This window comes from Temnothorax nylanderi, unplaced genomic scaffold (genome assembly GCF_030848795.1).
Source record: "Temnothorax nylanderi isolate EJ_2023f unplaced genomic scaffold, tnyl_v1.0 TNYL_tig0355_pilon, whole genome shotgun sequence".
Taxonomy (NCBI): Eukaryota; Metazoa; Arthropoda; class Insecta; order Hymenoptera; family Formicidae; genus Temnothorax; species Temnothorax nylanderi.
Genome location: NW_027249417.1, coordinates 5,872 through 149,730, shown reverse-complemented (window position 1 = coordinate 149,730; position 143,859 = coordinate 5,872). Strand labels below are relative to the sequence as shown.

General features: G+C 34.6%; 14 protein-coding genes and 3 long non-coding RNA genes across 43 annotated transcripts in view; 8 read left to right on the top strand and 9 right to left on the bottom strand.

Annotated features, from left to right (window-relative positions):
• Positions 1–7,216, bottom strand: part of LOC139781698 (uncharacterized) — an 11,726-nt gene extending 4,510 nt beyond the window's left edge. Inside the window, exons 1-2 of the mRNA XM_071720579.1 lie at positions 3,058–7,216; positions 1–2,952 (exon numbers count right to left, since the gene is read on the bottom strand). The exon at positions 1–2,952 is cut by the window's left edge and continues 4,510 nt beyond it. Coding sequence (XP_071576680.1) covers positions 4,682–6,982 — 2,301 coding nt within the window. The 5' untranslated portion in view covers positions 6,983–7,216 and the 3' untranslated portion in view covers positions 1–2,952; positions 3,058–4,681. The remainder of the gene's footprint in view (positions 2,953–3,057) is intronic.
• Positions 1–19,823, bottom strand: part of LOC139781699 (uncharacterized) — a 36,682-nt gene extending 16,859 nt beyond the window's left edge. Inside the window, exons 1-2 of the mRNA XM_071720580.1 lie at positions 19,649–19,823; positions 19,433–19,530 (exon numbers count right to left, since the gene is read on the bottom strand). Of these exons, the coding sequence (XP_071576681.1) occupies positions 19,433–19,530; positions 19,649–19,658 (108 nt within the window). The 5' untranslated portion in view covers positions 19,659–19,823. The remainder of the gene's footprint in view (positions 1–19,432; positions 19,531–19,648) is intronic.
• An 876-nt stretch (positions 19,824–20,699) lies between these two features.
• Positions 20,700–22,551, bottom strand: LOC139781700 (probable ATP-dependent RNA helicase DHX37). 4 transcript variants are annotated; one of them, XM_071720581.1, is made up of 5 exons: positions 22,328–22,551; positions 22,050–22,251; positions 21,775–21,986; positions 21,598–21,695; positions 20,700–20,941 (listed from the first exon to the last, which is right to left on the bottom strand). In XM_071720581.1, the coding sequence occupies exons 3-5, from the start codon at positions 21,975–21,977 to the stop codon at positions 20,862–20,864; spliced, it is 381 nt and encodes a 126-aa protein (XP_071576682.1). In that variant the 5' UTR covers positions 21,978–21,986; positions 22,050–22,251; positions 22,328–22,551; the 3' UTR covers positions 20,700–20,861. The 4 variants fall into 4 exon arrangements, 3 of the variants coding, with proteins under 3 accessions (XP_071576682.1, XP_071576683.1, XP_071576684.1); XM_071720582.1 differs by having other exon boundaries at positions 20,700–20,926; XM_071720583.1 differs by lacking the exon at positions 20,700–20,941 and adding an exon at positions 21,215–21,536 and having other exon boundaries at positions 22,328–22,550.
• A 1,377-nt stretch (positions 22,552–23,928) lies between these two features.
• Positions 23,929–30,173, top strand: Atpsynbeta (ATP synthase, beta subunit). Its single transcript, XM_071720585.1, has 7 exons — positions 23,929–24,089; positions 26,212–26,424; positions 26,597–26,860; positions 27,000–27,343; positions 28,641–28,866; positions 28,948–29,177; positions 29,510–30,173. The coding sequence occupies exons 1-7, from the start codon at positions 23,981–23,983 to the stop codon at positions 29,681–29,683; spliced, it is 1,560 nt and encodes a 519-aa protein (XP_071576686.1). The 5' UTR covers positions 23,929–23,980; the 3' UTR covers positions 29,684–30,173.
• A 2-nt stretch (positions 30,174–30,175) lies between these two features.
• Nse4 (Non-SMC element 4) lies at positions 30,176–34,396 on the bottom strand. 2 transcript variants are annotated; one of them, XM_071720586.1, is made up of 8 exons: positions 34,289–34,396; positions 32,984–33,145; positions 32,818–32,910; positions 32,202–32,332; positions 31,442–31,553; positions 30,832–31,134; positions 30,632–30,747; positions 30,176–30,401 (listed from the first exon to the last, which is right to left on the bottom strand). In XM_071720586.1, the coding sequence occupies exons 2-8, from the start codon at positions 33,090–33,092 to the stop codon at positions 30,342–30,344; spliced, it is 924 nt and encodes a 307-aa protein (XP_071576687.1). In that variant the 5' UTR covers positions 33,093–33,145; positions 34,289–34,396; the 3' UTR covers positions 30,176–30,341. The 2 variants fall into 2 exon arrangements, with proteins under 2 accessions (XP_071576687.1, XP_071576688.1); XM_071720587.1 differs by having other exon boundaries at positions 34,270–34,331.
• Positions 34,397–34,830: 434 nt separating this feature from the next.
• On the top strand, positions 34,831–36,747 carry LOC139781693 (probable ATP-dependent RNA helicase DHX37). Of its 6 annotated transcripts, none has more exons than XM_071720574.1 (5): positions 34,831–35,210; positions 35,287–35,488; positions 35,552–35,763; positions 35,843–35,925; positions 36,002–36,674. In XM_071720574.1, exons 3-4 carry the CDS (start codon positions 35,561–35,563, stop codon positions 35,922–35,924), a joined length of 285 nt encoding a protein of 94 aa, XP_071576675.1. In that variant the 5' UTR covers positions 34,831–35,210; positions 35,287–35,488; positions 35,552–35,560; the 3' UTR covers position 35,925; positions 36,002–36,674. The 6 variants fall into 6 exon arrangements, 1 of the variants encoding a protein (XP_071576675.1); XR_011720635.1 differs by having other exon boundaries at positions 34,839–35,205; positions 35,843–35,940; positions 36,595–36,747; XR_011720634.1 differs by having other exon boundaries at positions 34,839–35,215; positions 35,843–35,940; positions 36,595–36,747.
• A 4,394-nt stretch (positions 36,748–41,141) lies between these two features.
• Lt (vacuolar protein sorting-associated protein light) lies at positions 41,142–47,288 on the top strand. 6 transcript variants are annotated; one of them, XM_071720557.1, is made up of 14 exons: positions 41,144–41,489; positions 41,689–41,737; positions 41,802–41,942; positions 42,063–42,342; positions 42,482–42,680; positions 42,917–43,071; positions 43,574–43,814; positions 44,435–44,699; positions 44,832–45,323; positions 45,518–45,854; positions 45,963–46,199; positions 46,449–46,493; positions 46,579–46,652; positions 46,731–47,288. In XM_071720557.1, exons 3-14 carry the CDS (start codon positions 41,841–41,843, stop codon positions 46,782–46,784), a joined length of 2,481 nt encoding a protein of 826 aa, XP_071576658.1. In that variant the 5' UTR covers positions 41,144–41,489; positions 41,689–41,737; positions 41,802–41,840; the 3' UTR covers positions 46,785–47,288. The 6 variants fall into 6 exon arrangements, with proteins under 6 accessions (XP_071576663.1, XP_071576658.1, XP_071576659.1 ...); XM_071720556.1 differs by lacking the exon at positions 41,689–41,737 and having other exon boundaries at positions 41,158–41,265; positions 41,455–41,489; XM_071720558.1 differs by lacking the exon at positions 41,689–41,737 and having other exon boundaries at positions 41,787–41,942.
• A 123-nt stretch (positions 47,289–47,411) lies between these two features.
• LOC139781707 (ciliogenesis-associated TTC17-interacting protein) lies at positions 47,412–51,407 on the bottom strand. Its single transcript, XM_071720590.1, is given in 3 exon segments — positions 47,412–47,572; positions 47,660–47,750; positions 51,306–51,407. Coding segments are annotated over 3 exon segments (294 nt in total). The 3' UTR covers positions 47,412–47,471.
• A 10,395-nt stretch (positions 51,408–61,802) lies between these two features.
• LOC139781696 (potassium/sodium hyperpolarization-activated cyclic nucleotide-gated channel 3-like) lies at positions 61,803–62,384 on the top strand. The gene is made up of 2 exons (XM_071720578.1): positions 61,803–62,080; positions 62,156–62,384. The coding sequence occupies exons 1-2, from the start codon at positions 61,803–61,805 to the stop codon at positions 62,382–62,384; spliced, it is 507 nt and encodes a 168-aa protein (XP_071576679.1).
• Positions 62,002–62,951, bottom strand: LOC139781697 (uncharacterized). Its single transcript, XR_011720639.1, has 3 exons — positions 62,481–62,951; positions 62,286–62,389; positions 62,002–62,123 (listed from the first exon to the last, which is right to left on the bottom strand). It is a non-coding gene; the product is annotated as an uncharacterized lncRNA (long non-coding RNA).
• Positions 62,952–63,510: 559 nt separating this feature from the next.
• On the top strand, positions 63,511–74,919 carry LOC139781705 (potassium/sodium hyperpolarization-activated cyclic nucleotide-gated channel 2-like). Its single transcript, XM_071720589.1, has 4 exons — positions 63,511–63,616; positions 64,789–64,980; positions 74,315–74,439; positions 74,525–74,919. The coding sequence occupies exons 1-4, from the start codon at positions 63,511–63,513 to the stop codon at positions 74,741–74,743; spliced, it is 642 nt and encodes a 213-aa protein (XP_071576690.1). The 3' UTR covers positions 74,744–74,919.
• Positions 74,920–78,393: 3,474 nt separating this feature from the next.
• Mocs2b (Molybdenum cofactor synthesis 2B) lies at positions 78,394–135,647 on the bottom strand. 10 transcript variants are annotated; one of them, XM_071720570.1, is made up of 9 exons: positions 135,507–135,647; positions 135,130–135,279; positions 133,795–134,098; positions 131,807–131,996; positions 131,560–131,645; positions 130,616–130,863; positions 129,821–129,874; positions 103,173–103,259; positions 78,394–83,242 (listed from the first exon to the last, which is right to left on the bottom strand). In XM_071720570.1, exons 2-8 carry the CDS (start codon positions 135,271–135,273, stop codon positions 103,215–103,217), a joined length of 1,071 nt encoding a protein of 356 aa, XP_071576671.1. In that variant the 5' UTR covers positions 135,274–135,279; positions 135,507–135,647; the 3' UTR covers positions 78,394–83,242; positions 103,173–103,214. The 10 variants fall into 10 exon arrangements, 7 of the variants coding, with proteins under 7 accessions (XP_071576671.1, XP_071576667.1, XP_071576668.1 ...); XM_071720566.1 differs by lacking the exon at positions 78,394–83,242 and adding an exon at positions 87,423–93,067; XM_071720567.1 differs by lacking the exon at positions 78,394–83,242 and adding an exon at positions 87,423–92,440.
• Positions 84,791–85,341, top strand: LOC139781704 (uncharacterized). The gene is made up of 3 exons (XM_071720588.1): positions 84,791–85,044; positions 85,124–85,218; positions 85,297–85,341. The coding sequence occupies exons 1-3, from the start codon at positions 84,804–84,806 to the stop codon at positions 85,339–85,341; spliced, it is 381 nt and encodes a 126-aa protein (XP_071576689.1). The 5' UTR covers positions 84,791–84,803.
• LOC139781691 (uncharacterized) lies at positions 93,237–94,536 on the top strand. 2 transcript variants are annotated; one of them, XR_011720631.1, is made up of 4 exons: positions 93,237–93,494; positions 93,566–93,748; positions 93,850–93,959; positions 94,485–94,536. It is a non-coding gene; the product is annotated as an uncharacterized lncRNA (long non-coding RNA). The 2 variants fall into 2 exon arrangements; XR_011720630.1 differs by having other exon boundaries at positions 93,240–93,494; positions 93,850–94,536.
• On the top strand, positions 108,519–112,231 carry LOC139781687 (dopaminechrome tautomerase). The gene is made up of 3 exons (XM_071720563.1): positions 108,519–108,665; positions 109,464–110,349; positions 111,617–112,231. The coding sequence occupies exons 2-3, from the start codon at positions 109,580–109,582 to the stop codon at positions 112,137–112,139; spliced, it is 1,293 nt and encodes a 430-aa protein (XP_071576664.1). The 5' UTR covers positions 108,519–108,665; positions 109,464–109,579; the 3' UTR covers positions 112,140–112,231.
• A 799-nt stretch (positions 135,648–136,446) lies between the features above and the next one.
• On the bottom strand, positions 136,447–138,078 carry LOC139781690 (uncharacterized). Its single transcript, XR_011720629.1, has 3 exons — positions 137,899–138,078; positions 137,668–137,817; positions 136,447–136,502 (listed from the first exon to the last, which is right to left on the bottom strand). It is a non-coding gene; the product is annotated as an uncharacterized lncRNA (long non-coding RNA).
• Positions 138,079–140,298: 2,220 nt separating this feature from the next.
• Positions 140,299–142,062, bottom strand: LOC139781695 (probable ATP-dependent RNA helicase DHX37). 3 transcript variants are annotated; one of them, XM_071720575.1, is made up of 5 exons: positions 141,833–142,062; positions 141,555–141,756; positions 141,280–141,491; positions 141,103–141,200; positions 140,299–140,451 (listed from the first exon to the last, which is right to left on the bottom strand). In XM_071720575.1, the coding sequence occupies exons 3-5, from the start codon at positions 141,480–141,482 to the stop codon at positions 140,372–140,374; spliced, it is 381 nt and encodes a 126-aa protein (XP_071576676.1). In that variant the 5' UTR covers positions 141,483–141,491; positions 141,555–141,756; positions 141,833–142,062; the 3' UTR covers positions 140,299–140,371. The 3 variants fall into 3 exon arrangements, 2 of the variants coding, with proteins under 2 accessions (XP_071576676.1, XP_071576677.1); XM_071720576.1 differs by having other exon boundaries at positions 140,299–140,436; XR_011720637.1 differs by lacking the exon at positions 141,103–141,200 and having other exon boundaries at positions 141,833–142,048.
• Positions 142,063–143,859: the final 1,797 nt, after the last annotated feature.

Sequence of the window (143,859 nt, the reverse complement as noted above, 5' to 3'; positions counted from 1 at the left end):
ATTATTAAACAAGAAGTTAAATTAAGCAATTTAATTAAATTATTAATATTAAATATTAATAAGATATTTGTATTTACATTTATCAAAATAAAAAATAAGTTTAATTATAAAATAAATATTAATAATTGGACTTATTAAAAATTAAATAATTAAATTAAATAAAAAAATTAAATAATTAAAAATAAATATTAAAGACAGAAAGTAAAAAAGTTTTTATATATAGGCACCTACAGGCATTATACTAATTATAATTGTGTTCAGCACAGAAAGCTGCTTTGCAACTGCAGTTGTAAAATTCGTAAATTTGATTGGTGTATTACTCTTAGTTTCGGCCAAAATTAAAAGCATAGGGGAGACCGGGGCCTAACCGTCGCCGGGGTTGAACCGTCAAATCAAATATCTCGGAACCTGTATATTGTGCGAACTCGCTATTAACATTGTAAACGCTGCTTATGGTACCCATGTGACCAACGGAGTTTCGGCAGGTTACCTGCCGTGTTATGATTTTTACGAGGGCAAACGTGTTTTCGGAAGGTAAAAGTTACATTTTCTGCGCGTGGAAATTTTTTAATATCTGCAATAATATTTGCTCTCCAAATCTCGAGGTACGTGATTATAAAGAGTAATGCATGCTGAACACGAATCCAGTGTAGTTTTTTCATTATCGTTGATGTCTAATATTTCGTGGGCGATCAAACCTGAAACTTGTGTTTGGGGTTAATCCGTCAGTGAGCAGTCCGGGTGCATTTTCAAGGCATTCTCGGGCATTTCCAGGCTCACTGCATATGGAATATGGATGAGACGGGAATTACAACCGTTCAGACACCGAATAGAGTCATCGGACGTCGAGGAGTGAAACAAGTCGGGCGAGTGGCTTCTGCGGAAAGAGGAACCCTCGTAACTATTTTTTAATAATGTTTCGCATAAAAATTTTGAATAAATTTTTATATTTTTCTCTTAAAAAACAATTATTAAGATGTATCCTATCATTTTTCAGGATTAGATGTACGTATATGTATTGAAAATGCAGTGTGACGGTTAAACCCCGGCATTTTTGAGATTTCAATTTTTCCACCGTTGTCGTTTTTGCTCTATACCCGTTAAACAAAGCGACGTAGATAAAAATTTCCCATATAAATTTTGTAGCTAAAGGTTCACTCTTTACAGTGGTATACCACATTTAACTAAAATTATTTATTTTCTTATTAAAAATCGGCACCGAAAAAAAACTGACGGTTAGGCCCCGGTCTCCCCTACACCAATCACATTCACAAATTTTACAACAATTGCAAAGTAGTTTTCTTTGCTGAACACAGCTTTTTATTACTTGCGTTATATGTATGAGCCGCCATTTGCTGCGCGTGCGCAAACAATCCAGCAACCGAGCAACGACTTGAATATTTCGTTGAGCGCCGACGCGACGGCGCCAAACAGCAGTGCTGCAGTTGGATATAAGTCCGTGATCGGAACTTCGAAAGGCTGTTAATAGGCTAAAATAAGGTAGAGAAAAACGTAAGTCGCGAAAGGCTATATATTGTATAGTCTTTTACGTCTTACGTTTTTCTATGTATGCTTTACTTTATGTCCACGCTACGACAGACGTCTCGTTCTTTGTCATCAGCCAAACGCTGCCCTTGCGGCAACCCAATGCAAAATATTAACCATGTAATATTTAATTGCGGATTATACTCTAGTAAAGCCTCTTATTTAGTCAAATACATTGAGGAAACCTTTCCTCAATCTCCAAGAGATATTCTCCCATTTTTAAATTACCAATATAATCATCAACCAATATAACCATTTTTAAATAACCAAAATAATCATCAATTCATCCGTCTTCTCCTCGCAACTTGCAAGTCTATGGATCTCCCCTCCTTAGAAAGAGCCGAAGAGTTTAATCGGAGGATTATGTTAATCGGAGACGGTGAATCAGCCCATATCTGCAGTGAGGAAATAATAATCAATATTGAGTCGAAATCGATTTATTCTGAGTCGAAAAGTCATCGAAAGTTGTGCCATAAATCAATCGAAATCGATGAATATTTCAATTACTTTTCGATATACGTTTTCGACGTCAATTAGACGTCGATTCGATGGGTCATTTCTCGCTGGGTAACGACGCATAACGAGTTACAGAATCGCACAACAGATCCATATGCAAAAAATGATTTACAGCACAAAAAAATATCTAATATTACTTATAGTTTTCTGTTTAAAAAATCCAAAAAATCATTTTTCGCCCGGTTACACTAGAATCCCCTCTTAAGTTTTTCTATGTTCTCGGGACTTAGAAAAAAACATGGCTTAATTTTAGTATATTGCCCAAGTCCAATTTTGATAAAATACAAATACAGATATGTACAGTTGGCGTCAATAATGCCCTCCACCTGAAGTTAGCTGAGTTCTGGGATTTCTATGGGTCCGTTTCGAGTTACGCATGAAGCGCGTAGACAACATAAAAAGTCGTTCCGATTTAATCAATGACCTAGTTTACATCAATCACTTGATACGCGTATTAAATAGTAAATAACTAATAAATTAGTTTAATTATTGGCTGACCAGCTCAAATATACTATTCGATACGCGTATCAAAAGATCGATGTAAATTAGGCCAATGCGCTCATTGAAAGCGCTTTGGTAGCGCAGAGAATTCCCTAGATTGTACTAACCGTAGGGGAGACCGGGGCTAAACCGCCAGTTTTTTTTCGGTGCCGATTTTTAACAAGAAAATAAATAATTTTAGTTAAATGTGGTATACCACTGTAAAGAGTGAACCTTTAGCTACAAAATTTATATAGGAAATTTTTATCTATGTTGCTTTGTTTAACCGGTATAGAGCAAAAACGACAACGGTGGAAAAATTGAAATCTCAAAAATGCCGGGGTTGAACCTCCACCCCCCCGGGGCTAATCCGCCACACTGCATTTTCAATACATATACGTACATCTAATCCTGAAAAATAATAGGATACATTTTAATAATTGTTTTTTAAGAGAAAAATATAAAAATTTATTTAAAATTTTTATGCAAAACATTATTAAAAAATAATTGTTTTACCTATTCCATAAAACAATTTAGGCACGTGAATACAGAGGTTAACCAAATCGTAAACTCCCCAACGGCACGTCACATTGTCAACGCGGGCAACCACGGGGAATACGCGTGACGGCGTTCCGGTGCCATAGGATCAGCGCGGACCCTCGAGCAACCTAACCAAGCCGCGTTTCTCGCGGGGAGCGATAAATAGCGACAGGGGGGTTAGAAAAGCTCGCGGTGGAGCGCGACCATTTTACCGACTCGACGGCGTCCTCGCGCCGATTCCTCGACGCGCCGACGACGACGACGACGACGGCCATGACCACCACGACGACAACGGCCACGACCACCACGACGACGACGGCCACGACCACCACGACGACGACAACGACGACGACGACGACGATGACCACCACGACGACGACGACACCGACGACGACGATGACCACCACCGACACCACCACCACTACAACGGCGGCGACAATGACGCCGAGACGATGCGGCGAACGCTGGACGATGCGGTTGCACGCGCGACTGTCACTGACACAACGACCAACAACGACGATTTACCGCGGCCGGGAGTCGGGACGATCTACCGCGCGCGCGGCATGTCAACTCTCGCGCGAAAATCGCGGGATCTCAGAGCCGTGCCGTGCCTCGCCGTACCTCGCCGACGTGCCGTGAGCGTGAGCGATCTCGAAAACAACGGTCCGCCATCTTTTCGGTCGGCCAAAACACCCGTTTTGCGACGATACGTGCGTACCATTTCCCTCCTACACAAACTGACGCACGTGCAAGGGAAGACAGAATCACGCTCGAGGGAAACCTAACCTGAAATCGCCGTGAGCTGAAGTCGTGCGCCCGGTGCGCCACAGTGACGAGACTGGCGGACCAGCCCCGGGTGCTTACTGGCGGATAAGCCCCAAACATAAGTTTCAGGTTTGATCGCCCACGAAATATTAGACATCAACGATAATGAAAAAACTACACTGGATTCGTGTTCAGCATGCATTACTCTTTATAATCACGTACCTCGAGATTTAGAAAGCAAATATTATTGCAGATATTAAAAAATTTCCACGCGCAGAAAATGTAACTTTCACCTTCCGAAAACACGTTTGCCCTCGTAAAAATCATAACACGGCAGGTAACCTGCCGAAACTCCGTTGGTCACATGGGTACCATAAGCAGCGTTTACAATGTTAATAGCGAGTTCGCACAATATACAGGTTCCGAGATATTTGATTTGGCGGTTCAACCCCGTTGGCGGTTTAGCCCCGGTCTCCCCTACTGAATTCTTACATCCACATTTACGAAAATTTTTGCCGAAATATAAAATTAATCGCTGGAAAACCAATAGTCAGTGTGAAATATAAAAGTATGTAAATTACAGAAAAGAAAAAAGGCAGAAATATTTTACATGTATGCGTCGGTGAAACCAAAGACCGTGTTTTATAAGAAGAGTGCGACCGCAGTGGTGAAATGCTGTCTTTAGTGCCCACAGTAGAATATCGGAGCAAGACATCGTGGAGCGACAATCGACGCGTGTTCACATGTCGGAATTGAAAGGCGTACTAATTGTTTTTCTCACCTAGCAATGTACGTTAGAGGTTGTTGATAAAAACATGTGATATTCACGTGATATTTACAGCGATGAGATTACTTTGTCGTATATAGGATTTAAGTTTTCCGTGTCCTTTTTTAAATTAATCGTGTTAGAATGTTTTTTAATCAAAAACATTTTGTCAGCAATCTCTCTCTTTTTAGTGTTTTTCTCTTTATGGATGATGTCGGTTTCTGCCCATTTAAAATTGTGACCACACGACACACGGTGCTTACTCACAACCGAGTGATTGCTGTCATGCTTTTTGATATCTTTTTGATGCTCCTTTACGCGTGTTATTAGATGCCGTTTTGTCTGCCCTATATATATTGCATCACAATCACTACAATCCATCTTATAAACAAGTTCGGTCTCATTATCCTTGTCTAGTTTATCCTTTCCACTTTTTATGATACCCTCGAGTTTTTTCGGGATGGTATAAATAGTATCGAGGTGGACTGTATCAAAAATGCGTCGGATATCCTCGCTTACACCCTTCACATATGGTACTGTAATGCAATGTCGCGCATCAAACTCGTTCCGCGTTGCGTCTACTCTCTCAACCGTATTCTTGAGTGTTTTGAGCCTAGCATTAATTCTTTTGTCGATAATTTCTATGGGAAAAGAGTTGTTTAATAGAATTTCTTTAACTATATTGATATTGGCTGCATGGAAACGATTGTCCGACAATAAAATCGCTCGGTCTATTAGGCTGGTTATTGTATTAATTTTGTACTGTATTGGATGATTAGAGAAGAAATTAATATAACGGCTCGAAAACGTAGGCTTCCTGTACCAATCTGTGAAAAGGTGACATCCCTCCCTAATGACGACTGTGTCGAGAAACGGGATCGAATTATTTATTTCCGTTTCGTGTGTGAATTTTAATCGTGGATGGTAATTATTAAACGCGCGTAGTACGTCATTAAGTTTTGCTCTAGGTATTATGGCGAAGATATCGTCAACATATCGACAAAAAATAGAGATCACAAAATCAAACGAGCTCAAGCAGTGAGTCTCCAAGTCGTCCATCACCAGATCTGCGATAATCGGTGACAGAGGAGAACCCATCGGGCTACCAAAGGGTTGTTCGTAAAAATTACCATTGAAACAAAAGCTAGTGGAACCAAGCACGAGATTAATGGCATGAAGGAACTGGGGTAAAGTGAACTTTGTATTCGGTGAGATTTCATGCCATCTCTTTTCAATAGCTTCAAGGACTAGCTCTTTTGGGATGTTTGTAAAAAGTGACGCTACGTCCAGTGAGATCATAATTTGATCGTTGCTGATGCTTGACTCCTTAATCATCTTAACGAATGTCCAACTGTCCTTTATGTAAGACTTAGATCTGTGTGTGTATTTGTGTAAAATAGAATTTAGAAAACTGGCTATGTTATACATTGGGTTGCCGACCGCGGAGACAATAACTCTGAGAGGAAACCCGGCTTTGTGAACCTTTGGTAACCCGTAACACCTTGGGAGGTTGCCATTCGTGCATTTCAAACGATAGTATGTCGGTTTATCAATGATATCGTTGTCAAGCCACGATTTTACCAATTGATTAAGTTTATGTGTCAATTGTTTTATAGGATCTTTTATTAATTTTTTGTAGGTAGATTCATCATTGAGTACATCAGACATTCGACCGATATACTCAATTTTGTCCATAACTACTGTAATCTGGCCTTTGTCCGCTCTCGTGACAAAAATATCATCGTTATTCTTAAGAAATGCTTTACAGTTTTTGAACTCATTTAAAATGTGACGATCGATATAGTCCAAGTGTCTAGATTTGCTAAGGAAAACCTTCAACGATTCCGCGACTGAGTTCCGCACACCACTCACCATGTTTTCCGGCAATTTATAACAATTGGTTTCAAAGTTCTTTACAATATCTAGCGTGGTACGTAGTCGATCCTTCGCATCACTATTGTTGATGGGTAAGCCGAACCTATCGCCAAGACTCAAAAACCTCGAAACATTGGCCGGAATTGACTTCTTACTAATGTTAACCAGCCACTTTGTTCTGTCGTTGTTGAAAAACGAACTGCATGTATTATATCTCGTGAACGTTCTGTTGAATTTGTTAATCGACAAGTTTTTTTGTTTAAGATTAAAATTCGTTAGTTTGTGCTCATTGACATCAAAAAAGTCTGTTAACGTTTTTTCTGGTAAGTGGGAGCGTAACCGATCACTAATATACGCAATTTCTGATTTTAAATACGATAGGTGATAATTAATGTCTTTAATTTCAAGATTTAAAATTGATTTTTTATACCGCTGACTGAAACTATTGAATTTATGTTTTACGCTGTTACTTCTAAAGGTGATGTTGGAACGCATGTGTATGATGTGTGGTGGTAAAACGTCATGTCGTCTGCAACGAAGTAGTAGGATTAGCTGTTGTCTTGCTTTGCAGATCTTCTTATTGTAATTATTTATTATTTATAATTATTTATAATTATCTTTTCCAATCGTTTAAAAATTATTTGAAGAAATTTGGAAAGAGCTTTTTGGAAAACCATACAATAATTGAAAATTAATTAAAATCAATTAAACGTATAGTTGGCAGACATATATTGTCTAAAATTTTTTTCCTATCCAATCACTCCTGAATTATTTGGATAAAGTGTCGAAATATATTTTATTATTTGAAAAACTACTCTATTGTAATAAAAATTAATTAACAAGTAAACGATACCAAAAATAAGTTGGCGCTGGAAGTTCATATTTTTTTAATAATCAATAGCTTAAACGGTTGCGCTTTAATTGCTCCTTCGGAATCAAGAATTGCTCCCCTTTTAAAATTAATATTTTTTAAAATATTTACAAAAAACATAATTATTACTCAAAAATATATTTCTAATAACTTTGTGCAACTAAATCCAGCATAAAATGATTGTTCCTTGATTGCTCCTTATTGCTCCATTATTACTTCAATAATTTATTGCATATTGAAAAATTAACAAATTAATTATTTTAAGTGACGACGCAGCCACCTATTAATGGCTGCCTATTGTAACTACCTATATATGGCTCAACAGCCAACGGCGGAAATATTTAAATGTAATATAACAACTCTATTGTTTATAACTACATATCTCGGAGTTTAACCGTTTAACCAATATTGATTTTTGGTAGAATAATTGTTCCTCACTTGCTCTATTGGGATATTCAATCGCTCTCCATTCCTATAATTAATTTTGTATGATACTTTAGCGTTTTTATTGAAAAATTAACAAATTAAAGGCCGGATGCATTATGTGTTACGCAAAAGTTTGTGCTCCGATCTTTAATTTGTTAATTTTTCGAGCAAGCGAGGAACAATCCCATACAGCACAAAATGTTTTCAAAAAATATTTCTATAAAAATATTGCAAGATATATTTTAAAATGGTTTTAGGAATATTTTAAAATAGTTACAAAATCGTTTGTGGTAACATTTTTAAGAATATTTTAAGAATCTTTTAAAAATATTTATAAAAATGTTCTTCTTTATCACCCAGACAATATTTTCTTAAATATTTAAAATATATTTTTGAAATATTAATTTAATTCTACATATTTTTAATGTTTTATAATCTTGTTCCAAAATATTTAAAAATATTTTAAATTTATTATTGGTTCTATAATCTTTTTTCAAATATTTTGGAAATATTATGAAATATTCTTAATTAAAAAAGATGCATGGTAGCGCATTTTTCCGTGCCAGTTCGCAACGACGCCGCTAGGCGGCGCATAATGGTAAGACTAACTCGCAAGTAAATTTCAGTTGGGATCTAATATAAGCAGGCCTCCGGCGAAGCAAAATCAAGTCAAACTCCCCGCCTGGCAGTGTCCTCGAATCGGATCACGCGGGAGTATTAACGGCGATCGGCCGCGAGGCCTCACGCCACTCTGACACGCTTGGCTCTAGAACACCGTGACCACCGGGGCACGAAGCCCTCGGGGCACGCGCTCCGCCTAACCGAGTAAGTAAGGAAACAATGAAAGTAGTGGTATTTCACCGGCGATGTTGCCATCTCCCACTTATGCTACACCTCTCATGTCTCCTTACAGTGCCAGACTAGAGGCAAAATCATGACATTCGCGACACATATCTTCGCCAGCAATACGACGCAAGACTTACCCAACACACACCACGATACTATAAATATACAAAATATTTTCCAAAGTAAGATGTAAAGATGTATATTTTTCAAATATTAAAAAAATCTTTTAAACGTGAAACAATTATTGCTGATTGGGTCTAACATATTTTATTTTTCAAAGCAATATTTCTAAAAGATTTTACAAATATTATTAAATATATTTATTTGCAATCTTTTAAAAATATTTTTGAAAATATTTTTCTGACATGATCTGGCGGACATAGAAACATTCTAAAAATATTTTTGGTAATTATGCATATTAAGACTCCACCTGCCAATGACCTTGACCTTGACATATGTTGTCAAGGTTACCCTCCTGAGTGACCTTCAGAAGTTTTTAGCCAGCGGTCGTTATTCGTTAAAAAGTTATTAACAAAAAAAGTTTCGAAAATATAGCAGCTATTTTGAGTATTGAGAGGCATAAACGACCAATATTACGTCTTTTTTTTTTAAGTAGAGAATATCTCGTTTCACGTGAAAGTTCTCCAAGAACAGTTGTGTTTATCTGCACACAGTGTCGTTGATTGGACCAATTTCTGTCGGGAGGTAAGTAACATAGAAAGTTATTATACTTTAAAGCGCTGAAAATATTCTTAGGGAAAATCGTAAAGTTGCTGCTTTATAATTGTATAATTGCTATCTATAATTGTTCTACATAAGTTTATAACTTTTTAATCTAATATATTTTTCCAATTTTTTTGTTAATTTTTTAATTATAACTACTAGTCCAATGAAAATGTCCTATTACAGTTACTTCAACAGTAGATTATAACTGACGAAGAATTACTTGGTGGATCAGGCGTTATCGTCGAGATTGACGAGGTAAAAGTGGGAAAGCGCAAATATAATAAGGGACGAATCATCAAAGGTCAGTGGGTATTCGGTGCCATTGAACGAGTCAGTGGCAAAATGTTTATCGTGCCCGTCAAGGATCGCACTAGTATCACTCTCGTCGACATCATTAAGCGTCGAATTGCTCCTGGCTCAATAATTTATTCTGATTGCTGGCGTGCATACGACACTCTGAGTAATTATGATTACACCCATTACGTGGTTAATCATACCGAAAATTTTGTGGACCCGCAAACTGGTGTCCACACTCAAAATATAGAACGATTATGGAGGGATATGCGAAAAGCAATACCTCGATTTGGCATTGTGGAAACACATTATATTCACTACTTGGCAGAATTTGTTTTAAAAAAAAAAATACACTTTTAACGAAAGAATTGATGCTTTCTTTCGTATTATGCGTAGAATGTATCCGCTGTAAAATTAATACACATAATAAACACTAATTAATTACGAGCACTGTCTAATTCATTATGTATATATATAAACAAGCTTGTGTAAAGCGCGCCACGAATCCATGTGACAACTCGTCTCGCGTGGAAAGTATATGCGTGAACTATTTCGACATATATATTAGTCATTTATGCCTTCCAATACTCACATATATTTAATACACAATTTATCAACAATTTACTGCTTTAAATGTTGTGTTTTGGTAAAGCAGCGACTTTCTCGCGAAATAAAGTATTCTCTGCTTTAACAAAAAGACTTCAATTTATCAACAATTTACTGCTTTAAATGTTGTGTTTTGGTAAAGCAGCGACTTTCTCGCGAAATAAAATATTCTCTGCTTTAACAAAAAGACTTCAATTTATCAACAATTTACTGCTTTAAATGGTGTGTTTTGGTAAAGCAGCGACTTTTTCGCGAAATAAAGTATTCTCTGCTTTAACAAAGACTTCAATTTATCAACAATTTACTGCTTTAAATGTTGTGTTTTGGTAAAGCAGCAACTTTCACGCGAAACCAGATATTCTCTACTTAAAAAAAAAAGACGTAATATTGGTCGTTTATGCCTCTCAATACTCAAAATAGCTGCTATATTTTCTAAACTTTTTTTGTTAATAACTTTTTAACGAATAACGACCGCCGGCTAAAAACTTCTGAAGGTCACTCAGGAGGGTGACCTTGACAACATATGTCAAGGTCAAGGTCATTGGCAGGTGGGGTCTTAATATGCATAATTACCATATTTTTGTAAATTATTTTAATCTTCCTAAAAAATATTTTGTGCTGTATGGGATTATTCTACCAAAAATCAATATTGGTTAAAGAGTTAAACTCTTTGAGATATAGTTATAAACAATAAAGTTGTTATATTACAATTAAATATTTTCGCCGTTGGCTGTCGAGCCATATATAGGAGTTACAATAGGCACCCATCAATAGGTGGCTGCGTCATCACTTTAAATAATTAATTTGTCTTGTTGTCGTGATATCGAACACGTGATCTAAACACATGATATAAACACTTACACATACCCGCCAGGTATCACATACGTACTAACACACGCACCGCCGCCATTTTGTCAGGAAGTGTCATGACTGCCGGCCAGTCACAATTTTTCCATAGCTAAAACCCCAATACTATATAGACATCTTTGTGTTAAAGCCACAAGTGCGGAGTTGCGGAAATGTCTAGTTTCCGAGATATTCAAATTTTAATTATTCGACTTAATTAACGTTTTTCAAGATTTCGATATGAGAAAAATAATTATAATTTAAAAATATATTTCTGAAATGTTTTATTTGATTAGTTTATTAGGAAATTGTACGTAGGGTAGAGCGGGGTCAAAAGTAACGCGGGCGAAAGTAACAACTCAAAGATCTATAGTTAATACTATAGTTAATATCTATAGTTTATACTCAATACCCAGCCGAGGCGTTCTGAGACACGTTATAGCTTGTTCAGCTTCATCCGTTAACCAACAGACGCATGCGCATCTATGCCTATAACTATAGATATTTGAGTTGTTACTTTCGCCCGCGTTACTTTTGACCCCGCTCTACCCTATAGTGTTGTCAAAATATTATTATGAAAAAAGATACAAGAAATCAAAAAAGCTCATTTTTTATTATATTTTTCGATATAGTCGCTTGTTGTTTATTAAAGAGTTATTAAGAAGTTTCATAAATAGAACGTAACCACATGGGTTTCCAACTTTCCACGCAAAGCGAGGTCGATTCCACACCGAACCCTTCTTACAGTGCGAAACGAGGTCTATCTTTGTACCGTTCCCCATGAGTTTCCAACTTTCCACGCGAAGCAAAGTTTATTCCGTACCACTTGGTACTTATAGTGAGAAAAATGTAAGAAAATGAGCTTCTTTAATTTTTTTCTTGATAATAATATGTATCTTGTCAACACAGTACATACAATTTTCTAACACACTAATAAAATAAAACATTTTAGCAAAATATTTTTGAATTCTTATAATTTTTTTCGTATCAAAATCTTGAAAAACGTTATTTGAAAAACATTAATTGAGCCGAATAGTTAAAAGGACCTCGCTATATCCGTACGGAAATTGGGTTTCGGTAAAATCAGCTAAAATTTTGGAAATGAATAGTTTATGTGATGCTGATCAAAAGTCACAATGGTCAAGATTCACAATAATCAACCGTTTAGATGCTATCAGCGTTTAAAAGTCAAAATAAGGTGTTATTTCAGTACTATTGTGGGACAGTGGATTCCGGAGAAATTGGCTAAAATTTTGGAAATAGATAGTTTATATGATGCTGATCGAAAGTTATAATAGACAAGATTTACAATAATCGACCGTTTAAAGGCCCTTGCACAATGCCAGGCAACAGGCAATAGAAATCAGAAATCATGTATAAGTGCAGAATAAACAGTGACACATGCAACAGACACAGAGTTTCTGTCATGTTGAAAATTCTGTGCCTATTGCCTATTGTCAGCCAATCATAGCATTCAAATTTTTTTAGGTTGTAATTAATAAATTTTTCGTTATTTCCTATTACCTGTTACCTGGCATTGTGCAAGGGCCTTAAATGCTATCGATGCGTTTAAAAGTCAAAATAAGGCGTTATGTCAGTACTATTGTGGGACAGTGGATTGTAATGTATTATTCTACAGAATCACACGACTTATTCATTTTGTTAATACAAAAATATGTATTTATGTGAAAAAATGTGTACATGCATGTATACATATACATTATACATGTAAGTGAATTATGTTATAAGATTATAATACATATATGTATATACACACATGCATGTATAGGTACATATTTTCTTCACATAATTACATATTTTTGTATTAACAAAAAGAATAAGTTATGTGATTCTGTACAATAATACATTGCAATCCACTGTCACATACTGACATCCCTGCTGAAAAAGCTTGATTAAAACCATTAGAAAATCAGCCCTATTCGGTCGAATAAGATTGAATTGTGTTTTTGAACCTGCATTTTCCATTAAAACATAATTAGGGGAGATCGAGGCGAAGTCGGCCCTTTTTTTCGGTGCCGATTTTTAACAAAATAAATAATTTTAGTGAAATATAGTATACCATTGTAAAGAGTGAACCCTTGGCTACAAAATTTATATAGGCATTTTTGGTCTACGTCGCTTTGTTCAACCGGTATCCTCTTCTAAAAAGGAGATGTGAAGTTTATTGTTGTCGCTTTTACGCGATGCCGATTGGTTCTCTTGCTGCGCTTACTTCATTTGCAGCTGTCATTGTATTTTGACAGTTGTGTGTATCAAGGAGTTAATAATGTAATAGTAATAGCATAATGTTAAAGCTAAATAGCGCGCGCGAAGCGCGCGTCTGTAGTGTCTAGTAGAGTAAAAACGACAAAGGTGCAAAAATCGAAAAGTCAAAATTCCTGGGGCGGAGTCGTGTCTTCATTCTCGGACTGGATTTTCAATAAAGATACATAATTTTGATCATAAAAAATAATAGAATACACTTTATTCATTGTTTTTTAGTAGAAAAATGGAAAACGGAAAATAATTTCAAGAAAATCAATTTTCTTTTTCGCTAACAGTTAAAGCATATAAAAACAGAGTCTGACGAGCGCACGCACTCGTTGTGTGCCTTACGCCTGCACGAAATGCACTGTTTTTCATCGGCTGTTTTCTATTATCTCCGAGCATACGCAGCATATATTATTTAGCTTTCTTGACTTCGTTTTGGCTTGGAAACGACTTCGCCCCGAACACAAGTTTTAGGTTTGGTTGTTTATAAAATAATAGAAATCAATGAAAATAAAAAAAACCACTGAATTCGTGTTCAGCATGCATTACTCTTTAGAATCGCTTACTTTGAGATTTGGAGAGACAATAATACTTAAGATATTACAAACTTTCGACGCGGAAGAAATTTTACTTTCAACCTGCAAAAACATGTTTGCTTCGATAAAAATCACAACATGGTACGTAATCTCACTAAACTCCGTTGGTCACGTGGGCACCATAAGCCGCGCTTACAGTATTAATGGCGAGTTCACACAACATATAGATTTCGAGATAATTGCAAAAACGACTCCGCCCCGGGGCCGACTTCGCCCCGGTCTCTCCTACTCTCAAATCGGTTGTACTTTGTTGAACTAGAACTTATGCCGATAGTATAAATAAGTTTCTATGGTTTTTGAATCAGATTCGATAGAAATATTCACATTCCGTCCTATATGTTTTAATATGTCTATATTGGTTCTGATTACGCTCAATCGTAAAATAGCAATCAAAATCTTAACAGTTTTTATTGTTTTTATTAGCGTTTTTGAACCATGTTGAACCGAAATTTAAAATGTATAATTGCAAATTATCACTGTAGAACGAAAATAATTCTAACCGTTTGCATCGGGTTTAATGCGAATATCTCTATTCAATCCTATCGCTTTCATTGAAGTCAACTGGTTCTAGCTGAGTTTAATAAAATGCCATTAAAAAGCATCTGGTTCTTAATAATTTTTATAGTGTTTTCGAACTATGTTAAATCAATTTTTATTATATTTGACTGGAAATTATCCCGGTCACCCATCCGAGTAGTAACTGCGCTCAACGTTGCTTGACATCGACGATCGAATGGACTAGTGGGGACCCTCTGACTCTAACAGTTCCTTCTTGGTTATACTCGTATATAACACATCTTTATAGTGTTCAAAAATCTTGTAATAATATATTAATTGGTAAATATTAAAAACAATGTAACAAAAATTTTGATATATGTATATAATGAATATTAATGTAATTTTAGCATTCTTGGCTATCTGGGCAGGTGTACAATGGGATATACTGGGAATTCGCAATAACATGGTCTATAGATTCCTGGATGTTTTAACGGTATCATTGTTTAGGGAGTTTTACAGGGATTTCCCAATAGACTGTTCTATACATTTCTATAGTTTTTAAAAGAAACTGACGTCTTGTGGTTTTTAATGGGAATTCCTAATAAACTATTCTATATGTTTCTTTAGGGTTTAACCCATTAACGACGAAGATCGTTGATTTTTCAACATGTTTTTAAACCTCATTTTCATGCCTGTAACAGAGGAATAAATGGATCAACGTTAGTGTTCCTTATATTTTCGGGTATGCTCTAACAGAATTTGGACTCAGAATAGAGAATTTCCAACTACAAAATTAAATATGGCGGCCTCTGTACAAAGAAATGAGAAAAAATTCGGACTGAAATCGCGCAGAAATCTGGAATATCGCTCAACCATCGAATTTTTTCTCATTTCTTTGTACAGAGGCCGCCATATTTAATTTTGTAGTTGGAAATTCTCTATTCTGAGCCCAAATTCTGTTAGAGCATACCCGAAAATAGAAGAAACACTAACGTTGATCCATTTATTCCTCTGTTACAGGCATGAAAATAAGGTTCAAAAACATGTTGAAAAATCAACGATCTTCGTCGTTAATGGGTTAATGGGAACTTGTCTGTATTGATGTTAAATGGGTATTCCGAATAAATGTGCTATATATTTCGAATAGTATTAACAGGAATATACGTATATCTATTAGTATTTATTTGACATTTAAAGTAGGGTGTTCTATAGATTTCTATAGGTATTAATAGATACTTATAGGTATTAATAGGTAATACTTCTATAAGTATAAATAGTGGTGCAATGAGATTTACTGGGAATTCGCAATAACGCAGGTCTATAGATTCCTAAATGTTTTAACGGGAACCATAGTTTTTAAGGAGTTTTACAGGAATTTCTTAATAGACTGTTTTATACATTTTTATAGGTTTTAAAAAGAAATAGTGTCTTGTGGTTTTTAATGTAAATTACTAATAAACTATTCTATATGTTTCTTAAGGTTTTAATGGGAACTTGTCTCTATTGGGATTAAATGGATATTTTCAATAAATGTTCTATATATTTTGAATAGTATTAACAGGAACATATGTGTATTAGTATTTATCAGGAATTTACAATAGGGTGTGTTCTATAGATTTCTATAGGTATTAATATGTACCTACTGTAGAAATCTATAGAACACCCTATTGTACATTCCCGATAAATACTAATACATATATGTTCCTGTTAATACTATTCGAAATATATAGAACATTTATTGGAAATACCTATTTAATCCCATGAGAGACAAGTTTCCATTAAAACCTTAAGAAACATGTAGAATAGTTTATTAGTAAATTTACATTGAAAACTGCAAGACACCAGTTCTTTTTAAAACCTACAGGAATGTATATAACAGTCTATTAAGAAATCCCTGTAAAACTCCTTAAAAACTATGGTTCCCGTTAAAACATTTAGGAATCTATAGACCTGCGTTATTGCAAATTCCTAGTAAATCTCATTGGACTCCTATTTATACTTATAGAAGTATTGCCTATTAATACCTATAATTATCTATTAATACCTATTAAAATCTATAGAACACCCTATTGTAAATTCCTGATAAATACTAATAGATATATGTTCCTGGTAATACTATTTGAAATATATATAACATTCATTGGGAATTCCCTTTTAACACCAATACAGACAAGTTCCCATTAAAAGCTAAAGAAACGTATAGAATAGTTTATTAGAAATTTCCATTAAAAACCACAAGACGTCAGTTCCTTTTAAAAACCTATAAAAATGTACAGAACAGTCTATTAGGAAATCCCTGTAAGACTCCCTAAACAATTGTTCCCGTTAAAACATTCAGGAATATATAGACCATGTTATTGCGAGTTCCCAATAAATCCCATTGGACACCTATTAATACTTATAGAAATATTACCTATTAATACCTATAAGTAGTACCTATTAATACCTATAGAAATCTATAGAACACCTTATTTAAATTCCTGATAAATACTGATAGATACATGTTCGTGTTAATGCCAATCAAAATATATTGAACATTTATTTGAGAATTTCCATTTAATTCCAATAGGGACAAGTTCCCATTAAAACCTTAAGAAACATATAGAATAGTCTATTGGCAATACTTTTAAATTTCCACTAAAATACAGTAGACATTATTTCGAAATAAAATAAATATAGACTTATAGATTATTTTTCAAAATTTGTCATAAAAACCAGTAGGAAACAAATGCTATTCAAAATGATACGAATTATTAAAATCTGGTCAAAAATTTCTTCTTATAACTTATTAATACCAGATTATTCTGACTGTTTGATTGGATCTGTTTATATCTAATAGTTTCTTTTTTTATTATTCTGACTAGGCCAACGGAATGTCATAAAGCCTTTAGAATCTTATTGAAATTAATATATTAATTGGATTTAATAGAGCTTTTTCAGCAGGGATAACGCCTTATTTTGACTTTTGAACGCTGATAGCGCTTAAGGAGATCCTATTGCGAAGACCAAACTTCCTTGATGTCGATGATGTCAACATTTCTAATCTTGTTTTCTCTATATCTGTCCTTGTCCGATTGCTGCGCCATCTCTCGCTACACGCAATACTGCTTATCCTATCAACCTGAATGTGCTTTTGCACATATAAAAGTTAAATACATACAACTTTTTTTCTAGGCTTTCAATCTTAGGTTTAATTGCACGATATTGTTCTTACATGTTTTTCCTAGAGGGCACGTATCTCAGTTTATATATATAAACTGCAGTATTTTTGTACTAAGCAAATATTGTCGTCAGTGACAGCTCTATGTGCTCAAATTTTAGATTTTTTTTTGTTTTTGATGTAAAATCGACCGGAGCGCTCTACATTTTTGTGCATACTTTAATTCTATAAAAGAATTTTGCAATTCCGTAAAACCAATTAAAAGTTTAACGTATTTAACAAAATGTCGGTAACGACTGCCACTATAGGATCCCCTTAAACGGTCGATTATTGTGAATTTTGCCCATTATAATTTTCAATCAGCATCATATAAACTATCTATTTCCAAAGTTTCAGCCAATTTCACCGAAATCCACTGTCCCACAATAGTACTGAATAACACCTTATTTTGATTTTTGAACGCTGATAGTTCTTAAACGGTCAATTATTGTAAATTTTGCCAATTGTGACTTTTAATCAGCATCAAATAAATATATTTCCAAAGTTTCAGCTAATTTCACCGAAACCCAATTTCCATAAAAATATGCCGGGGTCCTTTAATTTTCTCGGAAACTAGATATTTCCGCAACTCCGCACTTCTGGTTCTGATTACATTTAGTAAGTACTACGTACCTGTAAAATTTCATCAAAATTGGACCCGGGTGATATACTAAAGTCTTAAAGGTGCTTTAAGGGTGCTGTACACGGAGCTACTTTTGACACTTGTCGCTGGCTTCTTTTATCGCTAGTTTCTCGCTCTTCCAGAACGAAATTCTAGCTGACAAAGTCGTTAGCGTTAAAGTATTTACATATTGCTGCTAAATTTGTATGACGTGTTCAACTTTAACGCTCTCGTCAAGCGAATAGCTGGGTGACTTTAGTAGCAGCGTTCGTGAGAAGAGAAGCTCCGTGTCAAGACAGTAGTGAATGAATCAGCGGGCAACTGGCAAATAATTCGGCATTCTGCACATGCGCAAGATGGTCAACTAACAAAATTCTCTCCAAAATACTGGCGACTTCATACTATTTACCAGCAATATGTAAATACTTTAACGCTAACAACTTTGTCGGCTATAAATTCGCTCTGGGAGAGCAAGAAACAGGCGATAAAAGAAGCCAGCGTCAAAAGTAGCACCGTGTAGAGCACTCTTTACCGAAAATCAGCCATCAATGTCTGCTGAATCCAAAGATATAAATATGAATAAAGTTCTAAAATCATACACAAAAAACACGAAGCTAAGAAAAGATCATTGATAATCTCAGAGAGAATAGTCAAGTGGCACAAAAAGGACCCAAGAATTAATTGAGCAAGTATAACATCCAAAAGATAGTTTAGTCTCTCCTTAAAACAAAACTTCATTTAGTACTTTTTGCAGTTCTATTTGCTGTATTAAATATCCTGCATCATAGTTATAAATAAATAAACATCAAGTTTAATTTAAAAATAGAACATATGCATGAAAGATAACATACATATTGTGCACTGTAACATAATATAATAACTAAATCAAAATGGATAAATGTGTAGTTATCCATTTTTTCATGTTTTTACAAGTATACTATTTTTTTTATTCTATATAAGAAAGCAAACAACTATGTCATGACATTATTTTCATAACTTCTTATTGCATTCATCAGATACCTGGTTTTTTCAATTTTTACAAATTGGAGAGGCTAAATTTTAAGCGCCAAAAGTTTACATAGCCAGATGTCTCAATTAAACAGCCCGCATATCTATGTTGGTTAACCTAAAAAAAAATACTAACTCTCCACTGTTGCTTCTTCTCTTCCTGGCGCCGCTGCTCCTCCAACTCCTCTGGATTTGTGAAGTGTCGGTTCCTGCCCTTGTGATTCACGAATTTTCCTGCACGAAAAACGGGTCAATAATAAAGCGTAACAGAAGTCGCCCTTTCGTCGAGAGAACGTGGTACGAGATAAAGACAGAGAAGAAGAGACAAGCGCTTGTGAAAGAATAGACTCACCTCGTGGCATCGTGGTTCGAAATTATACGTGTGAGTCGCAATTGATCAAATATCGAAATATCGTGAAAGACACGAATACCACCATGAACTGTCTTACCAAAGGCTGCGCCAGAATCGGCCAGAGATCCGCGCAGCGCGCTACGTATGTTCCGACGTTCCGTGCTTTCTTTATTCTTTTTACGATTATATTTTCGATAGCCTTAAGCCTTGTGTACACGATACTAGAAATCGGTCCGAGTTTCAGTTTAAGCCAATGAAACTGCTGCTTTTCTGTAAGAGCTGCAAGTTGATTGGCTTAAACCGAAACTCGGACCGATTTCTAGTATCGTGTACACAAGGCTTTAGGTCGGTTCTACATTAATCGTATCGCATAAAGGTGGGTTTTCATGGACAGTGAAATGTCCATGCAGCAGCAGCGAGATTCACAAAATTCGCATATACTTGACCGGAAATTAACGTCTTTTTAAAAGAATCTCTATATGAAATCATTTGTATTTCGTATTAAGACTTTTGAAGTGCAATGAAAAGGTTTGTGAGTCATTGAATCGTTTAACTGATGTAATTAATCATTTATTTTTACACCATGCATTTAGCCGAAATAGATAAATTATATATTAAAAGTTTTTGTATGGAATCGTTTGTATTTTGTATGAAGAGTTATGAAATGTGATTAAAAAGGTTTGTGAGTCATCCAGATAATTTTAATTAAATATTTATAAAATCCCTAAGAGCAAAAAGTCGACTTTAAGTCGACTTGAAGTCGACTTCTACCGAAACTGACTTGGCAGAGAAGTCGACATTTTTAAGGACGAAAGTCGACTTGAAGTCGGCGAATGTCGCAAAAACCACCGACTTAAAGTCGACTTCCCGTCATGATGAAAAGTCGACTTCCCGTCATGACGAAAAGTCGACTTTCCGCCAACTTTTAAAGTCGATAAAATAAACCGCCGCGTACGTCTGGAGGTCGGTTGTGTATCTTGAAACGAGGTAAAAATAACAAAAGTTAACAGATTTTATTAGATTTTGATAAATAAAATCGTAGATACGCTAATAAATTTTCTCACTTTTGTAATTTTTACCTCATTATTTCAAGATACACAATCGACCCCTTGCTGGAGGGCTAAAACTGATGCATTTCGATTTTTTTTCATATATAAAATAATTTAATTATCTAAAAAACTGTATAATTACAATCCTAATGTTTTATTCTTAATTACAAAGGCGGCCATATCTGTGCCACTTCTGCGTGCGCGGATTCCGGCAGCCACTTCTGGTAAGCTGACAATAACAGAACTAAAATTAAAACATTCCAGCGTTAATCGCGAAACAATATGCAAAATTAGCTATATAAATATATATCATATTATTATCATAATGTTGTAAATATATAATAATATTGTTTTATATATATATATATATATATATTATTATAAATATATAATATCCACAGACTTTTATACTAGACCACTAACATCTATGGACGCACTGCCGAAAAGCTGATGCGAGTGCAAGGTGCAAGTGTTAGTGAAGGGTGCGGCCATATTGAATTAACAATAAGTCACTATCGGGTGTTCAGTTGCTCATGATGTGCGTTTATCTGCATTCGTTATTACAGTACATAACGAAGCAGGCGAATGTTTTTGTGTTAAATATTGGTACATGTTATCAATAAGTTTGTAAGTCATGCCTTCGACGTGTAGCGTACTTGGATGCCGAAATCGAACCACTACTCCTGTAGTATTAAACCCTTTCTTTTGGACATTCTGTATATGCCAGACTATTGTATAGAAATCTTGTATAAAACCACTTGTATAGAATAGTAGTATAGCATATCTTGACTAAAATCAACATGGCGGCAAGCATCACGGCCGAGATGTCTGTCAGCGGTCTAGTATTGTATAGAAGTCTATGATAATATCTAAATATTATTTTATAAATTAAAATCTCACATTTTTTATCCGAACCCCAGATTTCTAGCAGTTTGTGTTTGGACACGACTCCCTGCGACTGCAGCGTTTGTACTATTGCTTGAGTGCGTGGTATCAACCTGAAAAAATCGTATTGAATTGATGTAATCTATTCGATGAATCAACGTGAAATCGAAAGGAGATAGAATAACGATTTACCTGGCCCATGACTTGGTGATGCTCCCAGGTGTCGTCAGCAGCGACGGGACAAATCGTTTCAGCTTAGGGCACACTTGACCCTCCAAGAAGAAATACGCTAACCACTTGACACCGTCCACGGATGCTCTATATCCATCGATGGTAGTGCCCATTCGGCCTTTCCGAATGTACCAGACACCCGGCAAATGATCTTCCCGGTTCATTGATTATATCTATAAATATCTTTATAAATAAGTAGGAAAAACATTATAAAGCAACAATTGTGATAAAAATACCTTGGCGGTGGATCAACCAATGGTTCACTAAGATGGCATAGCATGGGCGAATTTCGACAATCATTCGGGTTCTATCACCGTGACACCTCGCATGTACATCTTATTCGTTTCGTACACCTCTTTATAAACCACCTATTCCGGACTGATTTTCCGTAGAACGCACGAAGAATGCATGAACACAGGTTCCTTCATTTCTGGTGTTCTGAAAGATGATACAGAATGGAGAGGTCGCATTCAATAGGTCTTAATTATCGATGATAATTAATAACACACCATACCTAACCTGTAAGCATGTTTCCACTTGGCCTTATCCTGATCCTCTTTTACCTCGTCGGGCAAAACCTTTCTCGCGACTTGATCCGCCATACCTGCAAGAACTATCTGGCGTCTTATCGTGTCCTGTCTCGCGGCACGTATTCCTCGCACTCGCATAAACTCTGGTCCACTCTGTCCTCCAGCCTCCTCGAGATTCGCCGCCATATTGATGATGCATGACGCGCGACGCGCCGCTTGACTGTTTTCCGTCTTTTTATAAGTCGACTATTTAGAAGTCGACTTTTAGTCGACTTTCCGCCATTTTTAGAAGTCGACTAGAAGTCGACTTATAAAAGTCGACTTGCCGTCGACTTTCCGTCAACTGTGCTCTTAGGGATCGGTAATTATATAGCCGAAATATAGATTTTTATAGCGTTTTTCACTGGCAGAGCTGGTGCGCACTCAGTGCACATTAAAGCCGTCGTACACAAACCAACGTAAAGTATATGTTTAATATAAACGGATTAAATCATGAAATCCTCAATATTCTTTATTGCACTATTTGGTAAAATATGTACTGGGTATTTTATCAGTCAAAATATTTGCATTTTACTTTAAATATTAGACATTAAATCAGTGTACAACGGCTTTAATGTGCACTGAGTGCGCACCAGCTCTGCCAGTGAAAAACGCTATTAGCTAGTAGGGTAGCGATCATGTAACTTTTTCCCTAGAGCGGAAACGTGAAAAGTGAAAAGTTTCATGTAACTATCTCTTTCTATTGGTGTTGAATAGAAAGAGATAAACTTTTCACTTTTCACGTTCCGTCCTAGGGGAAAAGATACATGATCGATCCCCTGCATGGGACGGCACCCTAATTGGTTCCCTCCCCCCCCCCCAAAAAAATGTCGATGCGCAGTACGGATCGGCGTAAACCACAAAAAAGAGTTGAGTGCACATACTGGTTATACTGTGGCTAAAGCCTAGAGCACACGATGCTTTTTTACCTGCTGGATTGCTTGCTCGCGCCTGTGCTACGCGTCCTGATTGGCTCTTATGATTGTAAGAACCAATAAAAACCAATCAGGACGCGTAGCACAGGTACGAGCAAGCAATCCAGCAGGTAAAAAAGCATCGTGTGCTCTAGGCTTAAGGGTCGGCAGGAGACCCAGACAAACTCAGTACACTCAGGTGCACTTTATGCACTAAGTGCACGTTAAACTGCATTTTAACTCCTATTTTATTTATTATAAATTTTTAAGAGCAAAAAATGCAAAATCGGGCTCTTTACCTCCCTGCATTGTTATATAAAGAGTATATAAAAAAAAAATTCACGAATCTATGTAACTTATTTTATGAGAAATATGGATATTACGAATTACGGATTTGTAATATCCAGATTTCTCATAAAATAAGTTACATAGATTCGTGAATTTTTTTTTTATATACTCTTTATATAATAATGCAGGGAGGTAAAGAGCCCGATTTTGCATTTTTGCTCTTAAAAATTTATAATAAATAAAATACGGACTCGCAGCAAGTCGCAGCTAAGCCAACCCGACAGAGGTCTCCACCGTGTCTCCTGCCGACACTTAAGCTATGCATTTTATGTGCGATGGCCTTATCACCCTATCATTGAACGCACGTTCCAATAGTCTCTCCTCCATCGACCGACCATGATCCTGAACGCTGTGTCGAGAGCAACCGCTGGCGCTTTAAGAGTCGCCAAGCCTTCTCTCCTGCAGAATGAAGTGGCGAAAGTTTCAGGCGTCCTTACCGTCAACAGTAAGTACACATTTCGCAATTTAACTCTACAAAAACAATCGCCGATTGCACTGCATGACACTGTCGACACACTTGCCGCCTGCCATCCATTCTTCGCTCGGACGATAAATCTTCCATGAAAAATCGAACAATTTAAAATTTTCGACAGTCTCCATTCATGATAACCGATACATTTTGAATTTCATGCAAATTATTCAAACGAAAAGAATTGATCATCGATTATATAATCGGCGGTCGATTGATGTAGTGTAGACTCCTCTTGCCAATATGGCGACTTAATCACGTTCGTTTTTATCCCGTTCATATTAATTCTACGGATGGATAAACATTAAGTGCAGTTACAAAGTGTCTTACGGTACTTCGACCAGGGAGTAAACGCACGTGAAAAACATGTTTCGTCGTGTAAGGTGTTTGTTTTTTACAGTTTGCGTTTAACAATAAATTCAACGTAGCCAATTGCTTCTTTCCTTTCGATATTTCCCTCTATTCAGATATTTTGAAGATTATGTTTCGAAATATATATTAAAATTATGTTGAGAAAAGTTTCGGAGAGGCTAAGGATCTAGTTTTGAATAGTTATATAATTCGTATGATGTTAGCCGACTGACACTTTTTTAAAAAAATTAGGTGTGAAATCAATTGTATTTTGTTTGTAGATTATTGTAGTGCGTTCATTTTTGTTTGTTTGTTTATAATTAATTTTTAATTAATTATTTAATTGTAGACCATAAAACTAGTCTACATGTATTATAAAATTAAAAAAATATGTACGGAATCGATTGTATTTTGTTTGTAGATTATTGTAGTGCATTCATTTTTGTTTGTTAGTCCATAATTAATTTTTAATTAAATATTTAAAGTGTCAGTCGTCAGCTAACATTATGTTATGATACATCAACATATAAAATAAAAAAACTCTTTTGTAGTTAATTGTATTTTGTTTGTAGAGTTTTGTAGTAAAGTTAAGAAGTTTTAGTCTCTTTAAATTGTTGATAATTAATAAATACATTTGTTGAACTATCCGACAATTAATCAACGATAGCTGCTGCCCTCTCTCTCTCTCTCTCTCAGCTACATAATTCATAATACATAAATAATTATAATACATACCAATGTATTTATTAATTATAAACAATTTTAAAAAACTATAAAACTTCTTAACTTCACTACAAAACTCTACAAACAAAATACAATGAACGACAAAAGAGCTTTTTTAATTTTATAATATGTTGCTGTATCATATGATGTTAGCCGACGACTGACACTTTAAATATTTAATTAAAAATTAATTATATGGATTAACAAACGAAAATAAATGCACTACAAATGAAATACAATCAATTCCACACCTATTTTTTAAATTTTATAATAATTATAATACATATGTCGGCTAGTTTCATGGTTTACAATTAAAAATTAAATAATTAATTAAAAATTAATTATAAACTAACAAACAAAAATAAATGCACTACAAAAATCTACAAACAAAATACAATCGATTTCACACTTAATTAAAAAAAAAAAGTGTCAGTCGTCGGCTAACATCATACGAATAGTTATATAAGGCCTGTTCGTTTTCGCTGCACTTCTGAACTAGTGCAATAAGTTAGAATGAAACAAATATATTTTCTTTCATTTTAACATATTGCACTAGTGCAAAAGTGCAGCAAAAACGAACGGGCCTATATACAAGCGTATTATGTTATGTAACATATGTTCCTAACGTTTTCTCGATTTAATCATCGCAAAGATTTGGGGGTATCTTGAAATTAATTTCTTCAAGAGATATGAAAACATTTTAACTATTCGTTTATGGAGTTATATGAATCTAAGTAGAATAGAAGAATCGTTTTCTTAAAATTCCCAGAAATAATTTAAGATAATTTCTTATGTCAAAGAGAAATGTTCAGTCACTTGTCTTTTGAGCGTGTAGTTAGATTAGATAATTGTGACATTTAGACTGCTATGAATCACGAAATCTTACCATTTATTTAAAAAAAATTAACAAGAACTAGTATATTTTTTATCTTTTAGGTGTATATAGTTTTTTAGTTATGTACAGCTTCTTAATTATGTACAAATTTTCTGAGGCTTAAATGTAAGACTTAATTTTCTGAAATAGGAAGAAACTATGCAGCTAAAGCTGCAGCTGCACCCAAAGGTGGTGCGCAAGGAAAGGTAGTAGCTGTCATTGGTGCTGTTGTTGATGTACAATTCGACGACGCTCTTCCACCTATCCTTAATGCTTTGGAGGTACAGAATCGTACACCCAGGCTGGTACTTGAAGTTGCTCAGCATCTTGGAGAAAATACAGTACGCACCATCGCTATGGACGGTAATATTTTTTAGATATTATAAAACGCAGTATGTAGATTTGCAAATTTTAATCATGGATTTGCATAAAATGTGCATCGAATTTAATGAAAGCTTTATTAAGAGTTAATATATTTTGCATAAATACAAATTGACTTTTGGTAGATACAGCAATAGATCACTCGTATTTGTAGGTACGGAAGGCCTGGTACGTGGTCAGAACGTTTTAGATTCTGGATATCCTATTCGTATTCCTGTAGGAGCCGAGACTTTGGGCCGCATTATCAATGTCATTGGTGAACCCATTGACGAACGCGGACCCATCCCTACAGATAAGCTAGCCCCTATTCATGCAGATGCTCCTGAATTTGTAGACATGTCCGTCGAACAAGAGATTCTAGTCACGGGCATCAAGGTCGTGGACTTGCTAGCTCCTTACGCCAAAGGTGGAAAAATCGGTAAGACACATTGCGATAGAATTAGAACTATGGAAAGTAAAAAAAAAAGAATTGGATTTTTTAAGCAATATTTTATTGAAATTAATCATTTATTTATGTTAATGTCCATATTACGAGTCGCTTCGATATTATGTGTCAGGGTTATTCGGTGGTGCTGGAGTTGGCAAAACTGTACTCATCATGGAACTGATCAATAATGTGGCTAAAGCTCATGGTGGTTATTCGGTATTTGCCGGCGTGGGTGAAAGAACCCGCGAGGGTAATGATCTTTATCATGAGATGATCGAATCAGGTGTCATTTCTCTTAAGGACAAGACCTCTAAGGTAGCGCTAGTGTACGGACAGATGAACGAGCCGCCTGGCGCTCGCGCCCGCGTAGCTCTAACTGGACTCACTGTCGCCGAGTACTTCCGTGATCAGGAAGGTCAGGATGTGCTGTTATTCATTGACAACATTTTCAGGTTTACTCAGGCTGGTTCCGAGGTAAATAGATATAATTTAATAAGCAAACCTATATATAACTGACAAAAAGAAAAATTGTTTATCACTTTATTAATATATTTATGTGATTTCAATTTATATAATTAATAAATTTTATACTTGTATATTTGCAATATTTCCGATTCTTTAAACTAAACGAATGTTGTGTCTTATTTTGATATATTGGATATTGAAAGAAGGCTCTGATACTTTAAAAATTTCAAACTCAGGTACACTCAGGTGCACTTTATGCACTAAGTGCACGTTAAACTGCACTTTAACTCTTATTTTATTTATTATAAATTTTTAAGAGCAAAAAATGCAAAATCGGGCTCTTTACCTCCCTGCATTATTATATAAAGAGTATATATAAAAAAATTCACGAATCTATGTAACTTATTTTATGAGAAATATGGATATTACGAATTACGGATTCGAATACATTTTTGTAATTTTTTTCGATTTTTGTCTTGAAATCAACACTCGCGCGATGTGTTTTCGTGCATACTTCAATTGTGTAAAAAAAAAATTAAGTTCTGTGCAGTCTACGCAAAGCTAGACCCTTCCCTGCAATTGTCGGTAATTTGGCTTTAGGATCACCTTAAGGGTCGACAGGAGTAAGAGTGGAGACCTCTGTCGGGTTGGCTTAGCTGCGACTCGCTGCGAGTCCGTATTTTATTTATTATAAATTTTTAAGAGCCAAAATGGAAAATCCGGCTATGTACCGGGTTGCGGCTGATCTTACTGATTAAAACGAGCATAAGTTTAATGAGATTCGTTAATTAATTTGGATAAACTTTGGGAAAAACCATTTGTAGCCGTGAACTACACTAAGTGTAAGTTTGCAATAATGCTTTTTCACAGTAAATTTTTTTGTTTAGAGTCTAAACCTAATTCTGACAACGGTATCGTATTTTTGGATGTAATCCGCAGGGCATGCCACAGTCTTTTTATAACAATACATTGTAGAATTTTTATATAAAGCGAATGTTTTCGCAAGTTGAGGTTAAAACAAGTTTCGGGATTACAGACGGCTTTAGGATCCCCTTAATACACTCATTATCATATATGCTATTACGGACGATATTTTAAAAGTAAAAAGAGATTATACAAGCTGTGTCGCCTTGCATCCTACGAATTATTTAGATCCATCTAATCACCTGTTTATCAAAATAAAAAATTTCTGTTTTTGACAAGGTCAATTTTTTTCGTTTTTATAATCATTTCATAAGTCAATTAAATATTTTCAAACTCCTCTTAATAACTATTAATATGTCTATAATGTATATACGTGTTTTAGGTGTCCGCTTTGTTGGGTCGTATTCCATCCGCCGTGGGTTACCAACCTACGTTAGCCACCGACATGGGTACCATGCAGGAACGTATCACCACGACGAAGAAGGGATCCATTACTTCCGTTCAAGCTATTTATGTGCCTGCTGATGACTTGACAGATCCTGCTCCTGCTACCACCTTCGCTCACTTGGACGCTACAACCGTGTTGTCACGCGCAATTGCTGAGTTAGGTACGTATCTCTCTGAGAATTGCATCTATTGTATCACGGTATTGTGTCCGATAATCTTTCGAGCATTTATTGGCGATATAGGTATTTATCCAGCTGTTGATCCTCTCGACTCCACATCCCGTATCATGGATCCCAATATTATTGGAACAGAACACTATAATATTGCTCGTGGTGTACAGAAGATCCTCCAGGATTATAAATCGCTGCAGGATATCATTGCAATCTTGGGTATGGACGAATTGTCAGAGGAAGACAAACTTACGGTTGCACGCGCGCGTAAAATCCAGAGGTTCTTGTCTCAGCCATTCCAGGTAAACACTAATATAAATATAAAACACTATATATAAATTTGATGGAATCCTTTCTTTGAAAATCGCAATTTTTGAAATATTAGCGTTACTTTCATAAATTATCTTATTATTTTCTTCATTCTTATCATTTGGATTTACATTCTTCAAGGGACCCAGTATTATAATTTACTTTATTTAAATTTGTGATTTGTTTCTGTTTTTTATTCTTGGTTTTTTTTTGGAATATTTTTTCATTCAAAATTTCTTGTATCATGTGGTAAGATATTTGATAATCGATTGTTTTACTTTGTTTCATTATGTATCATATTAAAAAGTCAATCGTGTCATTCTAGGTCGCCGAAGTGTTTACCGGTCATGCCGGCAAACTAGTACCATTACAAGAAACCATCAAAGGATTCCAAAAGATTTTGGCCGGAGAATTGGATCACTTACCAGAAGTAGCGTTCTACATGGTCGGCCCGATTGAAGAAGTTGTAGCGAAAGCAGAATCATTAGCCAAACAATAAATTAACTTACAGTCATCGTAAAAGCGTTTAAATTTTATTCTATCATCTATTCTTTTTCTATTCTATCATCTAATCTTTTTTTAATCATGAAAACAACCTTCCAGTGAAATTTGCATTCTCTTATAATTTTTTATCATCAGTTTCTTTGATGAGATCTCAATAAACAAGTACTAAAAGTGTATTTGAGTAAAAAAAGTATAAAAGATGAGCGAAAGAGCATGAAGATATTACTGAATTCTTTATCGCAACATATATGAATTATTACTGTAATTATTACTTGAAAGGTTGCTTTATGCTTTACCTTCTTTTCGTTACAAAAGCATTCATTAGAAACTATACTTGAATTTGTTCAGTCAGAATATACATCAACATATGATATTTCTAGACTTTCTCCACAGATCTAATTAATATAATCGTGTTATTGCTAATTAACCGTAGAATCACGATGTATATGTTAGACATAAATAAAAGTTTTACAAAAACGCAATAATGTTCATTATATATCTTATTTTAATAATGTTTTAATAACTTTCTGTCAAAATTGTGGAAAAATAATTGATACAGTATATAATTGAAAATCTAATGCAATACCATAAATATAAATTAGAAATTACATGTCCTTTTTTGCATTGATAAGAAAGCACGTTAGTGATTATAATTATTTTTCTTCGTCAAAATCAATCATTGGTTGTTCCAATCTGTATGCTTTTTTCAATATCTGAAAAAAGACAGTTTTATTAACTTTATAACTTCAATTTTTAATATTTTTTCCTACAATTTTAATGTGCCCAATAGATCCTCAATTTAATCTGATAAATTTTTTACAGAATACAAAATAGTTTTTATATATGTAAAACTAAGAAAAGTAAAAAATTTTCTTTTTTTTATTTAACTGTGATTTGATTCGAAATCCATTAAATAGCGGATTTTTTAAGAATTTTAACTTACTCTCCATTGTTTCATGTTTAATGACGTGACATTCTGAATACCCATTCTATTGCTAGATCGTTTTTGTTGTGAATTTATTTCCTTGTGATATGGTTCCACAACGAGACTTCTTTGATCTGAGATAAAAATAATCAAATTTTGATAATAAATAAGAAGAAAAAAAGATGGAACTACTTGTGTTTGAAAAGATAAAAACATACCTTTTTTCAATTTCATTACTCCATCTTTTACAAGGAACGATATGTATAACATGTTTCTAATGGTCCTTCCGAAATCATGGGGGTGCAGAATCAATTGAAAGAAATCGAGCGGTTTTCCAGCTTCTTTACAGTAACATGTTATTAACTTTTTAATCTTTCTCACAGTACGTTCCACACTGTCTTCATCCTTTGTGTTTGCATGTGGCACCAGTTTATCAGGTACTGTCACTGCAGGTTGCGATGCTACTCTCTGTTCAGGTTTCTTCCTAACTATTATCTTCTTCTCTAAAGGATCCAATGTGCCTGAAATAAAAATTTCCAGAAATTTAACTAGATTTTTTAAATATAAGTACAAATTTAAAATTACTTGACAGTATGCCTAAAAAAATATTCACAAATATATATATATTTGATATATTTGTGTGCGCGCGCACACACACACGCGCGCACACACGCACGCACACACGCACACGCGCACACACACGCACGCACACACGCACACACACACACACACACACACACACACACACACACACACACACACACACACCCAAGATTAATATTTGTAGTATAAATGTACTTTTTTTATTTTTAATAATTTTAAACAGACCTAATAGTGTGCTGCTATTAGCAATCCTTTTAAACAATTTTGTTACCCGTCTCTCTAAAAGTGACCAATTCGGAGACTGTGACTTTCCTGATGTTTCTTGCAAATGTTTTACCTAAGACATAGATATTGCAAAAATAACTATATGATAATAATAATGAGAAAAATAATAAATAAAATAAAGCTTAGAAGTAGCAACAATCGCAATATATTTTGTTAAGCATTTTAATATCAAGAATGTATACTACTGTTAAAAGTCGAGCTGAGACCATATATAAAATTTAAAACTATTCCAGTAAAACATGATGTAGAAATCTGATTCGTATTTTACTCAATATTTTTTCTGAATTGGAAAGTAAATAGGCATTATATTTAGCACAGTTGTAATTAATCTAGCATTAATTTCAAGAAAACGGAAGTCTTGTCAGAAAAAAATAAAATAAACTTGTAGCTTGAGTACTTAGATTACTAAAAAAAAAAAGTAATTAGATGTAAGGGTGGCTACTTCAACGAAAAAAGTGTCTAATGTTTTTTAGTGTCTAATACTTTTTTCATCTTGTAAAAATTTTTTTTTAACAAAATTTTCAAATATTTTATATTATTTTTCATTTTATAAAGCGATGAATAAAATAATAAAAATATGTCAAATTATAATGCATAACTTTGATTTCATTTTGTATATAGACATTTTCAATGGTCTCAAATTTTTGACCGATAGCATAGATAAATATAGATATATAATTATAATCTTCATCAAACCTACCAATTTTTGTGAAAAGTCGATATGATCATAGTCGCGCATTCTCTTTGTCAGTGAGATAGTGCAAGTTTTTAGAACTTTGGAAGACGACGTCATCATTTGTGAATCGATAAGCACCTCCTGCTGATTAGAGACTAAAAATATGAATAAAATATGGATTAATGTATAATAAAGTAAAATATATATATATAAACAAGATTTTCTAATTTTTATCAAATTGCAATATTATTGTTCCAATACATGATTTAACACATAAATATGTATCTTACATTATGTATTAAATATATATACATATAATATTATTATATATATAAAATTTGTATATATGTATACTCTGTTCAACGAGAGATTGAGAGTATTTCGGGCGAAAACTCGTCCGTTTCGCGCGAGTTTCCCCCCCACGGAAGGCCTAGAAAGCCCCTCTCCACACTGCCGTGCCGTATACGAGCGTGCTACGCTCTCCTCACTTTGCCCGCCTATGCGTAGAACCACTCTCAATTTCTCGTTAGATGGAGTATAGTTTATCTCGTACATATAATGTAAAACTTTGTATAATTTTATATATTATACGAGAATAATATCGCATATGTAAAAAAATATAACTTTAAAGTTTTTATACCTTTTTCTTCTATACTTGTTTCAGAAGTAACATGATCGACTTCGTTTATGGCTTCATCCAGCTTATTTATTGTGGAACCATTGGCCACTTCCTCTGCAAATTATTTCTTAATTGGTCATATATTTAAGTACAGAGCAAAAAGAAGATAAAACAATTTTTTTATTACGTAAAACTAATGTTTGCTGCAAGGCACGCTTCAGGCAATTTTTACGTTCCCTGGAAGATCTAGCATTGGACGAATTTAAACAACTCGTTGAATTTCTGCTGTTTAACATTTTGATAAAACGTTTTCCCGTAACTTCTTCTGAAGAGATAAAAGCACCTTGTTCTGTAAGCAAAAATAAGAGATGATAGTATAATGAGATATATAATACTTTAAATGATTAGCAATTGTATGATCAGGAAGATTAATATATCTTTCTTACGCATTAACATTTTCAATAATAGAATTAAATTTTACATTATTTTTGTGATATATGTGTCAGTGTGTATACACAACACACGTTTATACATACAACACACAACACATATATACAATTTTAGATAAACTAAAAAAGCAGAAAGTGTAGTTTATTACAATTTTAATGTATATGCTCATATAAATTTAGGAGTAAGTACAGACAGCAACATTAATGACTACGTTTATACGGTGACTTGTAACCCAGTGTTTAGTAACTACAGTATACTATCTGACCTAAAATACTTCTTCTTTTGATCATGACGATTATTTAAATATCAAACTATTTTGATACTCTAAACATCTGAAACAATGGGTTTGTTTTCTGTTACTGTACTGGCTGCACTAGTTCAGAGTTTATCTTTCTTACTCCACATTGGAAGGAAAAAGGTAAACTCTGAACTAGTGCAGCCAGTTCAGTAACAGAAAACGGACCTAATCTTTGATATATATTATATATTAAAAGTTGTAGTTTAAACATCGAAAAAGCTCATATTTAAATGATCATTATGATCAAAAAAAGAAAAATTTTGGATCGGATAGTATACGATAGTTATTCAACTGGATTACAAGCTGCCATGTAAACGTAGTCAATAATGCCTTCTCATCTGAAGAGAACCGCATCCGAGTAAAATATCACATAATAGGCGATTTTTGGCGTGACTCTGGTATAAGCAACCAACGGGTACCAAACTGCACCAGTAGTGCGATTCTGTAACTCGTTATGAGGTATCGACTATCGTTGCGCAGATATTTTATATGGTAAAAAAGCTGCGCAATTGTCGTTATAGCTCATAACGACGGCATAACGAGTTACAGAATTGCACTACAGAACCAATAGCAGCCACGGATAGCGACTTTGGTATATGTACCAAGCCATACCAAACGATCGCCAAAAATCGCCTGATATCTACCATTTGACTCGGATGCGGCTCTCTTCAAGTGTACATAAAAAAATGTACAAAATAAATATATAAATGATATTACTTTTATACCTAAGAATTTTTTACTCACTTATCTCGCACAAATTTGAGACGACTGAAACAACTCTTTCTGTAAATTGATGCTTCTTTGATTGAGTCGACGGGAGTGACGGGCAACCGGCAAACTCCGCTTTCAGGGTTACCAACGCTGAGAAATAAATTCTCAGGGTGAAATACGTACAATACACAGGGCTGCGTTCGAAAACTTAGGCCGGTATTCATATACTACGTTTACGCGAGCGTTAAGGCCATCGCACACAAAATGCATAGCTTAGCATAAGCGTAGCATAAGACCGCTAAACCAATGAGCATCCAGCATAAAGTCGCCATATTGATTTACATAAGATGCTTATTGGTCCAGCGGTCTTATGGCTTCTGCACACAGGACGCGGAAACGCTTGCCGCGCGGCAAGAGGCGACGCGGTAGCCAGTCAACGTGTTGCTTTTCCGTAAGAACCAAAAGTTTATTGGCTATCGCGTCGCTTCTTGCCGCGCGGCAAGCGTTTCCGCGTCCTGTGTGCAGAAGCCATTATCCCTAAGAGCACAGTTGACGGAAAGTCGACGGCAAGTCGACTTTTATAAGTCGACTTCTAGTCGACTTCTAAAAATGGCGGAAAGTCGACTAAAAGTCGACTTCTAAATAGTCGACTTCTAAAAATGGCGGAAAGTCGACTAAAAGTCGACTTCTAAATAGTCGACTTATAAAAAGACGGAAAACAGTCAAGCGGCGCGTCATGCATCATCAATATGGCGGCGAATCTCGAGGAGGCTGGAGGACCAGATGAGTGGACCAGAATTTACGCGAGTGCGAGGAATACGTGCCGCGAGACAGGACACGATAAGACGCCAGATAGTTCTTGCAGGTATGGCGGATCAAGTCGCGAGAAAGGTTTTGCCCGACGAGGTAAAAGAGGATCAGGATAAGGCCAAGTGGAAACATGCTTACAGGTTAGGTATGGTGTGTTATTAATTATCATCGATAATTAAGACCTATTGAATGCGACCTCTCCATTCTGTATCATCTTTCAGAACACCAGAAATGAAGGAACCTGTGTTCATGCATTCTTCGTGCGTTCTACGGAAAATCAGTCCGGAATAGGTGGTTTATAAAGAGGTGTACGAAACGAATAAGATGTACATGCGAGGTGTCACGGTGATAGAACCCGAATGATTGCCGAAATTCGCCCATGCTATGCCATCTTAGTGAACCATTGGTTGATCCACCGCCAAGGTATTTTTATCACAATTGTTGCTTTATAATGTTTTTCCTACTTATTTATAAAGATATTTATAGATATAATCAATGAACCGGGAGGATCATTTGCCGCGTGTCTGGTACATTCGGAAAGGCCGAATGGGCACTACCATCGATGGATATAGAGCATCCGTGGATGGTGTCAAGTGGTTAGCGTATTTCTTCTTGGAGGGTCAAGTGTGCCCTAAGCTGAAACGATTTGTCCTGTCGCTGCTGACGACACCTGGGAGCATCACCAAGTCATGGGCCAGGTAAATCGTTATTCTATCTCCTTTCGATTTCACGTTGATTCATCGAATAGATTACATCAATTCAATACGATTTTTTCAGGTTGATACCACGCACTCAAGCAATAGTACAAACGCTGCAGTCGCAGGGAGTCGTGTCCAAACACAAACTGCTAGAAATCTGAGGTTCGGATAAAAAATGTGAGATTTTAATTTATAAAATAATATTTAGATATTATCATAGACTTCTATACAATACTAGACCGCTGACAGACATCTCGGCCGTGATGCTTGCCGCCATGTTGATTTTAGTCAAGATATGCTATGCTACTATTCTATACAAGTGGTTTTATACAAGATTTCTATACAATAGTTTGGCATATACAGAATGTCCAAAAGAAAGGGTTTAATACTACAGGAGTAGTGGTTCGATTTCGGCATCCAAGTACGCTACACGTCGAAGGCATGACTTACAAACTTATTGATAACATGTACCAATATTTAACACAAAAACATTTGCCTGCTTCGTTATGTACTGTAATAACGAATGCAGATAAACGCACATCATGAGCAACTGAACACCCGATAGTGACTTATTGTTAATTCAATATGGCCGCACCCTTCACTAACACTTGCACCTTGCACTCGCATCAGCTTTTCGGCAGTGCGTCCATAGATGTTAGTGGTCTAGTATAAAAGTCTGTGGATATTATATGTTTATAATAATATATATATATATATATATAAAACAATATTATTATATATTTACAACATTATGATAATAATATGATATATATTTATATAGCTAATTTTGCATATTGTTTCGCGATTAACGCTGGAATGTTTTAATTTTAGTTCTGTTATTGTCAGCTTACCAGAAGTGGCTGCCAGAATCCGCGCACGCAGAAGTGGCACAGATATGGCCGCCTTTGTAATTAAGAATAAAACATTAGGATTGTAATTATACAGTTTTTTAGATAATTAAATTATTTTATATATGAAAAAAAATCGAAATGCATCAGTTTTAGCCCTCCAGCAAGGGGTCGATTGTGTATCTTGAAATAATGAGGTAAAAATTACAAAAGTGAGAAAATTCATTAGCGTATCTACGATTTTATTTATCAAAATCTAATAAAATCTGTTAACTTTTGTTATTTTTACCTCGTTTCAAGATACACAATCGACCTCCAGACGTACGCGGCGGTTTATTTTATCGACTTTAAAAGTTGGCGGGAAGTCGACTTTTCGTCATGACGGGAAGTCGACTTTTCATCATGACGGGAAGTCGACTTTAAGTCGGTGGTTTTTGCGACATTCGCCGACTTCAAGTCGACTTCAAGTCGACTTTCGTCCTTAAAAATGTCGACTTCTCTGCCAAGTCAGTTTCGGTAAAAGTCGACTTCAAGTCGACTTAAAGTCGACTTTTTGCTCTTAGGGTTATGTTATGCTTATGCAGCCTATGCAATTTTGTGTGCGATGGCCTTTAGGGTGCGGTTACATGGGCTGATATTTTCCGCGTAAAGCCCGTATCAGACTACGGATTGGGATTGAGATTGGATTGAAATTTAATCAATCAGAATAAAGAAAACTAACTTCAAGTTTAGTGAACTATGCTCTAATTGGTCAAATTTCAATCCAATCTCAATCCCAATCCGTAGTCTGATACGGGCATACAGGTGCGATTTCACGATGACGCTCGACGCTGGATTCGAGCGTCAAATCTGGTCACGTGATAAATTCAGAGGGACGCGAAATATAACCTAACCACTGGATTGGTTGAATTCGAGCGTCGAGTGTCAAAGCTAAACACAGTTTAGCTTTTTGGCGCTGTTTGACGCTCGAATCTAGAGTCCCTCGTATGGCTGCCACGGTGGCCAATATTTTTGTTGACACCATAAAAGCAAAACACATAAGGTGTGTGAGCGAAATCCTTACCATGTTATGTGACGTGTCATCGGAAAACCTTTATAAAATAATATTTAGATATTATCATAGACTTCTATACAATACTAGACCGCTGACAGACATCTCGGCCGTGATGCTTGCCGCCATGTTGATTTTAGTCAAGATATGCTATGCTACTATTCTATACAAGTGGTTTTATACAAGATTTCTATACAATAGTTTGGCATATACAGAATGTCCAAAAGAAAGGGTTTAATACTACAGGAGTAGTGGTTCGATTTCGGCATCCAAGTACGCTACACGTCGAAGGCATGACTTACAAACTTATTGATAACATGTACCAATATTTAACACAAAAACATTTGCCTGCTTCGTTATGTACTGTAATAACGAATGCAGATAAACGCACATCATGAGCAACTGAACACCCGATAGTGACTTATTGTTAATTCAATATGGCCGCACCCTTCACTAACACTTGCACCTTGCACTCGCATCAGCTTTTCGGCAGTGCGTCCATAGATGTTAGTGGTCTAGTATAAAAGTCTGTGGATATTATATGTTTATAATAATATATATATATATATATAAAACAATATTATTATATATTTACAACATTATGATAATAATATGATATATATTTATATAGCTAATTTTGCATATTGTTTCGCGATTAACGCTGGAATGTTTTAATTTTAGTTCTGTTATTGTCAGCTTACCAGAAGTGGCTGCCAGAATCCGCGCACGCAGAAGTGGCACAGATATGGCCGCCTTTGTAATTAAGAATAAAACATTAGGATTGTAATTATACAGTTTTTTAGATAATTAAATTATTTTATATATGAAAAAAAATCGAAATGCATCAGTTTTAGCCCTCCAGCAAGGGGTCGATTGTGTATCTTGAAATAATGAGGTAAAAATTACAAAAGTGAGAAAATTCATTAGCGTATCTACGATTTTATTTATCAAAATCTAATAAAATCTGTTAACTTTTGTTATTTTTACCTCGTTTCAAGATACACAATCGACCTCCAGACGTACGCGGCGGTTTATTTTATCGACTTTAAAAGTTGGCGGGAAGTCGACTTTTCGTCATGACGGGAAGTCGACTTTTCATCATGACGGGAAGTCGACTTTAAGTCGGTGGTTTTTGCGACATTCGCCGACTTCAAGTCGACTTCAAGTCGACTTTCGTCCTTAAAAATGTCGACTTCTCTGCCAAGTCAGTTTCGGTAAAAGTCGACTTCAAGTCGACTTAAAGTCGACTTTTTGCTCTTAGGGTTATGTTATGCTTATGCAGCCTATGCAATTTTGTGTGCGATGGCCTTTAGGGTGCGGTTACATGGGCTGATATTTTCCGCGTAAAGCCCGTATCAGACTACGGATTGGGATTGAGATTGGATTGAAATTTAATCAATCAGAATAAAGAAAACTAACTTCAAGTTTAGTGAACTATGCTCTAATTGGTCAAATTTCAATCCAATCTCAATCCCAATCCGTAGTCTGATACGGGCATACAGGTGCGATTTCACGATGACGCTCGACGCTGGATTCGAGCGTCAAATCTGGTCACGTGATAAATTCAGAGGGACGCGAAATATAACCTAACCACTGGATTGGTTGAATTCGAGCGTCGAGTGTCAAAGCTAAACACAGTTTAGCTTTTTGGCGCTGTTTGACGCTCGAATCCAGCGTCGAGCGTCATCGTGAAATCGCACCTTTATAGCGTTTTTTCTTGGCTGCACTATCGCCCACTAGTGCAACACTAGTGCAACACTAGTGCAATATTAGGTCTGTTCTTTGCAGCTGAACTGGCTGCACTAGTTCAGAGTATCTTTTTTACACCACATTGGAAGGAAAAGGATGAACTCTGAACTAGTGCAGCCAGTTCAGCTGTAAAGAACAGACCAATTGTTGCACTAGTGTTGCACTAGTGTTGCACTAGTGGGCGGTAGTGCAGCCAAGAAAAAACGCTATTAAGGGGATCCTGGAGTGACAGCGACAAGGCATAATCGGTCTAAGCAATATCTTTGAATTGGCTGAACAGAATGGAAAATCCTTTTACACGATTAAAGTACGCACAAAAATGTAGAGGGCTGTACATAATTTTTTCTAATAAACTAAAAAAAAATTTTATTTTTATAAATATTGTCTTCACCTGACGACAATATTTGCTTTATACAAAAATTCTGCAGTTTTTCTATAGAAAATAGTGATGCAGCCCTCTACAAAAAACTGTCAGGAATAATATCGTGCAATTAGAAGTAAGATTTGAAGCCTAAAAAAAAAAGATATTACTTAGACCAGTGGAAGATGCAAGGTTAGGTGCTATCCTTGTCTATATCCTTGTCTATACAAGGACAGATATAGTCGGTGAGCACTTCTTTATCGACGCTGATCGAGTTCGCCTGCGGCTCCAGCATCCCCTTAAGGGTCGACAGGAGTAACACTACCGACCTCTGTTGGGTTGCTTAGCTGCGAGTCCGTATTTTATTTATTATAAATTTTTTAAGAGCCAAAATGGAAAATCCGGCTATGTACCGGGTTGCGGCTGATCTTACTGATTAAAACGAGCATAAGTTTAATGAGATTCGTTAATTAATTTGGCTAAAATTTGGGAAAAACCGTTTCTAAGCAGCTTTGCAAGCCTGAAAAGCTGCTTAGAAACGGTTTTTCCCAAATTTTAGCCAAATTAATTAACGAATCTCATTAAACTTATGCTCGTTTTAATCAGTAAGATCAGCCGCAACCCGGTACATAGCCGGATTTTCCATTTTGGCTCTTAAAAAATTTATAATAAATAAAATACGGACTCGCAGCTAAGCAACCCAACAGAGGTCGGTAGTGTTACTCCTGTCGACCCTTAAGGGGATGCTGGAGCCGCAGGCGAACTCGATCAGCGTCGATAAAGAAGTGCTCACCGACTATATCTGTCCTTGTATAGACAAGGATATAGACAAGGATAGCACCTAACCTTGCATCTTCCACTGGTCTAAGTAATATCTTTCTTTTTAGGCTTCAAATCTTACTTCTAATTGCACGATATTATTCCTGACAGTTTTTTGTAGAGGGCTGCATCACTATTTTCTATAGAAATACTGCAGAATTTTTGTATAAAGCAAATTTGTCGTCAGGTGAAGACAATATTTATAAAAATAAAATTTTTTTTTAGTTTATCAGAAAAAATCATGTACAGCCCTCTACATTTTTGTGCGTACTTTAATCGTGTAAAAGGATTTTCCATTCTGTTCAGCCAATTCAAAGATATTGCTTAGACCGATTATGCCTTGTCGCTGTCACTCCAGGATCCCCTTAATCTACTACGACTAGAGTCCTATATTAGTAGACCGCCATCTTATGATCGTACTCCCTGCTGTCTATTGGTCTATAACCGACCAATCAGAAGGAGGAACAAGTTTGCGTCTCTCTACTAATATAGGACACTCTATTGTAGATCGGGTCTTACAAGCAAAGAAGAAGGTCTATCTTTTCCTTTTCCTAAGTCTATGACGATACTGACGCCGAGTGTGTGCTAAAAATTATATAATGTAAAAATTTGTTATCTGATAGATAAATTTTTTTATGCTTGCGAAATAAGTGAGAAGTTTAATTATTGCATATGTATGTTGTTTCTTTATTTTCTTCTTGAAGTATATAAGTATAATGGAGTTTACTTAACCTAATATAGGTTCACTTAACCTAATTCACTTAATATAGTTCAACTTAACCTCACCTCAGTTTATCCTTACCTAACTTTAAAACGATTTTGACAATACTATTTGACTCATCATATTGTGTGTAAATACAAAGATCGAGAAGAAGGAATGGAATCTACATCTAGCAAAGTGGAGTATCATCATGATTTATATTGATTCTCTTTCTTAATTGTCATATGATATTCATAATCTCATAATATTGATTACTATTATACTTTTATTACTTATATTTTTATATTTTAATATTATATGATATTCTTTTCTAAAATTACTTTAAATGATGAATTTCTTTGTGCAAATTATTTTTTACTTTTCAACAATTTCTTAGAATTTATGAGGCAAAGTGTCACACTACTTATGTATCATCTAAATAATAGGTAATAATAATCGAAGCACACGTGTGGAATATTTGATAATTTCCAATAGAATATATGATTGTAGGATGAACAGAATAACCAGGAAGATTCGGACTCTTCAGAAATGGATGAGATAGAACCTAGATTAAAATATGTGAGAATACGCAATGATCTGGAACATATCCTGCAAAACGATGCAGCTAGCTGCATTGCTGTACATCCAAAGGTAAGAACTTTACGAATGATGGATTTTTTATTTTAAAGACAATTAAGTTGTTTTGACTTCACGGATAAATAAAAATAGGACTGTAAAATCTCTTTATTAATTTTGCTCTTTTTTCTCCAGTTCCTCTGTCTAGGATCACATTGGGGAATGATCCATCTTCTAGACCACCAAGGAAACAATATAAAATCCAAAACATTACAGGCACATACAGTGGCAGTCAATCAGATATCCATAGACTACAATGGGGACTTTATTGCCTCTTGCAGCGATGATGGAAAAGTTTTCATTTATGGACTGTACAGTACAGAAAACAATCACAATATGAGCATGGGCAGGCTAGTTAAGAGTATAGCGATTGATCCGAATTATAAGAGTGGCAGTGGTAGAAGATTTATTACAGGTTTAATATATATCTTAAATTTTAAAACTATATCTCCTTGAAAAACTATATAACCTTTTTACTAAAGCTCACAACAGAATTAATTTTTACTGTGTTGATTTTAGCTTTTAATTAATATACGTTTACAACACATCTATAGGTGATGACAAGCTAGTACTTTACGAAAAGACTTTTCTGGCCAGGATGAAGCCAATAGTGCTGTGTGAAGCAGAAGGTGGAGTCAGATCTGTCGCGTGGTCTGGTCGTTTTGTTGCATGGGCATCTGACACTGGTGTGAGAGTCTATGATCTCGATGCTAGATGTTCACTAGGACTCTTAAAGTGGTCCTGTACTGCAGAGTAAGCGCTGACAAAAAGTTATATACAACTTTGCGTACATATTGTAAGATTAAATCAAGTTTTGATGTCACAAGAACTCTATAAACAGAATGAAACTTTGTGGAAACTACTGATTATTTGCCTATTTTACAAGAATTGTTATACATTACTAAACTTAAACCTAATTCACTCAGAACTGAAATTTTTCCATCATATTTCATATATTTCATGTGGCTTTTATACATAATTTTATGCAGGGCATCACCAGAACACTACCGATGCAATTTGCAGTGGTCCGATGACAAGACACTATTGATTGGATGGGTGGACGTTGTGCGTATCTGCCATATTAGGAAACGTACCATGCAAGAAATGGTGAACCGAGATTTGCCCGAATTTGTAGTAGATCCAGGTAATCAGTAAAATATACTTATACTTTTTTTCGAATCTATTCCAATATGGAAAGGTTAGGATGAATCCAGACTAATGTCCATTTCTACCAATGTAGATTAACTTGAATCGCGGTTTAACTTACTTTTTATCTTTTTCTAGTTTTTAAAATTAGAGAAAGATAAAAGGTAAGTTAAACCAAGATCAAAGTTAATCTACATTGGTAGAAACGAATATAAGCAAGGTCGAATTATTACGAATGAAACACTTACCTATGAATATGAATATATATTGTGAATGCTTTTCCTTTGATATATTAAAAAGAAATTAAACATATTTATCGACATAAATTTGAATTTGTTTACATTTATGGTGTCCTTCATTGAAATAAACTTATTTATTCATGTTCGGATTCTTTGCTAAATCTGGATTCATGTTTAGAACTAATTCGTACGATTCAATTTGTATTATAACAGGTATTCAAAATGTAGGAATTATTCAAGCAATTGCATTTTACTTTTCAGTGTCAACGTTTCAAGTAGATTTTTATATATCCGGTGTAGCACCATTGAGAAATCAGTTAGTATTATTAGGATGCCTAAAGGAACCGGATGAAGATGGAAAAAATCAACGTCCAACTCTACATGTGGTTGAACCAAAATATCAAGATTTCTCAGTAATATGTGCAAACTCGCTTACCTTACGTGGTTATAAGGAATACAGTTGCAATGATTATCACTTGGATTGTTTAAAGGAGGAAAACAGGTAGGCAACAAAATCAACATCATAAAATTAGTGTATTAAAATCAATTTGGGACAATATGTGATTTCATGTGAAAATGGTTGACTCCTAGTCGATAGATTCTGGTTTCAATCCCCGATTTTTATTCTATGTATCTTTCGCTTTTGTAAGAAAGCTTTTATATTGATTGAAAAATTAAAAATTGTGAGCGAGAGAGTACAAAGTGACAATGATAATCTGTTTTCAGAGTATATTTCAATAAAATATTAAAATCGATTTAAATATGTGCCATAATCATTTGACTTACTTTTAATCGCAGTAGACTAAATCGGTTTTGTATACGATGAAAGAAAAATTTCAGATAATTTCTAAATATTTTAAAAATTAATTTTAACAAATAATTATTTTTCTATAAAGTATATGTATTTTATAGAAAATTTTTTATATTAATATGTAACAAGTTACAAATAAATTTGTCTAATGTTTAATATATGAAACAAGAATAGAATAGCTTTGAATTCAAAATTTACTTTACTTCCATTTTTAGAACTTTTGGAATATACTTTTTTAATTTAATGTTATTTTTCAAAAAATCTCTAAAATCATCTTGATGTTGTTTCTCATGGAAAAAAATTATTTACAGATTTTTCATTGTAAGTCCGAAAGACATCGTAGTGGCCAGTTTGTATGATACGGATGACAGAATTGAATGGCTATTGAGCCATGGAAAGTTCGAGCAAGCTTTGGAAGCTGTAACAATAAATAACGGCAAAGATTGCAAGAGGCATACTGTATTAGATGTAGGGCGTATTTATTTGGATCACTTATTAGCATGTGAAAAATACGATGAAGCTGGAAAGCTTTGCCTCAAAGTTTTAGGACGAAATAAAAAATTATGGGAGGAAGAGGTGAGAGAGACGTCATCATGGACCGTTTTCAATATCCATCTTGTGAATAATAAGACTATTTGCAATTACATTTAAGCCCGTGTTCGTAAAATTTTTTCGCTTTGGTGTGAATATACTTTCTTACTGAGACAGGTTTACAAATTTGCCAGAGTGCATCAACTGCGTTCAATCTCGTCCTACTTGCCTCGGGGTGACGTTATCCTCGATTCACTAATCTATGAAATGGTCCTGTATGAATATTTAAAAATGGATCCCGACGGTTTCCTGCAACTGGTCAAGGAATGGTCACCGGATTTGTACACAGTAGCAGCGGTAGTTAACGGCGTATTGGAGCATTTACTGGTTCACAATCAACGACAGAACGTATTATTAGAAGCGTTAGCCATTTTATATATCCACGATGGCAAATACGATAAAGCGCTCGCTATGTACTTGAAGCTGAGGCACAAGGATGTCTTCCAATTGATCCAAAAGTACCAGTTGTATAATTCCGTGTATGACATGATCGAAGGCCTGATGGATCTGGACACAGAACGTGCCATACAATTTTTTCTGGAGAAAGACAGAGTGCCCTCTGACGCGGTTGTACAAAAGTTGCAACATAATCATCGTTATTTATATTTGGTAATAAATCAATATATAACGTTTACATTTTTATGTGAAAAATATGCGTATATTTACAAGAAGCATTTGATATATTGTAATTCAACCGCATGCAACATTAATATTTTATTTAATTATTTTGTTTGTCTTAAATATAAATATGAGCTATCAGTTTTAAATAAGGATTTAATTGTATAATTTTGTTCCTTTTTTAGTATCTAGATGCATTAGATAAAAGAGACACAAAGGATTCAAAGGGCAAGTACCATGGTCTTCTGGTACGACTGTATGCCGATTATTCAAGAGACAAGTTACTACCGCTTTTACGTCGCTCTGATAATTATCCAATACAACAGGCTCTGGATATTTGTAGTCAGCGTCGATTTTATCCAGAAATGGTGTATCTGCTAGGTAGAATCGGAAACACTTCGGAAGCCTTAGCGCTCATGACAAGAGAACTCAATGATATGGAAAGTGCAATAGCATTCTGTCAGGAACACGATGATGAAGAGTTGTGGAACGATCTAGTTAATTACTCACTTGACAAACCTGGTATGAATCAAATGGGTTTCTAAAAAGAGTAATGTTAGAATTGTTAGAAATGTTAAAAAATTAATTCAAGTAAAGTTTAATTCAAGTAATAGTTTTCACACGTTTCAGCGGCTATTACATTTCTTCTCCAAAAGATCGGCACCTATGTTGACCCTAGGCTTATGGTGCAAAGGATAGAACCCACTTTGGAAATTCCAGGCTTAAAGAAAGCATTGGTTAAAATGATGTGTGACTACAATCTGCAGGTGTCTGTGCAGGAAGGTTGCAAGAAAATACTATCTAACGATTATTTCAATCTTCACGAGCGACTTGTTCGTTGTCACCAAAAGGGCATATTTGTCGACGGTAAGCACGCTTTATAAAATCTGATCTTGAAAATTAATCTTGAAAAAGAATATTATATATTTGTAAAAATTGTAAAAAATTATAGAACTGATTTAAACAAGAAAGTTTCAAAGAACTGTTTAAAAAAATTGTAGTTAAAAGTATCTATTATGTTAAACATTTTGTAAATTCTTTATATGTGACAAATGTAACGGATTAGTAAGCTACTCTTTATGACAATGCAAAATTATCACTAGATTTATTTCATAGATGATCAGATGTGTGGAGCTTGTCATAGGAAGATAATTGTAAGAGGTAAATTACAAATAACTAATTTGAATTAGTCACAATTCTAATTGATTGATATGATTATAATTTGCCTTTAAATCTTTTTCCCCAGAACCGCGGAATATGGTTGTATTTTATTGTAAGCATTGTTTTCATGAAGATTGTCTACCCAATTTTGATTTGGTTGTACGTATTATATTTCTTCCATACTAATTTGTTTTATTTTATTATTGATGGATTGCTATAATATTCTTCATTTTTTAGGAAAATTGTGTGATATGTAATTCGCAGAAAGAGATGACGCCTGGCAGAAAATGATAAAGGTAAAGTTGTACTTCATTATGCAACATGTGGAATATCGAAAGCTTTAAATGGACTAGTATCATATTTCAACCAAGCATCTTGGTATAGCTAAGATTATGTTACATTAATGTATAAACAAATTTTTATATATAATAAATAGGTTAAAATTACATGAAAAAAAACAAGTAGGTTTTAATTAAAATTAGATATGGTAAAGTGCACATAATAACGCATAAACATTTAATTTATTTCGACATATAATGCAAGAAAGAAACTCATATGACTTTTTGCTCTTGATGTCATAATTCAATACAGTTGTAAATAAAAAAACAACGAAAAGAATTTCTGTAAACTAATTGAAAGTCTTTGTAATCTCATTGCTCGATGAAGACAATGACATTGCATTTTATTTATAAATTATGTACATTTCTATTTCTTTATTTAACGGTTTAAACTAATATAAAGATATTTGTAAAAAAAAAGGAAGTAAAAGTAAATAAAAAATATTTCATACAGCTATTAACTCGACTTATTAAACTATTTTGTGAGTATGTGAATATAACTAAGTTGATATTTCTTTTAAAAACTTTATTTATATTATCCAAACGATTTATCAAGTTGTAAATTTTGCACTTTATACAGATCCCGCAAAAGCCGCAGGATCAGATTGATTTCTCGATAGATGCAGATTTATGTCAATTATCAGATTGTTTCGCCAATATCGACGGTATCCCAGACTTTCGATTCTCAGGCAAATGTTTTGAAGTGCTGTATCGTGAAGTTTATGACATCGACAGGTCTCACTGATGAGAAATTAACAGTGAGAAATTTAATACCATTTAACAAAGTAGATTAAGCGCAAAATTTATCCAATGAGTGAATTGAATTACCAACAAGAAGAGTCTGGACATAATCCGCAATTAACTGCTTTATCTCAAAATGATCCGCTATGTAATCTGTATACTGAGCTATATTACAAGACTGTTAAAAGAAGAACTTGCATAAAAATTTATTTGTAAAAAAGATTATATATATATATATATATATATATATATTTATATGTATATATATATATACATTTCTCACAAAAATTAAAGGAACTAAATTTTTCTTAAAAAATAAGCAAAATTCAAACAGCTATAACTTTGTTAAAAAGTGTGCAAATTCCTTATGAGGAAGCTTGTATTTTATTTGTTGTATTATTAGTATTTATTAGTTTAGCTTCCTCATAGAGGAAGCTTTATACTCTTTATAGTGCTGGTCTACAACCTTGCTTTAAAGGGTATTTAAGCTCTAAGCCGTAAGAAATTGACCAATCACAGTCGAATATTCTCCTCAAATTCCATTGTGATTGGTCAATTTCTTACGGCTTAGAGCTTAAATATTTTTTAAAGCAAGGTTGTAGACCAGCACTTATGAGCGAAATAAAGCAATGTGCAAATTCCTAATTTGCACACTTTTTATTTTTATTTTTAATTTTTACAATAATTTTACGGGCGCCATCTTCTTCTGAGTGTTATCTCATTGGACTTAAAGCCTTGTGTACACGATACTAGAAATCGGTCCGAGTTTCGGTTTAAGCCAATGAAACTGCTGCTTTTCTGTAAGAGCAGCAAGTTGATTGGCTTAAACCGAAACTCGGACCGATTTCTAGTATCGTGTACACAAGGCTTTAGAACCCGGGTAGAGAGAGAGATACCCTATATTAAAAAAAAAATTGAACCCGATATCTCAAGAATTGCGGAAGGTTTTCTTTTACGGGAGGGAGTGAAAAAGCCTAAAGGCCATTGCACGTAACAAGTTTTAGTCATAATCATAAGGCTGTAAGAAAATAGACCAATCATAGTCGATTATTCTCCTTGAGCTCGAAGAATAATTATAATCGAATGTGATTGGTCTATTTTCTTATAGCCTTAGAGGGTGCAGTCAGGTGCAGTCCCATTACGCACGGATCGGAATGACGGATCGGATTTTTCACTAGAATTGAGCGGTCCGTTCCTGTTCCGTTGCGTAATAATTTCCTCTACCAGTCCCATGTAGCAAAAACGGAACGGAATCTGGTTACAAAAACATGGAGAAATGGTGCAAGTAGAAACTGCACATTGCTTCCTCATGCAATTGTTTACTTATAGTTCTTAAGCTTTTATTTTATTCGATGCATAATTATTAGTATTTATTTATTTGTTTTGGCTTCCTCATAGAGGAAGCTTTGTGAGCGAAGGTTTCTACTTGCACACTTAAAAACTATATGAAATAGGGGTAGAATTTTCCAGGGAGTGCATCACCCGTAAGAATTATAAAAATTAAAAAAAAACGTTATTAACTTAAAAACTATTGGACCGAATTTGTATTAAAACCATATAAAATAGGGGTAGAATTTTCCGGCGAGTGCTATAGAGTGTGTATTTTTTTCGTTACCGATGTTCTGGAAACCGATTTTTTAATTTTTTTAATTCTTACGGGTAAAAAAATTTTAAAAATCGGTTTCCAGAAAATAGATAACGAAAAACTATACATTCTATAGCACTCCCCGGAAAATTCTACCCATATTTCATATACAATTCGTTAAGATTTGGTTGATTAATTCTGGAGTTATAGAAATTTCGGTAAATTTGACACATACACACATACACACATACACACACACATACATACATACAGACATTTTTTAAAATTACAATTTTTCGACGTTTTAGAACATTCTGAACACATTCAGAAAAACAAATAAAAAAAAATTTTTTTTACGAAAACAAAGCTTCCTCTATGAGGAAGCAAAATATATTTCACTCTTAAGGCCGTCACACACAAAATGCATAGCCTTTAAGGCTATAATACACAAAATGCATAGCATAAGCATAGCACAAGACCGCTGGACCAATGAGCATCCAGCATAATGTCGCGATATTAATTTACGTAAGATGCTCATTGGTCCAGCGGTCTTATGCTATGCTTATGCGACGTTATGCATTTTGTGTGTGACGGCCTTTACAATTCAGTATTTCAGAGTACTCGCAACAATATTATCGGCAAGATAATTGCACAAATTATGTATGTTATTGCTTCAGTCGCATCAAAATAACGAAATATCGAAGAATCAAGCACATTCACCTGCGACCGAAGTGACATTCCGATCCATTTTTGCTACATGGGACTGGTAGAGGAAATTATTACGCAACGGAAAAGGAACGTACCGCTCAATTCTAGTGAAAAATGGGACTGCACCCTTAAAGGTCTATCCAGACAAACTTGCATAGATGCATAACCATATGCATAAAGAAACGGATTGGTCTATTTCCTTAAGCCTTGTGTACACGATACTAGAAATCGGTCCGAGTTTCGGTTTAAGCCAATCAACTTGCAGCTCTTACAGAAAAGCAGCAGTTTTATTGGCTTAAGCCTTGTGTACACGATACTAGAAATCGGTCCGAGTTTCGGTTTAAGCCAATCAACTTGCAGCTCTTACAGAAAAGCAGCAGTTTTATTGGCTTAAACCGAAACTCGGACCGATTTCTAGTATCGTGTACACAAGGCTTTAAACCGAAACTCGGACCGATTTCTAGTATCGTGTACACAAGGCTTTATGCACATGCATATGGACCAATCAAATCTCTTATGCTTATGTTTATGCGCTATGCAAGTTTGTCTGGATTGACCTTAAGCGGGGAGCACACACTTCTGCACAACGCATAATGCGTAAGCATAAGAAAATTGATTGGTCCATACACATGTGCATAAGGAAATAGACCAATCAATTTTCTTATGCTTACGCATTATGTGTTGTGCAGAAGCGGGGAGCACAGACTTTTGCATAACGCATAATGCGTAAGCATAAGAAAATTGATTGGTCCATATTGTACATGTGCATAAAAAAATAGATCAATCAATTTTCTTATGCTTACGCATTATGCGTCATGTAAAAGTCTGTGTTCCCCGCTTTACGATTATGACTAAAACTTTGTTACGTGCAATAGCCTTAAGGCCTTGGCACATAGAAAAACTTAAGCAGTAAAACTTAAGCAGTAAGAAATCAACGGTATGGATTCGCTACCGCTTAGGGCCGTGCCTTAAGTTCTTGACTGTGATTGGCTGATTTGCTAACTGCTTCAGTTTTACTGCTTAAGTTTTTCTATGTGTCCTAGCCTTTATGGCTCGTCTACAATAGCCGTAAAAGTATGCAGTAAGAGCCACCGCACAAGACTCGTATGGTCACGTAGCGTAACGTAACGCGAGCCAACGCACAAGAAACGTATTGGTTACGGCCGTTACGGCGTTATACGTTTCTTGTGCGTTGATCTACGTTACGTTACCATGCGAGAGCTTGTGCGGAGGCTCTTACCGATACGTTTCTTGTGCGTTGACTCACGTTACGTTATGCCCGTATCACACTAGCGGCTCGCGGCCGCGACTGCGATTGCGATTTCGTCTCTTGACCAATGAGAAATGCCCGAATTGCCAGCAGCTTCTTTCTCATTGGTCAAGGGACGAAATCGCAATCGCAGTCGTGGCCGCGAGCCGCTAGTGTGATACGGGCATTACGCTACGTGACCATACGAGAGTCTTGTGCGGTGGCTCTAATGGCGTTTTCGATTTGCGACTCAAACCGACTCGGGTCGCATCATGTATACAGCACTCTAGCATCATTGACGTGGAATACATACATATCTATGTATGTATTCCACGTCCATTGATGCGACCCGAGTCGGGTCGAGTAGCAAATCGAAAACGCCATAAGACGTGAGCAGTAAACTATTGACCAACCACAATCAATTATTCTTGAATTGTAAAAATCCCATTAGTCAACAGCTTACTGCTTACGTCTTACTGCATACTGTTGCGGCTATTGTAGACGAGCCATTAATGTACATACCGCCTCCTTAGGGTCGATCTACAATGGGTGTTACAAGTTGTAAGTCGTAAGAATTGACCAATCACAGTCCATTATTCTCCTTGCGGTCGAAGAATAGGTAATGAACTGTGATTGGACAATTCTTATGACTTACGACTTACAACATCTATTGTAGACCGGCCCTTAGGAAAATTCGTTTTCGAAAAAGAAATTCTCTCATTTGACCATCGGCTACGTTCCGACATCCGACTCCGATATACGACTGATTAGGTGCTTTCTAGTTAATGACACAAGTCGACACAAACGTCATTCTAATCTTTGTTGCTCACTAGGGGCGGTATTCATAGTCGGATCTTACAGAGTCTATTATCTAGGACTCTATGCTACACCAGCTTTATTCCTGATTCCTGAAGCTGGATGCACAATGAAAAACCCAGGCAACAGGAATAAGGAAAGATGTTTCTACATTAAAAAAAAAGATTTTGTAGGGAAAACTTCAAGCTTTCACGTTAGAAAGTCGAAAATTTTCGCAGATTTTTTTTATGCACGTGACAGGTCCACAAAGTGAAAGGAAAAATTTTTATTTTGTCCAGCTCGTAGTTTTCTATATGTAAAAATTATCAAACTCACAGAAACTAAAAAATAATAGTGACTTTTCGAAAGTAGAGATTTCAACCCAGATAGCAACGTGTCTGCATTGTTGCCGGTATGTTGCCGACAACATAATATGTGTTGCTATCAGAATTGTGGCAACTGAGTCTGCATTTGTCGGTAAGTTGATTAACACAACATTTAAAGCAGTAAATTGTGATAAATTGAAGTCTTTTTGTTAAAGCAGAGAATACTTTATTTCGCGAGAAAGTCGCTGCTTTACCAAAACGCAACATTTAAACCAGTAAATTGTTGTTAAATTGAAGTCTTTTTGTTAAAGCAGAGAATTATTTCGCGAATATGCCTCTATTTTTCTGCTATCTATATATATAAAATAGAATGTCTGTCTGTATGTATGTATGTATGTATGTTCTTTATACACTCTTAAACTATTCGACCGAATTTTTACCAAAAGTATATGAAATAGGGGTAGAATTTTCCGGGGAGTGTTATAGAGTGTATAGTTTTTCGTTACCGATCTTTTTGGAAACCGGTATCCGAAATTTTTTCAATTTTTCGGGAAATAATTGACCGAATCTTAAAGAATTGTATATAAAACAGGGGTAGAATTTTCCGGGGAGTGTCATAAAGTGTATAATTTTTCGTTACCGATCTTTTTGGAAACTAGTATCCGAAAATTTTCCAATTTTTCGGGAAATAATTTACCGAATCTCAAAGAATTGTATATGAAACAGGGGTAGAATTTCCCGGGGAGTGCTATAAAGTGTATAATTTTTCGTTACCGATTTTTTTGGGAATCGGTACCAAATTTTTTCCAATTTTTCGAGAATTAATTTACCGAATCTCAAAGAATTGTATATGAAACAGGGGTAGAATTTCCCGGGGAGTGCTATAAAGTGTATAATTTTTCGTTACCGATTTTTTTGGGAATCGGTATCCGAACTGATAAAGGAATTTTCTTCGATTAAGGATATTGAAACACAAATAAAGTCGTTTGAAGAAAAACCGATCCCGGGCGAAGCCCGGGTAACCAACTAGTATGCCTCTATATTTCTGCCCAATTTATGTCATTCAGATACGTCGTCGTCATCGTCGCCGTCGTCGTCGTCTTTTTCTTCGCAAAATCTTAAAAAATGTTGTCGGTTTGGCCTACCGTGCCGCTAGAGGCGCTAGTCACGAGTAAGTGAGAATTAAAAATTAGATTAAATAAAAAAATCAAATACGGTAAAATACGGTGAAAAAAATCAAATACGGTAAAATACGGTGAAATAAAATCAAATACGGTAAAATATGGTGAAATAAAATCAAATACGGCAAAATACGGCGAAATAAAATCAAATACAGTAAAATACGGTCAAATAAAATCAAATACTGTAAATACGGCGGTATAATATCAAATACGGTAAAATACGGTCAAATAAAATCAAATACGGTAAAATACGGCAAAATAAAATCAAATACGGTAAAAAACGTTGAAATAAAATCAAACACGGTAAAATACGGTGAAATAAAATCAAATACGGTAAAATACGGTGAAGTAAAATCAAATACGGTAAAATACGGCGAAATAAAATCAAATACGGTAAAATACGGTGAAATAAAATTAAATACGGTAAAATATGGTAAAATAAAATCAAATACGGTAAAATACGGCGAAATAAAATCAAATACGGTAAAATACGGCGAAATAAAATAAAATACGATAAAATACGGCGAAATAAAATAAAATACGGTAAATACGGCGGAATAATATCAAATACGGTAAAATACGGTCAAATAAAATCAAATACGGTAAAATACGCTGAAGTAAAATCAAATACGGTAAAATACAGTGAAATAAAATCTAATACGGTAAAATACGGCGAAATAAAATCAAATACGGTAAAATACGGCGAAATAAAATCAAATACGGTAAAATACGGTGAAATAAAATCAAATACGGTAAATACGGCGGAATAATATCAAATACGGTAAAATACGGCGAAATAAAATCAAATACGGTAAAATACGGTGAAATAAAATCAAATACGGTAAATACGGCGGAATAATATCAAATACGGTAAAATACGGTCAAATAAAATTAAATACGGCGAAATAAAATCAAATACGGTAAAAAACGTTGAAATAAAATCAAACACGGTAAAATACGGTGAAATAAAATCAAATACGGTAAAATACGGTGAAGTAAAATCAAATGCGGTAAAATACAGTGAAATAAAATCTAATACGGTAAAATACAATGAAATTTAATCAAATACGGTAGAATACGGTGAAATAAAATCAAATACGGTAAAATAAATTGAAATAAAACAAAATACGATAAAATACGGTAAATACGGCGGAATAATATCAAATACGGTCAAATAAAATCATATACAATAAAATACGGTGAAATAAAATCAAATACGGTAAAATAAATTGAAATAAAACAAAATACGATAAAATACGGTAAAATAAAATCAAATACGGTAAAATACGGTGAAGTCTTACGCTCTCTCACGCTTCCTATCGCTCTCTCATGCTTTCCGTCGTTTTTTTTACTTTCTTATGCTCTCTCTCATTCTCTCACGCTCACGTAAAAAAGTCGTAATGAATAATGTATTAACAATAGAAGAAGTTTAGCGTTGTCTATTGTATAATTACGGAGGGCTACCGCCCCTCCCCGCAAACAGAGGTAGGTGGGGGTGGACCTTGGTTTGTGTAAAAAGATGCATACCCGAACCGTGGGGGAGACCGGGGCTTAACCGTCGCCGGGGTTGAACCGTGAAATCAAATATCTCGGAACCTGTATATTGTGCGAACTCGCTATTAACATTGTAAACGCTGCTTATGGTACCCATGTGACCAACGGAGTTTCGGCAGGTTACCTGCCGTGTTATGATTTTTACGAGGGCAAACGTGTTTTCGGAAGGTGAAAGTGAAATTTTCTGCGCGTGGAAATTTTGTAATATCTGCAATAATATTTGCTCTCCAAATCTCAAAGTACGTGATTATAAAGAGTAATGCATGCTGAACACGAATCCAGTGTAGTTTTTTCATTATCGTTGATGTCTAATATTTCCTGGGCGATCAAACCTGAAACTTGTGTTTGGGGCTAATCCGTCAGTAAGCACTCGGGGCTTATCCGGCAGTCTCGTCACTGTGGCGCGCCGGGCGCACGACTTCGGCTCACGGCGATTTCAGGTTAGGTTTCCCTCGATCGTGATTCTGTCTTCCCTTGCACGTGCGTCAGTTTGTATAGGAGGGAAATGGTACGCACGTATCGTCGCAAAACGGGTGTTTTGGCCGACCGAAAAGATGGCATTGTTTTCGAGATCGCTCGCGCTCACGGCACGTCGGCGAGGTACGGCGAGGCACGGCACGGCTCTGAGATCCCGCGATTTCCGCGCGAGAGTTTATATACCGCGCGCGCGGTAGATTGTTCCGACTCCCGGCCGCGGTAAATCGTCGTTGTTGGTCGTTGTGTCAGTGACAGTCGCGCGTGCGACCGCATCGTCCAGCGTTCGCCGCATCGTCTCGGCGTCAATGACTACGTTTACACGGCACCGTTAATCGGGTTTTATAACATCGGTAGTTTTTAGGCCGGTCAATCACAGCTATTCCATTCTTCTGAAGAATGATTACGATTGGTCTTCCTGACAACTACCGATGTTATAAAACCCGATTAACGGTGTCATGTAAACGTAGTCATTGTCGCCGCCGTTGTAGTGGTGGTGGTGTCGGTGGTGGTGTCGGTGGTGGTCATCGTCGTCGTCGTCGTCGTCGTCGTGGTGGTAATGGTGGTCGTGGCCGTCGTCGTCGTCGTCGTCGTTGCTCCGTATAAAGCGACGTAAATCACAGAATCTTTGGGTCCTGACGGAGCGATTCCGACGACGTGTCGTCGTCGGCGCGTCGAGGAATCGGCGCGAGGACGCCGTCGATTCCCGTCGACAAGGAGCAACTCAAGAAGGCAGTTCTTGCGGTGAGAAAAGATAAAATAAAAAAAATGCCACACAAACAGAACCGCAGCCTTCGACGAGCAGTGGGCGTAAATCGAAATCAAGGAAGCAGCAGCGGTCGAATTCTGACGAAGACTTGGATAATACGTGCTGCGTGTGCTCAAAGAAGTTGACAATAAACAGAGCATATGGGAAACAGTGCATTGCGTGCGAGCGTAGGGCACACAACACATGCGTGCGCTTGTCAGGATCTGTATTCACGTGCCTAAAATGTTTTATGGAATAGATAAAACAATTATTTTTTAATAAATTTTTATATTTTTCTCTTAAAAAACAATTATTAAAATGTATCCTATCATTTTTCAGAATTAGATGTATATATATGTTTTGAAAATGCAGTGTGACGGATAAACCCCGGGGGGGTGACGGTTAAACCCCGGCATTTTTGAGATTTCAATTTTTCCACCGTTGTCGTTTTTGCCGGTTAAACAAAGCGACGTAGATAAAAATTTCCTATATAAATTTTGTAGCTAAAGGTTTACTCTTTACAGTGGTATACCACATTTAACTAAAATTATTTATTTTCTTGTTAAAAATCGGCACCTAAAAAAAACTGACGGTTAGGCCCCGGTCTCCCCTACTCCATAATTATACAATAGACAATTCCGAATTTCTCCTGTCGTTAATACACTATATATATATATACATATTTTATAGCACTCCCCGGAAAATTCTACCCCTACTTCATGTACAATTCTTTAAAATTCGGTCAATTAATTCCCGAAAAATTGAAAAAAATTTCTGATTCCAGCTTCCAAAAAGATCGTTAACGAAAAATTATACACTTTATAGCACTCCCTGGAAAATTCTACCCCTGTTTCATATACAATTCTTTGAAATTTGATCAATTATTTCCCGAATTCGGTCGATTATTTCCCGAAAAGTTAAAAAAATTAAAAAAATCGGTTTCCAGAAAATTGGTAACAAAAAACTATACACTTTATGGCACTTCCCGGGAAATTCTACCCCTGTTTCATATACAATTCTTTGAAATTTGGTCGATTATTTCCCGAATTCGGTCAATAATTTGCCGAAAAATTAGAAAAATAAAAAAAACCGGTTTCCAGAAAATCGGTAGCGAAAAACTATACACATCATGGCACTCCCCGGAAAATTCTACCCCTATTTCATATACTTTTGGTAAAAATTCGGTCCACTAACGAATGAGTAGTTCGCGAACAGACGGACGGACGGACGGACGGACAAACAGTCGGGTTTTATATAATAGTATGATATAGATAGAAGATATATAGATAGATATATAAATATACTAGCTGGTTACCCGGGCTTCTCCCCGGAGGACATATGTAATAAGACACGCAAATAGATGATAGCATATATTTATATTTAACGCCAATAGATCAAAATCGGTCCAATACTTTTCGAGATATAAAAGCAAACATACATACACACCTATTTATTTCGAGTATCATGCGTAAGTGAGGTTGGGATTGAATTTGACAATGTTCGTTAAAACGGTTCTTTTTTAAGAAAATTTGTACTTTTTGTAGAAATGTTTGTGGTTGCTCTAACTTCCGCAAATTTTTTGATATCGGTCTATTTCTAATTTTATTATATTCTTCAGTATTTGTAAAAAAAAATAATAACGACTTTCATATATATATATATATGGGGCAAAATTTGTCAACCGGGACACCGGCCTGCCCATAATTGTTTTCATCGCAGAAAAACGACCTTGCGCCTAGAGGTAGCTATGGGTAAGAGCTATCGAAAGCCGTGTGCAACTTTGCAGAATTCAAAATGGCGGTCCCAAGATGGCGCTTCAAAGTGCCAAAAATCTCTTCGTTCTCATATGAACCTTGGATCTTTAGCTCATTCATGATTAAAACAGCTCTAAAATGACCTGTGTTAGAGTTAATAGTAGGTTGACCACGAATCAGTAGCTGGGTGATCGAAATTTGGGATGGTAATCCAATATGGTGGCCAGAAACTTCATTTACGCACCGCAAACTACTGACAATTGACCGGATCTACTTGAAAATGGTTGTGCGAGTGGTTCATGGACTGTATATGACAAATCCGATCCCAAGAAGCAAAATCCAAAATGGCGATGATCGGAATCCAAGATGGTGATCCAATATTGCGTTCGATCCACTCTGTATTGTAAGTCACTGGAAATTCAGCAGATCCACTCAAAAATGATTGCGTGGATGATTTTGGGACTGCTCATCATAGATCTGACCTCAGTCAAGCCAAATCCAAAATGGCAGATCCAATATGGTGGCTGAACACTCCATTACGTACTGCAAATCCTTGAAAACCTGTCGGATCCTCTCGAAAATAGTCCTGTAGGAGTTTTTATGGCTTCTCATTGAGAATTCGGTCCCAAAGAAACCAAGTAGGCATAGACATGATCTGATACAAAACAGATGGGACCCTAGATTTTGGCAGAATAATCCAAGTTGACGAACGGGTGAAAGGATCGGTTCCTTTGATATGTCGATTAATTTGCTCTCATCAATGTCCATTGTGTAGTAATGATCTAGCAAAGTAAACTCGCATGTTATTGTGCTAACCCGTCCTCTCACGTATTCTAACATTATTGGGATTCACCGACTTCGTGGGACTGACCTTTTCCTTCGTCTCATTCCTATATTACTATATCATTTGGTTCAAACATCATCTGACACCTACATCATTTCAAACCACACCTAATATCGAACGGTATCAGCTGTCATCTCCAATCAGAAAAGCTTTCTGCATTTTACAGGGTTAAGACTGTCTTTATATTTGAATAAAGCCTGCATTTCTTTTCTTATTTTTTTAATTTTTCTGATTTTTTTGTTTTTTTTAATCGACATATCAAAGGAACCAATCCTTTCACCCGTTCGTCAACTTGGATTATTCTGCCAAAATCTAGGGTCCCATCTGTTTCGTATCAGATCATGTCTATGCCTACTTGGTTTCTTTGGGACTGAATTCTCAATGAGAAGCCGTAAAAACTCCTACAGGACTATTTTCTCGAGGATCCGACAGGTTTTCAAGGATTTGCAGTACGTAATGGAGTGTTCAGCCACCATATTGGATCTGCCATTTTGGATTTGGCTTGACTGAGGTCAGATCTATGATGAGCAGTCCCAAAATCATCCACGCAATCATTTTTGAGTGGATCTGCTGAATTTCCAGTGACCTACAATACAGAGTGGATCGAACGCCATATTGGATCACCATCTTGGATTCCGATCATCGCCATTTTGGATTTTGCTTCTTTGGGATCGGATTTGTCATATACAGTCCATGAACCACTCGCACAACCATTTTCAAGTAGATCCGGTCAATTGTCAGTAGTTTGCGGTGCGTAAATAAAGTTTCTGGCCACCATATTGGATTACCATCCCAAATTTCGATCACCCAGCTACTGATTCGTGGTCAACCTACTATTAACTCTAACACAAGTCATTTTAGAGCTGTTTTAATCATGAATGAGCTAAAGATCCAAGGTTCATATGAGAACAAAGAGATTTTTGGCACTTTGAAGCGCCATCTTGGGACCGCCATTTTGAATTCTGCAAAGTTGCACACGGCTTTCGATAGCTCTTACCCAGAGCTACCTCTAGGCGCAAGGTCGTTTTTCTGCGATGAAAACAATTATGGGCAGGCCGGTATCCCGGTTGACAAATTTTGCCCCATATATATATATTTTTTAAATAAATATTTTTATAAATTGGACAATTTTGAAAATAGATTAATTTCTTCAGAAATTTTTAATTTACATCCCCAATAATAATTTTAGTTCTAGAAGACGATCAGGACAAACTTCTGATTTGAGCAGCAGTAAAATCTGAAAGGGAGCAAACAGCGAAGTTAGAAAATACTCAAGACGAAGTAAAAGATATTGATTAAAAATTCCATATAAAAAAAGTGTATTATCGAAAAAAAACATTGAGAAAATACAGAGTTAGATTCAGAGAAAAAAATTTTTGTAAAAGATTCAATCCTAGTTAGTTACAAAATTTATTTCGTGGAATTTCTAAATTTTTGTGACTTCTTCTCGTTCTTATTTTTTTCAATATATTTATTTTCAGAATAATACGCTTTTTGTGTATCGTCTTGAGTATTTTCCAAAGTCGCTGCTTGCTCCCTTTCATAATTTTTAGCAGCTTGAATTAGCAGGTCGTTCTGACCGTCTTCTAGCACTAAAATTATTAAATTGCGATGTAAATTAAAAATTTTAAAGAAATTCAAATTTTAAAAAAATTCAATTATTTTCAAAAAATTGGCGTCCAATTAAAAAATATATATCTATATATGTGTATATATATATATATATATATATATATATATAGATTATTAAAGAAAACAAATATTCGTTTGCTTTATTAAAATTTATAAATTCTTATTTAAACTCACAATAACTGAATTCTTCCATTGCGTTGACGAATACGTTATTTCTTGAAATATTGAAAATAATATTTCTCAAATTGACAATTAATAAATGAAATCAGCCACTAATTTATTGATTTAAACGATTGCATTCAGATTTTTAAACAATTGCATTCAAATCAGACTTTGGTACATAATTTACTGGTTTTTTATTAGTAATTTAATCCAGAAAAATACTATAAATTAAAAAATATCACCTTTTTAAAAAAGAACCGCCAAATTAAAATGCCCTATAGCACAAACATCGGTAACGAAAAATTATATACTTTATAGCACTCCCCGGAAAATTCTACCCCTACTTCATATAGAATTCTTTGAAATTCGGTCAATTATTTCCGGAAAAATTGGAAAAATTTCGGAACCGGTTTCCAAAATACAATTCATTAAGATTCGATCAATTATTTCCCGAAAAATTGGAAAAATTTCTGATACCGGTTTCCAAAAAATCGGTAACGAAAAATTATACACTTTATAGCACTCCCCGGAAAATTCTACCCCTAATACCTACCTATTTGTTTGATATCATTTGTAAAATAATCTTTCAAAGAGATTATCAATATTTCTCTGAAGCATAGAGCCATCCGATTCGAATCATCTGTGCAAATAGAACGACGATCATGATTAGTATATACCTACATAAGCGGAAATTCTGCTTATTTTAATATTTTGTTTTTTGTGTGTGTTCTGTTAACCATAATGTATATATTAATAAAAAAAATTTTTAGTACAATTCAGTATAATATTAGAAAATAATAAAAGAAAATTTTGACCAAATTTTTTTTCTGACACATCTGTGAGAACCATTAATTGGATAAAAAATAACATCAATTGCGTTCTTATATATTTTATATGAATGATGATTCTCAATATTGGATGAATTAATTGTTAATTTTTTTGCATGTACAACAAATCAATTTTACCAATACAAAATCCAGGGATATATTTACTAAAATCGGATAACTTATCAGGAAGCTCTTTTTCCATATTGGTAATTTTACACAAAAATAACTTTTTTTAAAGAAATACTAAGAATATTTAACCAGGTTTAGAAGTGTTTGTTAGGTTTCTATGGCAATCTTTATCGTAAAACTTGAGTATATCCATGAGTATATCTAGCGATCGTCATATCTTACTTGCAATCATTGACATGTGTCAACACGACGTCAACGCGGTATGACAATTCGAGACCCGAACGTCTTGATAAAGCGAGGAAATTTACGCGCACATGTGTGCGACTTGCCGAGGACGTCTGGTAGCAATTTGCCGAAATTACCTCCAAACGCAAGATTCTACAGTCGTTGGAAGCGAAACCTTCAGAAGCTCGTTCTTGTTGCCACTCGACATCCTTTAACACGTTCGGTCTTTCGTAGTCAAACAGCCGTTGCTTTCGAAAAGAAAAGGCACTCAAAATCATCTCATCGATGGATGATCCATCCATTTAGTATGTTAAGGTACGAGGATTAAAGGCAACAGCTTTGACTCCTTTTGTGAACACTAATGTAACAGAGAAAACCGTTACCGTGTAGGTTCTACTGGGACACGATAATGACTATCATTTTTTTATATATTTTCGTGACGGTTCCGCATATTATGTGCTTCTACAGAATCGGAAAAAGTAGCAGTCCTGAACGTTGGAATATTGTGTATCCAACTTACGCCATTTGCATCATCGATATATTCCTGAATTTTATCACCGGATTTATATCGCCTGATGGACATGAGATTTTTCTTGACACCACTCTAGTAGCACGGTGATTGCACTACAATAACATATAGATTAGATTCATTAATTTCTCACTGATTATGATGTGTTTTTCCTCTATTCTAAATATACAAAAATGAGAAACGTACGTATATTTAAACAGACGTTATGTGAAGGGATACTTCTTTGTTGATCTTATCAGCTCAGTACCATACACGTGGTTTTATCCTACACTTATCTTACCACCTGGTCCAGATTCGAATTCTGCGTTACTTATTCTCGAATTCTTGCCTATCTTGAAATTGATTCGCATGCCTACAGTACGGCGAAATATTCAACAGATCAATGCGGTAATCATCATAATATTGTACAAATATTAATGGCTTGAATTTTATAAATAAATTAATTTAAACTGTTTTTTTTAAATAGAGTTGTGGGATTCCTCAAGCTCAACATATAACAATATGGCTCATTATTTTAACATTATTAATATTTCACTGGAGTAGCTGTGTAAGTTATATCTTTCCCTATATCGTCATGCATATACAAGGAAAAACGATGGAAGTACGGTGATTTCTATAATTAATTTGGTCTCCCAAAAATATTTAGAAGTTACTTCTTAGCCAAATTTTTATATAAAAATATAATTATATATAAACTACGTCTATATATGTTTTCTTTCTCTTGTATAATCTTTGTTCGTATAATATATACAGGAAAAATAATAAGAAAAAAAGTTAAAAAACAATTAAAAAGATAATTTTCGTATTATTTTTGTGATAAAGAGTAAAATTTGAGAAAATGAGAAAAAAATTGCCCATATATAATTATATATATGTATAAATAATAGTTGAATATAAAAATATAATTATATATAATATTGTATATAATTACAATTTTACTTTTTGTAAAAGAAGCAATGCAAAAGTTATTTTTCTATTTATTTTCAGTTATTTTTTTCTATATATATGTTACAGTTAAAACGCAAAATCTTTCAAAACCCGAATTTACTGGTAAATTCTAGTTTTAACTAAGCCCTTTCGGTAATTCGCGTTCTTTCTAACTGAAAGAATTTAGTTAAAACTAGAATTAACCGACTGCTTTAGTAAATTCGCGGTCTAACGTGTTTCTCTTACAGTCAAAACGCGAAATCCCTCAATCCGGCAATGCTATACATATATGTGTTACGCCCAAACACCGAAATCGCTCAATGAGCGAAAAAAACATCCACAACGCGTTGTGGACGGTGCTGATCATCCAAAGACCAAAATGAGATATTTTTTCGGTGTGTGGTCGTTTTTAACCTCTATTAGTGACGCGCTTTAAACACTTAAATACTTTTAAAGCGCGTCTCTCACACACACACACACACACACACACACACACACACACGCGCGCGGGGGGGGGTGCAAGGGGGGGCCTTCGGCCCCCCTCCCGCACCCACCTCCGCCGGTAGGCAGCGTGGACCTCGCTTTATAACTTAAAGTACATGCAAGTTATGCAGAACGCGTCGTGGACGTTTCTCAAATGCACACATCGCGTTGTGGATAATAAAAACGACCACACACCGAAAAAATATCTCATTTTGGTCTTTGGATGATCAGCACCGTCCACAACGCGTTATGGATGTTTTTTTCGCTCATTGAGCGATTTCGGTGTTTGGGCGTAACACATATATGTATAGCATTGCCGATTGAGGGATTTCGCGTTTTGACTGTAAGAGAAACACGTTAGACCGCGAATTTACTAAAGCAGTCGGTTAATTCTAGTTTTAACTAAATTTTTTCAGTTAGAACGCGAATATACTAAAGCACTCGGTCAATTCTAGTTTTGACTAAATTATTTCAGTTAGAACGCGAATTGCCGAGCTGGCTTAGTTAAAACTAGAATTTACCAGTAAATTCGGGTTTTGACGGATTTCGGGTTTTAACTGTAACATATACAAACAGAAATTATACAAAACAAAAAAACATATATGGACATATTTTATATAAAATTATATATGTATATTTAGATATGTTTTCATGAAATTTTTTATCGGGCTTATATTAAATCATTCTATAAATAGAAAATTAGTAATGCATTATCTTTGTATTTATACAGTGGAATAATTTCAGAGCTCAGATGCATATTATATTTCGACAAAACTTGATGATAAGTCTAATTGGGAAGTGTATTTAGTATTTATGCATATTAGTGTGAGTAATTTGATCGGCTCTAATTTCGTAGAGTTTGACAGTTTTGGTATTTTGGACACAATAATAAGATGCATACTTCTACTCTTGGGGAAAGGCTATATAATTTACTTGATTGGTATTAAGTCATTTCTCGCTATATTAACATTCTAATATTTTATTTCCTAGCAAATTCTTCAATTTTTATTAAAATAATGTTATTTTTTGCTCTTGTGTACAAATGTAAATAAAACAAACATAATAAAAGATTTTGTGATCACAGTCACAATCCTTCAACTCTTGGAATCATCGGCAAAGCCAAAACTCAAATATCAACGAATTATACACGAAGTGAAAGAGTACATTCATCAGAATAAGCTTCCATTATATTTGCAAGACAAGCTGATTTTCTACTATAAATATCGTTACCAGGACAACTTCTTCAAGGAGAATATTATATCCGACACTCTTTCAGGTTAGTTAAAAGCAAAAAGACTTGAATAAGAAAGCTAAATTATATTAGCTAACTACTGGAAAGATAAACTGACAAAGTACGTATTTCTCTATAATATTTTCTAACATTCCCTTAGATCACTTAAATCAAGAAACTCTATTTCATAGCAACCAAAGATTGCTAGATATCATGATTCTTCATAATTTGCCCCGCAATGTCCTTGGTGATTTAACAAGTAATTATTTTTTTTATATTGATAATATATTGATAATAATAGCAATATTTGTTGCTGCTATACTACTACTATATTGTTAGTATTACTATTACTACTATTACTACTATTACTACTATATTTACTACTATTATTATATATACTACCCCGGGAAAAAATGGAAGAGATCTGAACAAACTTGATCAGATCTCATCAGATCCGATCCACTCAGATCTGGTTTGATCAAAATATTGGCCCTATCTGATCAGATCCAATCAGACATGAGTAGATCTGATCCGATCCTAGCGGATAGAGTCAGATATGTAACGAAAATAATCTATTATATCTGCTCAGATCCAATCAGACATGAGTAGATCTGATCCGATCTGGTGTCCATCCACTGCAGAAAATTGTTGTTTTCAAATGTTATTTTTTAAATGTGCCACTTTATTATAAAAGTGGACTCCACGATACAAAAGTTGTGCCGTTCCACGATTTACATAACTTGGCGCAACTTAGCACGACACTGCCGTGTCTGATACCGTTCTTATACCACTGTTCATCAAATTTTAAATACGAGAATCAGATTCCGTCGGATGCCATCTATCGGATACTTTGAGATGCAACATTATGATCTGATCATATATAATCTTATATGACTATATAAGTTTATATGTAATTATATTATTTTATCAGTTTAAATTATAAGGTATGTTTGCAAAATAATTTAAAAGATTTATATTTTATATATACATATACACATTAATCTTTTATATTTACCTATTATTAATTAATTTTGCATGGTACTTTTTTAATGGAATATTTATAATAAATTCTAAATATGGTGTCGAAATTAACAATTATTATTAAATTGGCAGAGACTATATTTATTATATATGTTAATGTTTCAAAATTGAGAAAACTGTTTTTAATATAAAAATTAATTGATTTTTTGACCAAAAATCATTTAAGCTTTCCCTTTACAGAGTTAATATTATATTTGATATAATGTCCAACATTGGGTGTAAAAATTAATAATAGACGATTTGAGAACGAAATTTTTATAAGTTCTATACTGACGAGATCTGCTCAGATCCGGCAAGATCGGAAGAGATCTGATTGGATCAGCAACACAACTTTGTAAGCCAAGATTGGTCTTATCTGGTGAGATCAAGATATGTCTGACTAGGTCTGCTCAGATCCGGCAAGATCGGAAGAGATCTGATTGAATCAGCAACACAACTTTGTAAACCAAGATTGGTCTTATCTGGTGAGATCAAGATATGTCTGACTAGGTCTGCTCAGATCCAGCAAGATCGGAAGAGATCTGATTGGATCAGCAACACAACTTTGTAAGCCAAGATTGGTCTTATCTGGTGAGATCAAGATATGTCTGGCTAGGTCTGCTCAGATCCGACAAGATCTGAGGCGTAATGTCTGCTCGTACTTCAGGAGATCTGAAGCAATCAGATAATGTCCGATTAGATCGGAAGAGATCCGATTGGATCTGCAATTCAATATCGAACGGCAGCAATGGTCAGATCTGGTGAGATCGGATTATAGTTCAGCATATCTGGCTGCATGTGATCAGATATGGCCATGCAGATCTGGCGAGATAAAATTGTATCCAATCAGATCTGACTTTACTTGAATTTCAGATCTCGTTGTATCAAATTTTATCAAATCAGACATGGTCAGATCTCCTCCATTTTTTCCCGGGACTTCCACTATTATTTTTAATAAAAAAATTTTTATATACAAATATACATAAATACATATATATAATTATATATAAAATATGTCTATGTATATTTTTTCTTTCTCTTGTATAATCCCTGTCCAAATAAAGGTGTCCCTGCACTCACAATCAGTACCAAGTTTGATACAGCGGCTTTAACACATGAAAACAAGTCATAAATATGTAAATATCCGAAATAAACATATATCCTAATCCTAACGCGGAGTTATAGGGTATTGAAGTTTTCGTAAGATAATACACACATAAATTGAAGTAAACGTTGTTTAATGTTCTTTATTCTGTTAAAAGCTTTACAAAAGATGTAGAAAAATTCCCCCAAGAGTCAGAACAACTATAGCAACTGACACTTAATACTGTCGATGTCATCCGCGAAACATATATATTTTTCAAAAAGTTTAAAAGAATTTATTAATTTATGCTAGAAAGTGTGTTGAAGTCGACAGAGGAATTTTTGAGCACCTTTTGTAAAGCTTTGAACAGAATAAAGAACATTAAACAGCATTTACTTCAATTTGTTTTCTTATAAAAGCAACTTCAATACCCTATAACTCCGAAACCTGTTCGGATTCGGACATATGTTTGTTAAACATGTTCGATTTGTTAAAGCCGTTGTGCTTGTTTTGGCACTGAGTGCAAGGAGACCCTATATAGAAAAAATAATAAGACAAATAATTAAAAAAAGAATTAGAAAAATAACTACAATTAAATAGAAAAAAGTGCTATTTTTAGTTGGACTAATTTTTGTAGCCTAGTAATATTTTTTGTATGAATTAATATACTTTTTTACACTCAACAAACTGCACGATAATTTGTCTTGAATTGGTTTAACTTTTGATGCTAATAAGCATTCTTTAAATCATTGTAAATAATTTATAGAAAGTTAAATTAATTATTAATTTAACACTGCGCGGACACCGTGTTTTTAGAGCACTCATTCGGATACTCTGGGACTTTTAAATCCAGAGAGTTTTTGAAAGCGTTTCTATGTTACAACAAATCTATAAAAATTCATGTATCATCTTTAAGATTTCAAAAAGTGATTTCTACACCTACATAGGCCGGAACTGTTGTAATTTTCTTTTAAGTGTTAAAACGTCAGGAGAAAACTGTAAAATGCAAGTTTTTACAAATAATTACATATTTCTTGAATGTGTGGCTACAAAAAAAGTTGTTCAAGGGTTTTGTAGTTCAATAATGGTACTTAAAAGGAAAATACACGAAGAGAACCCCGGCTCCAAAAAGTTGAATTATTGAAGCATCTAAAAATGGATAATTTCGGTATTTATACTATACCGACGTTTCTTGAGAAAAAATAAAAAAAATCACGTTTTTTGTTGATAATATTGTTAATAACTTTTTATTGCGCGTTAATTGTGCGAAGCAAAATAAATCTCACTTATAGCACCTCAAATCAAAGCGATTCATGGTGGTTGCAACCTGGGAAGATTAATTGGAAGGTTAACCCCCTAAATTAGTCTAATATGACTGGCCTAATACGGAAAAAATGAAATTTGAAGACAAAAGCAATGTTATTTATTTATTTTTTTGAAAAGATTACTTCTTGTTTATTATTTATAAGCAGGATCAATATTAAAAAAAAAACATTAAAAAACACGTGAGATGCAAAATTACTTACCCGTGGACAAAACTAACGAGGTAGAGCGAGTGATGCTAGATGGCAGACGGAACAGCATGCTACAGCATGTGAGCATGGCTGTGCAAGGCACAGCAACGCACAAGTTCCTCCGTGTAGCTTGCCGACACGCCGAGCGTAATATGCTGTTCCATCTGCCGTTTAGCATCCGAGGTGGACACCCTGGGTCTTTGAAGGCACACACTACACTTCGATTGCTGATCGGTATCGCGCAACTAACTGTCAATGCCGCTTGGCAGTTACATGCCCATTATCACCAAATTTTTTTAGGGAGGAGAGCCGACGTAAGCGCTGAAGCCATTCCTGTGGGAATCATAAATGAAAAATCGCCTTAAAAGTCTCACGGTGTCCGCGCAGTGTTAATTATGTGAATGTACTATTCTGAGATTATATTTCAAGATCGACAAATAAGCAGTTTGTAGTTTGCTGAATGGGAAAACGTACATATAAATTCACACAAAAAATATTATTATAGGCTACAAAAACCCAGCCTGACTTCTCTCTATTTAATTGTAGTGTTGACACATCAGTCAAATTTTATTTATTATTGTTTAGAAAAATAACTTTCGCATTATTTTTTTTACAAAAAATAAAATGGCGATTAGAGTGTACAATATTCTTATATACAGGATGTTTCCAGACATTTGCGACAAACTTAAAGGGGTGTTAGATCTCGGTAAATTGAACAATTTTTGTTAAGTAACCTGTGTCCGACGATGCCTCCTTAATAAACCCTAAAACACCACGCTAGATGTAACACACTTATGTTTGTTTTAAGAGGGGAAACCACTGTGACGGCCGGAAAAAATGCTATTTTCGTGAATTTTTTTGCGAGAAATAATAAATTTAATGAAATTGGTTTTCTATTCCCTTACGGAAAGAAACTACAGCCAGTAAATATTACACTTGTGTAGTTACTACAGGACCACCTGTAGTTATCACAGAAAGGAACACAATAATCTGTAGTTATTACACGCTGTAATTACTTAGTGCGTGAAATCCCTGTAATATGGAATACACGTCTAATCATGAAGAGTGAAATCCACTACACGTGTAATCCACTATATATGTAATATACTACACGTGTGGTAAGTGACTTGTGTAGTAGACTACACGTGTAATCCATTATATGTGTAATATACTACACGTGTGGTAAATGACTTGTGTAGTAGACTACACATGTAATCTACAAAATGTGTAATACACTACTACACATGTGTATTAAACGTAATGCTACCAGTAATCCATAAAATTTGAAATAGCGAGTCTTATCATATATGGAGGGGTAAAAACCACAGTGGTGTAAGTCAAATTTTTAAAAATATTTTCTCGTGTGCATAGATGCAATTTATATATTGTACAGATTGCATCTATGCACACGAGAAAATATTTTTAAAAATTTGAGTTACACGACTGTGGTTTTTACCCCTCCACCTCCATATATAGTATACTTTTACTTCAATGCAGCTGTATATATATAAATTATTTCTATAAATATTGTTTGAAATTTATTAGATTTAATGTATCACTTTTTAACCACATTTTATTATTTTTTAATTTCATATTTTATAAGTAATTTCATAATGAGCCGGCACTGGTTTCTGATATTCACCCGACTTTAAGAAATATTATATCATATATCCAATTAAAAATTTTATTACTCTTTTTAAACTGAATTTGTTTCTTAAGATGATTTTTGAAAAATTATATATTTGTGCTGGTTATGACATATGTAGACTATATATAACACTTACATCAAATTAAGAAGTAGTCTACCACGTAAGGCAGTTGGCTCACGATCCAGAGGTCCCGAGGTCCCGAGTTCGAATCCCACCAAGGTAAGTGTGTTTTTCAAATACAAGAAAATATTTATAATCATAGACTGCATCTTAAGAAACAAATTTAGTTATAAAAAAGTAATAAAACTAAGAAAAAAATAATTTTTTTTTATGCCGGGTGAATATCGGAAATCAGTGTCCTCTAGTATTAAGAGGACTGCAATCTTGTAGTCCTGTAATCCTGTAATATTTTCCTGTAATCCGAGCGTATAGTACGAAAATATTACAGTATATTACAATACTTCAGTCTGTAATTTTGTGTAATACTTTTATGTAGTTCCTGTAATATAATTTTCTGTAATCCGCTGTAGTTTCTTTCCGTAAGGGTTTCTTCAAAGTACATACATATATTGAATATATTATGCAAAATGTAAAAAAAACCGTTAAAAATTTTTAATATTAATACGCTTTCAGCGTATGGTGCCGTGTACCTCCGCAAAAAAATCGTGGGTGGAAGAAGGGGCGGTAGCTACCGCGCCTCCCCCGCAGGCAGGGGTGGACCTTGCAAGGTCCATGGTTTGCATGGAAAGTTGAAAACCCGAATCGTACAATGATAAATATTGTTTCCCTATAAGCAGACCGAAATTATGAATGAAAAAAAGACATTCAATAATATTTTATTCAATGTAGAGTAAAGTGGATATTTCGGATCAGATTCTAATTCGAATCAGCAAATTTGAAATGCCTCTCTAGCCGACTGTACCTATCATATGTTGATTTTTTTCGTTATTATTTATAGAGCCTATAGCTATCCCTTATAGCTATAGACAATTAGTGAAAAAAATCCACATATGATAGGTACTGTCGGCTAGAGAGGCAGATCTGATCCGAAATATGCACTTTACCCTATCCATCAACGCTAAATAAATAAAAATGTAATGTATAAATAAAAGAATGTAATGTATAAAGCTTCTCACCTCCAATATTGATAAAATTATGCTCATTTGACACGTTTTCGTACAATGAATATGAAACTTAAAAATGGCGATTATTGGACACATGCTGTAATTTAATCTTCAAATTAAAAATTACCATACACACACACACCACGGTCTTACATACCGTGACATGTAAGACCGTGACACACACACACACATGCGCGCGCGCGCGCGCATGTGTGTGTGTGTGTGTGGTATAATTTTTAATTTAAAGATTAAATTACAGCATATGTCCAATGTCTAAACGCTTTATGCTGTATTAAGCAGTAAGTGTCTGTAAAGAATTGCAAATCTGCCTTAAGGATATTAGGGATAAACGGGTGTCGATTGTCATACCTGTATGGTAAGAGTGTTTGATTGAGCAGAGTTGGATAGCCTGTTTCGAATATAACGGCACGTGTACCCTTATGAAAAAGTACACTCAACTTTGATGGTTAACACCCACCATTGAGAGTTAACACTCAAATTTGGGCGTAAGTTTAGTGTTTGTCATCAAAGTTAAGTGTCAACACTTAAATTTAGGTGTAGATTGAGTGTTGACCATTAAGGTTTAGGTAAATTGTGGGTTTAATCCTCAATGATGAGTGTTTATTGGGAGTTTATTCTCAATGATAAGTGTAGGTTGGGGATTAAGCCTCAATGTTTAGTGTAGGTTGGAGATTGATCCTCATCGTTGGATGTTGGTTTGGTGTTAACAGAGTGTTAACCTTTAATGTTCTATGTCGATTTAATCAATGTCGCCATGATCCCTTTATCGTTGGGTGTCGTTAAAATGTTATTGTGTTAATTTTCGTTAAGTGTCAATTGACGGCTTGGTTTATTGGAAAAGTGTTTCAGATAAAAGTTGAAAGGTTTGAAGGGGGCCAATAGACGATCTTATTGGATTTTGGATCCAGTGCCTGTATTGAGCCCAATAGGGCCTAAGTCAAATTTTTTAAATAAAAACCCCTATTTTTTATTGTACCATTTTTCTAGATAATACTTTTATATAATATATAATACTTTTTGAGATATTCAAGGAAAACTTGGTAACTTTTTCAATATATATTTAGCTTGTGATATCTTGATGATTGTTTGCCAGAGAAAAAAGTGGTACAGAGGACTTTTTAACTTAATTTTATTTTAAAAATGTGCTGTTGCAATAGTGTACTCCAATTTTTTTTTAAATATTTGTGTATGCATCTTCTTGGAGTGTTTACAAATATTTAAAAAAATTGGAGTGCTATTGCAACAGCATATTCTTAAGACAAAATCAAGTCAAAAAGTCCTCTATACCACTTTTTCCTCTGGCAAACAATTATCAAGCTATTATAAGCTAAATATTTAAAAAAAATTACCAAATTTTTCTTCAATATCTCAAAAAGTATAATGCAAATAAAAAATGTTTTAAACAAAAGTTGTTTATATTAATTAGTAGAAATAGATAATATAATAAAAAATGGGAGTTTTTATTTAAAAACTTGGACCCTACTGGGCTCAACATGGGTCCCGGACCTAAAATCTAATAACATCAATTATTCTCTTTGAACCCTCCAACTTTTATCTGAAATATTTTTCCAATAAATCAATACTTTCTGAGATAATTAACGGAGATAATTGGCATACAAAATAAAACTCACTCTGTGTAATCAGATATAAATAATAATTACAGTTTTTGTATTATGTTATAGTGTTACGTCACTCTTTATCAGTGGAAATTCATACGGTGTAGAGTAGCATGGAGCAGTTTTGAAGAAGAATGAGATAGAAAGATAATATCAATATTATTTTCTTAATATTGTATGTAATAATAGTATTAAAAATAACAATGTGATAAAATTTAATAAAATGATCATTAAAATGGTTTAATTTCTAGCAATATTAAATAAATATCATCTAATATCACACAAATATTTCGTAAATATCACGCAAATATTACAGTAATATTACCGTAATATTACTGATATATTACAGTAATATTACTGATATTCATTTTCGCGGACATTTTAATATTACTGAGATATCTCAGTAATATTACTGCAATATTTCTGCTATATTTCATTGTAATATTGCAATGGAAAAATAATATTGCTGTAATATTACTGAAATATTGCTATGTGGGATATATTATTGGTACGAACGCGAAAACAAGTCACCCTGAATTGCACAACAATAAAAACATCGATAAATCCCCCAAATCAAGATTTGGAAGCGTAATATAAAAGTATGATGTCAGTGTGTGTCGTGCGTATGTATGCGTGCAATGTTAGGTGATATCCTTGTCTATACAAGGACAGATATAGGTCGATAACATAGAAAATGGTAATTTTGTCGGTTATACAGACGGCTCCAGCATCACCTTAATTATTTAATTAAGACGCTTATATAAGCATCTAAAATTACATCAATTTAAAATGACCAGAATCCTTGGTCGAAACGCGGAGACGATTTGTCACGACGATTATAATCGTTGCCACGATTATAATCATTGCCAGTATATAGTCAATTAAAAATTCTTAATTGTGCTAATTATTCTCTGGCGAAGCAAATGTTACTTATTTGGTTTGAATATACACCTTTGACTGAAAATCGGTGTTCCATCTTATATTGTTTGTCATCTTAATACATTATTGTTATTGCGATAAATATTACCATATGCCTCAGTGGTCGAATTGGTACGACACCCGCACGGAATGAGGGAGGTTCCAGGTTCGAACCCTGGCTGAGGTAATATTTTTGGCAATAAATTTAATTATTTAATTAAGACGCTTATATAAGCATCTAAAATTACATTATTTTAAAATGGCCAGAATCCTTGGTCGAAACGCGGTGACGATTTGTCACGACGATTATAATCGTTGCCACGATTATAATCATTGCCAGTATATAGTCAATTAAAAATTCTTAATTGTGGTAATTTACAAAGCTTGTTTCAAAAGTTATAGGTTTCGATTTTAACGATACATTGATTTATTGTAGATTCTTTGAAAATAGTGATATATCTTAAGGAAGACGTAATTTACAAAGCCGGTACTGAAGGCGATTGCATGTATTTTATAGCCAGTGGAACTGTCACACTGATCACATTTTCTGGAAAAGAAGTAATTGAAAATATTTACACAGAGAAAAAATAAATTTTACGTTTTTTTTTGCAATCACATTTAAGTAATGAGATATTCTTTAAAGATATGTCATCTTCATGATGGTGAGCATTTTGGTGAGGCTAGCTTGATCTATTCGAATCAACGCAGAGAGGAATCAGTTGTCGCTTTAGAAGTATGCGAACTACTTCGTTTGCAGCGTCGCGATTTCAAGCGCCTTTTTGCGGTAAATTCGGAGTTTTATAACAGTTTGGAGCATATCGTGCAAGAACATTCAAGAAAAATAAAAAAGCTGGAAGAGTAGAACTTAAATGAAACAATCAAGCAATAGTTTTATTCTCTTTATATAGCTGGAATTTTTATTGCAAGTTAGTTTCCATCCATCAATCATGCATAAAAATTGATTTTAAAAAAACTTGTTTTTTAAAACAAATATATTGAGCAATTCAACACAATAAATGGTAAATGTTTAGATTAAGGGCGACCTCACCGATTTCAATGATCATATATTGTCAAAGCCATGGCTCTGACTGCAAAAAATTTGGATCTTACTGTGCGTGGATTTTCTCTGGACAGCATTGTACTTTCCACGCAAAGCAAGATCCACCCCACCCCTGCTTATAGGACGAAACGAGGTCTATCATTGTTCGGGTTTTCAACTTTCCATACGAACCGAAGTCCACCCCTACTTACCCTTGCCTGCGGTGGAAGAGCGGCATCTCCTCCCCCGCCTACATGTGTGCTGTCTATACACACATCAGCAAATTACTTCCTTTAGCACTGACACAAACTATTATATTTCTTAAACTATTTTGTTCATAACTTTTTAATAAACAACGAGTGACGTCTAAAATTTTTTACAAGTTAGTCAGAGCCATGTCCTTGACAATATATGCCAAGGCCATTGAAATCGGTGAGGTCGCCCTTAATCTAGACATTTGCCCACGATCTAATTAATTCCTATACATATGTCATCCTATGTACTCACAATCAGTCATTATTGTAAGTCATTGTAGGAGAGAGATTCCTTTTCACTTATAATTACAATCAGTATATTATAATACAGTTTTTTAAGGATATAAGAATAAATTTATTTATGAAGTAGGTACATTTTTTCATGAATTGAATTAAGTCAATTCGATCATCTTTAAATTTTTATATTTGTAAATTTCTATGTTATATCATAATATTTCTAGTAATATTTTAACTTTATGACACCGTTCTAGTTCCTCTTTTGCGCTTATTAGAAGTAATATGATCAGTTCTCCCCAAATTAGTGTAACTGTAGTCCAGTGATGCGATTTCGAGCCGAGCACACCGGCGTGTTTCCCTCTCCACTTACGTACACAAAGACGCTCTATTCGTGTGGCGTAGTCGTCTCTGTGTGCCTAAGTGGAGAAGGAAAAACGCCGGTGTGATCGTGATACGATTACTCTTAATCGTATCACTGCTGTCTCGTAAGTAATTATGAATAAATTATGACATGAATTGTACGTGTGTTACATTATAGTGTTTCTTTTATTAATTAGTAACTATTAATTTTGATGAATTTATGATAATTATAAATTGTCATTTTATAAAGAAGAGAGAGAGAGAGGGGAGAGGGAGAGGGAGAGAGATTTGCTTAGTTTTGCGAAATAAATGAATGCATTACAATGTAGATGTACAATGATTACATAATCACATTCTATAAAAGTGAATACTTTACGAGATATTCATATTTTATATTAAAAACATCTTGATAAAATTTAAAATATCGCAGGAAATTCTTAACGAAAGAAAGCTTTATAGTGTTTTGAAAACGAGATCTACAACTTTTATTGCAAGGAAAAAATCAATTTTTATTTAATAAATTAGTCGCCTTTAAAATTTCTTGTAAATGACGAAATCTATGACATGACACATCGGAATCACGTATCCCCCTTCAAACCAAACAACTTTTGTCTAAAGCATTTTTTCTACAATCAAAATTAAAAGTTTTTTAAGTGGGTACATTAAAATGAGTCACCCTTTATATACCGTGCATACTAAAACGGAACGGCCAATTATCTCAGAAAGTATTGGTTTATTGGAAAAATGTTTCAGATAAAAGTTGGAGGGTTCAAAGGGGACCAATGAAGGATCTTATTAGATTTTGGGTCCGGGGCCCATGTTGGGCCCAATAGGGCTTAAGTCAATTTTTTTAAATAAAAATCCCTATTTTTTATTGTATTGTTGCGCTCACCGCGTCACACACGCACTCTCTCGCACTCGCGCACCCGCGGAAATAACGACACGTTTATTAGAAGAGTATAACGAATCTCTTTATTAAAGGGAACACCCGAGAACACGTCAGAACAGTTTAAAAGCCGAGGTTCGAATCTCTGGCTCCGTTGTTTAAACAGCGGCCCGTTGTCAAGGGAACGCTTCGCGACTTCTGCGGAATGACCGCTCGCTTCAGCTCGGAGTTCAGGGCCGTTCCAGCGCGGGCGTAACAGTATTATCTTTTTCTACTAATTAATTTAAACTTTTGTCTAAAACATTTTTTTATTTGCCTAATACTTTTTTAGATATTCAAGGGAAACTTGGTAACTTTTTCAATATTTAGCTTATGATATCTCGATAATTACACAGTGCGACAAACCAAAAAGGGATGGGGAATTTTCAAAAGAAATGAAAAGGTCTTGTGCCCCAGAACACGTTCCTAAAGGGATTTGGCTAAGTTAGCGCATTTAAGGTTCTTTCATTAAGTACAAGAGACAATTTAGCTAATCAAAAAATGATTAAAATAGGCCCCAAAACTTTATATCTGGGGTTTTTTTTTAGGTGAGGAAGCCATTTTTGGTGTCCGTTTTGATCGTTTAGACATTTAGGCTGCGTTTATTTACTGCCAGTACTGAAAATCTATAGTTTACGTCATGCACGTTATAGGGTAACTCCGGTATATACGCCGCAGCTAAGGATAACTTAATTTATCGAGTACTATTTACTATGTTTAAGGCAAATAAATTATACCAATAAAAACTTTATACTGTCTATTACTATAAAAAAAAGAAATATGAAATATTCTTTGTATTTAATATAAAAAAACTTTTAGAAACCCTTGCATTTTTGCAATATATCCCATAGGGGTGAGATATATGACATTCATGGGTGAAATATACTGTTACGTCAGAACCCCGGAATTTACGAATATTGGTTTGAAGGATAGCGAAAGAAAGGCTATCCAAGGGAGGGGGTATGGGAAGACGTAACGAGATCATATGTTATCTCGGGTTAGAAGAGCGCGTGCCTCGAGTCGAATGCACTTTTCGGGAAAACTCCAGTCGTGGGTCAACGTCCAGAAGGGACGATATTACGCCTACTGAGAGTTTTCGTGCACTCGCGGTCCTATTTTCGGTCAAGGATATAATATCCCTATTACCGGGGATCGGACCTTGTGGGATTTAGAGAGTTAGTGAATGGTGAGGTCTTAAATTAAATAATGGGAAATTAATATTATTTTGAAATTATTATGCATTTATTACAAGGAAAGAACAAAAATTGAAAAATCATTATATTACATGTAGTACGCGTGAGTGTGGTGTGTGGGTGCGAAATGACATATGTTCCGCGGGTGTTACACAGATTCGGAGGGGGGTCGGGGAGGATTTTTATACGGTGTCACGTCTTTTACACTCCCGGTCGTACCCGGGGCGTGCGACGGATCAAAAGGGGTCCGGGGAGAGAAGGGTGATGGGCCTCTCCGACGACTCCTCGCACGGCTCGGTAATCCGACGCGAAACTTTAATATTGGGCGCCAGACGCGTGGACACGCGTCCACGAAATACTCCAATACCGCGAAAATCCGGAAACACAAAACGCAAGAGATCCGGCGTGCGAGAGAGCGGCCAGCTCGACTAATGATTGTGGGCGGGGTTGATAAAAGGGCAGCGCAACATTTGGCGGGGTGACGCGTAAATTACACTCACATAGTTAATGAAATTGGAGAACAAGGTTTATTGTAAAGAGTCGTGGAATTAATGAACAAGAAGGATGAAATTATGAAATTCAGACATTAATTGTGTAATTAATAAGCAAAAGAAAGATGAGAATACCAAACTCAGACATTAGATAATTTTACAGGTTTTAAATGAACGCAGTTAGATAACGTAGCATGAAAAGATATTAGTCTCGAGCTTGGATGAAATACAGTAGTATCGGACAATACTGATAACGCGGGCGTCAAAGTAAACGGAGCGGATTAAATAATACGTTAATTCACAGCAAACGCGCCGACGGCGCCGTTACCAAGCAATGGAACGATAATCGGAGTAAACGCGAAATAATAGTATCCATAACACGAAGTATCACAAAATAGTAGTGGGTCACGCTCGGAGCGCGTGAACGCCACGGCCAAAACCGCACAGGAATTCTGTCGCCAAATTGTCTTAATCTAACGCAAGTATCTTAATCTAACGCGAGTATCTTAATCTAACGCGAGTAATAATCGTAGCGCAGTCATCGCCCAAGCGCAACACGCTATTGCCAGCGATACTTTAACGCGAAGAATGAGGGGCAGGGGCCCTTGACGCAACGCAAAATACGGTAACTAACGCGAAACTACGAAATTCTCGCGAGTAACAGCGCAAGATACTATAACTAACGCGAAGATACAAAATTACCGCGAGCAACAAAGGAACGCAATTATTCGCACGCGAAAATCAGACGGAACGCAATAATAAACGCGAATCACATTCCAACGCAATTATCCTAACGCAAGACGCCGAGCGCCATTACTCTAGTGAGAAACCGTTCAACGCGAGTAACACGCGAAAATAATTACCGAGTTAACGCGAATAATCATCCTAACGCAATTAAGGCGTCAACTAGTCCGACACGAATAACATCCTAGCGCCAGAAATATCCAAACGCGAATAATAATCCAACGCGAATAATCGGCCAAACGCAAGTAATAATCTAACGCGAATCCTATCTCAACGCGAGTACCATCGGAACGCAATTACTCCAACGCGAAAAATTACCAAACGCGAATGATACTTGGACGCGAATATCCTAATGCACGAAATTGCCGAACACGAAATATTCGAACGCAATTACTGTCGCGTGTGGAATCTAAGTCCCGACCGTACGAATTGCGACGCATAAAGAAAACGCGCGGCCGCGAACGCGAAGGTCGCGAGAAGTGACGAATTCCCGAGATCGAAACTCGTCATCGACGCATCGGCCGCGATCTCCAGAGGCTCGCAATTTTCGGTCAAGATCCCGTGGCCACGAGACCATTCCGGTGCCCCTCGCTGTCGTTCTCGATCACGAAATCTACGCCTGGTCGGCGAGCAACGTCGACCTGAGTTATTCCCGAGCGAGAGCGCAACCCGGAGGGCGGTATCGTGGCTTTACATGCTGAATATTACCGAGGCAACCTCACCGTTCGTCTGCTCACCCTCGAAAGCTCCTTGCCGTCGCCCCAAGGGTCAGGAGAATCGCCAAGAAAATCGACAGAAATATCGCCAGGAAAACCGCCAAGTACTAATTTAAGGAGGTTGGAGCGGTCCAGTTGAGTCAATTGACGGTTTAGAAAAAAGTTTTTTATTAGGTCATTAAAAAATCTGTATTAGGTATCATTTTATTCTCCATACGCTGCTATTGCATAAAACGTATAGTAAAAGTATCATATTATGCATCTTTATATTTTAATTAGCTAAAAACGAAACACTTTTTTGCCAATGCTAACTTGAAAACTTGTGGTATTGCTAATTATTTCAATATAAAAATGGCATGAATATATGTTTTGCCGTTGATAGAATGAAATAATGATTATTACTAATAGCTCCCTTGACAATTATATAAGCTATCGATTTTTTAATAACTTTCCGTCGATTATATTAAATACGATTGAAACTTGGCAACGTTGCACTTTTATGGGGTTGGTAGCAGTGCTCGCCTCTGTGTTGAGCCACGTAGCGGCAGTTGCTAAACGTAAACATCCCGGTGAATTTTCTGTCATTTTGGTTAAGGTTAGGATTACATTGCCGACGCCAGCCGACGCTGCGTTGCCACATCTACCTACTCGCGAACTATCAACTGCTGTTTCAGTCTAATTTCGATCACTTTAACTCGTAATATATTTGTTATTAGATGGTGAATACGTGTTTTCTTGCGTTCTAAATGTTCGCATTAATTTACTGTTCGCGTATAGGCACGTTTTTTGAGCGTTTATCTTTACTAGATATTAAAGAAAATTGGGATCAATCATCGCCGTCAACGCTTTCTCCATATAACCCCATGTAAAACGACGCATTTTTGGAAGCTAATATCTCAGCTCCTGGATGGTCAATAAATCTGAAATTTATTCCACACATGCGGTAGATCCTATACTATCATATATATTTTTTACAAACGAAAATCTTTGATTGACCAAACTGCTCCAACCTCCTTAATATCGCGACTGATAGTTTGCGATGCGTAGGCTGTCGAGGACGATCCAGGAGTGCTCCCAACTCCCCAACTCCCCAGGGGCTCCAAGCTACCGTACTAAACGCGGACGCCTAGTTTTAGCGCCATCTACAAAAGCGGGGGGAAACTCGTAGCCGGATCTTATGGCTTCTGTCCACAGGACGCGGAAACGCTTGCCGCGCGGCAAGAAGCGACGCGGTAGCCAATGCGACAGCATGCAGCTGTTTGAAAATTGGGGTTTTTGACCTCGTGTGACAACCGAGGGTTAAAGACAATATATTTATGTAACAACATAAAAATAAAAAAAATTATACATTATTATTTATTAAAACTCTTATATGTATCATAGTATGCATATGCTAAATCATGCAATTTACTCGTTTGTGTTAGTGGAATCCTAAAGCCCTTTAAAATATTATTAATTGTTTTTATATTACGCGTTATACATCCTGGGATATATGTATTTAAAATATAATTTTGAATATGTTTGTGTTCACAGTCTATACAACTTAAATTGTATTTAATACGAAATTTTTTTTCCGAATTAAAGATGCACCCTTTTACCTCGCACTTTTTATGTGACATGCTTCCTTAAAAAATCAGTGTTTAATAAATAATATGTTTAAATACATGAGCATCTTATATAAGACATTATAAACTAAAAACTAACTGAAATTATGAACTAACGTTGCAATTAAATTAATAAACATGCATACTGTAATATAAAACAGGTACTTGTCGAATATTCAAAGTCACGTTCAAAGTCACATTCAAAGTCACAATTATACTTTGATGTATCCAGGGCCGTTGCACAGGTTTTTCAAATCGTGTAAAAGCTACGCCAACACCGGTAAGCGGAACAGAACACGGCCCCAGATGTATCTGTGTAGAGCTCATCGATGTGATGTATATGTATGTGGTAGTAGCCTACCTAACGCCATCTACAAATCCGGGGGAAAGCTTTTAGCGAATCATGGGATCCAGTTCGTGTACGTTAGCTTGGACCCCTTGGTGCTCCCGAAATTTCGCTCGATGGCGGAATCGATTGCGCGCCCCACCCCGGGCGTACGCAGCCGCTCGACGCTAACGCGCGGACCAATTAGGGGCGAGCCCGCAAGCTCGCGACGTATCCTTGCGCAGGGCCGACAATCCCGGCTCCCGCAGGGCGCTTAAGGTTTCCTCGCGCGCACGATGATTTCGCCGGGATCCTTCCCGGTAGCGGACGAGACGCTAATGTCCCCGTGTTTCTCGTTTTCGGTCCGGGAATGGTGGCCATCTATCCCGCAGTCCTTTTTGCAGGTGAGGAGGGCAGGCGAAGTTCATTCCGCCCCGACGTCCCGGGGCCCTCTACGGGTCCGTCCGTCGCCGTATCATGCGCCACGCGCGTGTCCTTCCGCGCTCCCTTGCGCCCGCCGGCCTGCGAGTCTCGCCGCGGTCCGCTCGCGTCGATCGATATCCTGGCTCGATTCCTCTCGGTCGATTCCGCATTTTACGATCCGCTGCATCTCCTCAGGAACTCCAGTCTCAGCTCGGTGAGGCGCCACAAAATATCAAAAAAAAAGGATCAAAATACGGAAACGCAATTATAATTATGCCCCTGGAGATCTCTCGCTCTGACTCTGTGAACCGTCCTCGGGCGCGAAACGAATAATTATCGAAAACCCGCGCCTTGTGACGGCGGCGGGGCGCTGCCACGATGCAGCGAAACTGCAACGTCACAATATATATATATATATTTTATATGTTTTATTTATATATATATATATATAAATTTTTTAATAATGTCGCATTTACAACGTTAATGCGGAGTAGTAAAATGTTTTTCAAAGTTACGTTTTAAATGAACCGTTTAAAGTACGTAGCGAAATGAATATTTTAATTATCCTTTCTAAAAAAAGGCATGTTAAGTCGATAGTCGAATTTATTGTTGCCGCTTTTCCGCGATGCTGATTGGTTTTCTCGCTGCGCTTACTTCATTTGCAGCTGTCATCGTATATTTTGACAGTTGTGTGTATCAAGAAATTAATAGTGTAATAGTAATAGCATAATGTTAAAGCTAAATAGCGCGCGCGAAGCGCGCGTCTGTGGTGCTAGTATAATAAATTATATATAATAAATAAAATAAAGTGTGAAAGACCCTCGAAATTCAAATATAGATTAGAAAAGGCTATAAGGGTCACACGCGGATCAAGGTGCGTTTAAATATTATAGTGATTTATTAATCAAATTCCAACAATCCAAACGTTTCGGCTCCTGTCCGAGCCATCCTCAGTGGTATAATGTTAACAATAATAATATGTTCTCCTTCAACATGGTGAGATTACTGTTTCAATTTTACAGAAACCTAGTGAGACTACAAGGTCCAAATCTGTAAAGTAATTAAGGAGTTACATCCTTGTCTTAAATTAGAATATATAAATAAATATATATATATTATAGAGGGCCCTATATACGAGAAGAAGTAGTGTGTAGTCCGCGCTAAGCCATCGTTCCGTGCGGGCGTGTGCCGCGTGTTTCGACGCTCGGTTTCTATAACCGATTTCTTTGTCCGTCATATGCGCGCGTCGCGGCTACTACGCCTGTTATTTGTCGCTTGAATTACGGATAGGCGCCGTGGTGCTAAACGCAGGAAGAAGCGCACTGATTGGTGGGTTAGCGAGAAGGTCGCTAGCTACCGATACCGACAACAACCGGCAGTTTCTTTGCCCGCTCGTCTTTGCCCGGCAGTGTTTGTCCCTTTTTTCAGTGATATACGTGGGTAGTCTGAAAAGTTTTGAGCAAACCTCAAACATTATTTTTTCGGTCAAATTCGGTCAAATTTTTCAACATCGACACATTTCAAGTTGATGTTAGGCTCAAAACTTTTCAGACTACCCTCGTAATTATATTAAACAATTAAAAATGACGTCCCACACTCGGACTGATTTTTTTGCTCAGGAAGATCCGCATCAATTACGACATAAGGTAAGTAATAATCCAGCAAACATAATGCAACTTGTAAAACGTACGTACAGGTTAGTTGTAATTTCCTACTCAAGAAAGAAAATGTAGGAAATTACAACTGACCTATATATACGTTACAATGTTGCATTGTGTTTGCTAGGAACCTATCTAACCTAAAAAGTAATTTATATTATTTACTTATGTATAACAATTGTTCAAGGTGCACACTCGCGAGCAGGTAGCGCCGAAAAAATATTATGAAAAAACCACGGGAAAAATAAATAAGTGCTTTGTATCCAAAAGACATATGCGTCGATTAGTCAGAAAAGAATTATATAAAATTTTCTGTTACATAGATAGATAAGATAAATACGCTTATTGACTCCCCTCAGGGTTGCAAGGCGTTTTGTAGGGACGTTCCCAACCCTTTATTCAATTCTCATCCAATACTACCCTTCTCCTCTCACTTAACCCTTTGGACCAACGGCTTAACGTCTCTTTCCGAAAGACGGAGCCCAGTTTGCTCCGCACAAGAGCCTATCTTGCACGGAGGGCGCAGCTTTCGGAAAAAACTTTCCATGTTTACATGGCTCTAGTGGACTCGAACCTGGTTCCTCAGATTACGAGTCTGGCGCTCTACTACTAGACCACACTTCCGCCAAATTTTCTGTTACATATTATGTCGAGACAGGTCATCGCATTTAATGCGCGCGCCGAACAGCAGTACTGATATTTGTGTACGAGAGAAGCCGAGCGTCTTCGAGTCACGTGCTCTGCGAGTGTCCCCACGGGGAATTCAGTTACGAGCGAACTATTGTTCAGATAGTACGAGGTGTATTGCAATAAAGCTGTGTTCATTAGTCTATTTCTAACCAAGACATTCTAGATCATTCTCCTGCGTCGAGTTCCTCTCCTTTCACAAAGCTACCACAACTCGGATGCCTCAACATATTATTCTGAAGTATGTACATATATTGAAATATGTAATGTTTCGACATTATTCATGTATGAAAAATGTAGTATGTCGTTATAATTACAATAATTATGTGCTTCAGGAAACATTTTTCTATTTGCTTGGAGGAGACTCACCCCAGGATCAAATAAAACATAGCTTGGAAAAAATGTTTTCCAATAAATTGGCTATGAAATGCTCATGGAAAGGCCAGAAAGGAAACTTCGCCATAAGTTTACTTCTGATAATAGATATCATAAAAAATAAGACTTTCTGCATTGACCTAACTTGAAACAAAATTATATAAATCAATTTATTAAACTTCAATTATCCACTTTTGCTTGCATTTTATAGATGCTGCTCGAAAGCATTATCCGATATTAACGGATAGACAAAATTATGTTTCCGCCTGGCTTAAATATGCCAAAACACGTTATGATAGAGAGCAGGTACTTTTTTCATTCTACTTAAATGAATTACTATTGTAATGCAACTGAATTAATTTTGTGTCTTTTTTCTTGTCTTAGGCAAAAGCACAAGCAGTAAGAAATCATGCAGATGGTCCGATATAATTCAATAAGTTTATGAGGCAACTATGCAGAAGCAACGGCTGTTATAAACAAGGGAGGACACTCGTCGTCCGTTAAATCAATAATTTCACATTTGTTAAAATTTACGTATCAAATGGATTTGTGATATGTAACGTACACGACATTATAGTATTATAGAATAGATGTGCAATGACATTAAACCCATTTACTATCACAATACTGTATTTGTGTGTTATTTATTAAAATAAATTAATTAATAAGCGAATAATTATGTTTTTCATTGATCGTATTTACGCATGTTGTATCATATGTGTCGTCCACAATGGCAGCAGGAGTGATGGATTAGGCTGTAAGACATCAGAGTAAAGCTGGTTTTCCAGTGTAATAGGGCGTAGATTAAGGTCATAAGCAAAATGGTTGAGCAGACCATAGAAAATGGGGTTCAACAATTCCGTTGACAGCCTTATTCTACGCCCTATTACACTGGAAAAACCAGTTTTACTCTGACGTCTTACAGCCTAATCCACTATTCCTGCTGGTATAAACCCCGCATTACATTCGTTACAAAAACGTTACAAATGCAACGTTGCAAATTAACCGTGAAGCGGAAAATTTAAGTTCCTGGTTGTATAAACGTTGTTTTTGGAACGAAAGTTGTAACGTTTCCCTAACGTTTGATGCAAGTTTCACAAACGTCGCAAAAACGTTGTAAATGCGACGTCGCACGTATAAAGTTTTGCAAACGCCTAAAACATGTTGTAAGTGGAACGTCGCATGTGTAAGGTAATTGAATCAGGACATTTCTGGTTCCTAAAATGTTACTAAAACGTTTATGCAACCAAACGTAAAATGTCGCACGGCTATATTGCGATGTTACAAAAACGTTTCTGTAACAAAATATTGTTTAGCGGGTTATCATTGTTGGAACGAAATGTTGAATGTATTGCAGACTACAAAGGATTAAAGCTGAAAATAGACTTTCCGATAGTATTGAATTATCTCCCCAGGTAGCACATACACGCTACGTTTCAAAAATGTTTTATAAGCGTTTTTCCGAAATGTTTCTCATGAGTAAAAATGTCCATTCGAAAAACGTTCGATGGAACGTTTTTTTCCGGTAAAATAACGTTTAAGAAACTATTATAGAAACGTTTTTTAATAATAAAGAAATTATAAAATTCCTACTTTTTACGTCTTTTGAACGTGTTTATAACGTCTTTAAGACATGCGTGAGAATGTTCTAGAAGCTTTATGCATTTATTATATCATCTATTGCGTCTATTCTTTTTCAAAGAAATTCCTGAACTGGTACACATGATCCTCAATTATGACTGACAATGAGTGATAGTATCAATAAAAACAAATACAAAGTAACGTTGGATAATTTGTATTAAAATATTTTTTTTTATACTCTGCAGTTATATAGGTACCCAGTAAGCAAGAAACATTAAATTAACGTTTAGAAATATTGACTTTATGTTTATTTTTTAAACGTTTTTTAATAATATTATACACATATTTGAAAAATATTATTTTGTAATATGATTTTTCTGAATGTTGTTAAAATATTTTGTTACAGAAAATATTTTTCAAATGTTACTCTGAGATTTATTTCAGATCAATGCAATAGTTCAAAATTCCTTGTAATTTGGACTTAGAAATAACGTTGGTAGTATATTATAATTTTCTGTTGTTATAATGTTATTGTTTTATTGTGCGCAATGCTCATCCTACATACGATGCGTGAGTGCGTATACACGTGTGTGGATCGAGCAGTGCGGAGTGCTCTTTATTTACAGCATATTTATATATAAGTAAGTAACTATTATATATATATTCTAAAAGTTGTATATTAATGATAAGAGCTCAATTAACCATACGTGCTATGAATAGTAGCTGGTGATGCAGGATTCATTTTTCGATTTACAAGAGAGATTTACAAAAGAGAGGAAATATCAAATCTATCTACGTTCTATAATACACTTGTCTTTGGACATATAAAAAATATCATCAAGGTTCGTCAATGCTATTATTTCGATGGTACCTGTAGCAGCCAGGCTTCCCTGTAAGGGGTCAGGAGAATAATAATCTTATACTCTCGATTACCGTGTCACTCTCTCGTGGGCGTGCCCATCTATATGTATATTCTACACTCTCAATGTACAATACTTACACTCTTATACACTACAATCCCTTTCTTATTTTAATTTGAGAATAAAGTAATTTGAATATTAACAGCGTTTATTGCGCTAAAAGATACTTCTTTGGCGATTGTATTAACTATACGCAAATGACTTATAAACTAATGCTCTGCTGAAGGTGCATAAAGGATATTTAAACCTTGCATCCAAATAACATCTCTAATAAAAGAACTTACTTAGCTTTAAAAGAAAACTAAACAATATGGTATCCAAAATAAAAGTCTCTACATTTCAATTTAAATCCATTCTAAGATGACTCCTATACTTGTATTATTTTGATTAAATATTCTTATTCCTAAATTAACCATTTATATTATATGTCTTTATTTCTTCTTTGCTTGTCTCCAGTCTCCAACTTCTTAATTTACGTCTTCTTCTTCTTCTGTGGATTTTGCTTTATTCTCTTTATCCATTTCCTTATATATCTTCCATTCCCCTTCGATTTTCTTGAGATGTACGACATTCTTCCTGTATTCTTGTCCTGTCTCATCATTCCTTACTTTGTATTCGTTTCCTTTTTTCCCAATAACGGTATACGGTGTTGGATTAAAATTTAGAGTAAGTTTGTTTCCTTTTACCATGTTTTCCGTATAAACCTCGTCTCCTTCTGAAATTGTACTTCCCGACGCCTTCGTCTTCAAATCACTGTAACGTTTCCCTTTTTCTTTTTGTATTTTGTCTCTATCTCTTACTTCTGGATCTTTATCCTGATTTTCTATGTCCACGATTGATGGAACTTTGTCTCTAAATTGTCTTCTGAAAAATAATTCAGAGGGTGATTTACCAGTGACAGAGTGTGGGGTGCTATTGTACATCATGAGGTAAGTATAAAGTTCTTGTTTCCAATTCTTTTTTTCTATTTGACTAATTTTAAGCCTTTTTAAGATGTCCCTATTTTGGCGTTCAACCTCTCCATTTTGCTGTGGCCAATATGGTATAGTGTTGTAGAGAATAATTCCACATTCCTTGCAGAAATTAGTAAATTCTTCGCTTATAAATTGTCTTCCATTATCTGCTGTCATTGTAACAGGATAACCGTTCCTGGAGAAAATTTCTTTTAACATTTTTATTGTTTCGTTGGATGTAATGGTTTTTGATGTCTTAATCTCTTTGTACCTACTAAAGTAATCTATTATTACTAATATATGATCTCCGCTAGGTAAAGGGCCTAAATAATCAATAGCTACATCTATCCATGGTTCCGACGGTAGCACTCGACGTTTCATTGAGTTTGGAGCGTTGGGCATCATTACTAATGTACACCCTTTGCATGCCTTAACTTTCTTTTCAGCGTCGCTATCGATCTTAGGCCACCATACTTTGGTGCGAAGTCTTGCTTTCATTGCTGCTATGCCTGGATGTCCCTCGTGGGCCGAATCAAGAACTTGTTCACGCAATTTATGAGGAATTACTATTCTCGTACCTCTGAGGAGAATACCATCGTGGAATGTTAATTCTGTTTCAAATATTTTATAAATCTCTACCGTCTTCGCCCATTGTCCAGTAAATAAACCTTCTCTTACCATGCAAATCTCTTCGTCTACTTCTGAATGTTTCCTAATATCTGTTAGGCGTATTGCTACTGGGCAGGAATTTTCAATTATCAGATTAATATAGCTTCCATTATCAAACGGTTCTGTATAAGTGTTTCTACACAATCGTGAAAGAGGATCTGCTATATTCGTTTTCCCTGGCCGATACACTACCTTGTAATTAAATACCTGTAGTCTTAACACCCATCGCTCTATTCTGGCACAAGGTTTTGATTTCGGACCAAATATAACTTCCAGAGGTTTGTGGTCACTGATGAGTTTAAAGTTGTCCTTCCCATATAGATATATTGCAAAATGCTCCACTGCCCATACTAGCGTCAAAGCTTCTTTTTCCGTCTGACAATATCTCTTCTCGCAGTCGGTTAAACTTTTGTTTCCATACGCGATTATTCTTGCAGGCCCCTTGAAGTCATTTTGTATAAGAATTGCTCCGAGTCCGACAGGACTAGCGTCAGCTATTACAGTGGTCTCATCCCACACAGCACAAGATATTGCAACATCCACCAGATATCCGAGGGATCGCAATATGTCCAAATATTGATCACAATAACCGTAGGACATCCATAGGATCGCAATATGTCCAATGTGATATCGCAATATCCTGGGAACATCCCCAGGAAAAAGTGTGCTGTGTGGGATCTTTTGGATCGTAATATCCTAAGGTTTTTATCTCGCTTAATGCTTCCTTCAGTTTATTAAAAGCAGCGTCTTTTGTTCCGAATTCCAATAACGCGTGATATCAGCTTGTCTGCTCAATTTTAAACGTAATATCTTCCTCAAAGGTTGTTGTTGCTAGATTTGGAATCCATTTACCTACGAAATTTAGAAGGCCTAAAAAACTTTGTATCTCTTCAATTGTGTTGGGACGTCTGAATTGCCGTATTACATCAATATATTTTGCTAAAGGCCTTGTGCTGATAAGTCGTGAGCTAAAAATTGTATCCTCGTAGTTTTGTACAGGCACTTGTCCTGGTTCAACAATACATTGTTTTGCTCTAAAATGTCCAAAACGTAAGCCAGCCTTTTGTCATGCTCTTCTTCATTTCTTCCAAATATCACTATATCATCAATAAAGTTTACTGTGCCCTCACATGTGAGAAGTATTGTTTCCATAGTTTTCTGGAATATTTCTGGTGCATACGATATCCCAAACAATAGACGCTTGTGTCGATATAATCCTTTGCTTGTAATGAAGGTAGTAATATGTCTCGATTGTGGTGTGATCTCCACTTGATGGAAAGCATTTTTCACATCTAACTTTGAGAAGTATTTGGCCTTCCTAAAGCGTGGTGATATTTGATCCATTGTAGGTAACGGATGATTTTCTCTAATGATAGCCTCGTTTGCTCTTCTCATGTCGATGCAGATCCTAATCTCGCCGTTCTCTTTAAGATTGGTACCATTGGAGATATCCATTCACGCGGGCCTTCTACTTTTTCAATTATGTCTTGGTTGATGAGTTCTTCAATCTTCTTGTTTACCTTTTCCTCCAGTGGAATCGGAATTCTCCTATATAGTTGCGATACTGGTTTGACACTTTCATCGATGGGAATATCTACAGAGATATCTTTGAATTTAGGAAACATTTCGATGGCATTTACTCGTGTTCCCAGATGTAAAACTCCTAGTGTAATTGCGGTGTTTTTCCCCAATAAATTTTTCGTGCCTCCTTGTATCACGTAAAATGTGGCCTGTGTTTTCTTCTGTCCTATCGCAATGTCCGCTTGGAATGATCCACGAACGCTTAGAGGTTTCGTACTTCCATAAGCCATGAAGACTTGTTTAGGACTTTTCTCTTGATTTGACACCACGATCTTTCTTTTCTTCAGTTCCTCCCATGTACTGGCCGTAAGGAGATTACATTTGCTGCCCGAGTCGATTAACATCTCTGTGTGAACTCCTCCGATAATGCAGTCAATCATTGTATCGTCGTCGATGTGAAAAACGTAATCGACCTCTTCACTTCTGTTCTTTTCACTTTTGTCATCTTTCCTTCTTTTTGATTTTGGATCTGGATCCTTGTTTTCTGAGTCCCTCTGCTGCCATTTCCTTTTCCTCACCGTCCTACAGTGTTCTCTAAAGTGCCCCACATATCCACACTTAATACATTTTCTATTCCGAGCTGGGCATTTTTTATCCTCGGATGTATGTTTTCCACTTCCGCATCGAGAGCAAATACTTTTTTGTATCTTCTTTGCCTCTAGTTTGTTAACTTCCGTTAGTGTATCTTTGCCTGTAAACTCTTCGAGTTGCCTATTTACCGTTTCGAGGGTGTTTGCTTCTCTGATAATATCTTCTAGAGAAAAAGAATCTCCTGCTGTTAGGATTTTCTTCCTTAACTCTGATAGGGTGCACTTTTCTGCTATCTGATCTATTAGGTGCTCTTCTAAATTTTTAAAATCGCATTTTGCTGCTTGATTCCTCAGTCCTAAAATAAATTTGTCAAACTTTTCCTGCTGGTCCTGCTTTATAAGCCTAAACACGTGTCTTTCGAAAACCCTGCTACTCCGCGGAAGGAAATATTCATCTAATTTTAACCCTTAGTCTGTAAACGTTTTTTTGGCACCTTTAGTCTGTAAACCTGGGTCGTTTTCGTCCTGACGTTTTTTTTAAGTGTTCACGTTTTTTTTAAAAATTCATGGAGGTAATTCAAACCTTCAATTTGAAGTATCAATCATAAAATTATTAGCAATTTAATTTTTTCACATAATTTTTATTTAAAAGTGGAGCAACTACAACTACAACTGGTAAAATCATGTTTTACTAAAAAAAATCATAACTTTAAGACAAATAAAGATATCGAAATGAAAAAAAGGGAATTAAAGGGGAAAAGCGTATCTTTCATAAAAAAAAATATTGCATGCAATTATTTTGAAATGAAGTGCTTAAGTGTTCGCCGCAAACCTCGTTTTTTCAAGAATTACGTGTCTCCTGTGACGGCCGGAGGGGGACTGGCGCCTTGAAACTCGGTAGGCGGGTTCTCGGGGAGCATAACTATTTTTACGGATGCGCAGTGGCGCCCTCTTTACCCGTTTTCAAAAGTTACAACTACATTTGATTTTCGCCCGGACGAAAACGACCCAGGTTTACAGACTAAGGGTTAAGATAGTGTTCTTGTACACATCTGTTGTCTTGTCTGGGACCGTTTCGGTGTTAATCCCCGGTAGATTATAATATATTTCCTGTAGAGCCAATCTTCCACAGTGTAAAAGCGTAGCTCTTTGCTTTGTAGGATCGCTGATGTTCGATGCTTGAAGGAACAATTCAAATGCTCGTTTCCATTTTTCCCAGCGGACGCCGACCGAATTTGGATCCCCTGTGCAGTCAAAATTTTCCAAAACTGGGATTGACGCCATTCCTCCGTCTCTGTAATTTTAAAATGGAATGACCATCTGATAGGTTAGGTTTACTACCGTTCTTTCTTATATTTTATTGCATAACCACGTAGTATTTGCTACTAAACAAATTTCCCGTCGTAGCTCTAATGTTAACTACAATTTATATTGCGTGGCCCTTTAGCGTCATTGCGCTTTACAGATTTATACTGCGTGGCCCTAATACCGGTTACAGATTTATACTGTGTGGCCCTTTGGCGTCATTGCGCTTTACAGATTTATACTGCGTGGCCCTAATACCGATTACAGATTTATACTGCGTGGCCCTTTGGCGTCATTGCGCCTTACAGATTTATACTGCATGGCCCTATGGTATTTACTGCGATGCACAGCCTTAGTTTCAATTACTCAAACCCAGTAGTCATTTTGTTATTATCAATGCGTGGCCTTTATTCGTATTCGCAAAAGCCCTACAAAATGACCAGCGGTTTCGTGTTTTCCTTCTTTATAGATGGCTGCACACGTTTTAGGTTATAACTTACCGTTTCCTGCTTTGCTTTCTAGCCTATAGCCTCTATTGCGCCCTTAATGGGTTTGCTAATTACTATTGATTCGATTCGTCTTTCACCTTGTCGCCAATTGTAGCAGCCAGGCTTCCCTGTAAGGGGTCAGGAGAATAATAATCTTATACTCTCGATTACCGTGTCACTCTCTCTCGTGGGCGTGCCCATCTATATGTATATTCTACACTCTCCATGTACAATACTTACACTCTTATACACTACAGTACCAAACAGTGTAACTTTCTATAAAATAACCTAAAAATTTGGCGAAATATGTAAACGATAACGTATAAAGCTGGTACAATATGCATGGAGACGATTTGTTGAAGAAGTATTGTACGGCTTTAATACATCATCGTTTGCATATATCACTGAAAGAATAATTTAGTATAAAATTAGTATAAAGTTGATAGACGTAACAAACGATCAGTATAAACAAGACCAAAACTGACTTTTTATTCATTTCTATATTTTTTTCACATATTTGTGCTATCACACTCCAAAGTATATAAATATATTATTGTAAGCATATTTTATATGTACAGGGCAATGAATATATCTTAACATACAGAATCAATTGTATCAAATTCAAGAAACCACCATTTGAAAAAATTGAACCTGGCTAATTGTAAGATAAACATCAGTAAACAATATATCATGAGGAAAACGCTGTACAAGATATTAAGATTGGAGAACATCTTTCCTTAACTTCTATTGACAGTTTTCTTACTTTTGAGGAAATGCTAAAAAATGACCAAGAAGCTTTTATCCAAGTCGTAAGTAAAGCTGCTTATTATTATTAAATTATGTATATATTGTATATATTACATTATAACCTTTCTCTTATCTAAACTATATTGAATTCTTCTTGTTTTAGAGGCTTTTAGACAACAATCCCTTGTAATACAGAGAAAGACTTTAGAACATTCTATAATGGAATGGCTTAGATTTGCAAACACCCGTAAACAAAGAAAAAAATTTTAAAAGGTAAAAAAGTAACATAATGTATTTTGATACACAGAATGAATCACTGAAGATGTTACTAATATTTCTGAAATTGAACGAGAAATTCTTATTTTCCACCCAGTAAGCAAAAAATCATTATTACAATGTTATTGCAACAATATTCTAGAACTTGTAATGTTGTTAAATATGTAGTTCTTAATGTTGTATAGAACATCATTATGAATATACTTTGACCACGATTCCGAAATTTTAGTAATGTTGAAATGGGAGTGCCATAACGTTGCAAATAACATTGCGCTAAGGTTTTTCTATCATTCCTGTAATGTTTTTGATATAAAAATTTAAACGTACTATCAACTTTATTACAATATTATCAAGAGACACGGTAGTGTCTCGCGCCAAGTACACGCGGAGCGAGACCGACCGTGACTCTTTTACGCGACGCGACGAGTTGCGAGTACTCGAGATGTTGAGATTAAGAGATTACCGTAATATTAATTCTAACATTTATTTAAAGTTATTATTGATATTTTGTTTTTATTTCAGGCAATATGTACTTATTTTCAATAAAATGCACTACACTAATTACCATAAAAAAGTAGTTTTATTTATATGAACAAATACATATATATACATATACATATAGGTTTTATTATGTGATTTATTTCGTGTGCCAATTATCTCTGCGAATTATCTCTGTCAATTATCTCAGACAGTATTGATCCTAGGAAGGGGTTTTTGAAGTCAGCCTTCAAATAAGGAAAATTAAGGTGCCTTCTAACTCTTCTTTAGGCAATGCGATACAGGTGCTCTAGTTCAATATAACTCTTTTACTATTTTTTTCCAAACTCTTATTCTTTCCTTTTAAACAGATTATTAATCTTTCTGTGTATCAGAATACATTATGTCTGTTAAGTTAGCACCCCTCCCCTCCACAAAAAACCGGAATAACACATATGTAGAAATTAAGTGCTCTTTATGTGCTAATTATGTGCTCTATTCACGATTTTTGTGCTAGAGCGGTTTCGCGGGAAATTGTAAGTGAAAGTGGGGATGCTGGCTTAACGTAAGCTAGCACCCCTACTCATTAAAATTACATATAGAATAAAAAACTCAATATGGTAGAATTATGTGCTTTTTATGTGCTTTCAAATGTCTCAAACAAAATTAGTCTATCTGTAATAGTTTAAAAAATATACACAAAAAAAGATCTATATACTACTGATATAAGAGTAAAGTATCAGTTAAAATACAGAAAGCGAAATAATTCGTGTCTTAAAATGTTTCTCGATTAATATGTTCTCGAAATATGCACAATGAAATTTACTTGCTTATCCCCTTTGACCGACCCGAACGTGAACATCCCATACGTACAAGAGTAAAGTACCAGTTAAAATACAGATAGCGAATTGGTTTTAGTCTTAAAATGTTTCTCAATTTATGTGCTTTCAAAATATGCACAATGAGATTTTCGTGCTCATCCCCTTCGGCCGACCCGAACGTGAGCACCCCATACGTACAAGAGTAAAGTACCAGTTAAAATACTGATAGCAAACTAATTTTAGTTTTAAAATGTTCCTCAATTTATGTGCTTTCAAAATATACAGAATAAGATTTTTGTGCTCATCTCCTTCAGCTGACAAACCTTTCTGAAAGTGAGCACCACTATACTTACAAGAGTAAAGTTCTTACTAATATAACGATTTGTTTCCAGCCTATTAATTATAATCTGAAAATGTTTTATGAACTTGTGGAATATGTACAATAAAATTTTACTGCTGACTCTTTTTTTATGAAAAAAATTATGAAAAAAGCTAAATAACATTAATTTTTTTACGAAAATGTTAAAACATTATTATTTTATAATTTTATTTTGTAATTTTTATTTTATAATTTTTTCTAATCTGGTTATTCCTATACATACAATATATGTAAGATTAATGCTAATTTGATGTTGATTTTGCTATAAAGACAAAAACAATAGTTTACAAAATTAAATTACTTGAAATTGTTTTGGTTAATGTATTGATTAAATTGTTTAATAAGACTTCAGAAAATTTTTTAAAATTAGTGCTTTTTTGCATAAATATTGTTATATGTAAAATTGTTAGCAAAACGTGGGATAGTTTATCAGTATCAAATATTTGATAGGGAGTAGATGGAAGATACATGCAGGAATAGATAGGAAGAATTAAGATATACAAGTAAAATATAATTTTGTATATAAGTAATATAATTATATTAATATTTATAAAATTAAATATATGTGTTTGTATACATTTTTAAAGTTATTTAATATGAGTTATGAGTAAGTATTGCAAAGTTGCTAAATATTATAGAGAATTTTTCACTGAGATTCTGAACAATATATAAATACATATAAGTAAACATATGTTTAACTAATTTTTAACATTCTCTAGTCTAATAATAGAAACAAAATGTAATTTTCAAAATTAGTTACTCTTTAGTAAACTTTAATTTGTATTTATATAGAATCTCTTGTGTATTGTTTTTCATGACAATATTACATGAATGATAGTGTAGTTCACGCTACAATTGCGCGACTAATACTTGAAGGATATATTTGTTTTATGATGTATAAAAGAATATGGTAATAGAATATTTAGATATTATACATATAATTATGTTTATTAAAAAAATTTGTATTAAAAAATTACATTGACGAAAAAAATTAATGTAATTTTTATGCTTTTAAAATCATTGTGCATATTTCGGGAGCACATAAATTGAGGAATATTAAGACTAAAACCAATTCGCTATCTGTATTTTAACTGGTACTTTACTCTTGTACGTATGGGGTGCTCACGTTCGGGTCGGTCGAAGGGGATAAGCACGAAAATTTCATTGTGCATATTTCGAGAACACATTAATCGAGAAACATTTTAAGACAAGAATTATTTCGCTTTCTGTATTTTAACTGATACTTTATTCTTATATCAGTAGTATATAGATCTTTTTTTGCGTATATCTTTTAAACTATTACAGATAGACTAATTTTGTTTGAGGCATTTGAAAGCATATAAAAAGCACATAATTCTAGCATATTGAGTTTTTTATTTTATATGTAATTTTAATGAGTGGGGGTGCTAGCTTACGTTAAGCTAGCACCCCCAGTTTCAATTACGATTTCCAACGAAACCGCTCGAGCACAAAAATCATGAATAGAGCACATAATTAGCGCATAAAGAGCATTTAATTTCTGCATATGTTATTCCGGTTTTTTATATGGGGGGAGGGGTGCTAACTTAACAGACATAAATACATTATGTTACTTTTTTACCTTTTAAAATTTTTTTCTTTGTTTACGGATGTTTGTAAATCTAAGTCATTCCATTATAGAGTGTTCCAAGTCTTTCTCTGTGTTACAAGGGATTGTTGTCTAATAGCCTCTAAAACAAGAAGAATTCAATATAGTTTAGATAAGAGAAAGGTTGTAATTTAATATATACATAATTTAATTATAATAAGCAGCTTTACTTACGACTTGTGTAAAAGCTTCTTGGTCATCTTTTAGCATTTCCTCAAAAGTAAGGAAACTGTTAATAGAAGTTAAGAGAAGATATTCTCCAATCTTAGTATCTTGTACAGAGTTTTCCTTATGATATATTGTTCACTGATGTTAATCTTAGCCAGGGTCAAATTTTTCAAATGGTGGTTTTTTGAATTTGATACAACAATTGATCCCATATGTTAAGACATATTCATTGCCCTGTACATATAAAATATGCTTACAATAATATATTTATATACTTTAGAGTATGATAGCACATATATGTGAAAAAAATATAGAAATAAATAAAAAGTCAGTTTTGGTCTTCTTTGTACTGATCGTTTGTTACATCTATCAACTTTATACTAATTTTATACTAAATTACTCTTTCAGTGATACATGCAAACGATGATGTATTAAAGCCGTACAATACTTCTTCAACAAATCGTCTTCATGCATATTGTACCAGCTTTATACGTTATCATTTACATATTTCGCCAAATTTTGAGGTTATTTTATAAAAAGTTACACTGTTTGGTACCATCGAAATAATAGCATTGACAAACCTTGATGATATTTTTGATGTCCAAGGACAAGTCTATTACAGAACGTAAATAAATTAATTGATATTTCCTCTCTTTTGTAAATCTCTCTTGTAAATCGGAAAATAAATCCTGCATCACCAGCTACTATTCATAGCACGTATGGTTAATTGAAATCTTATCATTAATATACAACTTTTAGAATATAATAGTTACTTACTTATATATAAATATGATGTAAATAAAGTGCACTCCGCACTGCTCGATCAACACACGTGTATACGCACTCACGCATCGTATGTAGGATAATCGTGTACATCATGGCTGTCGCGATGAGCGTTGCGTACAATATAAAACAATAACATTATAATAACAGAAAATTAATATACTACCAACGTTATTTCTAAGTCCAAATTACAAGGAATTTTGAACTGTTGCATTGATCTCAAATAAATGTCAGAGTAACATTTGAAAAATATTTTCTGTAACGTTTTTAAAATATTTTAACAACATTCAGAAAAATTATATTACAAAATAATATTTTTCAAATATGTGTATAATATTATTAAAAAACGTTTAAAAAATACACATAAAGTCAATATTTCTAAACGTTAATTTAATGTTCCTTGCTTACTGGGCAGTAACTGTTTGGTAAAGATCCGGAAAGATTAATAATCCGTTTAAAAGGAAAGAATAAGAGTTTGAAGAAAAATAGTAAAAGAGTTATAATGAACTAGAGCACCTGTATCGCATTGCCTAAAGAAGAGTTAGAAGACACCTTAATTTCCCTTATCCGAAGGCTGACTTCAAAAACTTCCCCTCCTAGGATCAATACTTTCTGAGATAATTGGCAGAGATATTTCGCAGAGATAATTGGCACACGAAATAAAAGTCATAATAAAAAAAACCTATATATGTATATGTATATATATTTTTTTTATATAAATAAAACTACTTTTTTATGATAATTAGTGTAGTGCATATTTATTGAAAATAAATACATATTGCCTGAAATAAAAACAAAATATTAATAACAACTTTAAATAAATGTTAGAATTAATATTACGATAATCTTGATATAATATTGTAATAAAGTTGATAGTTCGTTTAAATTTTTATCCCAAAAACATTACAAGAATGATAGAAAAACCTTAGCGCAATGTCATTTGCAACGTTATGGCACTCCCATTTCAACATTACTGAAATTTCGAAATCGTGTTCAAAGTATGTTCATAATGATGTTCTATACAACATTAAGAACTACATATTTAACAACATTACAAGTTCTAGAATATCGTTGCAATAACATTGTAATAATGATTTTTTGCTTACTGGGTATGTATTTACATTGATTGAAATGTGATCTTATTAAATGTGTATTCAAAGCACTGACAGAATATATGGCGAGATTGCAGAAAATAAATTCGGAAATCTGAAATTTAATTTTGATACTTCATGGTTAAATTGCGATTAACCTTGCTAGAATTATTATTATTATTATTATTTTTACCAACATGTTCATGCATTTTCTCTTGTCGCCACTCCTACTTAAAACACTAGATGATGTTATTTCCTTTATCGTAAAAAAATCCATGAGTCGTGAACTGCCGCGCCTCACGAATTAGGGTCACCGTCCTTGCGTGCTGCATAATTAGATAATGTGAAATCATATTTAATAAAGAATGGGAGGAGAGGAAAGGGAACGACAAAAAGGGTCACTATCCGTGACCCGGCATTCCTACACGTCCCTTAAAAAATTCTAATAGGCGATTATAAACGATATCTGAGTATATTGCAAAAAAATTATTTCATATTACAATATTACAATACAATTATAATATTAATAAGTTATTACAAAAGCATACGCATATATATATATGAGATGGAATATTATCTACATATATCTAAGATAATTAAATACTTTAAGTAATTAGTGAGTCTGAATTATATGGAGGGGTAAAAGCCATAGTGGTGTAAGTCAAGTTTTTTAAGATATTGACTCGTATGCATAGATGCAATTTATATATTGTACCTATAGAATGCATCTATGGCGCACACGAGTTAATATTTTAAAAAATTTACACCACTATTTTTTATCCCTCCATACATTTCTAAATAAATCAAATGACTGTTTTGCAACAGTTAGCAAATTTATTTTCATCGCATTCTAATTAAAGAATTACTTTCATATTTTGTTATAATATACTGATGTAAGTATAAACGACATCTACTGGTAAAAATATAAACAAAAACGAAATAAATGAACAATGAGAAATATGGACATGAAATTCTAAGATTACATCTTATTTTATATTTATTTTATGTATACACATAAATATTATATTATATTTATAGAAATTAAATCGATATTTTTAAAAAATGTATCGTGTTTCCTAAATCGTATTACCATGAAATTTCTATTGTTCAATTTTAACCCTTAAATGCCACACCTCTCAAGAATCTCGTAAATGACACATGGGGTCTAAAAGACCCCAGCATGAAAAATGTCTCCTTACTTATTGATTTTTTGATATTTAGTTATGAAAATTATTTTCAATGTTGTTCAAGGCTTAGAAAAGAGAATAAAATGCTTATATTGTTAAAATTTCAATTTCAACATAGTATAAAAAATTAAGATCGCCAACAGTTAAAATGTTGGCTCCAAAATAAAAAAAATAAAAAATAATAAATAAATAAATATGAGCTCCATATTTGGCGGGAACATTTGAAAATATATCATTCTAAAGGGTCTGGGGTCCGCTGGACCCCGAGTGGCATTTAAGGGTTAAAACTCATGCTTATTTATTTATAACATTTATCATATCATAACCACGTAAATTATTATAATCGTGTAGTTATAAATAATTCAAAAAATATGATAATTAATATTAATAATAAATAATAAATTAATAATTAATAATTAATAATTAATAATTAATAATTGATAAACATTATGATAATTTATTATACATAATTATTTATATGGTTATAAAATGATAAGTAAAATAATATTAAATATATCTAATTGTAAGTGATGTGTCACAAGCTAAATGCGTGATATAGCGAATGTATTAAACATAAGTTCTCAAACATCGTATCATTAATCGTATTATTATTACATTTTATAGATATTTTTTTGTACTTTCTAAATACACGATAAACAATATATTTTTATTTTCAGACAATACAAAATTAAGTTCCAGATTAAATTGTGTTGATCAGATAAAGTGTCAAGTTTGCCTTGGCATTTTTCAATTTGCAAATTTGTCTTCGCGTCACTATTTTTTTACTGGAGGTAAAACTAAGCGACATACAGAAAAATTTCTTTAAGCAATTTTGTACCTGAAGGAACACTCTTTAAATGTGTACCATTGAATTCGCTTGAAAATTTTAATTAATTGTTGAAAATTGCCTTTGCGCCACTCAAAAAAATGTTTTGCTGATGTAGGTAGATTTCTAGGTGTCACAACAAAAATTTATCGCTATTTTGCGTATCTGCTAGAATGTTGTTTGCCACATATAGAATTTATAGCAGCAACATTCTAATAATATCTTCTGGAAAATTTAGGTCCCATTGCCAAATTTTAATCACTGCATTGAATAAATATGAGTTTCGATACTACAGCTAGAACGATCTTTGTGAAAAATATAGCTGCCGATTATAACTGTAGCATCGAGATAATATAACAACATATTCTAGATGTCACAGCTAACTTATTTTTGTAGCTACAGCCATAATAATTATACAGCTTTTTAGAATATCTATACTAAAAAAAAAATTATTTGCAAAAAAATAGATTTCTTTGAATTTAGTTTCCTTAATTCAAAGAAGTATTAGGTTTCGAGAAAATATTTTAAATTCAGAGAAATGTTTTCTTATTGTTAAATGTACCTAATGCTTCTTTGAATTAAAGAAACCAAATTCGAAGAAATCTATTTTCTTATTTACAAATAATAATTTTTTTTTCCAGTGTATATGTAATGATAAACGAGTACATGTTAGGTGTGAGGATCATATATTCATTTTGTCTCTCGCCGTTAACCTTTTCTGTGTACCACAGTCAAACTTTATAACAAATATGATTATTATACAGTGGCTTTAACATGGATAGGCGCCACAGAGAAACTTTCTTTCTAAATTTCACAAACAGTTCAGATATAAATTCTGTCTCTGTCATATAGATTGATTAAGTGTAAAACATAAGCGATATCACAGTACTTGCTAATCATTTATCTACCTTAGCTAATTTTTTGCACCCAGAAAATTTTTGCTATAGGTGCAAGATCATTTTTTTTAGTGTGAAAAAATCGTGTCGAGTTTGCCCCGGCGCGGTCTCCCCTACAGTTAGTTCAACGATTTCTTTCATGTTTTACGACGAGTCTTTTAGATGATTTAGGTATGACTAATTTATTTAAGTCTTGTAATTTGGTAATTTGTTACTCCCTGAGATTGCGTTTCGTTATTACAGTCACTTGATAAGGGCCCAAACCAAGGGCCGAAACGTCGTGCGAAATTTGATGTACGAAACTTTGCCAGTTATGTCGAGAAACTGAAATATATTTATTTATCACTGGCGAACTACGAAAGCTGTTTATTCTTTCATTTTATTGCAATTACGTTTTCCGCGTCAAAGGGGAAGTTCCTTAAGGACTGCAGCGCAAAAATCGAAACCGCGTTGATATAAAAGCGCATAAATCGTAGATTTATCGTACATAATTGGTTCAACGATCTCTTTCACTTTAAAGAAGTTTTACGGCAATTATGTCTCTGGCGTCAAGGGAGAAATCCCTTAAGGGTTGCAGCGCAAAAATTGAAACTGCGTTGATATAAAAGCGCATAAATTAAAAATATATTTTGCATTGTTAAATAATGTAATTTTGCAATTTTAAACGATTTAGGAACGAATATTACTGTTTGCTCCAAGAAGGAAGTCCTCTAATTATCTTAAAATAATAGCGCATTATTCGGGTAAGTATTGTACATAGTTAGGTAATCAAATTTTAGCATTTTTAACGAGTTATATGAGAATATGACCATTTGCACCAAGAGGGGAGTCTTCTAAGGGTTGCGGTGCAAAAATCGTAATCAGCTTAAAATAATAGCGCATAATTCGGGTAACTATTTTACATAGTTCGGTAATCGAATTTTGGTATTTTTAACGAGTTGCAAGGGAATATTACCATTTGCAAGTTCCCAAGAGGGAAGTCTGCCCTAGGCAGACATCATCTTGTTTTCCCGTTGACATTGTTAGCGCCTGTCCGAGTGATCTGAAACACAAGTTATATAAGTTGTATAAGATATATTTTCAATAATATATTTGTTATTAATGTCTCTTTGGCGTGAACCTTGTTCCGTGTAAAAAATTATAAAATTTAAAAAAAAACTTGTTTGAAAAAAAGGTTCGATTTTTTATATTTTCGACATGTTTTTCGTAAAAAAAATAGTTTATTAATAAACTTCTTATTACTTTTATAGGTTTACGCGAAAGCTATAACAGTTATTTTGAATTATCCATAAACTGAAGTTGATCCTATTAGAAGTTTTGAGTTCTCATGTCAACGGACTTGACAAACATGGTTTCGAGAAAAATGCGTTTAAAGTTTCGGGTATTATTAAAACATAATTTTCTCATAGTTACAGTTAATTGCTGGCTAATCTGCTATTTTCGATTCATAAAACATTCCTCTTCCACTTTTACTTTTGTATACCTAGAAGATTGTGTTTTCCTCATTTGGATGCGTGGGCTTTTCCGAAAAGAAAGGAATTTTTGCACGCTTTGATATCTGAGCGTGCCGAATGTTCGGACGACCATCTGCGCTAATCTGCGTTTATTTATAGTGAGTTTAATGTTACAGCAAAATTTTCGAAGGTAGATTTTTGTCGGGTAATTTGAACCATGTCGTGCAAGGTGAACCACTTCATTAATCTTGCAAAAAAATAATTTTTATCGTGTTTTAAGGGGTAACGCCACCCCTGAGGCCCTAAAGTTATATCTAAGTTTGGGAATTTTTTGTGGGCAAATAAATAGCTTTATTTAAAAAAACATAAACCGCTTTATTGTACACATACTTAACTATAAAAAAAATATTTTTATTAGTCATAATTGTTCAAAATGGCGGCGTACTGGCTCACTTCCGCAATCGACTTTTTCCGAAGATGTGATTTTGCTATTCATTTGCCCACAAAAAATTCCCAAACTTAGATATAACTTTTGGGTCTCAGGGGTGGCGTTACCCCTTAAGGCGTTAATAATAAATCTTTGAGGTATTAATAATAATAAGGTTAAGGTGTTAATAATAAAATAGTCTATAATAATTATTAATTGCAATTTATTACAAATTGTAATTTTTATAACATTGTCATATAAAAATGTATAAAACATATTTAAAACTTTTTTATTAATGTAATAATATATACTCATAATAATATAAACTTTTTATTCATAAACTTTACTTATAAAATAAAATGTATTTAAGAAAGGAAACTATCTCGACTTGTCCAACATCACTATTTTTACCTTTTTATCGTATAAAATAAAAATGTACACCATATATAATACTTGCTAAGTATACCACACTAAAGTTCTATCTTAGTTTTACATGCAATAAAAAGCGATTAAGAATCGGTTAAGTAGCTTAACTGCAAAATAAAAGTTTATATACTAACTTACGCTGTATGCGGTACACGCCAAATTTTCAATTTGTTATTTAACGACACGTTGTGCTACGCTGCCACTTTGTATGTTAGATTATGGAGCCGGCAGCTAGTAATTCCACTGCTGTCCGCTATAGATTGTAACACTTAATATTTTAGATATAGCGGCCGTGGTTCTATTTATAAGAGTATACCTTACCCAAACTTCCTCTATATTGTACAATAACATATTTTAAAATTTAAATAATTTATTTATATTATCAGCAATTACATGCATTAAAAATATACATATTTTAGCCTAAGGGATAGTATATTGATAGTGTCGATAATTTCTTAGTAACGACCAGTATATTAATTAAACTAAATTTAATTTAATTTAAATATTTAATTTAATGAAAAATTTTACAATTAGTGATTTCTTCTAATGAAAATATAAGGTAATAAGAATATACTTTTACGCTTATTTAGTTATTTCGCCAAAAACTAAAGAAGATCAATATGAATCGACAAGGTGTGTCCCTATGATGTAAGAAAGGCGCGAACGGCAATCAAATCAGTCGAATCAGGCAAATCAATCAAATTGATGAACAATAACCCTAGATCGGTAAACTTTATCTTTTGAAAGAAATGAACATTACTTTTTCAACCGCCAGGCGCGTATTTCTTTCTATAGCAAGCGATCGAAGACACGATTAGATCTAGAATAAGTCAGTCCGATTTAACAAGCGTGAATGTAGCGTGTGTATATAGGGCAAAGGCTCCGCTTCCATTTCCCACTGGCCTACTAAAATCGACGTGTGCTTGCGACGTTGCTCGAAATAGCATCGCCATTTGAAAAGCATCAGCTAGTCGCTCCAGTAAATTAGGAACGGCAGCGAGAACGAAAGAGCCAAAATAAAAAGAACATATGGACTAAATCGACGAAAGCCGGAGATTACAACTGATCGATATTAAATGAATAAATCGAATGCTGATCTTTTTCTGGTTTAATGGTTATTTATTATGTTGAGAACGTAAAAAGAAATGCGTCCAAGAAATGCAAGCCTCTGAAGTAATAACAGAACAAAATGCTCTTGGATTTCCTGTTTTAGTTTTTGCATAATGCATGTTCTTAATAGGTGGAATAATTAACCAGGGATACTGTGATCTCATCAATAAAATCCTATAATAAAATACTAAAGACGTGAATAACAATTATAACAATTTTCCTTCGATATATAATCAGGAATAATTCTTACACATTTTTATTTTATATATATCTCTCGTATTTATACTACGTACACTGCCGGCCAAAAAAAAATTGATTATACATACCATATATAAAATTTAAAAATATTCCAGTATTACAGAAACACTTAAAGTCTGATTCATGTCTTACTTAATACTTTTTTTAATACTTTAACTTTTGAAAGTAAATAGTCATTATATTTAATACAGTTGTGGTTAACATAGTATCGTTTAATTTCAAAAAATGAACTACGGTCATAAAGCCTTTTTTCAAAAACTGAACTGTGGATTCTTTTTGAAGATGAGTAGAAGAGAAAAAATCCTTCCTTCAGAAAAAATGAATAAACTTGTAGCTAGATTAGTAAAAAAAAAGTGATTAAATGTAAGGACTGCTACTTTAACGAAAAAAATGTCTAATATTCTTTTCATCTTGTAAAAAATATTTTTCTAAAACTTTCAAACATTTTATATAATTTTTTCATTATAAAACAATGAATAAAATAACAAAAATATATTAAATTATAATACATAAGTTTAATTTCATGTCATATAGTAAACATTTTCAATTAATGGTCTTAAACTTTTGACTGGCAGTGTATATCTATAGGCAGAATATTTAAAAATCACCAGATGATTTTTCAATTACAAATTCTTCGGTCAATCATTAGAGTTGATTTTTCCTCAGCGCAAAAACAAGATATCAACAATTTTGAAATAATAAAGGGTTAAAGTAAACTTTCTAATTTTTTAGAAGCGAATAAAGCTTTACTAGAGCCAAATGGATAGCAAAGCTACATTCTTTATTTAACTTTTGGATTTAATTTAAGAGAATTTTTTTATGTATTATTATAAAGATGTATGATGCAAAAAATGGTAAACTGCAAGATGCGATGATCTCTCTTAAGATTTTTGTGGAGAGAATATTCTAAATTGGTTAAAAAAAATCTATCATTACAAAAACGTCCGACAGTTTTGGAACATTCTGTATCTATACATATATCCTTTGTTCATCCCACATTTACACATGAAATCCAATCCTGGAAAAAAGGTCTTAATATATTAATCGGATGTACTTGGAATCACGTTTGCGCGCTGCATGCACAAGTACAATTCATTCTATGTAAATCTGTTGTAACATTAGCTTCTGTGGGAGTGTTTCCTTGTTTCGTCCTTGATGTCGCGGCGAATCATAATATAGAGAAATCGTTATTGCGTGTAGATGCAGCACTATAACGCATCGCGTCTGATTCACGTCGCGAAAGAGTGAAGAGGAGAGGAGACGCAGGTACCATCTTGCGTAACAGCTCTGTTGTTCCGCGCTGTAGCAACATTGCGTGGCGTTGATGCAACATTCAAAAATATCTGCGTTGTATACTGCAACGGCGATCGCGTATGTACGTTAATGTGCATCATGTGCGCGCAAGTAAATTTGCATGGGAGTCACGTCGAGCATTATTATTGCCTATGACACTCAAGGCAATATTTTCGGCGTCGACACAAACATGTTGTCGTTTTCAAGGCTTCTTTGAAACGAGTAGCTCCAAGCAAGCAGATGGAGTTAGATCATCCACACCGACTGGCGGAAAGACCATAAGCTCACGCTCTTATCGCCTTCGGCTCGGGCGGCAAACTTCACACTCGTCTGAAAAACGCTACTTTCGCCCCTTGGTGCACAATATACTATTTACTAATGTTTATTTCAAAACAATGATGACGCAACTTTTCGATTCTTCTTCGAAGATAATTAACAAGAAGATATCGTATTCTGAAAGTAAGAGAAGAGAAAATCACGTGCATGAACAATTGCGCAATCATAAATTTTCATAACTTTCACTTATTTGCGTTGATTAATTTGGTACATATATTTCGTAATTATCCTTCATCTTATAAGTAATTATTTTTACGAGTTCCATCTTCTTATCAAACACACAAGCTATGGAGTGTACGTGTAGATAAATACTTAACTGCTATTTTTATTTCTTCAATTTCTCTCTCTCTCTCTCTCTCTCTCTCTCTCTCTCTCTCTCTCTCTCTCTCTCTCTCTCTCTCTCTCTCTCTCTCTCTCATCAGTGTTTCGATATTTTTCGATAATGTTATCAATCTCTCGATGTTCTGATCTCACTAATAGCAATCATAAATCATTATACAGATTGCACAATATCTGGGCACTAATAAAGGGATTCATTATGCAATTGTTTACCCAAAACCAGCGGATGTTAATAAATCGCCTATTTTCACGACGAGATTACGTCACTGGACTGAAAATTTTTATGGCGCGTTTCAGCAGAGCACAGCAATTCGCATCTTTGCATCACTTGGTCATCTGTGTAAGCTCGCCGTAATATAGGCGACATCTTCGCCCCTCTTCTTCTTCTTTTTCTTGGTAATAATAATGGCACTCGATTCCTAGCCGGGTTCGATACGGATACCATCAAAATCGAATAATATTTGAGTACAAATGTCGGATGCAACTCTAATCAGATGCAAGATATGAAGTCGGATATGTGTGTTTGCAGTGATAAACTCAAGTTCATAGGTTTGTTAAGCCCAAAAGATTGTGTGGCATCTTTGCCTCGTCTTCGGCCGCATGTACGAACGTCGTTCGGCTACTTTGAACGAATGGGTGGGAGATCGACATCTCCCGCCGAAGCATCGTCGGTAGTGGCGGCGGCCGCGCCGCGCGTCTCTCGTCAGTCAAATCGCGATCGTCGTTGCGCGATCATTCGACACGTTTTATATAAATCTCGGCACGCGCGGATCGACCAGCGTACGAAACTAAATCACATCGAGAAGTAAGCGAATAAGACTGGCGGACTTTATTCCGGTTATGCGCTCTCTGCGACGATATTCTCTGACTTTATATCTTTTTCACATATATATACACAAAAAGAAATATAAAACATAAATTAGTGATTTAACTCATAATAAACAAACTGATAATTGTCCAAGATTGTTTATATAAAGCGGTATTAATTCTTTTCAAACGGTGATTTATATATTAAACAAATAAAATTCCGAATTATCCTAAATTAAAACGAAAAGTTACATTTATATAATATCTTTCACCCATTGTATCTCTAAACTCAACTAAAATGTTTTTATATGCATTTATAAATCACGCTCTATACACTAGAACTGAATTAACTTTCTGTAGGAAGAAACGCGGCTAAATATACATACCAATGTGTGTTGTGTGAGATACGTGTGAAGGATTTATATAAATATAAATCCCAGCTCTTTCTTCTGGTTTGAATTATAATATCGAGATATGTGAGAATAATATTGATTATTATACATCGTATGTGTGTGCACTATATGTAGAATAGATAACAAGTTTGCATCAACAAAACTTTTACAATGTTTTATTATAATATTATAATAAAACATTTTAACGTTAAAACGTTTTAGAAATTTATTTGTCGTTTCTTTGTTTAAAAGTTTAAAACTTATATTTTTCTTAAGTTTCAAATTAAAACGAAAAAGAAGAGCATTGTAAGATTCTTTCATTAAAATTCTGCGTTTTTTCTTAAACACGTATTATTGAAGCTTCTCTCTACACATATGTCTGTCACATCTCCTTCCATCCGTAGAAACAGGCTTAAACAACGGCGCGGTGCGTAATATCGGATTTGCGAAGAAGAGAGGGAGGAAAGATAACTTTAGTGATACTCGCACTAAGACATCAAAGACATTATCAACTTCATTGATGATGGAGCGATTGATGCTGCTGGCCTTTCTAGCTACCGTAGCATTATGTCACGAGCCATTTCAAGTGATCTTTGAATGGAAGTCGATTGACTTCGAGTGGCCTTCAGACGAGGAGCGACAATATGCTATAACGCGCGGCGATTACATACCGGCAAACAACTTCATCACATCTGTGAAATTCTGGAAGGACAAAATGTATTTGACGTTACCGCGATGGAAAGACGGTGTACCTGTGACGCTGAGCGTTACATCGGCGAAACCGATCAATGGCATAACGGCGCCCAAGTTGGAGGCTTTTCCTAACTGGCCCATGCAGAAGCTGGGTGACTGCACGGCATTCCAACTGGTCCACAGCATAGAGATTGATCCTAAGGGTCGCATGTGGGTACTCGATACCGGACGACCCACGTCTCTCAGGGAATCCAAAGCCGACTGCTCGCCGCGCCTTGTTATTCTCGACCTCGAGGACAACGGCAAGATCCTTCGTTCTTACCAGTTCCCTGAACACGTGGCACGTCGCACAAACGCGTACCTCAATGACATTGTTCTCAATCACGAGGACGGCAGCATGGCATATATCACCGACACTGGCACTACTGATCCCGGCATCATTGTGTACTCGTTAAAGGATAACAACTCGTGGAAGGTCCGACACGATTCTATGAAGGCCAAATCAGAGGCGGTCGGATTCATGGTAGCGAAGACGCATGTAATCAATCCAGTACATGTGGACGGCATAGCACTTTCACCAGCGAGCAGTCGCGACAGGTATTCTCAGATCAGTATTTTTTTGCACGAGATATAATCGATTTCTTTTTGCAAAGTTATCAGGACCAAATGTCTCCTTTTTTATGAAATTTTCTCTCATTTTCCGTTATTCCAATTGCACATTTGCAAAATGAAAATATTGCATGTCTCTCATTCATGATCAAGTGACAAATATAAGAGGAAGAGCAGCGCAAGAAGAAAACATCACTTTACGAGGATAATAGTGTTTCCACAAAATGGAGAATATTAATCCAAAAGTGTGCCACACTTTATTATAAGAGTGATGGACTCCACTCTCTTAAAGCCAATCAGTAAAAAATTGCTGACTGAATTAGTAAAACAGTGACCGACAATCAGTAAGTATTTACTGATTTTTAGTGGACATACTCCCACCTTGCTCCTTCATAAAGTTAGGTTATAATGCGTTCATGTAATAACGTTATGCGCGATCGCGAGTCAATCGGAATCTTTGCTTTTGCTGCATGACATTCTTTTTTTGTTTTCCGAGCAACGAGCATTCCATGCCACATATCAATTAAGAAAACGAAGATTCTTCTCTTTGTTCCGTCTGCAGATATTATGTGAATGAAGTGTGAACATACTCTCTACAGTACAATCAGTGTATTATTTACTGAAAAGCAGTGAATGTTCACTGATAAACATATGTTATAAGTATACCATTGAAAATAATTCAGTGATTGACTTATCACTGTTTTCAGTGACAATACACTGATTGTACTTTAGAGAGCTGTGTGTTGCCCGAAAGTTGCTATTGTATCAAATAGAAAATGGTTGCTATTACTTTGCCTTTTGTTTGATGACAATGCTTTAAGAATATTTGTTCACTTATTAATTGCTAGTTTTAATTTATATACGATTAAATATGGACAAAAATGCAGCAAACAAAAAGCAACTCTATTTACAACTATATGACTCATATTTGTCATGGCATGCTTTGTTATCTGGGAACATGGGATCCCACTAAACAAAGAAGCGAAAAATCAGCAATGCTTTTATAACATTCTATTTTCTTTTTCATTCTCACTTTTATTCATTTCCCTCTCCTCATCATTATCTTCTCTTATATATAAAATCTGGTCTTCTAAAAAAAGTTCTCACAGTTCTCATATTTTTCAAAAATTGAAATTATTAAAATCTTCTGTAACTGACACTATTTATTCAAACTTAATACTTTCCTGTAAATTTTCTATCGAAATTTTATGTTTATGTAAGATTTTCTAACGAATAACAATCGAATCTGTTTCAGACAAGTCTATTATTCGCCTTTGTCTTCTTTTCATCTGTACTCAATTCCGGTGTCCGCTCTGAAGAACAACGTGACGAATATCGATCGATACGTGAGGGAACTTGGACGGAAGTCTTCGCAAACGGACGGCATGGCGATGTCGTCCACTGGCGTGCTTTACTTCGGTCTATTAGCTGACGATGCCATCTCCATGTGGGATACTAAGAATATAGCATCCTTCACCGTCGGTCAACGAGTCATATCGCGCGATCACGTACTGACACAGTGGCCCGACAGTTTCGCCTTTGACGAAGACGGCAATTTTTGGTGTGTCACCAATATGCTGCAAAACTTCTTAAACAATCGCGTTGACATTAACGTACCCAACTACCGTCTCATTCGATCACGCGTAGGTGTTAAAAATTATCAATATTACGAAAATGGCACAGCACCCGAATTACCAGATTTCACCGCCGGCGCTGATTCCGTCAGACTTGTACTTGCTGCGCTACTACCCACCATTTTGATACTTATCGCGAAATAACTACTTTGCAAGAAAATCCTTTTAAAGGTATGTACATTTCGTATACAAAGAAACAATTTACGAATTCACATTAAAACAGTCGATCATATTAACTCTAAACGCGTGTATTGCTTTTTCTTACGGCTTATTCAGAAATTGAAAAAACGCAGGATTATGACATCAGTAGGCAAACACTATGAGAGAGATTCAGCTTATCACACAAAAATATGTGAACGATTACTCGTATATTATTGCCAAAATCAAAAAATTTTATTTATTTTGGTTTGAAAGATTTTATTAGGTATATTCGCATATAGGGGAGACCGGAGCAAACTCGACACGATTTTTTTAAAGGCAATTTTCAACAATTAATTAAAATTTTCAAGCAAATTTAATGGTACACATTTAAAGAGTGTTCCTTCAGGTACAAAAAAATTGCTTAAAGAAAATTTGCTGTACGTCGCTTAGTTTTGCCCCCAGAAAAGGAAAAGTGACGCGAAGACAAATTTTCAAATTAAAAAAAGCCGGGGCAAACTCGACACTTTGCCTGATCGACACAATTTGATCTGGAACTTATTTTTTATTGTCTGAAACTAAACATACATTGTTTATCGTGTATTTAGAAAGTACAAAAATTCGGAATTAAGTAAAACAATCATTGGAAATAATGAGAACAAAATTGTTGAACATTCAATTATTTTCATCTAAGCTCATGTCTGAAAAACAATTTATGCAAGTAAATTCGCGATTAGATGTGCGGACACATTTGTCATGGGCCATATAGCTGCATGACAAGCATCATTTGTTATTAGGAGCCGATAAAACGGTGTGGTGTCGACTTTGCCCCGAACGTCGTTTTTCACTTTTGTTACTCCAAAAATATAAAAATTTTGAAAATATGCAAAAACTATTATTGGATTCGTATAAAGCATCGAATTTCCCATCAAAATCACTTACCGGTAGATTCGCAAGAGTAAAACTCGATGAAAGAGTAGAAATTTTCGAGAGATCAGAAAAATTACTTTTCCCCATCAAAAACGCTTATATCGCGCTAAAAATTACATCATAAGTATCATAACTCAGAATATCACCAAATTCCGTTGATAATACTGGCACATAAAGACGTATTTACAGTAGGAAAGGCAAGTTTCTACGATAGATTTAAATTGGCAAAAAGCCTATACGGATACGAATCCTGTATGTTTCTGTCCGCATTCTGTACGCATCAAATGCTGACGGTATCTATCCGTAATTGCGGATACCGCATCCATCTGCATCTTCGCGACGACGCCGCTAGGCGGCGCATGATGGAAAGCGTTTCTCACATTTAAAATACAACCAGCCGTAATATATAAGCAGGCGTTCTGTCAGGCGACAACCAGAAAAATTACAGTGTCGTAACTAAAGGAATCCCTTCTCCTGGCGTTTAAAGGTAGAATCTACCTGATAACTACAAACCTCCCACAATGTACATGTATTTGCAGTAATAAGAAATGAATAAAATGCATTTGCAGTTAGAAACGGATAGAGCGGGCAAATCATAATTGCATGCAAATGCAGATAGATATCCTGCCTGGTTTTGCAATCAGATGCGGATAGACATTCAAAATTGGCTACGTATAAAAACGAATAGGATTCATAATTCGTCTGCGCATAGGTTCAGATAGAAGTTCCGTTCCGTTAGGAATCAGTTAGATGCAGTAGCCTTCCTCACCGTATTTGCGTACACAGTCTTATAGAATCTGCAACACTTTTCATCTGCTTCTATCCGTAATTGCAGGGAAAGAAACGCATAGTAAAACAGTCAGAAACGGATAGAATGCACGTTCTATCCGTTTCTAACGGTAATTTTTACCAGGGTAGTGTCGAGTTTGCCCCGGTCTCTCCCCTACTATTATTCAATATAAACATATATTAATACACGGTTGGAACTGTTACTGTCACAAAAACATTGAAAAGGAATAAGCATGAATTGAGATTGGAATTGAATGTGGTATTCGCTAAAGCATCAAAATGATTTCTTTTCCTTTCTAAACAATCTAGATTGGATCTGTCAAAATGCCTTCAACTATCTGTTAGATTATTGATAGGTTATTTATTGCAAGATTTCTTGTGTATTACCTACAACTTTTCTTCGTTTTAAGTAAGACTTCTCAAATAATTAATATATTAAACTTTTTAACAAAGTGATAGATTTTTTCTTAATCGATTTCATCGAAACGACATCAGCTGTTTCCAAATAAAAACAATATGGCAATCACTACTTAGTATTAGAAACTTAGAATAATTGATAATGGAATTGAATAATTTTATGTTAGATAATAACATAAAAGTGTATCTTATAATCTTTTAAAACATACACAAAATTTTTAATTTTTACAATAATATGAAAATAATCGCCTACTGTTATATGTGACACGCGATGTAATATTTTAATGAAATAAAGTAGACAACTGTCCTTGCGTAAGACTTTATTTCACACAGAGCAAGTAATATGAATCGAAGATGTATTCGCTTCAAGAAATGGCTGAGAACTGTTTTTACAGTTCAAGGGACATTTTCTCTTAAAAGAAATAGGTAGAATTTTCGTTGAAATAATAACCAACAACACGACGCGTTCTAATATACTCAGAAGTAGTGATATTAATTGGTACAAATTCTTAGAAGAAAAAGTAAAGACAGAAAGATTCATATATGGTGCAAAGATCCGTTTGAATAGGATTAATTTTTGCAACTGATCACAGATCGAAAATTCAGGAACAAAAAAGATAAATGACGCATAAGATAAGAGTTTAGACAAATAACGAGATTAAGATTTATTAAGATATTAATTAAGGCATTGTTTGTTTGGAAAATATATAAGTACAATTGAATTCTTCTATTTTAAATTCCTTCTGTAAGTTTCTCTAAGTTTCATCTGTTCTAAATCGACCCTCTCTCCCTACACATACACACACATAAAAGCTAGCCAAGTCTATCAAGTCATATAGGGACGGCGTCAAGTTGTTCAGCGCCTGTACGCAATATTTAAATCTGCGTCTTATATATGTATATAAAAAAATCATTAATATATTCTGAATAATTTTGTAGTGTATTCTGCTTTTGTTGTAAATTGTTTACTTATTACTCTCTGAAAGATATAAATTCAGTCGTTTACAAAAGAGTATTTAAATTGGCAGAATCTTTCTGCAGTCATTTTAAAAGTTTACGAAACTTTCTCAACTCATCTTATTACTAATTACAAAAAATAGACTAATTTAGAATTTTAGAAGATAGTTTAAAAGATTACAAGAAAGGTTATCAATAGCCAAACTAAAAAATTCTTTGAAATAAACTAAATAGCTAAATAAGTTTTTCTTTTTTTCTGAAAATTTCTGCTATGTTTTTATCTAAATTAACTGTCTATATTATTTAAAAATATTGTTCATATTACGTCTTCACGCACTAATTATTACTTATTTGTTTAAAATTTGAATTTTTTTTTTAAATTAGACTTGATCTCTCAAAATGGAAGATTAATTGAAAATATCAGAAACATTTGACTCTCCACCATCACGTACATTTCTATGCAAGTCTCGAAAGAATCGTTCAATTTAAAAGAAAATAGATATCATAAAAGAAAAAAAAAGAAGATTATTGAGAGAATCCGAACATCGAGAATTGCAAGACACACATCAATGTATAATACATTCAGTCTTACTGGGATTAAGACATTTTCTTTCGAAGAATTTCGGAATGCATAAAAGAGTTACGAATCATAATTGCTTATAGCATCGGTAATATAGCATCATGGTACTGCACAATTCAGTGAGCCGCGACTTTTATGCATTTCGAAATTAATCGAAATATCTTAATCTCATTGTACACAACATGCACGACAACATAAGCCTAAACAAATGGTACCGCCATGCCTAATTTGCTTAGAGTGTTATGCCGTCTCTAGAGACAGATTCTACAAAGTATCTGCTACATATTTTGTCGGCAAAATATAGATTTGATATAGGTTCTGACATATCAGATGCTATTGGCAGAATGCTAACAGAATTATAGCAGAGCTTGTTGTAAAATATGATGGCAGATTGATGACAGAAATCAAGCAAACTTTGATATATTTACTACAGTTATACAAGTTTTACATAGAATTGATAGTAGAGATAGTGCATAATCTGCATGCCAAGTTATATCAGCAGCTCTGCCGACGAGCTTAATGCGAATGCCAGTTGATACCAATTTACTAGCAATGTCTTATTTCTGATTCGAATTTGTTGCAAATCTACTGGTATACTACGGATAGTTAGTTTACTTACTGAGAGCCATTTTTTTCTAAACTAAGTTTTTCCTGCGCTGTTCTCTCATCTGTACAATCGCACAATTCCTATATGATTACGTAACTATACTGGAGACACGCATGATACCTTCTGTTTTTCACTTATATTTCCATATTTTAAATTAATTGCATACGCAACATTTTCACTTAGCGCATGTGCCATTAGAATAAAAATGGGGATTCATGGGAAAATTTAGAATAGAGAAAATGTTTGGAAATGCAATGAAGATCTATGAAATTCAATGTATTGTATAATGAACAATACCTTGAACAGCTGAAAAAAATTAACTATATTAAAGCAGTATTAAAATTACTTTCAAACATTTCTACAATTAAATAATTATTTTGTAGCAAAAAGGAGCGTTTTTATTATTTATTATATTCAAAATCAAATTTTTAATTTATATGCCAGAATGCATACTTAGAGTTAATCAGCGATTTTTTGCTCAACTTTTAATGATTTTTACACAATTTCTATAAATTGTATATAACTCCGTATTAAGTCAAACTTCTGATCAAAGCGTGTCCAAACATCGCAATTTTGATAAGCGAATTTGCAAACGTATTAGAAAACTGAACGCATAGTTTTATTTTTATTAAACAGCTGTCAGCGGTTTATCGGGTATACATTGAGCGAATGAGCAACGAATGTGAATGCTCAGACGTTCGCATTTGTGTTCGTTGTGGGTACATTTTTCTGTTCATTTTGAACATTCACATTTAGTCAAATTTGGCATTTCTCGGCGTAAAGCAAATGTAAAAACGCCGAATGGTGCAATAATATTACAAGTTTTATTATAATTACTAGTTTAACAAAAGAAGAGAAAGAAAAAAAGACAGACGATAATGAATGATATTGTCGATTACACTACGAATGGATTCAAAGGCGAACAATAGATTCATTACATTCCCATCAACCTTGTGCACGAATTTTCCTTGATGTAACGTTTTACGAATAAATCGGTCCGAACGCGAATCGAACACTAACGAACCTTGAACGCAAGCATTCTGTTTGCGTTCATTACAGTCCATCTGCTGAATTTTAACGGCAAAAATTCACATTCTCTGTTCGTTCACTTGACACTATATACCCACTTATCGGCATCTTCTATGAAATACTTATCACAGAAAGATGTTAATAAAAACATAAATAAAAAAAATTCATTATAAATTAATCTATTTATAATATATTAGTATTAATATATGTATATGTACATCTCAATTAATATATTTTTAACATCTTCTAGATCCTGAATCAATCCTAAAAAGAATTTTCATTTGGCTCATTATTTAATTTTTATGTTAAATCTCCATGTATGTATGTATAAAATATTTATTAATATCATTATCATTATCATTATCATTATCATTATCATTATTAATTATTATAATTATTATTGTGATTATTATTATTAATAGAAATTCAATACAAGGAAAATTCCAAATAAAGTATTTATTTCATAACACGCCGACCTTGTTTTATTCTCTGTCATAAATAAATACATTCTAGGATGCATCACGATGCTGTTCGCCAATGGAATGTTTCATACGCTTTTACCGAATGAGTCACGCCTCGTTTTTCTCACTGGGAGATTCAATTCATTACATTGTAAATAAGGTCGCGTGCGTTACCAGCGTTAATAAGAGACACTTTTCCTTAGCACGAGAACTTTGTCCAAGATCTCAGTCACCGAATCTAGCTAATGAGTGCATTGTGCGAGCCCCTCGGTCGAATCTAAACGTAGATGCGATCTATGTTCCCAGTTTTATAATTTCATTTCCTGAATGGTGGCGGTTCGGGCCTATAAAAGAGCAGTCCTACTAACATACGTGCGTGCGTACGGAGTGCGTACATATTCTCGCATAAAAGTGGAACAGTGCACATACTGCGAGGACAATTGTGGGAAGCCATCTCTTCAATTCTTTCAAATCCCTTTTACGGCGTATGTTGGTCGTGTAAAAATAGCCGAGTGCTTGATGCGATCAACGTAGATACGTAGATGCACAAAGAATCCATTTCCATAACTGTTATTAACAAGTCTTATAGCGCGTGCGCACGATAACGAGGGAATGAACTAAGAAATTTTATCTAACTGTATATATTGCGACAAAAGGTGTATCTAAAAATAATTAAATCACCGAAACATTAGTGTTCTCTACTTTGTATACTTTTCTTCAATATTTTATTGAATAATATTTACGATTTAATTCGGTATTTTTTTAATATAAAAATATATGTATATAAATATAATTATATATGAACTATACCTTTTTTTCTCTTGTATAATCTCTGTCCATATAATTATAGGAAAAATAATAAAAATGATTTAAAAAATAATTTTAAAAATCACTTTTACATTGTTTTTTTACGAAAAGTAAAATTTCGATTAGATTATACAATAATCTATACTGTATAATCATATTTTATGTATGATTATTATATTTATATGTATGTGATTAGTGTTTTTTTCTCATTTCCTCAAACTTTACTTCTTATATAAAAACAATGCAAAAATTATTCTTTTAATAATTTATATTATTTTTCCTAATTATACAGACTGAGATTATACAAAAGAAAGAAAAAAGATACATTTTGTATATAATTATATATATTTTTATATAAAACATTTTTTACCGTGAACCTTTTTTTATTCTGTCGTAATTTAAGCAATATATAATACAACCTTGTTGCACTTCCTTTTTATTCCAAATTATCAATATGAAATACTATAATATTACTAGGGCAACCGAAATATATATACGAATATAATATATACGAACCGAAAAGCGGTTATCTTTTTTTATATTGTAGTGTCAAAGTATTTATTAATATAGCATAATTATAATATAATAAATGAGTCTCGAATTTGACAAGATTCGCACAACTAATTCGCGCAGTGCACGTCGATCTCAGCTTCTTTTCTCTTTCACCGCACGATAGGCCAGTCATATTAGACATCGAATCGTCCAATTAATCTTTTCAGGTTGCAACCACCATGAATCGCTTTGATTTGAGGTGTTATAAGTGGGATTTATTTTGCTTCGCAAAATTAGCGCGGAATAAAAAGTTATTAACAATATTATCAACAAAAAACGCAATTTTTTTAATTTTTTCTCAAATATCTCGAAAACTAAGCAAGATAGGGTAACTAACTATACGTACCTTTTTTGTAGAGCGTAAAATTATCTACAATAATGATCTGAACAACATTGATCGTCAAGTCAGTCGTTTAGCTTGCACGCGCCGTCAAACTCCGAGACTCGGATCCCAAAAACCCTCGATTTCATCGTTTTCTTGATGTTGCGCCGGTCATATTTTCCCGTCATTTAAAATAGAATTAAAAATCCCCAAAAAATCACACATCATCTGAGAACTACAAAGAATACTTTTCATGGTGCAACCGATTTTTTAGAACCTTTTTCTTTAGTTTGTAGCTATGTAAGCAAAAAATTTTGATTTTTTGGATTAGTCTTAGTTTTTCGCTATTTTCAGGCCTTAGAATTCATTTGAGACGAATTTTATCATATGCATCTTGTCGTGGACAAAATTTGCAACAAAAAAGGACCCTTGTATTTTTTTCATACGACGAACGTTGATTTTTTTATTGACGCGCAAAGTTAAGCGTTATCTGACCTGTGCGCAATATTGGATAACTTTGCGCGTCAATAAAAAAATCAGCGTTTATCGTACGAAAAAAAACAAGGGTCCTCTTTTGTTGCAAATTTCGTCCACAACAAGATGCATACGATAAAATTCGTCTCAAATAAATTCTAAGGCTTGAAAACAGCAAAAAACTAAAACTATTTAAAAAAATCAAAATTTTTTGCTTACATAGCTACAAACTAAAGAAAAAGGGTTTAAAAAATCGGTTGCATCATGAAAAGTATTCTTTGTAGTTCTCAGATGATGTGTGATTTTTGGGGGATTTTTAATTCCATTTTAAATGACGGAAAAAAATCACCGTCGCAACATTTAAAAAACGATGAAATCGAGGGTTTTCGGGATCTGAGTTTCGGACTTTGACGGCGCGTGCAAGCTAAACGACTGACTTAACGATCAATGTTGTTCAGATCATTATTGTAGATAATTTTTCGCTCTACAAAAAAGGTACGTATAGTTAGTTACCCTATCTTGCTTAGTTTTCGAGATATTTGAGAAAAAATAAAAAAAATCGTGTTTTTTGTTCATTATATTGTTAATAACATTTTAATCCGCGTTAATTTTGCGAAGCAAAATAAATCCCACTTATAGCACCTCAAATCAAAGCGATTCATGGTGGTTGCAACCTGGGAAGATTAATTGGGCGATTCGATGTCTAATATGACTGGCCTACGAGAATAACTCCTCGATCTTAATTCCGTAATCATTATGATTCGATATATTAAATAAAAAAGGACACGTCGGTAATACATAAACAACAGATATCGGTGACTCTACAATTATACATGTAAACAGCTAGCATATGTTTGGCCAACCTTGGTTTAGATTTAGAGTCAAAATATCCTATAATATGCTAAGAACAGAAAACTCGTTATTTCTTTCGTTTGTTTTGGCATTTAGCTACCGATGTGCCGATCCCTATCGTATGTCATATGTATGTGTTTTTTTAGTTAATTTAGTTAATTTTTAAAAATTTTTTTTGTGTTTCTTAAAAATGCAATAGTACTAATTAATAAATATAAAAACAAAAATACAATATAAACAATCTTTTATTAAGTTAAATTTATTCTACTTCGCCATTATACATATACCTATATAAATGATTTCAATATCTGAAAATTTGTGGAAAAAAGTAATTTTTTAAGAGCATTTTTTCACTTTATAAAGCATATTTTAGGTGCTTAAAACGGTTTTTTTAAATATATGTTTGATTATCCTACATATTACCATTCCTATGACCAATTTTCCCTCCTTTGCAGCAGCGGATAATACACGAGAAAGATGAGGCAATTTGCATGTTGTAAGGCGATAAAATTTTTTTCAACAACATCACGCACTTGTCAAAAGATTTGGCATGACTCAGAAGAAAGGATTGCATAACCTATTTGCGTTTAGTGTCATACCTGTTTCACCTTGGAGTCTCTATTCACACAATTACCTCGTTATGGAAAACACAGCCTCTCGATACGCATATACCTCTCTCTACTCACACGCATCATACATGAACATAATGTAATGCTCCGTAAGCAAACGGAAATGTGCTCATGACATCACGCAACTTTTATTGCAAAAATGTCAACGTGTATAAATATGTTCATTACAAGAGCAAAACTTATTCTAAATTATTAAAAATTTTCTAAATTTGTTTATCGAAATTATTGTAAAATTTCACTTTCCTTTGTTTCAATTTATTTCACCCGAGATTACAATTTACTCTTGAAGTAGGGGATGATAAACTAAATTTCTTAGGTTTTAAACATAACAATTATAAAAAAAACAAGAATGTTTTAAAGTTCAATTGGTTCCACAAACCCATTCTCAGGTCGCTATCTCAATTACATGTTGCAGCATCCTATGGTCCCAAAAGAGAGGCACAATAATGGGCATGGTGGATATAAAGCATTCTTAATTGTCACACCCTAAGTTTTATTTCAAAAATATTAAATTCATAATAGACACAATGCTATAAAATGATTATCCGCTATCCTTTCTTTTTAATACGATTAATACTAGAATTAAATCACTTCTAAATAAACATAATTGAGACAGAACAATATCACATCCATCATTAATAATACTGAAAATAGGTCTTGGTTTACGATTCCTTATGTCGCAAGTATTTCAGAGAGAAATTCCTTCTTTAATTCTAACAAACTTAGTTTCAAAAAAATAGAAACTGGGAGAATTTTCCAGATATTCCAATTTTTTGTTTTTTTACTCCATTTGTTTAAATAAATTATTATAAAAATTTTGAGTAATTTCTTTTTAAAATATGATCAAAATAGCGTATTTTATATTAAATAAATTTTTTTCTTAGACATTGTCTAATAGGCGAAAAATTCATGAAAATCTTGCAGTCCTCATTTTGCGCAGGCTCTATTTCGGAAACATTACATTTATTATAGAAACGCTCTTATATGGGTATAGTACTAGTATAGAGCCATCAGAAATAAAAAGGTCGAAGTTTGACCCCTCGCGAATTGGCGTGGAATGCCCCACATATAGTAATGCGCCTGCGCATAAGCCTGCATCTTATTACATTTATATTTTACTCTTTATTAATTGTCCAGCGGCGAGTCGTTCAAGGACCGTGAACGTGTTTGGACGTGTTTCATCCAGAAAAATTTTTGAAGATTGATGACGCAGTTTGTCGCTTTTGTTGCGTTTTTGTTTCGATAAACCGATTTTGTATTACACTGTCGAATTGAATAATGGCCTGTGCTGCCAGAGAAGGAAATAAAGCCGGTCAATAAGCAGAAGAAGATTAATTGTCAAGGCAAAGGGATAGACCCCTCGGAGTGATCTAAAGTGCGTTATTTTATACAAATATCTTTTTATTTTGAAATGGCACGCAAGAATTCTCAACGTATCCTTTCTCACTTCTGTCAATTTCACATGATGGCGGAAAGAGCCTATAGGATCCGTAATTTCATTGTCTCAATCTTTTTATTTTTTTTCACCTTTCTCTTTTCTATGTATATACATGCGTATGCACATAACATTATACGTTTATGATTTTAAAAAACTGATTTCGAATTAATATATCTTCGCAAGATATGCATTTTTTTTAAACTTATATTATCTTTCTAAATAAATATATATTAATTGTAAACACAAATTAAGAATATAAAGGGTAAGAAAATATATATATTATTTGTGCTCGCGCATGTTGTGTGTGTATGCGAGCATGCATGCATGCGAGCGTGCGCGTGCGTGCGCGTACTACATATGTGTATATACATATACCATATAGGTATGTGTATAATAATGTAGCTTTTATGGGTAGGAACTTTTATTTTTTATAGACCCTATGTTTGTTAATAACTTATTTGGGATCTGACATGTGGGCAGAGTCTATCTATGACGTAGTTAATATGGCTGGCGATAGGTACCCGGGAAAAAAGAATTAGATCTGCCGAGATATGACCAGATCTGGTTCATCAGATCTGGCCAGATATATTTTGATCTGCAAATTGTCTCTATCTGGTCAGATCTCAACAGATATAACCAGATATAATTTGATCTGCCGAGATATAATTATTTACCGAATGTATCCAGATCTGCTCAGATATAATTAAAAATTATGAAGAAATGTAAAATGTTATAAAACCATAAATATATCAATTTAATTCGAAATTGTGTGCCACTTTATTATAAGCGTGCGATACAACTGATGATATAAGTTGTATCGTACACTTGATTTATATACCGTTCTTATACTATCGTTTGTCATATTTTAAATACGAGAAACGGATCTCATCGAATGCCATCTATCGGATGATCCGACATTTGCACAGGGTACAACAAAAAGGTCGGGACACTGAATTATTTCGGAAAGAGATGACGTTTTCGGAAGAAATGTTTTATACAAAAGTTGTAGGATACCAAGTTATCCATTATGTGGTGATATTGATTTGACCTTGAACAATCTTGGGAAAGTCACATCAAGGTCACATTGAGTTCGGGGACCCTTATTTTTTATGTCATATTCTTGTAACCCTTGTCGAGACGTTTTCAAAACGCTAAGATAAAGCTCTCTTTCGTTAAGGCTCCTGGTCCCTGAGCCGAGAACTCTGCGTTGACGGTGGCGACGTACCGTCGCGGCAGAAATAAGCACTCTCTCCAATGGAGAATTCTGTCCTTTGTGACATGTTGACAACCTATTTTGTCGTGCATGCTATTTCTTTATTATTCGCTCTGTACTTGTGCTCTAACGTTTAACGTATTCGTGAAAATCGTAAAATTGACCGAAAAGTAAGATTTGCATGCGGAAGGAACGTTTTCACCTCCTTTCGATAGTCGTTAAACGGCTGTTTTCCCGTATGTTTAGGCTTCGTTTTATGGCTGTTTGTTTATTGTCGAGGGAAAAGGATAGTTTTCGGTCAATTTCGGAAGTGTTCTGAAACGATCTATAGTGATGTTTTATTGAAATGTCTTTTTATTTGAAAATGGCATGCACGACAAAATTGGGTGTTTTCCTCGCCTCGATAGTAAGAATTCAATATGGCCGCGGTGACCATCCAGGAGCCTTAAGAATTTCCTGAAATATTTTAAATTTTGTCATGACATTTTTAATATAAAATATGAGATATCTCATGAAGTATTCACTTTTCGATAACTTTACTTTCATACTTTTATACGTAGAATAATGAAAGGAATCGAATAATAATATTAATTTTTATTAATCTTTACATTTGCAATTTTGCAAAATTAAATGCGTCTACAAAATGCAATCAAATTTTTTAAAATAATTTTTTTCTGTTTTTTTTACAACAAATGATTCTAGATCTTTTTGTTACACCCTGTTTAACCAGTAAATAATTCTTATTAATTAAAGTAAAAAATGTAAAGTCTCTAATAATTCTTATTCGAGTAATTATTTATGCAAGTCTCCAAATAAATTTAACAAAATTTTTAATGTAATCTAGCTATTAAATAATAATTAAATTGAGACTTTTTTCACTTTTGTTTATCCACCATCTGTAAGCTTACAATGTACGAAATAACTTATATTTCTGTGATTGTCTTTTGTATTTTAGATATAAGGCGAATTGATGAAAATGTCAGATGTAGTGTATTTTGGATCGCATTTGAGTATAGATATAGTTATATCTAAACAGATACAGTCAGATCTAGACTGTTTCGATGAAATTCAATCACAGTTATGGTTCGATCTTAGCAGATATGGTCCAATTTGAGCAGATATCCGATCTTAGCCGTCGAAGACCAGATTACACCCCATATATATAGTTATATGTAGTTATATATGAACATATATGACCAAATCTGTGCAGACATGAGAAGTCATATCTGAGCATATCTGACCAGATAAAATTTGATCTGCTGAGATATAATTTGATCTAGTCAGATCTAATCCTTTTTTCCCGGGTATCACTTTTAAAAACATTATTCTCGCTTCTGACACTCAATGTCGCTGGCATTAGAAAATATTTGTCGTTGGACATAAAGTGGACCATCGAGTAGAAATTTTATTGAAGGCGAGAGACTACTAAAGGCACAGCATATTATTTTATGTGGTAAAGATGGAGAAAGTGCGGAAAGTGATACCGTAAAAATATTAGCTCTCTGTTTACAAACATCAAATTTGAGACGAAAACCGCACGAAATAAAAGGAAAAATTCGTGGAAATGGTGAAATCGAAGCAATGCTATGTTCGTGTAAAGCAGGCCTTGGTGAAAAATGCAAACATATATTAGCTGTTTTGCTGCATTGCTACAAGTAAGTGTCTAACCTGTAAGTATAATATATAGAGACTGATCACGCATAATAGAATGTTTTACTTTCATGTTGTGAGTCACCTTTTTTGCGATTTTCAGGGCATTTATCCATGCCTTAAATTTTTCAATTTCTTCAAAATTGCCAAACATGTTTCTCACATAAACGGAGCACTCATTCCGCTTTGGAAAACGATGGAAACGCAATCGTGTATCTCTTAAAAATTTTGCTGTGCAGTTAAATACACAGCAATACATCCTTCTTTTTATTGAACGCGGTGAAAATTCAACACTTCCATTTTTACGACAAAATATCACGCGTGTATTGTATGTACAAGCACATGCTGCGTCGAGGAAAAGTATCACTTATTCAGAGCCTGTACTATTTCCCACAAGATGTCGTATCTTGATATGTCAAATCTAGAGTCCCTATATATATAGGGACTCTAGTCAGATCCCAATAGTGATGACTAAAATTTTTGTGTACCCTCTATTATCAACTGCAGTTACCAATTTTTTCGAGTCAGGATCGGGAAATGTAAATATTTTATTTATACAAACATAGAATTCTATACTCCGTCCAACGAGAGATTTGTGAGTAGATTGGACAAAAACTCGTCTGTCTCGCGCAGGTCTCCGCGCACAGAACATCTATACGCCACGCTCTAGGCCACTTTACCTCCACTTTACCTGCCTATGCGCACCAAGGAACCCCCACTTAAATTACAACTCAAATTCCTGGCCTCCAAATATCTGCTCAAAATTTTATCCATCACTGATCACCCTGTGAGGGAGACGCTGCACCGGTTGGCCAACTTTGTACAAGAGAACGCAAGTGACCTCGAATACTGCCAGGACAAAGGACCCCGCACACATCACAGGGAAAATTGGCCTCCCGTCGAATTTGCTGAAATTGTAGTATGATGTAGTTCATGTCGTCCTGATCAAAAGTCATAATGGGCCCGAGGTCAAAGAATGGACAATTTCCGAGATACGAGAGGTCAAAGGTCAATAATAGTGCGGCCCTTATTCGAAAATTCTATTCTTTGTGTATATCCGCACGTGAGCAGTGTTGTTGTGTGCGTATGTGCCGACGGAAGGCCAATTTTCCCTGTGATGTGTGCGGGGTCCTTTCCCTTGCTGAATTTGTTCCTTTACATAAGAAGTTTACAACCCTCTCTATATTCTGCCATAGCACCCCCACCTTTTCAGCAACTATATCAAACTATTCTCTACGCTCCCACACTATATATTTCAGCCGGATACCGACTTCCTTGATCTTATCGATAGAATCCCAAAATCAACCGTACAAAATATTTTTCTCCAAGCATTCGGCCCTATTATGCAGGGCTCTATTGTATTTTACACAGATGGTTCCAAGACTGACTCGGGCCTCTGGGTGGGGGCGTCGTGCTTTTCACCTCAGCTTCGTCGGAGCCTCATGTTTAAGCTCCCTCCCCGAGCCTCGGTCTATACAGCCGAGGCGTGGGCTATTTACAACGCAGTACTGCTCACTCTCGATTTGAACTTTTCTATGTTCACCATAGTCTCAGATTCCAAAAGTGTTCTCGAAGCCCTCTCCAATCCAGTGACTTGCCGCTCTAGATACTTGATTCCACTAATTAAAACAAAAATTATCGCAGCTCAGGAGCGCGGTAAAGAAATTCAATTCATATGGATCCCTTCTCATAAAGGCATTACGGAAAACGAAATTGCAGACAGTTTGGCTAGAAAAGCTATACATGAAGGATTGGACACTCCTTCATTCAAACTACCGCACACGGATCTATTCATTATACAAAGAGAAAAACTTGCTACCGAATTCCATAACTACCTCTTTAATAGAGCTCAACACAAGGGCAATCGCTTTTTTCGCACCATATACATCCATTCACCAAAACCGTGGTACTATAATAAACTGAGTTTGAAACGCGATGCTATAGTAACGATCCCTCGACTATGAGCGAACCACTATAATCTTAATCACAGCTTATACAGGAAAAACATAATCGATGATGGCTCATGCGCTTGTGGTGATCCAGTTCAAGATATTAATCATATGATTTTTTATTGTCCTCTAACGTTTAGATGGGCCGCGAGCCTGCGGCTCGCGGTACGTGCCCTCAAAGGTCCTCACTGCTTTGATATCTTTTCTATTTTAAAGAACCCAACGAACAAGATATGCCGACTAGTTATGGCCTTTTGTAAGGCGGCCGATTTAGCTTTGTAAATACGAGCGCTTCCCGCGCGTGCCTGACTCCCTCTCGACTCTCCCTAGATCCCCTCTCCTACCTTAGTACACAGAGCCCGTTCAAACACGGCTGACAACTCAAGCGAATAAGTCAATACGCATAACAGACAGTAGCTAGCCACTCAAAGTTCGTTATACAAACAGTGATCAAAACTGGCCATATTGTCCTCTGAAAAGAGGCAGGAGCCAAGAATATAAGAATAAGAAGTCCGCCTATGCGCAGAACCACTCTCAATCTTTCGTTGGACGGAGTATAATTCATATTGTAATTGTTTATAATTCAAGAAATTAAAAAAACTTTATTCATCTATAATCAAGATTATTAAGAGAAATTATACAAAATAATTATAATAATAAGTATATATTTACAACAATTCCTATTTTATTATGTCTTGATATATTTGTCTTCAAATTCGTATAACTTCAAATCATGTTCTGCCATGGAATATGTCTAAAATATGATATTTTTTATTATTATTATGGCTACGTTCGGGGAGCGCGCTATTAGCGCTATTGCATCATACTATCTTAATCGCTCATCAAGTGTAAAACAAGGATAGAATAAGCAAATAGCGCTAATAGCGCGCTCCCCAAATCCAGCCTATATTAGTTACTTTCTATTTACATCAAAACTCAAATAATTTTCACTTGTGACGTCATAACTCAGTTGAATGCACGTTCTTTTTGCATGCTGACAAGTGAGATTCAACTGAGTTTTTATTCACAATCAAGACCGTGTGCTTTAATAAATCTAATAGACTCACATTAAAAGTGAGGCTATGAATCTGTATTGTTATGCGATAGCTTTGTCACCAAAATAAGCAGGTAAATACAAAATGACATATCTTACCTGAGTATAAAATACTCACATAACTGAGTGACTCAGATCACTTGAGTGTAAATGGAAAGCAACTTATCATATAAATATATAAGCTGTTTTCTGTAATTGTACTATATTGCACTTTATGCACTCAAAATGAGACAAACATATAATTAAACATTGGCGAAAGCAAAAAAATGAGAAGTACAAGACAAAATTATAAAGATCAAGTTTTGTAAGTAACACAATTAAAATAAAAAAAAATAACTTGATATATAACTATAATTATAATTCACATACAGGGTGTCCCATATCTCAATGTCCATATGTTAAGGGTGTGTTATTAAAGTCATTTAAAGTTGAAATTGTTTAATAAACATATGTCCGTAAATGCTTCCTAACAGAACTACAACCATTGAAAGTTGATGTAAATATTTGAAAGTTGATGTAAATATTTGAAAAAGAAAAGAAAAAGACATTTAATTTAACTTGTTTATTTACAAATGTATTACAAATTCTGTTCAAAATTATCTCCTGTAGATTCAATACAAAGTCTTGCCCTGCGTAAAAGTGATCTAACAGCTCGCTCCACCATGCCATGAGAATTTCTTATTTGCGTTGCTGCATCCATAATTCTGTTCATCCCTATAGCGAGATTGTTTTGCACAAATGTAAACAATACCAGATTCACAGAAAATGTAAATACTACCAGACAGACAGAAAATGTTTCAAATATTTACATCAACTTTCAATGGTTGTAATTCTGTTAGGAAGCATTTATGGACATATATATGTTTATTAAACAATTTCAACTCTAAATGACTTCAATAACACACCCTTAATTATGAACCTCGAGTCATTGGTCATCCTGTATAATGGATTAAATATATATATTTAATAACACTTACTCTTTTCCGGATAGGTTGCGAAATGCCCTTTAAATTATTGATATCCTCTGTTATCTATAATAAATATAAAATTGTACATTTTAAATTATGTATGAAATTGTTACAAAATCGAATTCAATTAAGTTAAATATCTATAATTATATAAATTAATTTATAACTATTTAAATAATTTTATAATTATATATTAAATTATATCAATATATTGTTGCGCCCGTGCGAGTCTGTCCGAGACGCCCGGTATGAAGAGAAGCGAAGCGTCCTTAGCAACGAGAGGATTGATAAAACAACAACTGACGGTTTTGTTCTGGAGCTGCTGGACCGAACGGACGTGTGTCCACGCTCTCTTGTATCGCGTCTTGTTTTAATAAACGCTAACCGAGTTCCTTTTATAAAACGGTGTTCCCTTTATTTCCGCGGGTCACGGGAGTGAGTGCGCGTGAGAGTGCGAGCGTGAGAGAGTGCTTCGCGACGAGCGCAACAATATTATTTATAACATCATTTATAATTATATAAATACATGCGATTAAATATATTTTACTTGTATTATTATCTTGGCTCCTGGGTACTCGCCGCTTCTATCCTTGTTTGATGACGTCAGAAGCGAGAAACGTTGAGAATTCTTATGTGCAAATAAAAAGTACCCAGGAGCCTTAAGCACATGCGTAACATTTAATAAATAAAAAAATGCGTTCTCTTTTATAAAATTGTCAAATATATAAGTATTATAAATAGCAGCATTGAACTATGAATCATATAGCAGACTATGAATCAAAGTAGGCAATAAAATTGTTATACCCAAAATTCCTTATACTCCGGTGATATGCTTTCTAAATACAATATTCTGTCTTCAATATTTTTCAATCTTTCGTAAATATCTTTAGGCACTGGTTTGTTAATTCCAATCATATGTTCTGTCGTGGAAATTCTGTCATCCAATATAGGGAAACAGCCCGAAATATTAGAGCTCGTATTATTCGTTACTGACTTGCGTAAAATTGATTGATCGATAGTTTGAGGTCCCCATACGTTTAATACTCTGTGAACTAAAAATAATTATAAATATATATTAGAATTAATTATTTAAGGCATTTAAGCGATCTTACGTATTTCTTTAATGTATAAAAAAGAAATAAAATCAGACAAAAGTAAGTACCCTTATATATTTGAGATATCATGATGATTAAAAACTCAGTTAAGCAAGTTAATTGTTAGACATAAAATTACAAATTTTGATGCTATAGAATGCAGGCCTGATCAACTTCGAGTTCCGGAGAGGGTAGAAAATAGGAGAAAGAGGTTCCGCTCCGCTGGATGAATTTGAGTATGCATGATTAACTTTAACCAGCGGAAGAATCTCTTTCTTCCACTCTCCATGGATGGAACAGGAGAAGTATCATGGCTCTGGAGCTCAAAGTTGACTAGGTCTGCTTCATATATCATAAAATTATACATCATATATCAATAAAGTAATGTTACACTTTCGATTATTTAGTTCGACTATAATTTAGATTTATGAAGAAATATTGAAAGTTAGCATTAGGTACCAATTATCATGGATCACAGCGTCAGAGACAAATAAATTTTATAAAAACGATTCTATGTACAACAAATCAAAATATATCCGTAAAAATTAATTAAAAGAATGTGAAATATTGACGAAATGAATAAAATATACGAACAAATATGAAATCGTATACAAGCGATAAAAGATTAAATTGCATATTATTTTGCGTTGTTACCTTTTACATGACTTTTGGAATCTTTGCGTCGAATAAGAATGGCATCTACTCTTGCACAAGAATTCTCATTATTACCACTTTTTTCACTGTGGATATATCAATTATAACAATTAATTAATTAATTACAATAATTGCAGTTTGTAATTATATTGATTATGTGTAAGTATTATAATTATATAATAAAAGCGATTGTTTAATACAGTCACACAAACAAATTCTTTTGTTTCAGTGTTAATGATGAACTGACCTATGGCGGCAAAATTCTTGTACATTCACAGTATTTACTTGCTGACGTTTTCTTTCAATAAACGACTTTATTCTATGATTTAGTTCTTCCGAACTTGCTCGAATTTGTACAAGATTTTGATCGATGACGTCTTTATTTGGTATTTTTTCATTTATATCTGCAACTGTCTGAGCATCTTCTCTCTTCAAAACTGTAAATTTAGTAGCATTTTGCATTTCTAATTTGTTATTGTTAATTTATATGCTATGATAGTTATATTAACTGAATAAAGTAAACGTGTTGTATCTAGTTTTGTATCATTCCTAGCGCTATATTGTATATTTTGTAAGTATACACAATGCAATAAACAGGAGTTATTACACTTCCAGTTGAAGTTTATATTCATTTAATGAAGATATTAAATTGTAGAACAAGATGTTTTTAAAAAATTATAAATATCCCTTTAGACATATATATATAGGGGTCCCAGGAGTCTTAATATATAAGACTCCTATATATATATATATATATATTAAAAATGTAACATTTCAAATTGTCTTATATTAAGGATGTATTGGAGGTACAATCTTAGACAAAAGTGCATGGAATTTGAAATACTTGAATATCTACACCTAACGCATAGTAAATCTAGATGTAAGATACTCAAATGATAGTAGGAGTCTTATTTTTACTCCTAGAAAGGTATTTTTTACTTTACAAATGTTTTTTCATCGAGATACATTCGTGCCGACAGCACAATTATCTCAAGTTATAATTTATTTCTTTAAAACGGTGTAGTGAAGACAATTGAAACTTGGCAGATATTTTCATCTATTCGTATACTAGATGTACAAAAAATTCAAAATATTGGTAGCGCTCCTTCAACATTTTTTTAGCTGTTTTATCCGTCAAAATCGTCTCTTCCCATAAGAATACGTGTAAAATCAGTGAAAATTAAAATCGTTATATCTCGGCAACTGTTTAGTGGATTCGTTTCTACTTTTTTGTAGCACATCAGGAAGACTAAAAGAACATTCTCACAAATTTTTATCCACTTGGTAGCGCTTTGAAAATTAGGTCCGATACATCTAAGACTGTACCTCCGATACATCCTTAAGACTCCTGGGACCGTATTCTCGAGCCTGCCCTAATGATTTTCGTATGCGACTTTCTATTTGAAAAGCATTGAATTTCGCATGCGAGTTTCATGAAAACGATTCGAGAATAGGGCCCCTGGGCTCTTTCCCGACATCTCATGAGATGTGACGTCAGAAGCGAGAAATGTTAAGAATTGACACGTTGAGAATTCTTGCGTAGTATTTCCAAATAAAAAGATATTTGCTTAAAATACAGATCACTTCAGCACACTTCGAAAATACTCCGATTTGAGGTTAAGTCTACCCCTTTCCCTTGACAGTTAATAAACAGCCGTAAAATGAATGTGATACGATGCAGGCCACGGTCTTACATACGGTATGTAAGACCGTGATGCAGGCTTATGCGCAGCTATATGCATGACTAGATTTCGCAAGAATTTTCAACGTGTCATTTCTCGCTTCTGATGTCACATTCCAACATGGCCGCGACGAGTACCCAAGAGCCTTAAGTCTTATTAAAAATAAGACGCTAAAAGTAAAAAATACTGCGAGATTTATATAAAAAATAAGTATTCAATAAAAAGATGTCGAGAACTTATGGAAATCTACATTCAAGTAAAGAAGGTTGATAGATAAAATATTTTGTTAAGAAAAATTTTGAGAGTAAACAAGTCAATAGCCAAACGCAGATATCCGTGCAACGATATTTACCAAGGTTTAATATACCAATATTGAATCAACGGTACTAATAATTTATTGTAAATAACAAAACGTTTCAATTATATCTATTATTTTGAGATCTTCTTTAACCAAAATATAAATGTTATGAAAGAAATATGGCTATCACACGCTTTTGGGAAGATTACATGCATTAAAAAAAGTTCAGATTTGATAATTAAAAATATTATTTACTGTTCGTCCATTTACACTCTTTATTTTGCTTCCATTGTGGTTCTCCCGTTTCATACACTTCTTTTTTCCAAATAGGCACCGATGCTTTTAACGTGTTAATAGCATATTCTACTGCCCTCAGCGATTCTTCTCTATGGGGAGAGGAAACTGCTATTACAACGCTTGCTTTGGATATCGGCACTTCTCCAATACGATGATATATAGCAACGCCTTCTACATCCCATTGTAAACGAATTTTGTTGCAGATATTGGTCATCTCTTTTAAAGCCATTGATTCATAGGCTTCATATTCTAGCTTAATTACCTAAACAAATTTCAAGAATTAATTTTAGATTTAAATACTAAGGAAGAGAATATTATTCAGAAATATTTTTCTTTAACTATTTTAGAAAAAAAAATTTTTTATTAACAATTTTTTATTAATTCCCAGATAGAATCTCAAACATTTATCACATATTTTTTCCCTAATAGACAACTTTATCTCTTGTATATCTTTCTTTTAATATAAATAAATAATATAAATCACAATTGCTCAAAACAAAATATGGATCTTATTCATTTACTTTGTATTATAAAAGATATAATTTTTTTTTGTATGTTACACTTAAGGTGAAATTTCATGGGCAGTAAAAAGCAGCAGCAGATCGTACTGATTGGCTACAAAATAGAGAAGTTCTCGAGTTTCTAGAACTTCTCTATTTTATAGCCAATCAGTACGATCTGCTGCTGCTTTTCACTGCCCATGAAATTTCACCTTTACTCTCATTATATTCTTGTTTATTTCGAAAAATCTGTTTTATGATCATTTTTCTACAAACTAATTAGTAATTAGTTTGTAAGGACTAGTGATAAGGTTTTTGTGTAAGTTTTGTAAAGGGTTGGGTACGTCCCTTCAAAACGCCTTGCAACTCTGAGGGGAGTCAATAAACGTGTATAATAAAAATATATATATATATATATATATATATATATATATATGATCATTTTTCTAGGAGCAGCAGATCCCAAATAAACATTAAAAATCATTTTTTATGAATAAAAAAAGAGCAAGTTAGTAAAAAATCTTGTGAAAAAAGCTCTCAAATAGAACAAGAAAATTGTTTAGCATTTCTTTGTATCGCTCTTTTTTCAGTAAAATTATTAAAATCTGTTCTTAAACATTGTTGAGTAAAATTTCCATTAAATCAATATAAAATTAATTAATGTGTGTGATGAGGATGAAATATATTTTTATTCTAAGCAAATTCAGCATTTACACACTGCATGTTAAAATTTATAAATAGCCCGTCATACAAATATTTGAAACTTTAAATTAATTTCTACAATATTCTTTACCTTTTTATTTTCAAAATTATCTCGAGTAATCCCAATAAAATTAGATATTGCTCCACAGTTAGGAAATGTTACTAACTCCATGATTTCTGCAACATCTAATTCCTCTTGCTGCAGCTTGACAAAATTCTTTGGTTTCTTTTCCATGTTATCCTAAAGTACAAATAATATAACAAGGTATTAATTTTATTTATTTCTTAACATATATTTTGGTTATTGATTTATATCAAATGCATAAGAAAATATTTTGGAGGCAATGAGTTTTACTTATGGCTAAAAAAACAAGCGTCTACTTTAAGTAATATTACAGCAATATAAACATGTAACAATAATACAGATATCTTTTTATATTAATTTCATTAATTTGTCATTGGACAAACCTCCGCTAAGTGGTGGAATAACTGCAATCTTATCCTTCTCCGATAATATAAGAATACTATTTGGAACAACAAATTCTTCGTTTACAGCTAATATTATTTGATTACGTATACTTTCTAATTCAAAAGTATGGATAATCTTGTCGAAGAGATCGGCAGAGGATAATTTTCTTGGTATACAAAGCTGACGCTCCTTACATCCGGTTATTTCGCGGGCCTTCGCAAAAAATAAGATTGTTGTTTGTACTTGCGTATCGGTCTTATCCATTACAAAGCACGAATAACAGCATACCTTCTGAAATGATTTAGATATATTATACAATTATTATTATGTGTATTTATTTATTACATTTTATTTACAATATATAGATCATATTATCCTCACAAATTATTAACTTGACAGTGTACAAATGTAATTAAAAATTCAAGTATTAAGCATAGATTAAGGAGGTTGATTGCTCAAATCAATATGATAAGAATTAGTTCAAATTTATGGAAGATATTCATCTATGGGAATCTGTCGTCCATGCTACAGTTGAAGACAATTGTCTGCATGGTTGTCGAGTAACTATAATTATTGAAGTTATACTCTTGTTTCTCTTACATGGCGACATAGCAAAAAGGTACGACACCTGCTGTAATGTAACTCTCGAAAGGATATTAAAAATGATAAGAATTTAATGAAAATAGGTGCAAATAATTATTTACATATTTAGAAAGGACTTTTTCGAAGACTGAAATGATTTGTCTACATATAGTTATCAAGAAATTGTAAAAATAAAACAGGACCACATTTATTATTGCCACATTTCAACATGGATAATAACGTATTTGGGTTTCAATTGTACAAACAACGATTTAAAACCTTAAGAAACAGCTAATTAAATGCATTCCACATATTTATTTACTAAAACTCGTTTATTTCACGTGACGAAAACACACCTATAGGCTTTCGCTCTGCCGCGCCTCCTGCCCCGCAGCGGAACGTAAACCAACCTCCTATATATAATAATACAAGATTGATATAATATTAATTTTCAGAAATAATTCTGAAAGCATTTTGTAATAAATAAATATATATGTGTGCATATATAATATTAACTGAATATATAACAAACAGGTATAACTTTACATATTCAAGTGTCTACAATTATAACATTTCAGATTGTTTACATATCCAAAATATGTAAGTACACTTTTATCTTTAATTGAAAAGAATTATCCTATTCCATATTATGTAGCAAGATTACTAATTTACTGACAACTGTAACAATAATAGGTAAGACAATAATTAGCAATTTTACTTTAATTTTATTAAATAAAAAAGCATGCTGTTTATAATTACTGTATCGAGACATTATTACAATAGCTAGCTTTCAATCATCTTATGACAAATCAGCAAAATATATAAGTACACTTTATACTTAAGCAAACTATCAATGGTTTGCCAGTAGACTAATAGCAGTTTTAAGCAGAATTTCGCTGACTGCATCAGCAATAAGCTTACTGTTTTACTGAAAATCTTACAAACATTAGGTTTGTTTTTTTTATCGCTGCACTGGATTAAATTAGAATTTACTATCTTTCACTAAATTTTGAACATATACCTATTTCACTTTAAGTACAGAGAGTTGTATCGTATAGATCAAAGGAGAAGCTGAAGACATCTACTCTCCCTCATCGGAGGGATACAACCACACACAAAAAGTACAGACAGCGTACATATCGATTTGTTACGACATAACTCAAAAATTGTCATTTTTTAACTGTTTGCAAAAGAAGGGTGAGAATTCAATACACTGAATGAAGAGCTAATATATAGCTAGATATTTTTGTTCCTCTACAATCAGTTATTGCACCAAAATCGCATTTAAAAATAATATTACTAAATTTTAATGATTCAAAACATTCAAACTCATTTTTTAGAAAATTTTGTTTTCTGAGTTATTTCTGAGTCATTGTTGTAGCAAATGAGTAATAGTTCAGCTATAAAAACACAGACCTTGTGACGATAGACCTGTTTGTTTTAGTTGCTTCTTGTACAGTTCTTCTTTCCTCTTTCTCTTTTCATGTTGGAGAGAAAAAAAGAAAAGATAAACTGTGCAAGAAGTTCAGCTAAAACGAACAAACCTAATGTATTAAAATAAATTTATTGAAATCAAACATTTGCATTTCATAGATTCTGCTCGATTTCTGCTGCCAATCTGCATGACTTGCAAATCCGCTTGATTATTTGCCATTTTGTTGTCAAACTGCTATATTTCCGCCAGTAACCTGCCGATGATTTTGCACATATCATATCATCTAAAAAGTTCTTTTGCAAAAATTTTTAACGGGCACTTTGTAATTGTTTGTTTTCGATGGTCTTTCTTGGTGTGACTAAATATTTGAATACCTTTCCATTTTACTCTGATATCACGGCTACGGTCAACGTGACGCTACAAATGCTTCGAAGCATTCCTCTTCTCTTTTCTTTCAATGAAGAAAGAAGGAGAAGAAGAACGCTCCAAAGCATTTGTAGCGTCACGTTAACCGTAGCCCACAAGTAGCAATTTTTTCTTTTGCTGTGACGTAAACTTACGTTTTTTTTCGTAATGTTTTGTCCAATTCTCTCTTTCTTCCTTGCCAATTCCAACCATAAACCATGATATAAAAAGAAAGGTATAAGTAGGTATAAGCACAGTATAACCACAGTATAACTAGTAGGGGCACTCAGCGAAAATATGCGTGGTCACGCAGGTACAGCTGCGCAGCTTTTGTTTCTGGTAGGATCCAATGAAATACAAGGGGACAGGAACACCCACAAGCTAGAGTCCCTTTATAAGGGTGCGTCCCCATGGAGAAAAAAATAGCGGAACGGAACAGTAACGGAAAAGCTATGGTGGGGGGTTAGCCAATAAGAGTAATTCCGTCTTAATTCCGTTCCGCTATTTCGTGGCTGGGATCCCTATGGCAAACATTTTCCGGAACGGAACAGTAACGGAACACAATTCCACGCAATTCTACGCCATTGTCGCAAACCGGCAAACATAGTCGCATAACCTGTACGCAACGTGTATTTTATTATAATCGCTGGTAATTGTGCTTTAAAGACACTGAGAACTGCTGAGAACAGGCTCGCTAAATGTTTAATAAAAAATTCGCCTGCAAAAGTATTATAATATTCTAAATCTAAAGTATATCAATTAATTCACACAACATGGTAAAGTATTCATTATATATGTATTTTATCTACCAACAAGGTGTATGTATAACAACTAATATATTTATATATTTTAATTTTTTAGGAACAATATAATTATAATATATTGTTCCTAATTAAAATATATAAATATATTAGTTGTTATACATACACCTTGTTGGTAGATAAAATACATATATAATGAATACTTTACCATGTCGTGTGAATTAATTGATATACTTTAGATTTAGAATATTATAATACTTTTGTAGGCGAATTTTTTATTAAACATTTAGCGAGCCTGTTCTCAGCAGTTCTCAGTGTCTTTAAAGCACAATTACCAGCGATTATAACAAAATACACGTTGCGTACAGGTTATGCGACTATGTTTGCCGGTTTGCGACAATGGCGTAGAATTGCGTGGAATTGTGTTCCGTTACTGTTCCGTTCCGGAAAATTTTTGCCATGGGGATCCCGGTCACGAAATAGCGGAACGGAATTAAGACGGAATTACTCTCATTGGCTAACCCCCCACCATAGCTTTTCCGTTACTGTTCCGTTCCGCTATTTCTTTCTCCATGGGGACGCACCCTAAAGGCTGATTTATAGAGGCCGTAACCGTTAATTTAAGCCGTAATCTTTAAGAAATTGACCAATCACAGTCGATTGTTCTTCTCACATTCGACTGTGATTGGTCAATTTCTTGAAGATTACGGCTTAAATCAACGGTTACGGCCTCTATAAATCAGCCTTAAGAGTCTGGACAGACTGGTCCTTATTTTCATTGGACGTGCACAGCAACATCATGGCGGAACCAATCACGAGCGGTAAAATAGCGAGCTATAATAGCCGTATTCATAGTCCTTCCTTGAAAAATAATGTTGCGTTCCCACTATACGCGTCGCGCGTCGCGTCATTCGTCGCAACCAATCAAAACATCCAATTTTATTACATTATTTCTGATGGGATGTTTGGATTGGTTAACGACAGACGACGCGACGCGTGACGCGCTCAGTGGAAACTCAGCCTAAGGATTCCTTGTTCCTTATTAGTTATTCTACATTTCATTAACCTTCCTTGATCGATCAAGGAACCTTAAAATTTATGAAGTGTAGAATAAGGAACAAGGAATCCTTACTCAAGGAAAGACTATGAATACGGCTATTAGGAGCCTCTCTCAGAGTGCCCTAAGAGCAAAAAGTCGACTTTAAGTCGACTTGAAGTCGACTTTTACCGAAACTGACTTGGCAGAGAAGTCGACATTTTTAAGGACGAAAGTCGACTTGAAGTCGACTTGAAGTCGGCGAATGTCGCAAAAACCACCGACTTAAAGTCGACTTCCCGTCATGATGAAAAGTCGACTTCCCGTCATGACGAAAAGTCGACTTCCCGCCAACTTTTAAAGTCGATAAAATAAACCGCCGCGTACGTCTGGAGGTCGATTGTGTATCTTGAAACGAGGTAAAAATAACAAAAGTTAACAGATTTTATTAGATATTGATAAATAAAATCGTAGATACGCTAATGAATTTTCTCACTTTTGTAATTTTTACCTCATTATTTCAAGATACACAATCGACCCCTTGCTGGAGGGCTAAAACTGATGCATTTCGATTTTTTTTTATATATAAAATAATTTAATTATCTAAAAAACTGTATAATTACAATCCTAATGTTTTATTCTTAATTACAAAGGCGGCCATATCTGTGCCACTTCTGCGTGCGCGGATTCCGGCAGCCACTTCTGGTAAGCTGACAATAACAGAACTAAAATTAAAACATTCCAGCGTTAATCGCGAAACAATATGCAAAATTAGCTATATAAATATATATCATATTATTATCATAATGTTGTAAATATATAATAATATTTTATATATATATATACATATATTATTATAAATATATAATATCCACAGACTTTTATACTAGACCACTAACATCTATGGACGCACTGCCGAAAAGCTGATGCGAGTGCAAGGTGCAAGTGTTAGTGAAGGGTGCGGCCATATTGAATTAACAATAAGTCACTATCGGGTGTTCAGTTGCTCATGATGTGCGTTTATCTGCATTCGTTATTACAGTACATAACGAAGCAGGCGAATGTTTTTGTGTTAAATATTGGTACATGTTATCAATAAGTTTGTAAGTCATGCCTTCGACGTGTAGCGTACTTGGATGCCGAAATCGAACCACTACTCCTGTAGTATTAAACCCTTTCTTTTGGACATTCTGTATATGCCAGACTATTGTATAGAAATCTTGTATAAAACCACTTGTATAGAATAGTAGTATAGCATATCTTGACTAAAATCAACATGGCGGCAAGCATCACGGGCGAGATGTCTGTCAGCGGTCTAGTATTGTATAGAAGTCTATGATAATATCTAAATATTATTTTATAAATTAAAATCTCACATTTTTTATCCGAACCCCAGATTTCTAGCAGTTTGTGTTTGGACACGACTCCCTGCGACTGCAGCATTTGTACTATTGCTTGAGTGCGTGGTATCAACCTGAAAAAATCGTATTGAATTGATGTAATCTATTCAATGAATCAACGTGAAATCAAAAGGAGATAGAATAACGATTTACCTGGCCCATGACTTGGTGATGCTCCCAGGTGTCGTCAGCAGCGACGGGACAAATCGTTTCAGCTTAGGGCACACTTGACCCTCCAAGAAGAAATACGCTAACCACTTGACACCGTCCACGGATGCTCTATATCCATCGATGGTAGTGCCCATTCGGCCTTTCCGAATGTACCAGACACGCGGCAAATGATCTTCCTGGTTCATTGATTATATCTATAAATATCTTTATAAATAAGTAGGAAAAACATTATAAAGCAACAATTGTGATAAAAATACCTTGGCGGTGGATCAACCAATGGTTCACTAAGATGGCATAGCATGGGCGAATTTCGGCAATCATTCGGGTTCTATCATCGTGACACCTCGCATGTACATCTTATTCGTTTCGTACACCTCTTTATAAACCACCTATTCCGGACTGATTTTCCGTAGAACGCACGAAGAATGCATGAACACAGGTTCCTTCATTTCTGGTGTTCTGAAAGATGATACAGAATGGAGAGGTCGCATTCAATAGGTCTTAATTATCGATGATAATTAATAACACACCATACCTAACCTGTAAGCATGTTTCCACTTGGCCTTATCCTGATCCTCTTTTACCTCGTCGGGCAAAACCTTTCTCGCGACTTGATCCGCCATACCTGCAAGAACTATCTGGCGTCTTATCGTGTCCTGTCTCGCGGCACGTATTCCTCGCACTCGCGTAAACTCTGGTCCACTTATCTGGTCCTCCAGCCTCCTCGAGATTCGCCGCCATATTGATGATGCATGACGCGCCGCTTGACTGTTTTCCGTCATTTTATAAGTCGACTATTTAGAAGTCGACTTTTAGTCGACTTTCCGCCATTTTTAGAAGTCGACTAGAAGTCGACTTATAAAAGTCGACTTGCCGTCGACTTTCCGTCAACTGTGCTCTTAGGGTGCGTATTATGGAATTTGTCGAAATGGATTCCGATTGGAAAATTGTTATTTACTACATCTTTATTGTATTTTTAGGGAAAACAGTATAATTTTGATAGGAATCCATTCCGCAAAGTTCCATAATACGTGCCAAGTACACACTAACGATATTGTTACGTGCTTTGCTACAGTGTTACATACCTGCGCAAAGCACGAAATAATGTCGTTAACATTTACAGAATAGGTGTCTTAGAATTAGAAATAAAAAATTACAAAATTAATAAAAAATGACAATGTCATGCATTTATCTATGTATGTACATCTCGTAATTTTCTCTATCAATAAATTGTTTTATACTATTATAATTAATTTTATTGAAATATTCTTTTTAGATATTTTAAAGTTTTGGTTATCTTATCTTTATCAAGTCAAAATAAAAATATAGGCAAACTCACTTTCTTCACAGGGTCCGTTCCGAGTTACGCATGAAGCGCGTAGACTGCATAGAAAGTCGTTCCGATTTAATCAATGCGCGCATTGGAAGCGCTTTAGTAGCGCAGAGAATTCCCTAAATTGTACTAACCGTACTGAATTCTTAGCACTCCTCCCAGCGCATTGGCCTAGTTTACACCGATCACTTGATACGCGTATTAAATAGTAAATAACTAGTAAATTAGTTTGATTATTGGCTGATCAGCTCAAATATACTATTTGATATGCGTATCAAGAGATCGGTGTAAACTAGGTCATTGACTGCTTCTATTTCGACTTGAGGCAGTTGATGCGTCTGATGCGTTTATGCGGTCTATGCGCTTCTTGCGTAATTCGGAACGAACAACGAATCGTATTGACCTCTGACAAGAGGCAGGAATTTGTAATGATATTAGCCGACTGACACTTTTTCTAAATTAGGTGTGAAATCGATTGTATTTTGTTTGTAGATTATTGTAGTGCATTTAATTTTCGTTTGTTAGTTCATAATTAATTTTTAATTAAATATTTAAAGTGTCCAGTCGGCGGCTAACATCATAAATTGTGAGGAAGTAATGTTCAAATTTTTTAATTTTATAATATATGTCGGCTAGTTTCATGGTCTACAATTAAATAATTAATTAAAAATTAATTATAAATTAACACACGAAAATAAATGCACTACAATAATCTACAAACGAAATACAATCGATTTCACATTTTTTTAAAACATGTCACTAATTTTTTAAAAAAAGTGTCAACATCGGCTAACATCATACGAATGAGGCAGGAGCCATTGATTAGAACGGCGTCGATCCCTTTTCAATTCGCATTAGTACGCAGAGCGGGCAGACAACCGTTCCGAATTACTAAAGCGCTTCATGCGCATTGACAAAACGGAACAATTTCGAAGCGCTACGCAACAGTAAAGCCCCGGACACGCACTTTTTCGTAACAGTAACAGTAAAGTTTCGACCAATCGCGTTGCTCGATTCGGGAACGTATGTACAATTATGACTAAAACTTTGTTACGTGCAATGGCCTTAAAGGCCATTACACGTAACAAAGTTTTAGTTTTAATCGTAAGGCCGTAAGAAAATAGATCAATCACACTCGATTATTCTTCAAGCGCGAGGAGAATAATCGACTGTGATTGGTCTATTTTCTTACGGCCTTAAGATTATGACTAAAACTTTGTTACGTGTAA

Bases quoted from the DNA above. Each gene is read 5' to 3' on its own strand.
- LOC139781695 (XM_071720575.1), bottom strand. From the start codon at position 141,482: ATGAACCAGGAAGATCATTTGCCGCGTGTCTGGTACATTCGGAAAGGC. The intron at 141,201-141,279 runs GTAAATCGTTAT...CGATTTTTTCAG, and splicing joins ATCACCAAGTCATGGGCCAG to GTTGATACCACGCACTCAAG. The intron at 140,452-141,102 runs GTGAGATTTTAA...TTTTAATTTTAG, and splicing joins CTGGGGTTCGGATAAAAAAT to TTCTGTTATTGTCAGCTTAC.
- Nse4 (XM_071720586.1), bottom strand. From the start codon at position 33,092: ATGTTAAACAGCAGAAATTCAACGAGTTGTTTAAATTCGTCCAATGCT. The intron at 31,554-32,201 runs GTAGGTTTGATG...TCTATGTCTTAG, and splicing joins TCGACTTTTCACAAAAATTG to GTAAAACATTTGCAAGAAAC. The intron at 30,402-30,631 runs GTAAGTTAAAAT...GTCTTTTTTCAG, and splicing joins TAAACATGAAACAATGGAGA to ATATTGAAAAAAGCATACAG.
- Mocs2b (XM_071720564.1), bottom strand. From the start codon at position 135,273: ATGGAAAAGAAACCAAAGAATTTTGTCAAGCTGCAGCAAGAGGAATTA. The intron at 130,864-131,559 runs GTAACAACGCAA...AATTATTTTTAG, and splicing joins TTCCAAAAGTCATGTAAAAG to TTCACAGAGTATTAAACGTA. The intron at 128,544-129,820 runs GTAAGTGTTATT...ATCATATTTTAG, and splicing joins CGCAACCTATCCGGAAAAGA to ACATATTCCATGGCAGAACA.
- Atpsynbeta (XM_071720585.1), top strand. From the start codon at position 23,981: ATGATCCTGAACGCTGTGTCGAGAGCAACCGCTGGCGCTTTAAGAGTC. The intron at 26,861-26,999 runs GTAAGACACATT...ATTATGTGTCAG, and splicing joins CGCCAAAGGTGGAAAAATCG to GGTTATTCGGTGGTGCTGGA. The intron at 27,344-28,640 runs GTAAATAGATAT...TACGTGTTTTAG, and splicing joins TTACTCAGGCTGGTTCCGAG to GTGTCCGCTTTGTTGGGTCG.
- LOC139781704 (XM_071720588.1), top strand. From the start codon at position 84,804: ATGTTTCGACATTATTCATGTATGAAAAATGTAGTATGTCGTTATAAT. The intron at 85,045-85,123 runs GCATTGACCTAA...TGCATTTTATAG, and splicing joins CATAAAAAATAAGACTTTCT to ATGCTGCTCGAAAGCATTAT. The intron at 85,219-85,296 runs GTACTTTTTTCA...TTCTTGTCTTAG, and splicing joins CACGTTATGATAGAGAGCAG to GCAAAAGCACAAGCAGTAAG.
- LOC139781700 (XM_071720581.1), bottom strand. From the start codon at position 21,977: ATGAACCGGGAAGATCATTTGCCGGGTGTCTGGTACATTCGGAAAGGC. The intron at 21,696-21,774 runs GTAAATCGTTAT...CGATTTTTTCAG, and splicing joins ATCACCAAGTCATGGGCCAG to GTTGATACCACGCACTCAAG. The intron at 20,942-21,597 runs GTGAGATTTTAA...TTTTAATTTTAG, and splicing joins CTGGGGTTCGGATAAAAAAT to TTCTGTTATTGTCAGCTTAC.
- LOC139781687 (XM_071720563.1), top strand. From the start codon at position 109,580: ATGATGGAGCGATTGATGCTGCTGGCCTTTCTAGCTACCGTAGCATTA. The intron at 110,350-111,616 runs GTATTCTCAGAT...AATCTGTTTCAG, and splicing joins CCAGCGAGCAGTCGCGACAG to ACAAGTCTATTATTCGCCTT.
- LOC139781693 (XM_071720574.1), top strand. From the start codon at position 35,561: ATGAACCGGGAGGATCATTTGCCGCGTGTCTGGTACATTCGGAAAGGC. The intron at 35,764-35,842 runs GTAAATCGTTAT...CGATTTTTTCAG, and splicing joins ATCACCAAGTCATGGGCCAG to GTTGATACCACGCACTCAAG.
- Lt (XM_071720556.1), top strand. From the start codon at position 41,469: ATGGAATCTACATCTAGCAAA. The intron at 43,072-43,573 runs GTAATCAGTAAA...TTTACTTTTCAG, and splicing joins CGAATTTGTAGTAGATCCAG to TGTCAACGTTTCAAGTAGAT. The intron at 44,700-44,831 runs GTGAGAGAGACG...TTACTGAGACAG, and splicing joins AAAAATTATGGGAGGAAGAG to GTTTACAAATTTGCCAGAGT.
- LOC139781696 (XM_071720578.1), top strand. From the start codon at position 61,803: ATGACAATTCGAGACCCGAACGTCTTGATAAAGCGAGGAAATTTACGC. The intron at 62,081-62,155 runs GTACGAGGATTA...GTTACCGTGTAG, and splicing joins CATCCATTTAGTATGTTAAG to GTTCTACTGGGACACGATAA.
- LOC139781705 (XM_071720589.1), top strand. From the start codon at position 63,511: ATGTGTTACGCCCAAACACCGAAATCGCTCAATGAGCGAAAAAAACAT. The intron at 64,981-74,314 runs GTTAGTTAAAAG...ATTGATTTATTG, and splicing joins TATATCCGACACTCTTTCAG to TAGATTCTTTGAAAATAGTG. The intron at 74,440-74,524 runs GTAATTGAAAAT...TATTCTTTAAAG, and splicing joins TCACATTTTCTGGAAAAGAA to ATATGTCATCTTCATGATGG.